General features: G+C 40.4%; 2 protein-coding genes across 4 annotated transcripts; one reads left to right on the top strand and one right to left on the bottom strand.

Annotated features, from left to right (window-relative positions):
* The first annotated feature begins 11,138 nt into the window (after positions 1 to 11,138).
* On the top strand, positions 11,139 to 83,526 carry EEA1 (early endosome antigen 1). Of its 3 annotated transcripts, XM_075748516.1 has the most exons (30): positions 11,148 to 11,313; positions 19,849 to 19,941; positions 22,865 to 22,987; positions 33,040 to 33,167; positions 36,813 to 36,867; positions 36,993 to 37,058; positions 37,890 to 37,929; positions 38,810 to 38,917; positions 39,004 to 39,125; positions 40,990 to 41,145; positions 46,149 to 46,265; positions 51,514 to 51,852; positions 56,481 to 56,630; positions 57,628 to 57,747; positions 57,978 to 58,181; positions 58,777 to 58,977; positions 60,411 to 60,524; positions 61,475 to 61,630; positions 63,444 to 63,583; positions 64,190 to 64,520; positions 66,025 to 66,126; positions 67,535 to 67,729; positions 68,543 to 68,725; positions 74,918 to 75,103; positions 75,562 to 75,693; positions 77,541 to 77,726; positions 78,016 to 78,254; positions 79,735 to 79,855; positions 80,182 to 80,280; positions 81,334 to 83,526. In XM_075748516.1, the coding sequence occupies exons 1-30, from the start codon at positions 11,290 to 11,292 to the stop codon at positions 81,454 to 81,456; spliced, it is 4,353 nt and encodes a 1,450-aa protein (XP_075604631.1). In that variant the 5' UTR covers positions 11,148 to 11,289; the 3' UTR covers positions 81,457 to 83,526. The 3 variants fall into 3 exon arrangements, with proteins under 3 accessions (XP_075604642.1, XP_075604631.1, XP_075604652.1); XM_075748527.1 differs by lacking the exon at positions 22,865 to 22,987 and having other exon boundaries at positions 11,139 to 11,313; XM_075748537.1 differs by lacking the exons at positions 11,148 to 11,313; positions 19,849 to 19,941; positions 22,865 to 22,987; ... (1 more) ...; positions 36,813 to 36,867; positions 36,993 to 37,058 and adding an exon at positions 37,113 to 37,131.
* A 7,841-nt stretch (positions 83,527 to 91,367) lies between these two features.
* Positions 91,368 to 126,076, bottom strand: PLEKHG7 (pleckstrin homology and RhoGEF domain containing G7). The gene is made up of 17 exons (XM_010297913.2): positions 125,930 to 126,076; positions 123,482 to 124,215; positions 122,250 to 122,272; positions 116,847 to 116,974; positions 115,524 to 115,564; positions 113,495 to 113,590; positions 112,245 to 112,394; positions 110,158 to 110,253; positions 107,784 to 107,879; positions 106,376 to 106,489; positions 104,602 to 104,776; positions 102,780 to 102,895; positions 101,894 to 101,987; positions 99,820 to 99,899; positions 98,338 to 98,497; positions 94,669 to 94,766; positions 91,368 to 91,988 (listed from the first exon to the last, which is right to left on the bottom strand). Exons 2-17 carry the CDS (start codon positions 124,175 to 124,177, stop codon positions 91,881 to 91,883), a joined length of 2,271 nt encoding a protein of 756 aa, XP_010296215.2. The 5' UTR covers positions 124,178 to 124,215; positions 125,930 to 126,076; the 3' UTR covers positions 91,368 to 91,880.
* Positions 126,077 to 132,076: the final 6,000 nt, after the last annotated feature.

Below are 132,076 nucleotides of genomic sequence, written 5' to 3'. Positions count from 1 at the left end.
ACAGTTCTGGCAGTGAGTGATCAAAGCGTGTTTGTTGTTATCGTTTTCTGTTATTTCCCCTAAGTAGCCCTTCTCGTTCACTCTGTGCAGGGACCTTCCCCACATGCTCCTCCGGTTCTCACACTACATGACGTATTGCTGGTCAGAAGGTCCTCTGCTGTCCCACCACAGCTTTCCTTAGCTGCTGGAAAATGGAGCTAGCTTCTGCTGCCAGCAGACACTTAGGAGGCAGGGGGAAGAGGGGGAAGAAAGGCACTCGATGAACTAGCAATTGCTTGTGTAAAACGACTGTGTAGCGATGCTAAAAACACATGCGTTACAGGACTTCATCATGTTTGAATGTAGCTGGGAGCAAAGATGATGTAAAACAATGCTGACATGCTGAGTGGTCAGGGTGGAGAGAGGAAAACTGCTTGCCAAGGAGATGCCTTAATGCTGAACATGATGCGTCCTCGCCTACGCTGTCTGCTAAGCTGAGGTTGGTGACATGACATCTCACTGATTTGTTTAGTGCTGTTCAACTATCACAGCTTTTTGTAACAGAAGGCATAATATCCTCAGTCTCCTGCAGTCCGCAGCAAACAGTTCTCTTCAAAGAGACCGAGCTCATCCACAGTGGCTAACGATCTTTTGTTTCCTCAGCAGGCCCTTCTGGCAGCCCAAGCTCCGTTCTCTTGGGGAAAGGACAGAAAACACTCCTTCCAGGACTGGTTAAACATAGGATTAGGATCCACTAGTACGCCGCTCAGATGCATTTAAATATTTTTTATTTGCTGCTGTGAAACATCAGCTATAAAAATACATGTAGTCTACTCATTAAATGCAAATTGCTAAGGACAATGGGGGTAAACAACAACAAAAAATAATCTCCAGATAAATGGTATACTAAAACACGCTTTAAAAAGGCTCTAGTAATCATCACGTGATCTGCCCTTTGGGCTGTGCTGGTAGAAGTGGGGGGGCCCAGGGATCCTCTGCTTTAGCGGGGACTGCTGGGCCACATTTGCTCCGTCAAACAATAATAGTTTTCTTTCAGCAACTTTGCCTGGCATTGGATGAGTGGCTTTTTGTTTCTTGGGCTGCCATTGCTGCAAAAAGTATTGCCGTCAGCTGTAGGTCTTAGAAATATCCTTTGGTATAGGGAAAGGAAATGGGATTTATTTTGTGACAGAGTCTCATTCCCCTTGCGGGTTGCTTGATGGACATGGTCACTTGATGGAGGCATGCTGCCATGGGGGGACAGCCTCTGGGATCTGCCCCTGCGTCAGCTCAGCTCTCAGAGAAAGACGTAAACCGCTGTGGAGGAACCAGATGCTCCCAGTGGTATCTCAAAGAAAGAACAGACACGAACACATTGGGAAGAAGGACATGATAAAGATCCTACAAAACTGCATGTGGTGGGTTCAAGGGAGGATTCAGCAAGAGCAGAGGTGAAGAGGGAGCCTTGCCGGGGGATAGCTCTGGCACACGGCAGAGAAGCCCCAGCGGCCTCCCCAGCCACCACAGGCTGTCGGGGGGATTCAGGTTTTGTGTGATGACCCTAAGGATGCAGAGGAGTGTGACTCGTAGAGCTGCAAATCCCAGCCATCCTCTGCACTAAAGGGTCAGTGAGAAATACTAACTAGTAACTATACGAAGTTCTAGCCTTTACATAGTTTTGTCTCTGTAGGAAATAAACTGGCCCTTGGCAACTGAAAATGGACAGACCTGTAACAATCATCTGTAAATGTTTTCACCATGCAGAGATAGTATCCAGCGCTTGTTCTTTGTAAGTAGGGTAGCAGACATCAGGAAACCAACATTGTTAATAACAAGCTGCAATTTTAATTCCTTACTACAGCTTCAGTTTAAAATCTCTTTAATACACTTAAAATATATTTCAGGTTAGTAACCTCATTCAGCATCAATTTCTGCTCAGATCTGAGAGTACCTTTTAGTATGTGCCATTTGTTACATTCATAAAAATAGTATTTAAAAATCAGTGGGTCCTTTATAAACATGACTCTTGGATCCCTTCAGTAGATTATTTATTACAACTAATTGCCCACCACTTCACAAAACCCTTTTCTGTTTCAGGGCCCTTCCTTGCAAACCCCCAGTGAGATTGAGATAGCTCCATATCTAGTATTCCAATATTTAAAGTATAAGATTGTGACTCTCAGTACATTGTGGTTTTGGTTTTTTCCTCCTAGATCCCATGTATGTCTATAGGCAGGCACAGGTCTCCTTGTGAGATCTCAGCATGGGGCCCTTGCATCGTGCAGCCAAGGGATTCGCTCTGGTTCCCAGGTCCGCTGCTGTGGCCCCACACACCTCTCTGACAGCTACACGTACCCGTTATCCGCCTTTCTATGTCAACTTAGTCCCAGGCTGTTTCCATCTAAGAGGGACACCAGTCCTTAATGGGAATCGAAGGTCAGGATGACCACAAAAGCCCTGCCAAGTCATGAACCGTGTGAAATGGTTCTTCTCTTTCCTTAGCGCAGGCTGGAATATTGATTTCAATAGCTCACAGAGGTCAGCAGTAAAACTCCCACTGTCTGCAAGGGAGCCAAGAATCCAGCCTTCAATATCTGACACCTATTGGGAGATTTCTTTGAATGTCTTGAAATGAAATGCTGAATCCCTGCTCATTTATTTTTCTGCCTTTGGCCAGGCTGTAAAATGAATGTCCTGTACAAATTGGCTGTGGACATCATGTCGCTGGACAGCTGAGAAATGATGTAGCAGCAGATGACCCTCGCCTCCTTCCTAAAGACAAATGACATTTTTAACCTTATATTTTGCAATTACACTGTCAGGGTCTGTGATTACGCTACACAGGCTTAAAAATGAAGGATTTATATATATATATCAGAATTGACTAATTGCCTACCAAAAAAGGCTTTATTGTTCATTATTGGGAATCTCTATGTTTGATCAGAAATGTCTGATATGGATAAAATATGCCAGCTTCAAACAGTACACCTGATTTTCCATTTCTTCCTCATCCAAATCACCTGGCAAACTCATCAAGAGATTTTAGCGCGCTAAACATATTCTAACGAAGTAGTTAAACCACCACTGAGACATTTTGCAGGTTGGACGGTTTTAATTGGTTTTGTAATCTCTAATCTTAAAAAGATCTATTCTTTAGAAGATGCTTTTTCTTGCTTATTTGGTTCAAAAACTTTTTGAGGCATAGATGGCCCATACTATAGACTTCTACAATATATAATGTCCAGCTTTGGAGGAGCCATTTCAGTATCATTATAATGCCAAGCAAGAAATAAGGAGTAAACACTTATTTTCTGAGCATACACATCACTGGCGTTGCTCTTACCGCTACAGCTAACAACTGTCTAAGACAGGTATAGGGGCCAGGCTGTGGTTACATGGCTTGCTAAATCTGGCTTTGGAGTATTTAACAGTGAATCAGAAAGATTACCAGCACAAATGGTAATATTGCAGGTCTGGTACAAACTTATCCTACCTAATAAAATGCATTAGCATTGTTTTAAAGCTGTAATTTTCTTCTGGCCAGCTTTATAATGGACTTGATGGGCTTTTTTTTGCCTGCAATCAACTTACAGTCAACAGAAAATATAAAAATGATGTGGTACTATATCCCACACTCCTGTTAGTTCAGAAGAAACAGAAATACAGTGGTGCATGCACATTTCATCCAGAATAAAATTGTATTGTGAGTTGACCCAGTAATGCACGTAGCTGGCATTAATGAAAAGGAAGCCTCAGCTGTTGAAGGTTTGATTCTTGAGAACCATGTGCCCACGTAGCATTTCACCATCCCACAGGAAATGCATTTATTACTTTTTCCTTCATTGATTCCCAGTGCCTGTTTGCCCTAGGCTTTGGTGTACATGTTTTATTTTACCATTTATAAATTAGCATTATTTTTATGTTTGTTTGCAAAATTTATCTAGTGTTTTATGAAATTACAAATCTTACCTGCTCTATATACGAGGAAAGGAAGATGATGAATGAAAGGTCTCACTCATTATTCTTTTAGTGTGAACTTGTTAACTTTAAAAAAAATGCTTAACTGAGAGAGATTTGTAATCCTCCTTTGCTAATTCCCAAGATTTTTCCTCATGTCTAAATCGTGACTACAATTGCTACATAGACAAGTTTGGCTAGTACTGCAAGAAAATTAAGGGCTGGCCAGCAGGGCATTTAGCAGTGTAATACTGTACAGCTTAAAAATAGCATTTTGGATCCTAGATTTAGTAAATTTCTGACATTAAAATACAAATCTGGAAGACTTTGAGAGATTAGGTTTATAATAACAGATGCCATTAAGCACTGTGTGATTACTTTAAAACTGCAGGAATATTTGTTTACTGATTTAAGAAAGCCCATCAGCCTCCTTTTACAGTTACAATTTGTCCTCTTTATTTAGCAGCCTCTATTCTGACCATTTAAAATATTTAACTGAATTGCTGATGCAATGCATGTACGCAAGGACTCCCAACAAAGCCAACATTTATTGCATCTGCTTACATACCAAGCCATGAACAAATAGCGCATTAATTTTCAGAGAGAGGACAGTGTTTGAATCAGTCCTGTATGGGCCTTCATATATTAACAAAAAAAAAAAAAGAACAAAAAAAAAAGAAAAAAAGCTTGTTACTACATTTGGTTAGATTTGTGTTTGAAAAAAACCCCACAGACCTTCAGTTTTTTTGCAATTATTCAGAAGGGTGATCAAAACAATGCCCATAACTTATCACTAAATCCTCATACACAACATTTAATATCAATCTTATATTTCCACTATGAGAGTCCTAATAAGATTAATTTAAATGATCAGTGCTACTGGCATCCCCTACAAACTCCATAACTAAGGGTTCCCCTGCTTATTTCATTTGGCATTTTAAGTCTTTTGCTGCAAAATTTTTGAAATAGCCTTAAACATGCCTAGATTGATGGAGATGAGTAAGTTTGCATCTAAGACCCAAAGAAAGAGAAGCTACATATGTTTATTTGCACATACCAAAGTGAGCAGATAAGTAACCCCAAAGAATGTGTTCTTTAAAATATTTGAATTTTACTCTGCAGTGGAATTCCACCAATCTCGTCGTCTTCCTATTTACCCATTTCCTGTACCATTTACTGGAAAGTGCCGAGGACACTTGCCAGCAAGAGCTAAAGCCTCTGAAGTAATGGGATCAGAACGGCCACGGTATCACCACAGCTTTTTAGGGTGGAATTTTAAAGTGTTTGTTTTGTGGCAGGATTTCAACTTTATATAGAATAATTTCTTAGCTGAGGCATTTGGCAAAGAGTACTCTGCATGACTCAGTGGCAGATCTTCTCCATCTCAGATTTTTGGTTATATTAATATCAGGTTTATTTTTTTACATGAATTCATACATATTTATGACTTAAGCTCTCTTGCACGCTGCTGGGCTTTCTCTCGTTCCAGTGCCTGTCTCTCCAGCTACTCCAGCAAAGCCACATGGCACACTCCACGCAGTGATTCAGTCTTGGGGTGGGTGGGAAAAAATCAGTCACTGGAGCAATTTTTTGTTGTTAATAGAGCCAATTCTATTATTTCTGTCTTTAATTGAAGTTACCTGGGGGGAGCTGTGCAAGTCCTACAACGTTCAGGTTCTGTAACACTAGATTGAAGCCATGGCTTTGAGCTCTTGGATTTGGTATTAATGCTAAGCCAGGGAACCTTGATTAGTACACGCACTCATTACTCATGCAAGTAATTGCACTGACTCGAAAGAGGCTTTCTGCAGCAGAGGAGCTGGCCTCCAGTCGTCAGCTCTTTGTTACAGACATCATCACAGAGGTGGCCTGGCTCTAAAATACCTGAGAAAACACTCACCCTAACACATGCACGGTGAAGTACTGATGCTCTGGCCAACCTCTTCAGTACTCCAGTGAAGAACTGAAGAACTGTTATTTTTCTCTGAAGTGAGAAGGGAATGGGCCAAGTACAATCGGGGACTGGTTCGAAGATAGACTAAAACCACCCTATGGGTTTTGCCGAGCTCCTTAGGGAAGCAGAGGTGACCTCTTGTGTCTTTCAACGTCCTTCTCCCCACTGCATACCTTTTGAACCCATGGGGCAGTTTAAGTCTAAACAGAGAGAGGTGTAGATGTCTCAAAGGTAGTTACATTTCTTGGGTTTCTGACAAAATTGATGACTGGGGAGAGGTAAAAGATCCACATTTATGCTGCTGGAAAGATCAGTGAGCCAAGCTGATGTACAGGGGCTCCTGTGCAGCTCTGGACTGACCACAGCATGTCCTGTCTCCTGTGTGGTGGAGGCCCTGAGCAGCCTTGGGGAGACAGGAGATGGAGTTTCTGTAAAGGTGAAGCTGTGAGGTATGGTCTTCATGGGGAACTAGACTTCATTTCTTTCACTGCTTATAAATCATTTGGTTATCACCACCTAACTGATTGCCAATAAATGTACATTAGTAGTAATATTTGACTTTTCTATAATGCTTTTCATCACAAGATTCCAATTTCTTTTCACAATAGAGAGGTATCAGTATTTCCTGTTTTTGTAAGTAAGTGAGGAGTGCTACTCAGAGGACTAGTTTTGGGCTGAGTACAAAATCATATGCAGTCTCCCCAGTCTTAGAGTAGCACCCAAGCCACTGGATAATCTTGATTTGCTAATACCAGTTTAAAACCACCTTAAATATTTTTCCAGGCCAAACACATTTGTTTCCCCTAATAAAGCTGAGGGGGAGCCAAATCGTAAATAATGAAATACTGAGAGTTCAGTCCAAACTGTCAAACTGTTTTGAAGGCAAGATAGATGCTGCCATTTTGATACTTAGCCATTGTCCATTTTAAAGTATATTCCTACATAAATAGTAAGATCAGTAACAAATACAGATTTTCATATTCTGAGAAGCCTTTTAGCTGTTCTTAATTGGATGTCTTAGTTCTCCTATGGCTATTGTGGAGCAGCTGTGCCCTGTACGTACAGGTGACTGGCAGCTGCCTGCCTTAGCTCTGTCTGGCAGGGTCCGTGTAACCCCATTATATGGCAGTGGCCCATCTGTGCTGCTAAGGAGCCCTGCCTTCAGTTGAAAATGCACTTGCGCTCAAATCTGTACTTCCTAAGTCTTGTGAATTTTGTCGTATGCTTTTATGACTTTGTGTCTTCATAAGCCTACAAAGACTGAAACGAAATGTGGAATTTCCGTGGTTTCTAATCTTTTCCACCTTTTTGACTTTTCGCCTTTACGTGTCACTTTTAAAATTAATTTTTCTTGATGTACTGTGAGTCTCACTAATGTCTCATCCCAAACATCTAACACTTATTTCTCCGTATCACCAGTTTCACCAAGAACTTCTCTTTTATCATGTCTCTTCTGTCGTTGGCTAATTCAAGCTTATTGGTGCTGCCTGCAAGAATGACAAGTTTCAGTTATAGTTTCTCAGAAACATGATGAAAAGATGAATTTGGACTGCATTCTGCATGTTTTGTTTGCAAATATTTTTGAGGGACAAGAGTATCAATAGCTGAAACATTCTTCTTCACCAATTTACATTTGTCCAGCCATGTTCTTCTTAAATGACAATTCCTAGTAGGCATTTTGATGAAATGCTGCTTTGATTTAGAAACACCCAAACCCTGGTTTTCTATGAAATACATGCTCATAAGCCACTGGGAGGAATTTGAAAATCCCAGGTGTACGTTTTCTCTTGGTTTCACCAATGTTGTAACTTAGGCTGTACTACTTATGAATTACAGTTTTGCACTTACAATAGCTTGCTTCTTTTTCTAGTCACAAATTTGCTAACTTAATCTGTTAATCAAATGTTATGTACTTTACCATCATTTTAGAATCCAAACTTCAGGTGAGAGGTTTTTTAAATCACTGAGGACTGAACAGGAGATGATGGCCATAATCTTAATCTCTACATTGACTCCTTGGCTGCCATTTTATAAATATTCACAGTAGTAGTTGTATGAATATTATAACCAATTTCCAAGAGATAAAAAATTTGCTGTGCTTGTATCATCTTACCTGTTAGTTATTATGGGTTTTAACATGCAAATCCTTTAAAGAAACTGTGTTCAACAGAGTTTCATAGAGTTTAACTTGAAAGGAGAGTGCCTCAGAAAAAGAGGTGGGTGAATTTGAAAGCTACTTGGTAAAAGTATACGAACAGCATATAGTGACAGTCAAAAATGTACAGTTAAAGAGCCAGGGGAAAAAAACTAAAACAACCAGAGGCTGATGCCTTTTATAAATAGGATACTTAAAAGCAACATCTTGAAAAAATGAGATACTTTTCCAGTGCAGCACATCACGAACCCAAGGAGCTTGTGACCAAGAGATTTGGAGGTCAGGAACATAACATGACTGAAAATAATAATTCATATAAACATTGAAAACATGTGAGACAGTAGCCCAGAATCTTTGCAAATTTATAGGCCACAAGTCTATGCAAGCATATGTGCCGTGGACATACCACATGTTATTTTCCCCGCCACTTTGTACCAAGTGATTGTGGTTCCTTGTGGCCCTTAGTCATGGCAGAAGATTCCATGGGTAATGATTCCTGAGAGCCACAGTCCAGGAATCATTGCTTTTATATGGCTATATGCATAGCCATTTAAAAAAAAAAAAAAAAAAAAAAAAAAAAAGCCTGTTATCTGTTGGAAGATCTGAGAGGTGTTAGTTCACGCTGGGCCATCCTGCATACTGCTTGTACAGTCAAAAGATTGATTTCAGTTCCCTACTGAAATAAAGGCATGCTGGCTTCTGCAGGTACGCAAGAGGTTGATGTAGTTCAGACTTTCAGCCTTTGGCTCCTGTTTAGAGGATGAAATACTTGCTTCCAGCTGGATCTGGGCAAGTCTTTGCTGTGACTGTGGTCTGAGACTTTCTGCCACCAATGGACTCCATAGAAAGGCAGCTTTTAACCCTCCTGTCACCAAACCCCTCACAGAGTTTATGAGGTTGGATGAAATGAAAATTTACAACTCCCACGCCTGAGGACATCAACTATATTCTAACAGCCTGAGATTTCAATATTTTTATGTGCATTCTCTGGTATTTAGAAAAGGCAGTCACACTGCAGTCTTTCCAGGCAGCAATCAATAGGGTCTCACTCCTCTCCCTGGCCACCTATTTAAATTTGTAGGAACTTATATCCTGGAGGCTCAACTGGCTCTGTTGTATTTGATTGAAATTGGCCGATGGATTATTAAGTTACTGAGGGAATGATGGCTGGACAGGGAGACAGATGCATATGTTCACACAAACATCCACACAAAAATAAAGGATCATGCATTTCCTTGCAAGACTTGTCTAAGAAAATCCTCCTCTGATGTAAGACTTTTAACTAGTGTCGTCAAATCTCTGTCATCTTCCTCTGAGCACTCAGGAATTGCTAACATGGGAGAGTAAAAAAATGTCTTGCAAAGATGGGCTGCTTAACTTACCTGGGAATGGCAAATTGAGCACTCCAGCACTTCATCATCTAGGCTGTCAATTACTCTTGTTGAAATATCTTGTAAAGGGAGTGAGGTATTAAAATTTGCAGTAATTTTGATTAGATTTACAGTAAATGTCTAAAACCTGCCTAGATATTTAAGGAACTGTACAGCCAAACAAGAACAATCCTTTTCCTATTGTTAATCCCATATACAAAATTCTGGAACAAACCTCATTACTGCCATACAGTACGCCAAATTTCAAAGCCATTTCGTACTATGGACACATAAATGAAAATTTTTTTATGGATGTAACCAAAGACATCACCGCTCATCAGCTGAAGCCATTACCAACTGCGTATGTGCTCTTAACCCACCCCAGCTGTGGCCTAAATGACATTAGCATGGAACACACTGGAGCCTGTATCTGGAGTAAACCGAGTTCAAACACGTAACGCTGCTGTGCCTCAAGCCTTAAGCTGCTGCACCGAATCCTTCTGGTCATGTGCTCATAACTCACACTAAGTCTGAGGATTTTGGAGTGCTTAGAAATGTCAGCCTTTGAGTGGAAAAATGTTTTCAATCTTTGCAGCACAACTGGTGCTCTGCTATGATATTTACTCTGCTTGGCAGAATTAGTCATTGAACAGGTTTATTATTTACTCATGATCCTTTGTCTTGCATCCAGTATGTAAAAGTTGCAGCTTTAGAACAGAACAGGGAACTGTAGCATGTTGAATTATGTATTCCAGAGGCTACTGGCATTCCAACAACTCTCCTGCCATGTCTCATGTGGGTTTTTGCCTCAGCACATACAAGCACAGATTCTTTCTCGGTTGAACTGATGTTTTTGGGCTGTACTTTTTTTGAAGGTAGGTGTGTGCTTATGTGAGCAAAATGTTATTTTCTGATATCTAAAAACCACCCAATGGGTCACGCCCCAAGGTTGCCTTTTCAGTTCAGGGCCTGAAGGAAGCAACTACTCCTTCAGAATCAATTTCCTGTTAATTATCCAAACCAGAATGTCTTAATGTCCAATACTCCTTCAACATGCATTCCTCAGTACTTTCAATACCGCACGACTAACAAAATAAACACAGAGCTGCGTTTGCGCTCTGCCTCATACAGTAAGCCCTCAGCTGCACGTTCGAACTGCGGTTTGTTTCCTTCCTCCGGCCAGTACCCTTCCCGAGAAATGACAGCGACGAGGGGGCTCTGCAGCTGCGGGGCGCCTGGGGCAGCCCCTGAGGGGAGAATGGCCGCGCTGCCGGGGGACTGGAAACCCGCCCGGCCTCCCCCCAGCCAGCGCGCTCCGGGGGCACTGCAGGCCGGGCTGGCAGAGGACGAGGGCCTGGGGGAGATACCGCCGTCCTCCCTTCTCCCCCGCCTCAGCAGCCTGGCTCCCCCGCCAGCGGCAGAGACAGAAGGCAGAGAGCAAGCGGCGCTCCGAGAGCTGCGGTGCTGAGGACGGCGCGGCGGGAAAGAGCCCAGCCCGGGCCCCCGGCCCCCGCGAAGGAGATCGGGTCGCAGAGCCCTCACCGCCACAGCCGCCCCGTCCCGAGGCGCAGACCCCGCCGGCCTGGCTCCTCTGCCCGGGCACACTGCGTCCTCTGTCCCCCATCTCTTCTTCCCCCGGCTGCCCGCGGCCCAGCGGCAGCAGTCCAGTCCCAGCCGGGGCCGTCCCTCCTCGGGGCGGTGCGTGCGGTCCCGCCCCGGCGCGGAGACTGCCCCGCCTCCCCGGCCGCGGCGGCTGTCACGGGGCGAGCGGGCCGCGCCGGGCTCCTGCGGGGCGGGGGCGGTGCTGTGCGGGGCCCCGCGGCTTCCCCCTCGGCCTGGCCGTGGCCGCCCGGCGGCATCCGGGCTCCGCCACCATGTTCAGGCGGATTCTGCAGCGGGTAAGGCAGCGAGACCCGCCCCGGCGGCGGCGAGGGCGGCGTGCCTTGCCTTGCCTTGCCTTGCTGTGGCGTGGCGGGGAGGTGCCGCTTCCTGGTGCCGGCCGGGCTCGGGGCCGGGCTCCCCGTGGCGGGGCCGGAGCCACCGGCCCGTCCTGCGGAGCAGGGGAGGGGGTAGGCCCGCGGAGGCCGTGTGCTTGTCCGCCGCCGCCCCCTCGCCTCGTCGCGGGGGCCCGCCCGAGCCCCGACGGGGCTGGACGGGACGGGACGGGGCCGCGCTCCCACGCCGCGTCCCGGCTGGGAGCGGCATTGTCCCCCGGGCTGGGCGGGGGTGCCGGCGGCGGGCGGGTCCCCGCGGCCGGGAGAGGGGCCTGTTGGTGGGGCGTGGGTCGGCCCTGCCCCGGCGTGGCTCCTTTGCGCAGCACGGCGGCGTCTCCGCCCGCCGCCTTCACTCGTCGCCGCGGCTGCGGGCCGCCCGCGCTTAGGGCAGGTTCAGGGGAAGCCCAGCCGGGGCAGAGCCGCCGCGGGGACCCGGGGTTATTTCCCTGGGGGCAGCTAGCAAACAGGCTCCTAAGGCCGAAAGCCAGCCTAGCAGCCACCGGCCAGCTGTCTCCCGTGTTTTAGGAACCGGCTTTTCCGGCAGCTTTGCCTGGTTTGAAAAGCCAGGTGGTGACAGTCGTTTATGAAACCCTTTTCGCCTTCCAAAATCCTTGCGTGGCTCCATGGCAGTCTTAGCCGCCTTGCAGCTCGCCTGTGGCTCGGGTGGAAGCTGTCAGGAAGGTGCTGGCGAAGGGCAGGTGTCGGCGCGGCTCAGGGCTCCGGCAGTCCTTCGTCACTGGTGCTCGGCTGGAGGATTGAGTTGGGTTGAAAAGGGTTGAGTCACGCCGGCGGTGGAAGGCAGCGCTCCAGATCCCGCACCGCAAGAGAGCGGTGTCGGTGTCATGCAGAAGACGCTCACGGGTAGTGGGGAAACCGTCCGCCCTCGGTATTTTTTCTGGTGTTTCTGTCTGCACCTCTGTGAATGGGTGTTTTATTGGAGATGCTGGCACGCTTTTCTTATCTGCCATGCAAGGAAGCGTTGCTACAAGAATGAGAGTTAACAGAGGGGAAGAAAGTACATCGGTATGCACACCGCCAACTTTTTCAGTGTAAAGCGTGCCTCATATTGTTTTTTGGTCATAGACTCTGCGCAGGTGAAGATCACTCCGGGTCTGTTTGGAGCTTTGTGTTTACGGGGAAGAACTTCCTTCCTGAAGTTTGATGGGAAGCCATGCTAACAAGCAGGGAAACTTAGTACAGATTTAATTAAATATTGGCAGCGTTTAACTGGGTATTTATTGATTCTGAAAAATAACAGGCCATCAAATAAAGCTTCTATGATGTAGGAAAAAGCTAGATACAGTGCCAAAGGAAATTTACCCCCAAATATAACATCAGCTAAGCACTTCCTATAAAAATCTAAAGTCAGTGCAAAAGTTTTTGTGTGTTGGAAATGGCCATCTTTTCTGAAAAGTTTAAACAAATAACCGTTCCCCAGTGAAAATGACAGGATTACAGCAGAGCTAATTGCCAACAAAGGTGAAACAGACTTCTTCCTGCCCAAAAAATAAATAGAGAAATGCCAAGATTTTTAAAGGTGTTACTCTTTTAATTGGTGCAAATAACTATGCTTTAAAAATCCATTTCTTATTGAAAGGGCTTTAGGCCTTTTATAAAAGTAGTGATTGTGTACACAACCTCATACATACCTTTTTGACTTACAATCTGCGGTTGGCAAAGCATGAAAAAGACTTCTAATGTACTTTGGTGTTAATAGTGAGCCTTAGCTTGCTGTCAAATTTGTTCATAAAGAGCCTAAGTATTAAAATCTTTCCTGTCAGTGAGGCAGTAATTTGAAGGCTAAGGAACCTCCTCTTGACCCTTTTCTTCTGCATCATTAATGTAGCTGGCAAACCCCCCCACACACACCTTGTGGTCACTGAAATGTAGTTGCTTGTATATGAATTGGGTTTATTATTTGATTATAGGTGATGCCATCCTTTCTAGCTGGATGGCTAGTCATTACTGGTGATATAACTTGAGTTATGAAAGTATGTTTTAAAAAAAAGGAATTCTTTATTACATTCCTTTTTTTTTTGTGTAACTCAGCTGGCCATCAAGTTGCAAAGGAGGAAGACAAAAGCTGCAAAGATACTGTTTATAGTTTTAGTCACTTATTTGAAATTCTGATTACTGAAATTTTAAAACATCAGATGTTTCTTTTTTATACTTCTTCTGTTCCCTGATTACCTTTTTATTGCTTCTGCAGTTGTAATTTCTGTTTTTAAAATTATCTTCAGTGACTTTGAATGGCATATTTTCAAAATAGAAAGTATTATATACTCGTTACTACTGAACATTGCTCATTTAGTTTTTGAAGTTAGTATCTCCGTGCTGTCTTCAACTAGGTCTTTGTTTTAGGTCCCTTCCCTGCAAGCTGTTTCCAAATTTTACGCATGTTTTCAGTGTGACATCTCGGAGATCCATCTGTTCTGTACGTTTGCACCGTAAAACCCCTTTTCATTCATTCTTGCCACTTTTCATTTTCATGCATTTTTTGTCATGCTGATCTAGAAAAAGGTAGTCTTTTCCAAAAGGCATCCGTGTGGAATGTCTGAGACAGAACTTTCCTGCCCAGGTATTTTGATTTTTGTCAGTGTATTCTTTAGAGACATGTCTTTTCTTTGTTGTGTTCAACTCTGAAGGCCCTTTGTGGCCATTGCGTCCCCTCCCTGGTGCTCATCTGCTGGTGGGACAGTGGCTGTTGCCTCTGGTCTGTTAAAGCAGAGCTCACTTCTTATGTTTGCAAGATACCAAAATTTGGAAGGAAAAAAAAAAACAACCAAAACTTTTTGTAAGGAGAAGGCATTTATTTTCAGCTGGTGGAAAACTGATTACTTTGACCTTCTTCCGAGCCTTCTTCCCTTTGCTCTTGTTTTGTAGTGAAGGACTCATCTGTTGAGCCAGTGTGACTACTGTTTACGTTGGTTTTTTTCTTCATTCTTTGTGTTTAACTGGCTGTCTACAACTGTGAGGGACTGTGCTGTGCTTGGGTGGTAAGATCCTATTGCTCTGTTTCTAACAATGTTGAGTTCTTGATCTTGAGATCTTGGGGTCTAGGTGGAGAACAGGGCTTTGCAGGTGTTTCTGTAGCTCGGGTAGTACAGTCACCTTTTCTCTTGCTCCAAGCTCAGCAGCAGAGATACTTACTTGTTTGGGATGCATTGCATCTCATGCCTTACCTGTAATTTTCTTTACGTTTATAATTGCAGGGCTCGCTAGATAGAGTATTTACGTGGATGGATGCTGAGCTGCAGCTGTGCTTGTGCCTTCCGTATGGGGTCGAAGGAAGCTCGTGTGCCTCTTCCTGGGCACCAGGTCTGCTTGTGTGGAACTGATGGTGCAATGGGAAAGACAGGTTTTATGCCCTATGAAGTCAGGAGTCATTTCATTTTATGGAGGCATAAAATAGCGTCACACTTCTTTAGAAGTAAATAATATTACTGTTCTCTATTGCACTGTACTCAGTTTCTAGCACTGAGAGTTGTTTGATAACAAGGGCTTTGGCCTTCTTATCTTCTCATTCTTGCATCTTGTTTGTTGCTTGAGGACCTTAATATGTTTAGACTATAGTACCCTTTTGTAGTATTTAGATCTGTGCTGGGAAAACTGTATAAATGCATATTTGTTCAGACTTTCTCAAGGCTTAACGTATTTTTTCAAAGGTTTAATTTATTCTGAATTTAAAACTGCTGAAAAGAGTATCATAACTGAATGGAGTGTAGCTATAGACAGATAAATGACTATGCAAAAATGACACACTAGCGATCCATATTTATACTCCGTCGTTTTAATGCATTAGCTTAACTCATTCATTATATAATTTTCTATTCCTTTTCAAAAAACAAGCTGCAATCATTGTCGTCCTTTTTGTTGTTAATGATGTTTCTTTATATTAGCTTGCAGTTTTGAGAAAACACAGAGAACAACATTATGAAGTTTAGCATATTACTTCTACTACTCCAGCGCTAGTAGTAGAAACATATGCTTCTCTGGAAAGTAGACAAATATAACTGAGAACTGGGAAAGAAATACGCTGGGTGAGAGACTAATTTTGCATCAGTCTTTCAACTCCAGTTATGCCTTTAAGGGTCAAATGTTAATTTTGTAAAAATACATATACAGAAGCCTGTGTGAAAAGTTAGTTTTCCTGTGGGATTCATAAGTCATTCTTTTGGTTCCCTGTATAGTCCAACTGAAAACAAAGAGCATCATTCTGAGTCTTTCCATAGTTCACAAAGTCTGAGTTCAATGTGTTGTGATTTATTGATTTATTTATTTGTTTTCTTAATGGAACATGATGTAAAAGTGGTCTGGGAGCCCAGCTTACACATGTGTGTGAACCTATTTGATCATGCAATGATCAATTAAAAAAATACTCCAAATCCCTCATTCTTTATTTGGCTGGTGAAGGATGTTTAAATTATCTTACAGCCTTGAAAGATAAGTCAATTGCATTTATGGTTGTGGTTTCCATAACATCCTTCCTATTAATTTTTTCTTGCTAGTCTGTACTACTTTGAAAATGGATGCTATGGGGTGTTTCTTCCGATCTTGAAAGTTACTTAATGACCTCTTTCCTTCCCACCCTTCTTCCCTGTGCATGCCACTTACCAGAAAAGGCCACCTATTTGTACTAAGCTTTCTAAATCTAACTTGGAATTAGGCTTTCTCTTTTCAAGAGAGCACATTGTTTTTTTTGAAAGGTTAAAAGGATTTTACCAGGTACTGTTTAATAATTTCTGTCTTGTATATTATGCGTAATAAGATATGCCATGCGGTGCCTTTTAGTGTGATTATAGCATGTCTGAAGTGTTTCATAAAGCAAATACTTTAATCAACCACGTAGTAATAACACTGTACTTTTAATATAAGAGCTTTCATCCTGGAGGTTGTAATAATCTCCAATTTGTAGTGCTAGAACTAGCAGAACTTAATATGCAGATCTCATTGCGAAATGCAGTCAACTCTGAGGTGAAATGTGATGGGCGATTAACAATGCACAGTAGCATTGTATAAGAAGTTATGATATAAGGTGAAGAAAATATTGTGTTAATTGTCACAGAAGGTTCTTGGTGTTGGGACAAAATGATTCTTTAAGTATGCTGAAAGCATAGGCTCAGGTATTGCAGAAGTGGGGGTAGAGATGGTTGGACCATCTCTTATTGCCATTGCCCAGGCTATCAGGTTTTGTTCAGGTTCTTCCTCTGCTCTTATGTCCCTGTCCAAGGCTATGTGAGGGCACACTCAGTTATTCCAGCTGATATTGCATATCCATTAACGCTGACGCTTTCTCCATTTCAAAACTTTCTCCATTTCTACTTGTGGATGTATATTCTGGGACAGATGGGAGTCCACGTTCTCAGGCTTTCTAGAACAGAACAGTCGTTATAGCTAACTGCCTTATTATCACATTCAGATTTCTAAAACCTCTTTAAAAATTCCTCTCAATAAGAAATTGATTCTTAGATCATGAAAGTTCAGCTCCTTTAAGGAAGAAAGCTTTGACATCTGTCCTCTTTTTCTTCCCTTATGTAGGCATATGCGTATATACATCTTGGGATTCTTTGTTCTTGCACAAAATGGATTGACAAGCGAGCCTTACCTCTAGGTTGCATGATTGTGGTTTATGGATTGCATGGAAAGGAACTTCTGAACTATATAAACCAAAGAAAACTGTTTATAACGTTAGATGCAATATCATAACTTACCTGTCTTACCGAGAAACTTGGCTACACCTTACCGATTGTTTTAGATGTTATTCCTCCAACTGTCAATGCACACAATCCATGTCTTCATTAAGAGAGTTATTGAGTTTGCATTTCAGAGCTCTCGTGCAGGACATGTGTTTCCATAGGGCAGTGCTTCAGGATTGCAGAACAATTTGAATGGGAAGGGAGCTCAGGAGCTCTCTAGTCTGAGCTCCTGCTGCAAGCAGGAACAACTCAGAGGTCAGGAGCAGGTTGCTCAGGTCTGGCCTCACGCTGGAGAAGCTTTTTCTTACGTTGGGTGGGAACATCTCTTGTTTCAGTTTGTGTGTCTTGTCCTCCTGCTGTGTGCTGCTGGGAGTAGCCTGGCTTCCCCTTTTTGATGACCTCCTCTTAGGTGGTGGTGGGGTTGCTGTTAGCCCTTTCAAAGCTGTCTCTTCTCCAGGCTGAGCCAACCCCATTCCCTCAGCCTCTCACCACAGGGCAGGTGCTCCAGCCCCAGCTGTCATGGTGGCCTTTTGCTGAACTCAATCTAGTTTATTAATGTCCTCCCTGGACAGGGAGAGCCAAAACTGGTTGTAGTATCTCAATGTGGTCCAATGTGTGCTGGCCAGTGGGGGATGACTGCTTTCCCTGGTCGGTTGGCTGGGCTTCTGTTAATACAACCCAGGGTGCCAGTGGCCCCCTCTGTTGCCAGGGCATGCTGCTGGCTCCTGGTCAGCTTGCTATCTGACACAAGCCCAGGATCCTTTTCAGCAGAGGCCAGTGTTGATGCCAGGGGTTTTCCTTCCCAGGCGCAGGATTCTACATTTGTCCCTGTTGAATTGCATGAGGTTCCCGTTGGCCCATTTCTCCAGCCCAGCTAGGTCCATCTGAATGGCAGACCTGCCCTTGAGTGTATCAACTGATCTCTCAGTTTGATGTCATGTGAAAACCTGATGAGCATGCACTTGCAGTCCATGCTAGGTTGTGCCTTGTTTGTATCAGTGACCTGGAGCAGTACTAATGCCTTCACTTTGGTCTTTGCTTACACCCTTTTTTGCCTCTCCTATTATTAACTTGGAGAGCTTGCATCACCTTGCATATTGCTTTTGTATGCTGTACTAGAAGGAAACTATATTGTGTTCTTATTTTCTTTAGAAACATGAAACAGCTGAAATAAAAAAGGTACGGGAGTAGGAAAACCAGCGTATGTTGATCACTTAACTGATGACCCCAGAGAAGGCTGGAATGAGGAGCGATGGTCCTCGCCTTCACTTACTGTCGCCAGCCCTGATAGCTTGCTGCTTCACTCCTCCTCACTTCCCTTTGGCCAGTCTTTGGAGTCTTTCTAAAATTGAACTGTATCACACTGGGAATTAAGTCCTTAATCAGTAAACTTGAACTTTTTATTAGTTTTTTTTTTAATTATTTGATTAGTAATAAAAGGCTGTTATCTTTATGAAAGTTGGACATAGAATATTCTTTACAAAACAAAGCAGGAAAATGTACTTATTTTCAAAGTATGGAAAAGCATGCATGCTACAGGTATCTTGTAAAAGGTTATCTAGCTGATTTGTCTGGAAAAAAAAAGAGGATATATTTGAGGAAGAAAATTCTAAAACAAGTAAGATGTTGAAGACACCAAGATCTAGAAACTAAAACTCTTTATCTACTTCTGTCCCTCTCTCTGTAGATTTCCATCTATATATTTAAAATTCTGTATCTTTAATCCCTCTATATAAATTAGAAAATCCTTTATGACATTACAAGTATTTCCAGATGGGCTAAAATACAGCAGTAACATTACTTCATCTCATTTGCAATTGTCATCATGGAATTGGATAATGAACTTTTTGTTTTTGCTGAAACTAGAATTGCATATCAGTATTAAGATAATTTCTTTACTGATGTTTGAGAATGCTAACTCTTCTGCCATCGGTCAAGCAGTGGCTTTCTGGAGATGAGTAAGAGAAGTTAAATCAAATTTAAATCAAAGTTATAGTTAAATAAGGATTATAAGCTGTGATCCATCTATCTAGATTTTGAATCATGTAGCATTTCAAATTTATTTGCTTATTTTCTCTAAATCCATAGTTTCACATCAATGCTGTTTTTTCAATTTTCAACATATTCACAGGAATTTATTTTTATAGATTGTCTTACTGATTAACATGTTTTAACTTTACCACAGGCTCAATTTTTATTTTTTTTTTTTTCCAAATTAAGGCAGCGTACCTGCTTTTGTGCTTGTTGTATCAGCAGGGTCCTCACTCTCTAGTTTTCTGTCTCAAATATTTCAAGGCTTGTTCAGATTGTAGACAAGTTATCAAGAAAGTATTGTGATACTAGCATACTACTTCTGAAACTGTTTAGACTGTAATTTCTAGCATTTTCCTATTGGATATAGAGACCTAATTTAACATCGTAGTGAGTGATGTAAGGGCAGAGTTTAGCCTAATTCTTTGTTTGGTGTTGAGTGTTCATGAGGGGAAGTTGTTTAAAATCCTGGCCTTTGCTTCTGGTGTCTGCTTGTTCTTTGATGCATGGAGAGTCTTGGATAAAAGCCTTTGCTGAAGTGTTGGACTGAAAATTACGTAATTGCTTGTCAGCTTGTTCAATTACTCTTCTGGAGGGAAAATACTACTGTATTCCACCAAGTAGAAGTGAGGCCCTTTGCATAGGATACATACCATGCTTTATTAAATGCAGTCTGTAGACACTCATTTTTCTCTTTCCCCCTCCATTTCAGACTCCAGGTAGAGGTGGTTCTCAGAGCTCGGATTCGGATTCATCTGCCACACCAGGAAATGCCGTGGATGTGAACAACGAAGGCTCCTCTGAGGTAGTGTACACTGTACATGGGACTGGAGTCTTAAACCTTGGGTGCTCTTTCTCTGATCCATGAAGCTGTTGGGAGTAACTTTTGATGCCCTACCTAAATAACAGCTGTACTAAATAAATACTCAGAAGTGTCATCTTCTAAGAATTTGTTGTTATTTAAATAAAAAAAAGGAAAGCTAGGCCATATTTATATGTTAATTAGCCTTATCTATCTAAATGGTCACAAGCAATCCTTCCTGGAGTACTAGAGATGAATTATTAAAATTAAAAGCAATGAGACGTAAGCTTAAGACTCCTTGTTAATAAATCTTTTATAAGAGTTCTTTTATCACACTTGTACTCCCTTTTCACCTTGCTTCTGCTAAACTATAATGTGTATCAGAATCTTCCTCCTTGTGAAATATCAAGTGTGTTGTTTTTTGTTTAGTGTTGGTGTATAAATCTATCACTTGTAAATCCTATGCATTTTTATGTGCTGTACGCCATACTTAACCAGCAGAATACATTGTTATTCTTGCTTCAATCCCATATTACAATGTCTTTGGATTTACAGTGTTGTCAAATATTAACTCTTAAAAATGCAAACTGACTTCACTGGCTGTTGAAGCTAGTTTGTGCTAATGTAGCCTGATTGCCTAGCTTGAAAATGTTTCAAGCTTTGCATACAAATGCAGTGCAAGGTTAATTACTCCTATTACAGCATTAAAGGGAGCAAAGTGCCCTGTTTTACACTGAATAAAGTGTATTGTGATTCAAATACTCCTATGTCTGCTATGGTAAAAGATAAGAGAAACTTTCACTGTGCTGTTTAAAATCCTAACTGCCTTCCATCTCTAACTGTTTATTTCTTATTTTTGAAGCCTTATTACAGTCAGTATAATCAGACATTCCTTAATATTTTGCTGCGTGTTATACTTGTCACACATTTATGAGTCCAAATCTGTTTTGTATGGATATTTACACCAGCCCTGAAGCAAATAAATATTCTTGAATTGTAGACTAAAACCTCTTTACTTTTGTAGTCAATTAAGGCATAAAAATGTGCAATGGGATAATTTCTTCTTTCCAAAGTTTGGCTAAAATTGTACAGTTCTGTTAGCTGGTGGGTGTCACAAGATACCTCAATACTAATGTAGTAGTATTTTCTTGACATAGGAAGAACTTTCAAAGTTGTGGTGTGCCTGTGCTATTGCATTGCTGGCTTTTCTTGCTACCCAGTTGAAACTGGGTCAGATCAAAGGTTGCCATGTCACTTTTGGTTGATACTGTATAATGTGAAAAAGTATCTTTTAGTTGTCAATAATTCCACCATCTGTTGCATTAGTTGTAAGTGGGGTGTTCTCCTTAGCATATAATTTCAAAATCTGTTTGAAACTGAGCTCTGAAGCTGGTGATGGGTTCTTACTCTCCTGAGATTCACACGTTACAGCTCGCAACTTGGGCCTTTCTGTTGGTCTTCCTTTTCCTGCGCAGCTGGCCTGAGGTATTGTTTCTCTGAGAACTTCTCCCCAGGAGCACTGTAGCCAGACTTTGCATAATGTTTACTCTCCATTTTATCATTATGTTCCCACCTGGTTCTCCAGTATTGCATAAAGTGAGAAATCCAATTGACTTGTTTTCACTCCAGTTTCTTGGCTAGATGTTCTAATTTGCTGCAAGATTCAAATGGAGAATAGTTATTAAATCTGTGCAGTTTCTCATGTTACCTACCTCCTCAAGTCTGGTTGAAATCAATCCTGATTTTTGAGAATGGTAGTGTGACACAAAAGGAGTGAGGAGGTCTGAATTCAAACTGTTCTTTGGTCAAGGAGAGGTGAAAATCTGTTTTGCTCCTGTCTGTGGCCACAGCAGCACTTCATATCACACGTAGACCTGTAATCAAGTCTAGGCACATCTTTTATTCACTGTGCAATCTGCCCAAGGAGGAAATATTTGAGCCTATCCTACCTTTTTAGCTTAGGTCCCGGTACAACTCCATCCACAGTACAGGGTTGCTAAATCCTCTCTGCTTGCAGCGAGTCCACCAGCATGCTTACGCTTTCATTAGTGTAGTGTGTCTGTGTTAGCTAGATGGGTTTGCTGCAGACATGCTTTTTGGAAGGGGCCTTAACCTTTCCATGTGTGCACGGATGGTTGTGTTCAGTCTGTTTGGCCTGCTTCTGCAGTGCTCTGCTGCGGGGGTGCTGGCATCTTTCAGCCAGCAGCACGGACAGAAAAGCCCACAGCACTTTACTATCCACCCTGCTTTTTCCAGGTGTTTAAACATGTAGTGTGTGCCTTGAAGATGTAAAGCTGTTGTTCTTCAGAAACTGATTTAACTTTTTTGGCTTTGGTAAATCTCTTGTGAGCATGCTTAGCTTTTTCTTTTTTTTTTTTTTAATTCTACCGAGGAAGGTGTGTATTTTTCCTGAAGCGAGCATGCCAGCCAGGTGCGCGGCCACACTGGCACCTCGGCCTCTCGTGCCGCCGCAAATGTGCTTAATTTACAGGGACTTCTGTAATCTCACCGCATCACCCTTGTGCCTCCCTGTGAAACATCTGAACACCCCTCATGGGAAACTGCATGATGGATCTGACGTAATGCCTTGTCATGGTCCATTCGCAGTTTGTTATGCAGCTTATTCCTCTGTCAGATGAAGGGGCTGCTGAGAGTGTCTGGAAAACACATAGTAGTGTGCAGCACAGTGCTAACTTTTAAAGTGTGTTTTAGATTTGTTTATTTTCATTGTTCTTGATAACTGTTCCTTCTTGCCTTCTCCGTGGTATTGATATGCAGTTTGCAAAAACTATCTTTCCAAAAGGAAAATGGACTTTGCTTTTGGTCATTGTAGAGAACTTTCAGTGTAAGAATTTGAACAGTGTTTGATTCCAAATCTGCTTTTTTGTCTTTATTAGTGTCTGAAAAATAAATATACATTTCACAGGGCTTCATCTGTCCACTGTGTATGAAAGCGTGTGTAACTCCCACTGATCTGTCTGAACATTACCAGAATGAGCACACTGGGACAGAAAGAAGACAGGAGCTTCGTGACCTCCCAGCTGTTACTGTGGGTCTTGTTTATTTTGTTTCAATAGCTTTGGTAATGGGCTGCCAGCTTTTTAAATTGTTTCTTTTGATTCCTTGCTGAAACATAATTTGATCTCTTACGCATGATTCCAAAGTATACATTCAGCAGAAGAATTAATCTATGTCTACCTTTCTGGTTTGCACTTGTCTCTCACATGAAACATTTCCAGTATTTTTCCTTCCCTACACTCCATGTGTATTTACACTTTATTTTTGAAGGGAAAACTTCAAATTATGAGATGTTATTCCCAAAGATGATGAAAGCCATTGATACATTGATTATCCTAGAGTTACTTGAGATCTTTTTTCAAGGGTGAAGTGTCACCTGTTAAAGTGAGCAGATCTGTGGTAAAACTGGCCGATACTGCTCTCCTGGAGTGCTGGGGGACCTCCTCAGAGCCAGGACAACTGGAGGCTGGCTTTGAATTGACTCCTCAGTGTCTCCTGCAGGGATCATCTGTAGAGCTCTGTAAGTGGTCAAGTCAGCTTTTTATTTCTGTATTATCTGATCACAATGCAAGTGCCTTATTTGAATAAGCTGTGACTTGCCAGTGATAGATTGTGGCGTTCCTGATGCAATGATATCAGTAGATTGTGGGATGGGAGCCATCAGAGGTGGTGTGGTTACCTAAAGAAGTTACTCTTTCATTTAAGCTGGGTTGTGTTTAACATAGTTTCATGGAGTTGACTGCAGGTTCTTGCCCACTGTGAGTTTTTGTGTTTCCACCACTAGTTACTTGTCAGTACTTTTTACTTGTCCATAGCTGATTACAACTTTTTAACTTGATAGAACTTGTGTATTGAGTGTGACACATGAAATGCAAAATCAGTTGTTTCTAGCTGTTGCTGTTTCCTGTTGCTAAAGCTGTGTTTCTTGGAACAGTGATTCAGTAAATATTTGGAAGAGGTGAGAAACAAAGAATGCTAATATATAAAAAATCTTTTCCCAGTTTGATCTTTTATTATATCAGTCTGCACAGAAGCATTGAAAAATTGGGGAAATATGTTAATCATTATCATCAATACTAATATGTAAAGTTTAAAATTCTTGACTACTGAGAAGCTGATGGTTTGCATTTGTTGATGGAAAATGATAGTTTGCATTTGCAGCAAGCACATTGTGATCCTGAAGCAGCAACACAACCAGGCTGTCACCCGTCATTCCATCTTTGCCATTCCTGAGTCAGCATTATAAGAAGAATATAATCTGTTATCAATGCCATCTTATGTGGCAGACATGAAACATTGCTGAGTTTGGTTTTGTGTTGCTTGCGGATACTACTGTGAAAAGTTCAAATACATTTTGTTGGAAACAATGCTGAAGAAGCTGCCGAGTTCAGTTTTTTTGCCAGTGCGTTCTCCTCAAACGTGGAGATAGGACATGTTGCAAGGGCAGTGTCAGGTGATTTGCCCCTCTATTCTGCTTGCCCTTCCCTCCTCTCTGTCCTCCATGCAGTGAGAGTTGGTCTTGTTCTTCAGTCACTGGCGCCCACTCCAGCAGCTCCTGAAGATGTCTGATGTCCTGTTGTGGGAAAGGATCCTTGCCACTTGCCTGCAGCCTTATTTATGGTGTTCCTCTTAAACAGCTCTCTGTGCAACCCTCGTGTTTCAAACTAAGGATTGCACCATATGATAACTGGTGAAAATGACAGTGAAATACTTTCCCCTGCCCCCCAAGCACTGATGAAGCCTTACTTTAAAAGACAGTGGCTTCTTCAGCTGCAGGAACAACCACCAAAATGTTGGCAAGTGTCTCTGTCCACATAGAGCCAACTTAGCCAAATACATGCCGTATGGACGTCATGCACGTCACCACATTCCCAGACAGGACCATTGTTCCCCAACTTCCATGTATGCAGTGGCGTCACTGACAAAAGCTGTGTGCTGCCTTCTGTTTTGTTTTCTTTTTCTTAAAGGAATGATACATTTCTAAACCATGTCCAGCATTTCCTGACTGTCTCTGTTGGACATTCAGGACATCTGAATAGTGAGTCAGAGAGGCTTAGTTTCAGACCTTCCTTCCCGGCTTCTCCTGAGGCATCCAAAAAACCCACTGTATGGTACTCCTGCAATGTTTAGAATATAGTGGCTGTTACTATCTATTGTCTTGTATACAACTATGCTAAATCTAAGGCAATTTTTAAACAATTCTTTTGGGTAGTCTTCATAACTTTCCAGATATTTAGTAAATATATATTTCTTAGCTAATACAAGCAAGATACAGCCCTGTTGTTTTCTGAACAGACTTTTCATAGCAGGATTGCCTGGAGTGTAAATTGGCATACTAGTTGTGCAAAAATTGGTGGTTTTTTGTCTTTCTTTGAAAATACCTCATTCTTTATGGTGGGTTTTTTTCCTTCTTGTCTCTTACTGTAGATGCAATTGATTGCATCTTCTGTTTTTATGGATGCCCTTGGAATGTTGCGGACTGGTTTTGCACAGAACATCATGTCAATGCTTTAGTGCTGATATTTTATTCTCTTTGGCTGCTCTTTCAGTTGCTTCTCAAATTAGGTTGCGGTGGCTGTTTTCACCTCAGCAGTACTTGCCTGTTTTGCACAGGAACAAAAATAATTTGTTGAGCTACATTAGTACATTTATTTGCTGCAACATCTGAACAATACTAAGAGAATGAAGAATTAGAGATACTGGTTTGATTTGACTTGGCCATGTGGTGCGACTTTTCTTTAAGAAATAGTCCACTAGATTAGGATTTCTAATTTGTGACAAAATCGTAGTCTTGTAGGTTGTGACAGAATTGTAGTCTTACTCATCAATAGTAATAAAAACAGAAGAGAACTGAACTAGAAATTATGTTGGTTCTATTCTTCTCAGGAAGAATCCAGCTTCTTTTCTGGGAAGACATTGAGTGCAGTCTGGTATAAAATAAACTGTAGTTAGACACCTTTTTTGGTTTTGTTCAGAAAGTTAAATACTTGCTTGTAAAACTGAAATGGACTGCAGGTTTTAATTACATAAACCATGACCTTTTAACCCGGTTTTCTAATGATTAAATAGAGATCTTATCTGAGGAAGCCACTGTCATCTTACTGTTTATGTAAACACAGAGGAAAGGGCTTTTTCTGGTGGAAGGCATGGAAATAATGTCAACTGTATTTTCCTTTTAACAATATATAAAGGGAGTGACCCAGTTTATTTATTCTTTAACTTACATATCTCATGGGTTTTTTTTTAATCAGTATGTAAGACTTCTGAAATAAATTATGAAATGTGGTCTACGCAGACAATTTAATCTGCCTCTGAGAACTTCCTAAGGATTCAGTTAATTGCTTAAATATATATTTGGGACGTAAAGCCTAGAAACCACTTGATACATCTTTCAGCTCTGAAACATCAGTATGTATCTGTCCTCTGGCCCTAAGTATTTACAGTTCCTAATCTTCTGTCCTGTTAAACGTTTCAGCCTTTAAATCACTGTGTAACTGGAGAATATCTGAATTTTAGCTTAGGCTCACTATTTAAATGCTGGTGAAGATGTGTATCTTGTGTCAGGGAAGGTTGTGGAGGTTCACCTGCAGTGGAAAAATGTGAATAATGAATTTAGAATTTTTCCAAATACTCATGACACACAAAACCTAAAATTGACTCCAGAAAAGTGTTTATGCCTCTGAGCATGTGAACATGCCTTACAGCTCTTGAACTTACTTTCAGTTTTTAAATGCTCTGGACTTTATTCACAGCATACAGCTTATCGTACCAATATAGTTGTGAAAGAGTTGTTAGTGCAGGTCTGGGTTCTGAGACATGGGCAAACATAGGTCATGACTGGACGGTGTTACAGCTTTGGGCTTGAATCACAGTTACTGTTTTTTGTTCATGTGGCTCACTTGAAGCAGGCTGTAGGCTTGAGTGCTGGCCCAGTGTTTCTGGAAGGTCAAAGATGAAGCCCAGAAACTCAAATTTATTTAAAGTTAAAGCCTGATCATGTGAATGCCAAGCATGTTAAAGTGCATACGGGACTGGGCTAAGCTGTCCTGTAGCATGTGTGTGATAGAATAGTCACTCATCTTTTCCATATGGTAAAAGTATCAATTATACTGCAATTCTGTGTGGTTTGGTTGCTTTTTGTTGGTTTTTTTTTGTTCACCACAGTATTTAAATATTTTCCAGGAAGAGTGTTTGTGGAATAAAATTGACTTCTCAGTGGAAAACAGCAAAGTTGCTTGGTTCTTTAAGCTTGACTCATGACACAATTGCTGGGATAAAAATTCAAGACGTTGCAGAAGCTCTGTTTGTATTAGCAAATAGAGCTCTGTGGGTGCTCTTCGTGCTATATGGCTCTCTACCACACACAGCTGTGGATCAGCAGCAATTATAGCAGCTTAAATGTGACCATGTGTTCAGTTCTATGCAATATTAAAGTGGGATTGGAGAATAGACTAGACAGTCATCAGATATTTCAAGAACATGCTAAGGGTGCTGCATAGTTATGGCTGTGACTTTCAAACTTAAATAGGGTACCTTTTTTCTTGGATTTCAACTAGATGAGCAAATCTGAATTCCATCCTGTAAAATCTGTTTTGTCCATGGGACTGTCCTTCCAGAAGTGTCATCTTTTTTCTGTCAGATAACTCCAGTTTTAATTTGTGAGAAAGGAGCTTTGAATAAAGTAAGCTGCGCTTTCACTCATTAATTACTTGAGATTTCATATTAGCTCTACAAAGATCATTTCATTAAAGCTCTGGGGGAAAAAAGAACAGTTGGCAGGTGAAGACAGATTTAATGCATCTATATGTAGGTGTGTCAAGCTCCAGTTATCGATGATGGAGCCCAGGGAGCTGTTATGCTGACTCTACGTGTGTGTGGTATACACGTTTGTTAAATCAGCTGAAAAGTTTCTTCTGTTAATTGTGTTGAATAGCTCTCCATTGGTAGTGACTGGGCAGTAGACACCTACATGTAAATGTTTGGTTATTTCTTTAAACCTCATGCCGGAGCCTTCAGTGTGTTGAGGGAATATCTTTGAAAATCTTTGATTTTCTTTGCTAGGGATTAAGGAAAATGCTGCTTTTCAAAATGTCTTGTCACACTACCCAACTTCATTAGGTCAGGTTTGTGCAGCATGATGAGGAAAAAACCATTACAAGTAAGAAAATATTCTGAGAAGGCTGAATTCAGAAATGTATTTTTATACTACTACCCTATTCCCCCCCAGTCCTACAGAGTAATACAAGGAGAAGCCAGAGAAGCAGAATCCATTTGGTCCTATACATTAATTTTTTTTGTTACATAAACTATTTCTGAATCAATTTTAAAATAGTCTGAGGATTAGGAGGGCTCTATGATAGCCTGCAGCCAGCCTGGTTGTGTGCCTGTGGGTCCATGCCGCTGTTCTTGCTGGGCAGTGTGTTTTGATGTGGGGAGGCCAAAGTTCTTCCAACAGTTAATAGCCCTGTAAATTATATTGGCACAATAAAAATAAATATGGTAGTTCTTGTGGCGAGAGTTTCCTTCCAGTGTTGCTTTTAGCATCCTGGCGTACTTCCCAAAGAATGCTGTATTAGTGATTCGTACGAATATTAATATTACCCGAAAGGGATGATTTACCCTGTATGCCTTTTAGGAGAGAGAGCACTGAGGAGCTTAACTTTATCAGGTCTGAAAGTAAATCTTAACGATTAGAGAGGAAAAATAGCTACAAATTCTACAATTCTTCTACTGTCTCATTCTTAAGTCTTCCTTGAGAAAGGCAAGTAAACAAGCCTCTGGTGCTTCCACGGAGTCCGAGATCTTTGGGGAAATTTGGCATTACAACTCAAGCTGAGGCAAGACACTTTCCTACAAAACTTCTACATAGGAATTTCTGTTGTGCTCTGAGTGCAATTGGTATGTTTTGGAGTCTTTGCACCAAGGAAGGGCTGTCCCACTGCGAACAGTGTGGTACTGTAGAGGTGCTGGGTGCTAGGCATGGCTCGCCGGTGTCCACCCGAAAGAGAAACATTTCCCTTGGGATAGGAAAATTGGGATTTGCAGTTTAGCACCTCTCTCTCACTGAAATGCCTTGACCGCTGGGCATGTTTGTGCATGTATGTGGGGTTTTGGTTTGAATTCCTTTTCTTTTTTACTGTTCTTGCTTCAGCAATTCTGTGGTGATCTTAAAAACTCTTTCCTGATAAAAACTTGTACATGTGGTGGTTGTGGTTTTATTTTTATTTCTCATTAACTGACAGGCATCTGCAAAAAGCTTTGGATTCAATAAATTGTCATTTCCTGGTGGAAAGATTCTGTATTTATAAAAACAAAACCCAACTAATCATCCTTTAACTTCTTTTGGGCTCTTTTCTTCCTGTGTAAAGTGAAAGATAAAACCCAATCAGAAACATCAATTAGGGAGTTAGGCCTTAGGTGCAGTGCTGCAGGGACTGTGAGTGATGTCTTTGCCTTTATTAAACGAAGAATATGAATTGCCTTTCACTTCTCTGTGACTGCTTTGTGCAGAGTAACTCCTAAATGTGTTTTAAAATGAAACCTACCAAGTGTCTCCTGGCAAATGCAGCTTTTGAGAAGTATAACTGTGCATGTTTTATATACTCGCTTCCTTCTTCAAATACAAGAACATTGCTCTCATACTTGCTGGTTCTGAAAAGGAGTCTCTTAGTTAAGGGAGCCAAGACTTACTGCAAAACACACCTCAGCTCCCGCAAGTTGTGCTGACCAGTGTTACATGTCATGGTTGTAACTACTCAGTTTTCTTAAAAAGAGATGAAGTGAGAGACCCACCAGCCCAAGTCCCCAAACAAGATTGTCACCTGGGGCTAATCATTGCAGGCCCAGGAAACCTTTACAGTTCTGTCTGTTACTGTCTGGTGCTCAGGAAGATCCTGTTGCATCCTGCAACATTGCATCCTGCCAAAATTTTGATTTTCTTACTCTAAAGAGAACTGAATTAACGTTGCTGACATCCGAGTCAACATCTGAATATTACCAACCTGTGAGACACAGCCGGGTCATGGGTTTGTGGAGTTTAAGGCTCTGATGTGCAAGTGGTGGTGCCAGCAGCTGTAGGAGCCAGCGTAGGATGCTCCATTATAGAAGGGTGACATCTTACTCTGTTGGAGAGTAGACATCTTACTCTCTTGTGCATCAGGCCTCTAGGAAATGTTACATTAAAGTAAGGGTGCGTGTGAGAGCCATAACCCAGCGCTGATTCCAACAGTGCTAGATGCCCTAAAAGCGAGCGCTGGCCATGGTCACAGCAGTGGAGAGCCTGGGGCTGGTGGGTGATCACTTTTTACCCCTGCGAGAAGAATCATAGAATCATAGAACGGTTTGGGTTGGAAGGGACCTCAAAGATCATCTAGTTCCAACGCCCTTGCCACGGGCAGGGACACCCTCCACTAGACCAGGTTGCCCAAAGCCCCATCCAACCTGGCCTTGAACACTTCCAGGGATGGGGCCTCCACAACTTCTCCGGGCAACCTGTTCCAGTGCCTCACCATGCTCACAGTGAAAAATTTTTTCCTAAATTTTTTCCTAAATCTGAATCTACCCTCTTTTAGTTTAAAGCCATTGAAGGTGGTTTCTGCTATAAAGAGAAGATTTTTGTCCATGCTTTTCCCCCTCTGCTGGTGACAGTGTGCCTGCCTTCCCAGAGCTCCTGTCTACCTCACCGGCTCTTGGCTGCAGCACATTCGCTTGGCTCAGTGGCTCTCCTCTGCCTCGGGCCCCTTGTCCTTGCAGCCACTGCCTTCAGATCTGCCTGCCTGCCTGGGAAATCTTGGGCTGGCTTTGCCTGATAACCAAGACAAATGATTGATTGCTGTCCCCTTCGGCTAATTGCACGTATAATCTATTTTTTCCTCTTCTCCAGCACTCCTATTTCCATAGACTTAAACCCAACCACAAAAAAACCCACAAAAAACAAGCAAAGAAACAGACTTTGCTGTTTAAATGGAAAGAATTAAAGGACAAAAAGAAGGAGAGTCAAGAGCAATTTTTTACACTCGTTCTTTCCAGATGCACTTATGGGTGCTAGGAGGAACATTTGCTTTTCCCTGTGAACAGCAGACCTCCCCGTCCCTGGGAAACTAAACTAAACATTGAGAACTGCTCGGTAGCATTTCATCCTGAAAGGATGCTGTTGCAGAATCACTGTATGAGACTGATTGCTTTCACCTACTAGGAGAAAGGAATCCCTTGCTTTTTGACCCCTCTTATAGTTCATTGCCATTGCTATTTGCCAGGAATCTCTCTCTGGTTCTTTTACTCAGAGTGACTCTCACTGTCATCACATAATTATATCGTAACTGTATCAGATAAACATAACTGGAAAATCTTGGGCAGTAGTTTAACCCATTTTCTGTACCCATTTTGGCATGTGTACATATATATGAGTTAACTTGGTTTAATCTGGAGTGAAACTGTGATGATCAATTCTGGAAATAAATAAATGGTTATTAAGGGTAAATGCCTGTTGTCTGCTTAGGAAAGAGTATATTGTTTTGTTTGATCTAGTTGCGCCAAAACTAGTCTTCAATTTGATATGTGGTGAGTTTGATAAGAAACAGTAGTTATTTATTTCTGAAACATTGAACCATTAATAGCAGTTACAAAGTCCCTGTTCAGTGCTCTGGAGCTCCGGCCGTGTTTGAGTAGCTGAACGTGATGGTTCTCCTGGGTTAAATCCATGTAAGTGTTTGGTTGTTGAATTCTTAGTGACTAGTGAAACAAAATACTATGAATGTCAAGTTAGAAAATGAGCGCTATTGTGGGTATCAACATACACATTCAGTATGTTTATTTTAGACTAATATTTAAAGGTTTTTTGCTTGTCTCATAACATCCAAACACTAAGTTAAGAGAGAAGAAAAGGAGTGTCAAAACTCTTCATATGTCCTTCAGAAATCGTATGGGAGCATATGTTATATGGTGTGATAATCCCACAGGAGTGGTCTCATGTTGGATACTGGAGAGCCTTGGTTTAGCGTTGGAGTGCACTACAATTTGTACGGGCATAAGGGACTTAAGGGTAACATATAAATATGCAAAAGTGTATTTGAAATGATTTTAAGAAACTGGGGGCCTTAATCTCATTTACATGAGGTTCTCTCTGCACGGTTTGGAATTACAGGGAGCCTTTAATGTGAGACTAAATTGTTTCCTCTCACTTTGAAATGTCTCTGTTTTGCCACTGTGGTGCATACGAGCTGTGGTGTAAATGGGAATTGAACTCAGAGTGGGCGTGATAACGAAATGAGTGAAGAATCACTATAAAGTCCAGCACTTAAAACCAGGTGTAATAGGTTGCTAGGTAGAATGAGATGGATTGCAGTTTGGACACTCCACATATGTTTCAAGGTACATAATCTTTGCTGTTTTCATGTGTCTGTGGGCTAATGGGTAGCATGAGGACATCGCTCTGCTAAATTTTCACTCTGGTAAGCTTGCAGTAAATATGCTGGAATGAAAATGGATGATTTCTGATTCTTCAGGCTGCAGAGATCTGATTTTCTTCAGGTAGTATTTCTCTGAGTTGCATTTACTAATTATATACAGGGTAGAAAGTGGTTCTTAATCTTCTAGCCCATGTTAACATCAGTAGCCTGAATACGGTGGTAATAGGTGTATGAATAGCTGTGCTTTAGAGTGGGTTTTTTAATCTCCTTTTTTTAAGGCCAAAATCCAAACCCTACCTCCTCTTTGGAAGAAGAATCTGATTTTATGAAAAGCTGTATGGAAAATTCTTTTCTTGATGGTGGAGAAATTGCAGAGCAGTCCTTCTGAAATGACTTCTTATTTTACTAAATAAAGGTTTCGTTGCTAGTATGTAATGCTGTTGGGAAAAAAACCACCCCACTGAGTAATGGAATATGACTTTTGTAGGCATTTGCTGACTTTTTAATTGCCAAAACTTATCAGCTCATGAAATAATTAGCATGAATCTTAGCAATTGTATTTGCTACCTTTTAGATGTGCAAATGAAATTTAGAATTTTGTTTAAAAAAAAAAGATGAAAAACCCCCAAATTTTACTTCTCACTTTTTTTTTCTTTTCTTTTCTTTTTTATAATAGGGTTTTATTTGTCCTCTCTGTATGAAGTCTCATGGATCAGCTGAGGAGCTGTTCAAGCACTATGAAGCAGTTCATAATTCTGGCATGGACTCAACTCATGGAGGGGAAGGTCATCTGTCACCAGAAAGGTGCAACAGTACTCATTTGTGCATGTGCTTTTGTGTCATTGTTGAGCTGCTTCTAATTACACTGAAGGCTGTATTAATTTGAACACTTAATTATGTAGTCAGGTATTTAAATGTTCATGCCCCATTTCCAACTACAGTTGAAAAGCAGCTTGGAACTTATGTTGGCTGATATTGATCTGACAATAAATGAAAATCAGATACACATGTTTATATTGTTAATTAAATTACCTGTTTCTCATGCAGCTGACAATGCAATACTACAGATTTTTAGGAGTGTGGCAGAAAAAAATAGAAGTTCCTCCTAATTTTTGGCATAGAGCTTGAAATTTCATCTTTTGAGGGTGAGGGAGGACAACCCTGAAGATGGAGAAGAAACCTGATTTTTTTGTCTCTGGGTAGTTAGGGTACTTACTGGGTAATTACAGCATCAGTATTTGCCTAAATACGTTCTCATATTACCTAGTTATTTGCAAATCTGAGAAGTTTCCGTGTCACTATTTCTCCTTCTGTGTTCCAGAAATTCCATGCTGATCTTCAGAAATCTTCTCTAATTTATTTTATTTAACTGTTTGGTCAAAACTGTATTGTTAAATGTATTCCTAGGAAAAATACCAGGTTGCTTTATTTTTGAGACCAGCGGTATGTAGCAGCTGCCTGTGGCCTCATTCAGCCAACAGAGGTACATGCAGCGTGACCTGGTGACGCAGCTGGCTTCTGCCAATGCTGGAAGGAAGTGGTTCAAATATTTTGTCACTAGTAGAACTGTGACCCAAAATGATAAATAATTACATTGAAAGAAATACATGTTTTTATGTAACTAACTCAACAGAGGGTGGTTCTTTGGTGAGAAGAGAGTATGGAAGGTAACATAGGTCAGTTGTTTTCCGAATGAAGATCCGTATCTCCCCAGTATTGTGCAGAGCTGGCAAGCCAGTAAGAGCCAGCATTAGCAGAGGTCGTGTCTTCATGCACAGATGCCTTCTCTCCCAGCTGCTGCAACAAAAGAAATCAAAATTAGGGCTTTATATAGGAGAAAGTGGTAGGGTACTAGTGGAGTTACACTGGGTTTCCTGTGTGTACATTTATTCAAGAATGAGTATTTCTCCTCTGTCTGATTTAAGCCTTTTTGGAGTGATATAACTTAGACCTGAAATTATACTCTCAGTAGAATAATAGCATTCACATGGGAGGAATGATTGGTCGTAACTGCATTGTTTATATAGTTTATGAAAGATTTATTTTTATGCCTGCAAGTTTCCAATGTCAACCAGATGTTGGCTGGTGAAATTTATTTATTTTTTTCCTGGTTTTTGACAGTTTAAGGACAAGTGGTTTTGTTTTCCCTCATATAATTGAAAAAGTGGACGAGGTCAGGGAGTTTGGATGGAGTGAAGGGAGTCTGGTGAGAGCTGTTGTGTAACACATGAGCTATTTCTTCCTTGTTAGTGTGGCATTCTTTAATGTTTCTCAGTTGCATGCTTGCTTGAGAAAACTCTCATTCAACATAAACATGTTTTCCCAAGACTGGGAATACCATTAAAGAAATATTGCAGCCTGCAGCCGGGAGCCACTCTGTTAGCAGTCTAGGGGTGAAGCTTACATGTAATTCATAGGGCAGGATTGGGAGGTAAAGTTCCTCCTATAGTCAATAGAGAAAGCTAGGTACTATGAATTACATTGTGTCCTCTTCCCCTCCCTCCTCCCCAATAAACTACCCTAATTAAGTGCCAAGGATAAATCGTGTAACTGTTCCCAGTGTGATTTATCAAGGCAATTGGTACCTGATGCTACGATGGAGGCACTGGAATTACAGGTGGGGAATGGAGTGGAGCATAAGCAGAAGGATAGTAAGGATATGCCAGATGGTGAGGCTGAGATGTGCTGAGAGGAGGAAGGGATTGTAACAGCCCTAGCAGAAAGGGAGATTTGGTGAGGATTTGGATGGCAGTAAGAAAAACAAAGTTACGGTTATCTAGCGTGATCCCTTATACTTTTCTCTTCCCCACCCCCCCATTCATTTTCCACAAGTCAGTTAAGCTGAATTTAGGTTTCATCTTAAAACTGTCAAGCAAAATTGCATTGGGAATATCGAGGCAACTACTGTAGAAGGGTCCTTACATCACAAACTCTCTCTCTTCCCCTTCTCCTCTCCTTTTCCTTCCCCTCTACTACTTTTTGTACAAACTATTTTTGTACAGCTCAAAACCTTTTATCTACAAAGACCAGAAGATCTTAAATGCTTTAGTGCTGCAGATCTGGTATATGCTCAGGCCCAACTTCAATACAGTTAACTGGTTCACCTGCCTGAGATTTTACTTATAATTTTAGGTGTGAATTTTAGCTGATTTACTTATACTGGTAAGAAAGCTGCTCCCTCTTTTCCACGCCCAACCAATGTGTAGGTTTTGGATTACAGCTACACCTGTCTCAGTAAAGGTGTATTTGCAAACCTCCAGTGAATGTCTCGGGCAGAATAATGTGTAAATAGCAGAAAATCTTCCTCTGAAAAAAAGTCAGCCTCCCACTATCCCATGTTTGTTTTGCCATTAAAATTGGCCCACCTTGGAGTTCTTGCTTCGCTGGTTCACATGCATGTGTTTCACTTGCTTCTTGATGACCCTGACCTGATGCTAATATGTTAATGCAGGTTGAATCTATTCCTTCCCAGTTTAGCTAAATAATAGCTTGCTTTGGTGGTTTTTTTTCTCCTAAGTATGAGATAATTTAAAAGAACATCTGTGGAGGAGGGGATAATGCAGCACAGCAGCAATAAAATTGTGTGGTGTAAAACTGAGAGAATTTGTTGGCATTGGCACCCGCACACCTATATTCTGTGTATTCCTCAGTGTTGCCACTGTGCAAACAATAAGAAAGGGTATGTTTGCATTGTTTTAATGACCTGTGTATTCTACATTTGGAGTGGCTGTATCTCAGTAATGCAACATTATCCTTCTATGTATGGTTTTGCGATTCTGTAAGGAGAGCCGCGATTTAGAACTGCTGTCTAAATCAATTAGTGACAATTTTAGCCTTGGATCTTGCGTTCTTGCGTGGATGGAGGCTTGAGCACGAGATTTGAGAATTTAAAATCCCAAGGCTTTAAACATTCAGACCATTAAGTGAGTGTTTCTGTGAGGCATAGCAAATTGCTGTATGGATGAAAAATTATGTAACTGCGTGTTTCAAAAGGAGTAAGATAGCGTGCTGTCTCTTAGCAGTGTTCCTTTACATGATACGGAAAGTGAAGGAGAATAGACCTGTCCTTTTCATAAGAAGGCATGCAAAACAGTTAAATGTCCCAGTGCAGTTTTGCCATTCTGAACTCATGTGGTTGAGCTGATGCACTGGGTTAGATTTACATTGTTTTCATGAGACTTTTTGCATATTTATTTCTTTACTTACCCAATTAATATGTTTAGCGTTTGCACATGATGTGCAAAACAAACTAATAAGTATCTATTAATCTGGTTTGTTCCAAGTTTCCAAAAATCTAAAAATAATTATTTATGATTGTGAAAGTTGTATTTATATAATGTTGTTATTTTATAACATGTATTAAATAACTGGAGTGATAACTTATATGTAATTGACAAAATATAACCACTGCGTATTCATTTTCTCCACTCTGTGGATATATTTATTCAGAGATGAAGTATCACTGCTCCGACAAGAAGTCCAAGACTTGCAAGCCTCACTGAAGGTTGGAAATGTATTTTTACTTGCACTTGGTTCTTTGTTTCAAATTGCAAAGTGTTCCACTGTCTTAAGCAACCAAATTTACAGTTCTCTCTCCCCCATCTCCTTTTTTTTTTTTCCCCACCTTAGGAGGAGAGGTGGTATTCAGAAGAGCTGAAGAAAGAACTAGAGAAATTGCAGGGGCAGCAGCAGCAAGTAATTGCTTTAAAATACTTGAAGCAGGTTTATCGTCAGCATTGAAATTGAAGATTAATACCTTTTTTGTAAGGCACGTGGCCTGCTTTAGTTAGTTCCGTAATTTGAATATTGACATGTTCTTGAAAACAAAGCTAGTTATCTCTCCACAATGTAACTGTATATATAAATCTGAAGAACAAAGTCAGAAGAGATGATTCTTCCATACTGCTCACTACAAGTTCAGTTCACACTTTTCCTTCTGTTGGGCTTATTCAGAACTCCATTTATTAAATATAAATTAAAATAAATCAAATGTGGTGTTTTCATCTGAGAAAGGGTGATGGGATCTTTCTTGTAAGAACTTTTGGAGAACAGTAGTGTGATTTCACAGATGTCCAGATGAACTGAACAATGAAGGCAAGGCAAATGGTGGTGTGTTGTGCCCTAAGGAAGCTCTCGCTTATTTTATTACTATGAGTTCCTTAGATACTGAATTATTACAAACCTCAGAAATTGCTTTCTGACAGAATGCCGTCTCAGAATGTGTGTAATGATGTCTGTAACCTCTGTTTCTAGGACAGACTTCAATATTGAGGCAAGGGGGGAGGGATTGTTACTGGAGTCTTGGAGGTCTGAATGCCTGATAATGTAGTGGTACATGAAATGGAAACTCATCTTGGCCTTTTCCAGTCTTCCAGATATAACTGTTTGAAATCAGGTATTTTTATACTGCTGTGCAGTATTTGAGCACAGGAGTCTTTATTTCCCTGTCTTTTCCAAAAATGAGATGAACTTTGGAAGTAATTTTTATTCCTACTATCTAATGATGCATTTATTCTTTTTCTTAAGGATTCTAAGTCTGATGGATTGACAACGTCTACATCTACAGGTGGCTAACATTTTATTATATTAATTTCTGAACTGTTCTGGAATTTCTGGAGTCTTTTTCAGTGTAGCTTTTAGGTTTATGAAAAAGCACTTTTGGTAAATTAAAGAGCTAGAAAGCTGGAATCGTGCAATTACTGGAAGAGAAGGTAATTGTAAGCGCTTAAGATAGATAGCTCTTGATAGCTATAGTCTGGGGAAATGTTCCAGAGGCTCGGGTTTTGTAATTTCTAGAAGTGAGACAGGAGTTCTCCTGACTCTGAAAGCAGTTCTCATGAGTAGTTTTGAACATGTTTTTAATCATTTCATGTATTCAAGCATTCAGTACAAGTCTTTTGCTGAGAAAGACAGTGATTGTTGATATTTAAACTATAGCATTTGCCACTGCTGGTTTTATTTAGTGTATTTAGTGTTTTTCTGGAGTCATTGCTAGCAAAGAAAACAATGGGGTTTTTTGTTTGTGGGGTTTTTTTTGTTTGTTTGTTTTGCAGACCAATAATTTTTGCTTTGTTTTTCTCCATGAGGTACTCATGGATTAAAATTTTCCTTATGTGTGCATAAAGTATCTGACTGATCACAATTAAAGACCTTTTAGTTGCAGTTCGAGACTCGGAATTCAGTAGCACGTTGCAGTGATCTGACAGGCTATTTGTGACCAGTGAAAACTAATATGTACTTAATCCTGCAGAGTACTCAGCTAGTGACAGGTTCCAGCATCATGCTTGTAGATATTTAACTTCAGTAAAGTTGTTCACTTAACTAAGCTAGTTGGATGTTAAGTGAACTTAGATTACTTATTTACCTGCTGTGGTTCATTATAGACCTGAGTAACTGTATTGTCCTAGCTGTTCCAGAAAATAATACTGTTCTTTTTATGGAAATAGAATCATTAGAACGGCAACTGGAAGAGATCCAAGTAGAAAATTTTAACATTAAGCAAATGAAAGACTTATTTGAGCAAAAAGCAGCACAACTGGCCACTGAAATAGTGGGTAAGTAAATTCACATGAGGTCTGATTCTGTTCTTGACTTGTGCAACTTGTGCAAGTGATCTTTTATTCAACTTCCTTCTTATTAGATCTTAAATCAAAGTATGATGAAGAAATCAGCCTTCGGGAGGGTGCTGAACAGAAAGTGACAAACCTGACACGAGAACTGCAGGAGGAGAGACGTACAGTGGAAGACTTAAAGACAGAGCTGGTATTCACATCACACTAGTGTTTCTGTTCTTTTCAAGTCAAAGGAAGGATATACTTAAATGCTTGCAAATGTAGTTTCAAAGCAGTCAAAAACTCTGTTGAACTTGGAGACATCTGCTTGTGGGCTAAAAAGCAGTTCAGAATACCATTGGTTTTGATCTATTTCACTGACCAAAATTTTCAGTGTTTTTCCAGTGAGGAAATATATGTAATTTATGACTTATGTATGAAAATTTACCCTATGTTATATTATAGTCTGCTTGTTTGATGCTCTATTCTTCAACAATTTTGCAACATGTATAGCTGTGCTGTGCAGGCCTGTACTTGGAGCGTGCCCTTGCTGACTTCCACAGCTGTCTTTAGATCACCTTTTTTCCATGAGGTGTTATGCCCTGACTGTCCCTGGACAGCTGCATTCATAAGAAGTCCTCAGAGAGGTGTTTTGTGACATGGTGGCTGAAAGGCTGGCAGCTGTCATCACCATGCCAACGTTAATGTCGTCCCTCTTGCACTTGGCTGATAATACCAACGTGTGTGTATTCCAGGATTCTGGCTCCTGGTGATTTTTGTATACAGCCATGGCTCCAGGGAGCAATCCCAGTGACTCAGCAGTCATGCTGCTTCTAAAGCAGTAGTGAAGTGGGTTTCTTAGTTTCGCCCACTCAACCACTGCTTAGACTCTGGAGGAAAGTAGAACTCATCCCGCTTCTACCCTGTAGCTGGCTGCCCTAAAGGGCTCATGAGTCCTTCTTGGGCCTGCTCAGCCACTGCACCTATCCATTCCTCTCTGTTTAGTTGTTTCTTGTCTTCCTTTCTCTTTCTGCATTCTTACCCTTTTCATAGAATCATAGAATGGTTTGGATCGGAAGGGACCTTAAAGATCATCTAGTTCCAACCCCCCTGCCATGGGCAGGGATGCCCTCCACTAGACCAGGTTGCCCAAAGCCCCATCCAACCTGGCCTTGAACACTTCCAGGGAGGGGGCATCCACAGCTGCTCTGGGCAACCTGTTCCAGTGCCTCACCACCCTCATCATAGTAAAAATTTCTTCATAATATCTCTCTTCTGCATGCCAGCACTTCCCTTTCTCTGCTTTCTTCAGTGTCCATTATTGCCTTCCATCTCCTTTCTTTCCATAGCTTTTCATTTTGAGGGACATTATGGTGCTTTAGATGTAATTACGAACAAATTTTACGTGTAGGTCTGCTGTGAGGCATGTCTGACAGTACCTTCAAGACATTTCCTTCAGCTGCCCTTTTTTTTGTCTGTTCCTATGGTTTTCTGCAATAGTTCTTGAAGACAGAGGCAGTATCATTATCAAAGTCTGTGTAGCACTGGATTGCTATGTGTCTCAGTCCTCAGATGGGCTTTGGGAGTATTACAGCAGCAAAGTACGTATGCTAAATCTGTTCTGTAGAGTAGTGGAGTGAATACAACCTACTTGTCAGGGAACTGTGACTTCAGATAAATTCCTTGCGTGGATTACCTGTCACTTCAGTGTTTTCTCCCAGGGAAGGTCTCCCTCCTGTACCTAGCCGTCTACCTACATAAAAATGACAGAAATTTAATCTTTGAGACCTTTTCCCATTTGTCAGATATGGTTGAAGTCAATCAGCAAGTTGGCAAGAACTGACAACCAGCCATTAAATCCTGTTTCCTATGGGAATGATGAGTACTGTCTGTGGTCTTGTTTTTTTTTTTTGGGGGAGGGCGGTTCTTTTGCTGTCTCTTTTTGCACAGCTGTGATAATGTATATGTCACCTTGTCTATAAATTGGTGATTTGAAAGATTTTTAGAGATGACATTGACACTGGAAGCGTGTCTGGCAACAGTGTGTTGCTCACTGCTACTTTTCTGCTTTTCAGCTACAAAGGCCTGGTGTGGAAGATGTGGCCGTCCTGAAAAAGGAGCTGGTCCAAGTTCAGACGCTGATGGACAAAATGACTCTGGAACGTGAGAGAGAATCTGAAAAGCTGAAAGACGAGTGCAAGCACTTGCAGGCAGAGCAGGCTAACTCGGAGGTAATAATCATACCTAAAGATGTGTGTATTAGCTTTGCCATGATTTTCATATGAAAGTGGTGAATATTAATTCATCATAATGAAAAAGCCTCTTTCTTAACTGAATCTTCGAACTTATTTAATAGACATGTTTCTTCATTACAGTAAATTGCATAATTCTGTCAATATTTACCATCAAAAAAACCCCATACTTTTCATTGCAAAATCTTTTTTTGGCGTAAAAAGTTATTACAAGAGCCCAATAGCAGAGGAAAAAACTTCTGGCAGAGCTGCTCTTTCTACTGGGAGAAAGAAGTAGAGCAATACCCTGTGTGATTCAAAGAATTGTTTCTCTTATTGAGCTAAATGCATATAAAAAAGTTGTTACTGAAAATGATAGTTTTGGTTAATGTTTGAGTTGATGTGCCTGAAAATGGATGCTAGGGTGTTGAAATACATAAAAAGAAATGATTAATACAAGGTAGCTAATACTTTCAATATTCTTATAGGACATATATAATTCTTGAACTTAACACAAGATTTTAAAATCTCAGTGGTTATTGTAAAGTGGTTTCAGTTTTTGTTTTTTCTAGCTTTTACTGTCAAATGGGAAGCCTTTTTACACCTATTATTTATTGTTGGAACATTGTGTGTGCAAGGTACAAATCCATTCTGCACACATACTCCCCACAATCCACTGTATAATGGCCTCCAAGTGTTGGCTGTTATCCACTAGAGCAGAAAGTGAGTGACTGCCAGTCCTCAACATGTCTTAAGGTCAAGATGTCAGGATGTCACCTGTAATCTGTTTCCAGGCAACACCACCTTAGTTTTCCTCTCTTTGTTGCTGCAGTCTAAAGTATGAAATAAAATCTGTTGTTCTCATGTTAGGGTTTTTTTTTTTAAATTATTATTTCACTTTTTTTTTCTCTCTGTATTTTCCTGGATTTGAACATTTTAAATTCATCTGATTTAAAAGGGCCCTCACTGTCTACTTGAGTTGCAGAATATGCTAGTTTCTTCAGAAGTACTTTGTGAAGGCTTGCCCTGGTTTGGCTGAGGTAGTGGAAGAATTAAATTGCTAATGGGAGATTTGAAAACCTTTGTCCATTTTTGTTGTTCTTGCTTATAGAATTGATGATAAGTCTGTATTTAAGGAAGAAAAGCTAACTGCCTCTTCCATACCACATGTTCAGTTTTCTTGGGTTTGGTTCCTCTGCTTTTCCACCAGTGAACGCTTCTGCTTCCATGCAAGATGGAGAAACAGGGATGCAACAGCTATGACTTGGAGCTTTGAGAGGGAACCTTACTCCACAAACTCTCAGATCACTCCTGGCTAAAGCTTCTTTGATATTGTTTACCATGATAGTGGGGGAAATCTCTGACAGAGATAATGGCAAGAAATCCTGATTAGAAATACAGTATTACCAAAAAAGGCTTTTGTCTAACATATAGTTTATTCTACTGAGGAGCTGGTGAATCTATACTTGCAGAAAAATTCCCTTACTGAGTGTTGTTGCACCTCACTGGTGCGTTGGTTGGTATAGTTTTACTAATGGATGATTTGACAGTGTAACAGTCTTCACTGAAGACTGTCAGCTGTGTTTGAGACCTTTTAATTTTGCCCTCCCCCTTTTCTTTTGTCCCCCTCCAATGCAGCAATGCCAGCAAAACTTGTCAACGCAGAGCTGTGGTCCCTAGTGAAGTGGGGTCCTTGCAGAATTCCCCAGCTTATGTGAGGGAATGTCTGGGGTTTCTGTAGAACTCCTAATATCCTCTGTCCTGTTGAGATTTGTGGATATGAAGGATTTCTGACATCTTTTTATTCTGGGGTTTCATGTCCTCTAGATTTCAGAACTGCAGTTTTAACTTTCTTTTTCTTAATTTGCACTGCAGAGCTTTAGAGAAGCACTGCCTGGCATTATTCTAAACTCCTTAGGGCTTCCCTCCCGCCTCTTCTCCCAGCAGATATGTTGAGCTGCAGGAATTGTGCAAGTGTACTGTATTGTACTAAACGTGAATCTACTATTGTTTTCAAGTTAAAATTGTGTATGCCAAGAGCTTCATCAGATGTGAAGAAAGGAATATCACAGTTGGAGTTATTAATATAATGTGGTTATGTGGCCGTGTAAGTTGCTGCATAATGGTAATTTGGTTTTAACTGTGAGATCCCACAACTATGCTGCAGAATTTGAATTTCGTTTCAAAATACTGTCTCTGTAGTCTTTTGTGGTTTTGGATATTTAGTTTTCATGTGAAGATAAAATGACGTAGTGACATGGGTGTAACAAAATCATTTTAAAACATTCTCACAGAAGTGTGAATTGCTCCTGTTCCTCCAAATTAGGTATGTTTAAGTTTTGACATAACTAGCCATTTTAAAATGTAGCTTTAAAGTGCAGCCTTTAACAGAAAAAAGACAAGTGAAGAAGTTGTTTTCAGTCCTCCTGGAAGTAATGGCAGACTGGGGAGAAGGCTGCATGATGCCCCTAGCTGTTACAACCTAAGAACTCTTAGGTGTATAGAAGGATTATAAACTACATTGCAGCAATTATAATAATATCAGATGTCTGTGTAGTATCATCAGTATGTAGGCTGAACCAGAGAAGACCGAGTTGCTGCATGGCAGAACATGGTAAACAGTGGCAGTCTGGTTCTTCTCAAAAGTGTTACTGCCTTCTCTGCTGAATTCCAACATATGGCAACAGTAGCCCAAAACATGTTCAAAATAAAAGCTTTTCTGTTGATGTAAAGTGACAGATCAGACTTTTTGAAAAAATAAAAATTACTCAAAGTCATAGTGGTGAAAACTTTTCTACTTTTCTTAAAAAACCATAATTTTGAAAAGTGTTAGCCATAAGAAAACACGAGAAGGAAGTCCTTCGTTGGCAGAATGGGTACAGTTCTGGCCATAAAATTTTGGCCATGTTTCATCTCAGCTTAGCTCCTTAAGACCACCTCAAGGGCTGAAAGCATAAAGTGATTCTTAACACCATCCTTGGCTATTTTGCCAAACTGGCTGAGGATACTTATATTAATATTGGTTTCCAAAGTGAGATGTCTTTAAAGTAAGTTAAATTTATGGCATGGATGAAGAGAATAACAAGGATCATCTTAATCTTATATGAGCATCTTCAAATGCTGCAAGAGAGGGATGTGAAGGATAGTATAGCTCTACAATTGTCACCTAAATGTATTTTTTTGTTGTTGTTTTGTTTTTACTGGGTGTTTATGCCTTATTTCAGAGTTGCTCCTGAAACTCTGATGTCTAGATCTCTCAGATGCATGTTCATTCTCAGCTACTCTTTCCATGTTTAGTTTTTCACCATAGCCACTGCTGCATAGTAAACACATTATGAAAACAGCTGCACTGCTGTGGATCTAAGCATTTCTATGAATCTCTTCAGATCGGGATTTGTTTCAGTATCTATCTGATAAATCTTCATAAAATACAGTGCCTAGGCTTGATTGTTAACTTGAGTGCATACAGAATTAAACAAGATTAGTAGATTAAATTATGGGTAAATTTAATAAAGCCAGGACTGTTTTGTTTGTTTTGTTTTTTCTCTACTGAGCAAAGGCATTAAAAACAATGGAATATCTGGAAACAAATTTGAGGAAGTGTGTCTTCTAACAGCTTTTGTGACTGCTTATTTCCATCTTTCATCTATCCATTTTATTTTTTCTGCTTTCTAACTGAGACATTTAAATCTGAGGTGAATTTTTTTGAAAGCTTTTTATTCTTATAGTAGATTTCTGTTGTATCAAGATATTTTCAAGAGGTTGTTAAACAGATACATTCCTGTTTGCTTATTGGTTCATTAATCATACAGACACATCAGGCAGACATTATCAGGAATGAATACTCATCCATGATATATTTCCATGTTAAGAATGAAATGTGGGATGCTCTTATTGAATTGTGAATGGGAGAAATGGATCTTTATGCATATAAATTATGATTCTAGTTTGAAAGGCTGCAGTGGTCTCCTTAGCAAGCTTCTGCATGATTTCTGCATTGTATTCTCTCAGCAGTGAAATACCCATAGTCTGTTTTCTGAGAACATCCTGGAATGTTTGTTTGCCAAAGACATATCCCAGGATGTGTTTTAGCTAACAGCTCTGTATCGATCAACCTTGTGAAGCACAGTATTACAGAAAGTCAGAATTAATAACTATATGTAGTCATATAATGTGTTCTTATGTTCTCTTTGGCCTTCCTTTTTCTGTAGGAAGGTTGTAAATAGCGTGTTTAGTGTCTGCTACTTCTGTTCTGCTTTAGTTCGTTCCTGAATTCTGTATTTGTACCTTTGTGCTGAAATCTGTGGTTGTGAGAACAATAGGAAACAAAACTTCTTAAAAAAAGGTCACTTATATAATGTATTCAAAGTGAGTGCATTCATACACAGCATGCTTTAGGGCAGCCATTGTTACCCATCTTAAGTGCTTTTCTTGTTTGATTCCATTACTGTATTCAAATATACTGTGCAGTCAGTGATCTATTCTGTTTTGTACCAGTCCTGTTTAATGGGGTAGTATTGTTCCCCCCAATTATGCTGACCTGCAGGGTTGATGTGTCCAAAAATGACACACCAAGTTTGCATCAGATGCCAGACTTGCTTCTAGTGCCTTTTCCAGTACATTTTCCTTACCAGGGAGGCAAAGATTTTGGCCATGTAACTGCAGTGACTTGGGAGGGTTTCACCTTGAGCTAGAACTGTGATAATAATTAATGGATAATCTGTTGTGATTTTCATTGGCTGTGGGCTCAACCTGGCGTTTTCTATTGGACTGGGACCAATTTTTGTCTTCTGAAACAGGACATGAATCTCAGCTGGGAAATTATGCTCAGTGGTACTTCTGTAGCTGATGGTACTCTGAGACTAGTTTGCAGGTGATTTTTTTCTTAATCTGTTTATTTGTATACAAGATGCTTTTTATTTTGCTACCAGACATCTTGCTTTTGGTCAGTTGTACATGCAAAGCTTTGTTTTAACTGTGGATTTTTCTGTTTGTGTGTTCAGGCTACCATTAACCAGTTAAGAGCTGAACTTGCCAAAGGACCTCAGGAGGTAGCTGTGTATGTTCAGGAGCTGCAAAAACTTCAAAGTTCAGTCAAAGAGCTAGAACAGAAAAACCAGGTGAGAATACTGTTATTTCAGATGCTTGTCAGTTCCCATTAAAATGGAAACTCATCGTACATTGCCTTGGGAAGCACTGAAGACTGTAACAAAACACTTCGTGGTGTTGCAGAAGTTGAGAATTCTTTTGCCATTTTCCTTAACATGAGGGATATAGTAATGTACAAGCAAATGCTATATTTTAGTCATCATCAGTATATCACAACTGAAATCCTCACGGCTGTTATGATTGCAGATTTCTAATTGCTGCAGTTTATGCTTACCTATGATTAAGCAGCATTGCTGTCACACAATAAAAGAATTAAAAAAAAGCAATACCCTTTGAAATATTACAATGTTTGCCAAAAATCATAATTCAGAAGATATTTTGAGCTCTCTTCTTTGGTCTTCCAACTTCTTAGCTTTTAGATTGTACTCGTCATATTTTTTTGCCTTTTGTCAGAGTAATGAATGGTAGAAAATTGACTTAAACTCCAGAAGCTTCTCAGCTTATGAGTATTCCTTGAGAGCTTTTATCAAAGCCCTTTGAGCTTGCTGCATTTTGTGTTTGCATTAAGAAAGTATGTGTGGTGGGGTAATAAATGGAGGTAAGGGAGGAAAGGAGATGAGAAAGATGCATGCTGCTTTTGTTGTGTGTGTGTGTAACACTGTATATGAACTGTACACATTACATATGTGTATTTAGCAGCAACCTTTTCAGTCTTGGAAAACAGGAAAGGACAGGGACCAAACAGTGTGTATTTAATTTAATTAATATTAATGCTTTAATATTAAAGCAGCATTTGCAAAGAATACAAGAAGATGCAATTAAAATTTGGTAAATTGAACGTGCCTTTAGTAGGATGACCCTTGGGTTTTGCTCATTAAATCAGGTGCAGAACTGAGGTGGTGAGAATTGTCATGCTGTGCTTTTCCACAGACCAGCAACACGGAATCTAGCTTCTGCAAAATTATTGCTATACAGTATAGAGCCTTTGCCTGAATGTATTGCTGTTCCATTAACAATGTGGAGTGAAACAGGTTGATACATAAGATAACCACACTTTGAGATTCCTCTGCTATGTCAGGTTAATGCCAAACACCACTTGAGGAATAGGAAGAAGAGAAGTGGCAGTGAGCTACTTTTCCTCCTTCCATTTCAGTGACTTAAAACAGTTTACAGCCACCTCTTTATGCAGCTTTTTGAAAGGTGATATCCGTAAGAATGGTATGCTAGCCAAGGAATCTTGGCCCTGGAGAACTTGGACATAGAATTGGAAAAGGTAAGACTAGCTTCCTATATAACATAAATTCATAGAATCATAGAATGGTTTGGGCTGGAAAGGACCTTAAAGATCATCTAGTTCCCTGCCATGGGCAGGGACACCCTCCACTAGACCACGTTGCCCAAAGGCTCATCCAACCTGGCCTTAAACACTTCCAGGGAGGGGGCATCCACAGCTGCTCTGGGCAACCTGTTCCAGTACCTCACCACTCTAACAGCAAAGAATTTCTTTCTAACATCTCATTTAAATCGACCCTCCTTCAGCTTAAACCCATTACCCCTTGTCCTGTCACTACACTCCCTGATAAACAGGCCCTCCCCATTTTTCCTGTAGGCCCCTTCAGGTACTGGTAAGCCGCAATTAGATCTCCCCAGACCCTTCTTTTCTCCAGGCAGAACAATCCCAACTCTCTCAGCCTGTCCTTGTTGTTCCCCCTTCGAACAGTTTGCACTCCTTGAAGAAGCTGTCAAAGAGAGGGGAGGAGCCATTAATGCAGGATAGAATACAGTGCATTTTGATACGTACATCCAGTTATAATTCCATTGCAATGCGGGAAGATATTTCTGTGCCTTGACGCAGAGTTTTTCAAGCTCATGTACAACCTCAAGCAAGCAAGCTGTTTCTTATATTTTCAGGAGCTATACTGAGAAGAGAGCAGATGACAAGTAGATATGATCAGCTCTCTGAGACCAGCAGGAACTGCCTTTCCTTCATTTATAAAGCTCTGTAATTATGGGGCCTGGCTTGCCTTGCAGAAGCCAATAATGGCCGGTAGCCCAGAAGAGACCTAATGCATGACAAAGCAGCATGTACTTCAAGGAATAAGACTTGTAATTCCAAACCCATTGTATGTGGGGTTTTTTGTTTGTTTTCTTTTAGGAAAATTGTGATGCATTATCTACAGGGAAGAACGCTTACTTTCCAACCTTATATTAATGTAACTATTTTGAAATTTGGTCAGTGACCATAGAGTTCATTCTTTACTGTCTGGCCACTGTCACTGCTAACATGTATTACATATATTTTTCCATGGAGCAGTTGTAAAAGAAGAGATGAGTGTGGTGTTCCCCTTTGTGTCTTGTGAACTTTGAAGGCTCAGGGCTTTTCATTGAGTGCTGGAACATACTGCCATTCCCTCTTTCTTTTCTGTGGAAATCAAGGTTTGGGGAAGAGAGGTGGCTGATGTGTGCCCCTGTATCCCTTTATATATGCCTGGGATGCAGCTGGCACATGCATCCAGATAGGAAACACTGCTGGGTCCACTGATGTGTCCTGAATGACCATAACTTGGCAGCTCTGTGGCCTTGAGTCTGCTCATGGGCTTCAGTCATGCACAGAGGTAGCAGGCAGTCGGGCAAACCCAGCTGTTCTCTCGTGAAAGGAGCAGCAGCTCTTTGTGGCTCTGTCTGGCCATTCATGACTGCAGAAGGTGTTCAGCTGTCAGGGGCAGTGGCTTTAAACACTGATATTTGTTGTTGTATTGCTCCTCAGACCAGGGAGCAAGAGAGAAGAGTAGCACAGAATGTGGAGCAGCATCTCCAACCATGTGTAGCTGCTGCTCTTGGCTGTCCTTTGGAGTGCTTGTGAGGTGATGGTGAAAAGGCTTTGCTTCTTTTTTGTTTTACGTAGCATTCCTGAAAGCTTCCCAGAGTCTCAGTCTGCTTCAAGACATTAACTGTTTCTCTTTTTTTCTTTTTTTTTCCTTCCCTGTCCTTCCCCTTGACCGTACTTGAAAATTTAAGTCAGTGCCCTGCACTGATTCTTCACAAAATAGGTCACAGCAGTTCTACGTGTGATGTGTGGATCTAGTTATGAAGTAGTAGTAATATTAATACCTTAGCCCTAACTTGCCCAGCTATGATGAAGGAGGTGCTGTAGGGTGTTGGTATTTCAGGAACATGATTCAGTATGAATGCTAATGGTCCTGCCTGGCCATTTCTCTTTAATGAAAAGGGAATTGCAACTTTATTTTACATTTTGAGAGTGAAACCTTTTCTAAAAGCAGTGGGAGCCTTGCCACTGGCTTCAGGAGGATAAAGATGACACCTGACCTCAGTATGTTCTTTATGTACTCTGTTTCTGCATTTTATATGTGCATATATAAAAACTTCTGCATACCTGTAGTAGCAGCAAGTTGTTTTATTTTTCAAGAAACATTTCAAAATATGGCACCTCAGGGCTAGAATTCAATAGCCAAACTTGAGTCTTGAGCCAGAATTTTTGGTTGTATGCTTTAGAAAGTATATTTTTTTTAAAATGGACACGTAGGGTCTTAATTATATTCTCACGTGGATTGCTGGACTGCTAGAGTTATCATTTGCAAGACTTCTTGTTTTCTAACTGTTTTTTTAATAGATTCTTCCATTTATTTTATCATGATTGTATAATAGAAGTGTCTGTATATGGTACATAACGACCGATATAGTCATCATCTGTTAAAATCTGTAAAGAGCAAACCAGTTCAACTTATCTGAAAAATTTTTACGGCTTTTTCTTCTGGCAAAACAGGTTTCTTCCCTGGATATTGTGCAGAAGTGTGCTTTTAAGACGCCCAGCATAGCTAGATTTGCAGCACTATCTTTCTTATTTTTGGAACAGTGTTATTCCAAAGTTGCAGAACTGTCTGAAGTTTTGATACATAAAACTGACCTCAGTGTTGGCATTTTTCAGGCTGACATGCTGGAAATATTCTTTATTTTTCTGTATTTTAATTGAAAGGGTCACTAGAGAATACAGTAGTCACTGAAACTGCAGGAAGAACTCAAGCATTTAAAAGGTGTGCATAGTAATGTTCCACTCAGTAAGATGCTGCAATAAATGGAACCTGATAGTACATTTCAAGATGAAATGAATTACCTGGGTCAGACCATGACCAGGGTCTCCTGCAATTGTATTTCTGTGCTTCAGAAAGTGCCACTGGAAAATTGAAATTGTTCTTATGCTTTTTTTGTCCTGCCTGGAGATCTCTGAAATTCTAGTTAGTGCCTCAGCTAAGTTTGAGGGAAAACTTAAAATTTCTGGAATTATGTCTTGTCCATTATGATATTTAATTTCTATCTGAATATAGTTTTGATTAGTTAATGAAATTTGATAAACAGTATGTAATTGGTGAAAATTATCTGTAAATAATTTTTTTTTCCAGTATTTGTCTCGGCGTGTAAATTTGCTAGTGTGATCTTAGACCCTGCAGTATTTACTGTTGTTAATATGGTAAGAAAAATCTGACGCTCAGCGATGTTCATGTCTTTACCTTATCGAATCCCAATTTTTACTGTTTTCAAACTGAAAACAACCATCCTCTTTGAGCTGATTTGTATGCAAGGAAATTAGATGGCATTAATTAAAATGTAAAAACATGATCTTCTAAAATGAAGGTTAAATCATTAGTGTTTCGTTCTGCGATTTTTTAACATGACAAATTTTATTAGTTTCCACAGGTTATCTTCCATAATTTGGGTAGAAGATCATGCTGTAAGTATAGTGACAGGGCAAAATTAGGATACTTTTAAAAATTACCAGCATGATGACTTCACAGGATTAAACAGGAATTAAACCGCAAATGTTGTTTCTTAGGGAACTGTGTGAAGCACAGTGATACTTGAAAACTGTTTCTGTATACTAATAACTCAAATTACTATTTCAGCTTTTCCCCAAGCAACTGCAATTGTAATAACCTAGAATTTGAACGTTCAGGGAAAGCAATTAGTCTTCAGGATACGGAAATAAGAGTTTGTGTGGTGTTCTCAGTAAGAGGAAGTGTATTTATGTGAGAATATGAAACAGTATTTCCAGTTGAAACTGTGTGCTGTATGGGCTCCAGAATTAACTTGTTTATTAAGAAATAGAGGTCAATGTTTCCTTTAATAATGTTTTTGAGCGAGTTCTTTGCTGTTCAGCATCAATACTTGAGAAGAAACTCGAATAATGCATTGAACAGCTGTAAGAAGAATTGCAATTGAATTGCTGTGTAACTCTCTTCATAGAGTCTGACTGAGAAGCTGCTGAAGAAAGAACAGGACTACACCCAGCTAGAAGAAAAACACAATGAAGTATCTGTGAGTAAGAAGAACGTGCAGGCAAGCTTTCACCAGAAGGACCTGGACTGCCAACAGCTTCAGGCAAAGCTGTCTGCATCTGAAGCCTCGATACAGAGATTACAGACGGAGCTAGGTGAGAAGGGGGAAGCAAGCCAGAAACTTAAAGAAGAGTTGTCCGAAGTTGAGACAAAGTACCAGCATCTCAAGGCAGAATGTAAACAGCTCCAGCAGCAGAGGGAGGAAAAAGAGCAGCATGGCCTGCAACTGCAAAGCGAGCTCAGTCAGGTAAGGTTCCTTAGGCCTCCTAGACAATCCTATTGGGATGGTTCCTTAAATCATGCCATTAGGCTTTTTTAAACTGTGCTTGCATATTTTTCATGCACATACATTTGCATTTCCTTATTAAAGGGGAGTAACTAACCACTGCTTGTATTTGAATGAATATAAAGCTAGCTGGTATTTGAATAATTATAAAGCATTCTTTCTAACACTGCGGAGAATGAGACAGAATCACCTCTTCCCCTTAGAGAAGTAAAGAAAAGAACAAGCAAAAAGAAGAGGCTGTGATAAGACTGCAGAAATTCTTTGGTATTTGTTGTTATGTCTGAATCTTTTTAGTAGGTCCCAACTCATGTCAGGAGCAAAGACAGACAGTGGTAGCCCCTGTGTCACAAGCAAACTCCGCAAGATCTATAGTTATAACCACCTTCCCACATTTATATTTCTGGGAGGGCTAATGTAGTATCTGTTTATCTGCGTTATAATTCCCCTTTTTCTGAAAGGGAAACATCTTACTAATTCTGTTCTGTCTGGAACTCTTCTTAAACCTATAATTTCAGTTTTGAAGATTAAGGTTGAATGAGCGTAAACTTTGTTGCTTATTTCTCGTGTTCTGATTTAACTTTTTTTTGTACGTGAATAAAAAGACTTTAGCTGATCTGAGACAGGTTTTTTGTCCGCTCTTTTTCTCTTACAGTGTTAAATGAACTCTTCTTTCATCCTACATTTTTCCCCTCCCTTTTTCTTGTTGATGCATTCCCTGAAATAAGGCAAGCATTGTCAAATGAGAGGGCAACCCAGAATATTGAGTTTCCATGACAAATATGGTAATAGACAAATCTTAAGAAGTCAGCAAGGTTATTTATTCTGGTTCAGTAAGGTAGCTGAAGCTATAATGAATTCACGTTATGAGAAAAACAAATTCAGGTAGAGTATCAGAAGTAGTTTCACTTCTAGTAGTAATTTTACTACTCTATAGGAAGTTTGAAAAAAGTGAGTCTTTGTTTTACATTAGAACTGAACAATGCTTTATTTGCTTTAAAGTTGAATAGTGAATACAGTAGGGAAATACTTAGTGTGAAAAGCAGGGATGATGTGAAGTTTTAATATTGCTTCCTTTGTGTCTCTCCACAAGCACCTTCTCTTATGTTGCTGATAGCTATGAGAACACCCGTACGTCCCCTCACCATTTACATATTGTTCTGCTGAGTCCAAAGAGTTACGGAAGCAAGACTTATTCATATAACATCGAACACAGTGAAATTTGAGGGTGGTAGAACTCTGTTTTTATCTAGTGTCTTGGGGATTAATGTGCTAGAATGGAGAAATATTTGTGCATCAGGAATCGTGTCCAGCCCTAAGATGAAAAAAATAATCTGTTTTTTTGTTAGTATGACATGCTTCATTTTAATCTCTCACTAAAACATTATCATTTTAAATTGAGTGTTTCTCAATTTTCAACCCTTTGTCAAGTCTGAAATAGATTAAGTTGCAAGCTGTGCATGTATAGTTTATCTTGGAAGGACAAGATGCCACTTTTGCCAAGTGGCTTGGCAAAACTTCATTTATGTATGTATTACATCCCCAGAATGACTTTCCTTCTCCCATCAGTCTTCTGTCAGGGGAAAGGGAGATAATTATATTAGTTATCTGCTTAGGAATCCTCACTTGGTAAAACTACCTCAGTCTGCCTAGGCAACATGTATGCAAGCTTCAGAAGCACAGCCAAGAGGTTGAGCTGAAATCTGGCTTCAGCCTGAGAGGGCATTTTCAGGAAGGATTTTTGAGGTGGGAAAATGAAGTGGGAGGAAGGTGAACAAAGCATTGCTGAATGAATTCCTGGGAAAGGAAATGGAGGCATCGCACATTCTCTGGTGATAGCATTGGGGTCTCAGGATGTGTTTTAGAATTGTATTGTAAAATAATAGGGGAGGAAAAAAAGCCCTTCATACATGGTATAAAATAAAATTGAAGCTAAGCAAGAACTTCTCGTCCTCTCTCTCCTTCCAAACAAGACTTCAGTTACTATTGTCATGAAAAGACTCAATTTGTCATATTTGTTCACTTAATGCTTTAATGGAATTATCTTTTTATGCATGTAGACCAATAGCTTATGTTGACACAATGAATGCTGCTTATGAAGGTTTATGTATAATTGTTTAGTCAAACCACATTTTCAGAGAATCCTTGCCATCTTCTCAAAATTCATTTGAACAGATGCATGTCTGGCTGAGTTTGTATATTTTAGAATTTGGGTGATGTGAAGGAGTTGATCTTCATAATGGGAGGAAATTTCAATGATAATGTTTCCAGCACAGCAATAGGAGGAGGGTAACACAAGAAAATATGGACTTCTTCAGTCTTGAAGAAATGTTAATTACTAATAAATACTGTTGTTGTTGTTGAGAAATTTGAATCTACTCGATTGTATCTTTGAAAGTCTAAATATTTTTGTATTCTGTAACATAGGTTAATCCTGGATTTTATGGTTCTGTTTACTTAAAGTCAATCTTAAAGTCCTTCAAAAATACTTAACTGTGCCTGTAATGAAAGTAACTTTTCTAAAATGTTGTTTGCAGATTTCCCCCTTTCCAAATATTTTCTCCCAATATCAACATAGCCATGAATGGTTATAATAGCTATCTTGTTGCACCCTTTTTTCATTAGATTTTTTCCTCCAGCTCTTGTTCATATTTTTAATGAGGAGGAAATATTAATAATTTAGTGATTCCTGTGGAAAAAGGCAAATGTTCTTAATTACTGGAGGAGAAATTATGGTCTCTCCTCACCCTGTCCTCCCTCGTCTCCTACCTCTCTCTTAACTGTGCAGTCACAGTTAGCAGTCAGCATGTCAGCCACATGCCAAACAGCTTTTCAGTCACAGTTTTTTGTGGTTGCAGACATATAAAAAAATAATTTAACTTGCTTTCCTAAGAAAATAGGGCATAGGCACATTTGTTTCCCTGTCTCCATTCCCTGTAACTTTTGCATTGATAACTTCAGCCAGATTTTGACAGATGCCCTAAAGGTCTTCAGCGTTAGTTTCTTCACTGTTAAATTCTTGTGGAAACAGGCAGCTGGGTAAAGGAGAGAGCGAGTTATGTTGATACCTCACCCCCTCAGTGCCTGGGGGGAAGGTTTAATGTTATCAAAACCACTGTTCCTTTTTCTGTCCCGTCAGGCAGCCAGCTGGTCAACAAGTGGTAGCTTGCAGTGAGCAACAAGATTGTGCTGCGTTTTGCCTAGATATTAGTAGGGATTTGAGGAAAATGTTGAGAAGGGTTTAGGGATATTGAAGAGAGGACCTGGAAGTTAAAAGGTGAATGGCTTAATGGTCTTGGACATAAATTCATAGGAAGGAAGCTTCATTCATTCTGATACCTGTAGAAAGTTCTTGCTGTGTTGCAAAGTCTGATCCTTTCTCTGTTTTTTGCATGGAGTTGAAAGTTCATTTGTGTATCTGTGAATGTGTTCATGTCGAAGTAGGCAGGAGGTAACCCAGGGCCTGTAGTGACAGTTTCAAATAGAAGAAAAGCTGATTTTACAGACAACTTTTTGTAACAGTGAATTATAAAAGGCCATCCTTCCACTTTGAAGCTAGTGCAGTACTGCTTTTGATGACTGAAGAAATCATGAGGCAGGCTTATGACAACTGGAAGAGCTCATCCCCCTACTTACTCTCTGTTGCTGGAAGGTACTGGACTATAAGACACCAAAGTTATTCTGTACCCTACATTGAAGGTTGATCTGTCTCTTCTCTGCAGAGACTGAATGCCTTTGATGTAGTCAGGTCAAGCTAAAAATTACACTCTTACTATTCTAGCAATGCAGAACAGTATATGATCAGAGGGCAGAGGCACCTCTTCTATGAAGACAGGCTGAGAGAGTTGGGGTTGTTTAGCCTGGAGAAGAGAAGGTTCTGGGGAGACTTTATAGCAGCCTTCCAGTACCCAAAGGAGGCCTACAAGAAATCTGGAGACGGACTATTTACAAGGGCATGGAGTGATAGGGGGGTAGTGGGTTTAAACTAAAAGAGGGTAGATTTAGATTAGATATTAGGAAGAAATTCTTTACTGTGAGGGTGGTGAGGCACTGGAACAGGTTGCCCAGAGAAGCTGTGGATGCCCCCTCCCTGGAAGTGTTCGAGGCCAGGTTGGATGGGGCTTTGGGCAACCTAGTCTCTGGAAGGTGTGGAGCAGGTAAAGGCTTGGTGCTTCAGCCACTGGATCTACAGGAGTGAGGGTGTGCGCTGTATAAACTGAGATTGCTCTAAGCTTCGCTATTGGACATAATAGTCCTTCTGGCTTTGAATAATTGCCCTCTTTGTGTTTCTGTTAAATCTCTGTAACTCATATTGAAGGGCTTCTGTAGGTAAATGACGATGTTTCTGGGTCCCTCCAACCTACTTTTTTGAATATTTGTTCATGCTTGTGCAGTTAATGCTGTTCTCTAAGGTGATTTGTGTTTCTGAGGTGTATGATGTACATCCATGAATTCAGGAGCTCATGTAGTTGTTTTACTCTTGAGTTATGAAAACTTAGGGTAAACACTGCACAAAGTGAGTCTAAAATACAGCATTGTTGGCTACAGAATGACTAAAAAAATGGAAGACTTTTTGTTTGTTTGTTTTGCAGTTGCACAGTAAACTTCTAGAAACAGAGCGCCAGCTAGGGGAAGCGCATGGGCGGCTCAAGGAACAGAGGCAGTTGTCCAGTGAGAAACTCATGGACAAAGAACAGCAGGTGGCTGATCTGCAACTTAAACTTTCTCGTGCTGAAGAGCAGGTAGGGGCTTTTATGCATACTAGTTTGCTCTGGTCCTGATAGTAGCCTGTATATATATGCTTGTGATGTTGCATTTTTTAAAGTTTGTCCTTATGGGAATTTCATTTGACTAACACTGTTGAAGTCCTTCAGTAAAATTGTCAAAATCTGCCAAAATGCCACTTGCATTACAGGTTTTGTAAGGCTAAATGCTTATCAGATGTATGGATGTTCACGGTGCTTTACAGATGAACAAAAGATGTGCTTTTCACGCTTAGGAGCTTTGTCTAAGGATCTGATGAAAAAAAAACTTAGGTGGATCTAAGCTCATGTGGGTAAACTTTTGTGTGTAGATATTTTTGTGAGATAAAGCCCTACATGAAGAAAAAGTGAATGTGGCACAGCAGAGCATTGATAATTAATAACCTGTGTGGGGTGGATGGGCAGAAATCACTTGTTTTATTAATTTTCCTTTGTTTTAATGAGCATCTTGCATATGTTGCTGATTTTCTGCTGCCTGTATGGGGATTGGCCAAATATCTGAGTGGTACGTTGTCAAAGCTTTAAAGCTTTTCTGTAGCTAATTTGCAAAGCCTTGACCAGTATAGAAATGGAGAGATGGCTAAACTGAAGTCGCTACTAAAACTGCTAATATAATAGTAATGATAATGTTGTTTTACAGGTATCTATATTATCAGTCATGTTACATCTTAACAGCTGTTGGAAAAAACATACTAAAAATATCTTATGTTTTAGATTTTTCAGAGCTAAAATACATGTATGTCTGATAATTGTTTTATAGTTCTCACTTGTGATATAGAATCTCACCTATTAATAGTAATGAATGCTTTGGTTAGATTTTGATTCTTTAACTAGCATCACACACTTTTATACCAGTTTTCAAATATTCGTGTTTAGAGTAAATTTTTTTAGCATTAGAATGAACATTGAGAACTATTAGCATACCAAATGGTGCTTGTTCACTTATTAGTCTGTTCCATTGGTTTGTTTTTTTCAGCTAAAGGAAAAAGCAGCAAGTTCCACAGAATTGCAACATCAGTTAGATAAGGCAAAACAGCAGCACCAGGAACAGCAGACACTTCAGCAAAATACTACAGCAAAACTACGAGAAGCCCAGGTAACATAGTTACGTATTCTCATGTGAAAGTGTACTTCAGGTTTTCATTAGTTTAGATATGTTTTCTCTGTAAAAATGACTTGCATGACTTATACTAGTTTCAATCAATCAACTTCTAAATCTAGAACAGAATATACAGAGAGCGTTTAATAAATTTATCCAAAATTTTATGCATTAGGAATAACTTCTAAGGTCCCTGTAATTAAGGAAGCTATTATGTGATTTTCTAGAATGATTTGGAGCAAGTACTACGACAAATTGGAGATAAGGACCAAAAAATTCAAAATCTTGAGGCTTTGCTTCAAAAAAGCAAAGAAAACATCTCTCTGCTAGAAAAGGAAAGAGAGGACTTATATGCAAAAATTCAAGCTGGTGAAGGAGAAACTGCAGTTCTTAACCAGCTACAAGAGAAAAACCATGCATTGCAAATACAGGTAAGAACTCAGACTTGTGTCTTTTCTCTCATTCTCATTATTGAATCGTGTTTCCTTTTTTCTGTCTCGTCAGATATGACATTAATCCTTTCTGTACTTTGCTGTTTCTTTGATACTTACGTTAAAGATCTTACTGTAAGTTTCACAAGACTTGTGTTTTGGTGACTTCCTTGCTATCAACATAGGGGAAGGAATTCCTAGCTGTTTCCTGTGTACATATACTAGTAATGTGTGCTTACAAATAATTTTTGGATACATACAGGCTTGTTTCTCTTATTTCAAAAGGAGGTTTAATTCCTGCTTTCAACACCAAAATTCAGTTTAGCCTGCATCTGTTATCTCCTTAGTATTTTGGTTTTGTTACAGTAGGGCCAAATTGACAAATCGCTTTTGCTTCCATTTTTAACTGGTAGCCTGTTTAAACTCCGGTAATGTGTACAATAGAGCTTTACTGTAATAGCTCAGAAAAAGAAATGTGATAGTGTTGAGTCTCCAAAGCCACGACAAGACACACTAAAATTCAAAAGATTTATGACTTCCTTGGACATACTGTTCCAGCCTTCTCTTCTAATTGCCTCCTTTTTTTTCACTGCAGGTAACTCAGCTGACAGAGAAGCTGAAGAATCAATCAGAAAGTCATAAACAAGCCCAAGAGAATTTGCACGAGCAAGTGCAGGAGCAAAAGGCACATCTAAGAGCTGCTCAAGACCGTGTGCTCTCCCTGGAAGCAAACATCACTGAACTAACCAGCCAGCTAAATGAAAGTAAAGAGAAAGTTTCACAACTTGATGTACAGGTAATGGAACTCTGTACTGTCTGGTGATGATAAATCCTGCTTGTGATTTCTGTATTCTCTCCAGAGAATGTACAGAGCAATTTGGGAAGAATTGCATGTTTCTACTAACAGACAAATGAAGTAGAATAAGGCAGATAAAATTGAGGAAAATGTAAGTGGATTTAGAATAGCAATAGATGGCAAGTGTTGATTTTTTGGGTGTTGTTTTTGTCTATATTGTTTTTGTTGTTTGGGTTGTTTTTTTTTTTTAATTAAAAAAACCCCAGAGTTCACAACTGAGTTGGGAAAATTTGTCCTCAAGCAGCTCTTGTTGTATTTGTAATGATTTGTCATCCAAAACCCTGCTCTTATCAGTCCCGGATTCTCTGCACCAGAGTGAAAGTCTGTCAAGTCACTAAGATCTTCTTGTCTAGAAATTCCCTATGCTAGTGACTTTTGTAAAAAGTAAAACAAAAAAGCTGTGGGCCACCTTGTTATCAATTTCATTTACTAAACAAGAAAATTCCCCAGTCTGGACTCAGCATGGACTTTCCTGCTATTAAGTACTGCTTAAGCCAATGATGCTTATTACTGCTAATTATGTTCAGCTATCCCAAAGAATAAATAATGTTTGATCAGAACTTCTTGCATTGGTATACTTGAAGCAGCTACTACTGTTGTTGTTGGATTAATACACTGTGGTGTCTTTTGAATTAGTGTTACTCGGTTTCCAAACGGGTCTAGGAACTTATTCCGATGTAGCTTTGTGATGTTTTTACTGGGCTTCACTACTATCTGAGCTGTTTTTTCACCAAGATGTCAGAGCTAGAGCTGAATTAATCTATGGACTGTTGCAACTGCTTTTTAAGGCAATGTGAGATTCCTTACAGTCTTCAGAGAAGTAGCATTTCTATTAGGGACTCAAACAGTAAACCACAATAGCATGTAACCCTGAATATCGCCTCTCTGCACCAACACCATTCATACTCACCTTCTAAATTTTGTTTGCTGTGTGTTTTGGAAGGAAGGGAGGTTGCTGTGTGGAAGCATATTTTTGTTGTTTCTTACTTGTTTTGCTTTTAAACATTTTGGAGGTCCTTAAATGTACATGTAGTCTGAGGTTATCAAGGTATGCATGGGTGTGAATGCAGAAAGTCTGTCCCATTGTTCCTTGTTAGTAAGTGAAAATATTTTCCTAGAATAGATGATGAGTGGGACTGGTGGATTTTTTTTGTTTGTCTATTTTTTTAGCTCAACTGTGGCTTAAAATCCTGATGTTTTTCTAAACCTTGAAAATCTTTCTTCCTTTTTTTCTTTTTTTCTTTTTTCCCCTTTTTTACACTGGCACATGAAAACTACTGATTTTACTATTAAACTTTATGATGAGTATAAAAAAGAGTTAAAATGAGCTACAGTAAAATAAATGTTTTAGTGAAATACAACTTGTCTTTCAGGTAAAAGCAAAGACAGAATTGCTACTTTCAGCAGAAGCATCAAAAGCTGCCCAAAGAGCAGATCTTCAGAATCATCTGGACACTGCCCAGCATGCCCTGCAAGATAAGCAACAGGTTATAAGCCACATATAAACATAAAGTTTCTGTTACCTAAAAAACTACTTAAAAACCTAAGACTAGTTCATTTACAAACTAAACAAACATGTGAATATGCATTCTGAAATAATCATTTAGGATATTTTAACCATGTGATATGTATTCAGTTATTTTTGCTGGACCACATACATTTTGCAGTGTAAAGAATTTACTTAGGAGTCCGCTCCTTGCTGTAGTATTATGGTTCAGAATCTGAGGTGTCCTATTGGAGTATAATTCCATTCTCACCTGTATGTTATGAAGAAAAGATTCTAGAATGCACTGGGTACAAGTGAAAACTCTTAACTCTTACTGCAGATTTAAATAAATTCCGAATCAGATGGCTCTATTCAGAAATAATTATCTGTTGCCAGAGAGCAACAAGCTTAATGTAGCTGTCATCATAGTGGTTATTAGGTGAATGTGTTCATGTCTTTTGCGGAAATTAAGTTATTTTCTGTTGAACCAAATGGTTTGAAATCATCTCTGGTGTGTGGAGAACTAACTGTTTCCATGGTATTGGCTTTCCTCTTCAGTGGTGCTTGATTTCATGAAGACAGCAAAAATTTTCTCTAAGGTTTTGTAGTGTCACTTTCTAGTTACTGTTGTAACTGCAGGATCTAGTGCATTTATTACCTACAATTCCTCTTCCATTTATAACTGAAAACACCTTTGTTAAGATTTAGCCCACAGCCTGTAAAGTTTGAGAGGAATATTGAGGCTTTAAGAGAAATTTCATCAGTTCAACTGAGAGAATTTGTCCATGTGTTTGTATTTCCCCTCTCAATTTCCTGCCTCTCAGAATAAAAAAGAAACATCATTTTCCTTTTTAATTTGAACTCGTTAGATGATTTCAAGCATATGTGAAATTAGTAATTTTTGGAAGTTATTTAAAAACTAACAACCCTCGTATTTTTATTTTACCTCAGGAGTTAAATAAGGTCAGTGTTCAGTTGGATCAGGTTACAGCTAAGCTGAATGACAAGCAGGAATACTGTGCTCAGCTGGAAGCCAATCTTAAAGAGAACAAAGAGAAACGTCTTTATTTAGAACAGAAAACTGAAGAGCTAGAGGGACAGCTTAAGGTTTGTATTGAACACAGTATCTGAGCTTACAGAATCTGATGTTCTCTGCTGTTTTGTAGTGCGTGGTAAAAGCTGTGCTCGAATTATGGGGAAAGGATTATATCAGTAGCATTTTTGTAGGTTTTCTTTTTCGCTAGTGTTTCCTGATCCACCATTTAAACCTATTCTCTTCTGTGCTATCACATCACACTAAGAAGATGGCTTAGGACATTGCCACTCTACTGTCATTTTCCTGTATGTGTGCTTCTACCAATCTCTGTACTACCTGTAAAGTGTTGTGAGAGGGAACAGGATTTCCCAAAATTAGAGTCTTTGAGTTCAACCTTATTCCATGCTACCACTTGTAAAGTGTATATGTGTTACATTGGTTAGTCCAAGTTAACACTACCTGTCTGGTAATGCATTCCATTTCTGGAATCGGTTTTTCTCTTAAAGTACACATAATTTTGGCAGAAGGTTTGCAGAATCTTTTGGTGTTTTGAGATACTGATATTTTCAGTTAAGGGTATGAATTAGTCCTAATGCTTGAGAGCTTTTAAATTTGGGCTTTAACCTTTGTTTAATATTTGTTAGGCATTCTTGGTGGTCAAAATTCATGCTGCATAAAACCATATGATACAGGGATCTTAGGAGCAATGTAGAATTGGTTTTGCAGTGTTGTCTGCCTGTTTTGAGGGAGACTAGCAGCCTTTATGCTCAAGACTGAGTGATGTGTTTTCCTAGCTGATGTGCTCTGTAGAAGAAAAGGAAGGTTGTTTTCCCGCTATGAAATTTTAAATCCAATGCTATTAAAAAAATAAAGCAGTCATGCATTTACATTATGAGTGTAATTTGTGCTTCTATCTCTCTCTTCTTTTGCACACTGTTTCTTTTCTGCCTGCTTTCATTTGTGTTTTTATTTTTCATTCTTTTGCTAAAGTTTCACAAGTAACCAACAGACACAAATGCTTGGGAGGAACACACTGCTTGCTTGCACAAGATTTTATGAAGTTCCTGGTAGCTGAAGTGTGAAACTGAGCAGGGTTGTTGATGCTGTCAACAGGAATGCAGTGCTGTGTAAAATCTTGGTGTCATCACCATTCTTTGGGATTATTCCAGTTGAATGCATGTTATTTTAAAAAAATTTAAAAAAATTAGAAAACAAAAAGCCCTCAGGAATTTTCTTAGAGAAACTTGGCCATTTTGTTTTATGGCCACTGCATGAAAGCAGAAGTGCATGTCAAACAGCCAGTGTGTTGGAGAGTCTTAGCAGTGCCCATTTGCTGAAGACTCCTGTGTTCTTTGTACTCCATGTAAGTGAATAAGTACCTTCTAAAAATAAAACAAGAAAAACCTCTTCCAGGTAAGCGTAGGATTTATTTACAGCTGTAGTTTGTGTCTTTGTTTTTGTTAGAAAGAATGACAGCATTCTTGGGATATGTAAACCAACAGTCGGCCCCAATGCTGAGCGCTGTGTATGGCATTTTTTTATATGGGCGTTTTGGATAGACTCTTTAAAGATTTATGCAATCTATGTATTACTTTGCCGTAAAATGTCTACTTGGCATTTCATTTAAAGATGAGTCCAGAATGTTTTACCAAAACAGTTCACTTCCAGCTGAGCAAGAGATTTGCAGGAATTAAATAATGAAATATAAATAATAAACTAATGAAATAGGTAGATAGTGTATGAGAATTGTGACTGCTTTCTACAGTAAAGACTTCCTACAGTAAATGCTACTCATAGGCTAGATGACTTTTGCTTTTTATTGCTATTTTTATTTTGTTGGTTGTGTTCTGATGGCTCTAACTTTTTATTTTTCTATCATCTCAGAAACTTGAAGCTGACATTCTTGATGTTAAAGCAAGCAAAGAACAAACCCTTCAGGAGTTACAGCAGCAGCGACATCAATCTACAGAATTAGATCTCCGAACAGCAGAACTGAGTAAACAACTTGAAGCAGCAAGAGAGGCGTATGCATTTCCTGTGTTACAGTACTTTTCAGAGCCAGACATAAACGTAGAGTGGTTTGGACTAGAGTTGAAATTTTGTTCTTCTCTCCTGTGATTTCTTAAAATCATAGATACAAGTGATGTGTTCCCTCTGCTACGAGAACTGAGTTATATCCCACCTGTTTTCTTTCACTCTATTTGCCATGGAGACTCCATCTGCCATGTTGTCTCATGTGAATCACTGACTGCTGTGATTCAGTACACTGCTTCAGTTTATTCACTGTGCTGCTTGACAGCACAAACTGAACAGTTTGATGTACTGAGGTCTATCTTTAAATATCCACAGCTCTGTAACTTTCAGAGACTAATTTGCAATTTATGCATAAGCAGCAAAGGGATAGTTTCTGTTCATAATATTTGAGAAAGAAAAATCCATCTCAAAGTATTTAGAATTGCTGGTGTGTCTTCATTGGAGGGACAAAATGCCCATGTTCTGGATGAAAAAAGGTATGCTTTGAAATAGTCCTACAGTTAAGATATTAAATAATGGAGACATTTAATGATACAAAAGAACTTGTGAAGAATTTAAAAAAAATAATCACTTTATTTTTCTTTTTGTATTTGCAGGATGTGTAGTGCTAAATTGGACTTACAGAAGAAATCTGAGGCCCTTGAACAAGCAAAACAGCAAATTTCAAAGCAGGAGGAGGAAAAGGCCAGCCTCAAACAAAGCCTTGAGAAATCAAATCAAGATACATGTAAACAACTCAAGGAATTAGATTGTAAAATGCAAGCAGCAACATCAGAGCTGCAACAAGTGAAATTAGAGAAGGATAATCTATTAAAGGACCTTACAGCTACCAAAGACAAGCTCTCAAAAAGTTCTGAATCCTTCAAAAAAAGAAAGGAGGAATTAGAAAAAGAAATACAAAAAGGAAAAGCAGCTGTGGCAGAAATGGTTAGTAATTTCTTTCATTAGACATTAAGTTTGGTGTATTTACAATCTGATAAAATAACTTTGCTTTCTGTCTGAAAACAGTTTACATACAATGACAGTGCATGGAAATGATTGCCTTAAGGAAAAACAAGTTGTGACCTTTTTTTTTTTTTTTTTTTACTTGTTCATACATGTGTCCTACTTTAAAAATTTTTTGTCTGTATGTTTGCACTGCTAAATGTCAGTCATATCACACAACAAGATCCCTTTTTCCTTGCTGCATGCCTTTAATATGGTGAAGAAAGCCAAGTGGAGACAAATGAAACAATTTAATGAGGAATTTTCCCCGTTTTTAAAAAATACATCAGCCTTATTATAACAAAACGCAGTTTTAAACCCTTTGCTAAAGTGCCACATATTGAAGTTGTTTTTCTGAGGCCATTTTAGTTTCCTTTCTAGTGTCTTTTATATAGAACCTTCCTGTGCAGTTGTCTGGACACACTGGAAGGCTGTGAACTGCAGGCAAAGTAACAGCATCTGTCATTTGGGAAGTTGTCTACGTTAAGGTATTATCAGACTACTAGAACTATTTGAATTTCAGAGAGGTTTCCCAAGTGGTGGTATAGCAACAAGAGCTTGACTGCCAGAGCAACCTATTATGATAATGAGAGTGAACTCTCACTAGCCTTGAAATAGATTTTTTTTTTTCTTCCCTCTTTTGCTTTGTTGGTAATATGAATGAGCATCAATAAAAAAAAATACATCAATACATGTTTTATAAATTTTCTTACACAGTTCTAACCTCAGACACGGTAGGGATATTTTTGTCATTCCCGTCTCATCTTACATGTCACCATTTCCCAGAACCCGTTCATAGCTGATTTTATTCTGATCTAAAAAAATTCTGCTCCTAGTTAAAAATAACATTTTTTTCCTTTACTCTTTCACCTTTTTAAGATAAGCATTTTTGTTTGCTTTACTTAGCTACTGCTGTTTAAATATTGTTTGTCCTAAAAACTTGAAGGATTTTCTCCCCAATTTAAACTTAAAGATAGGAGTCCAGATTCTGCGTCTAATTTTGTAGACATTGGGAGGCTTACTGCTGACTTTAGGTGCATAGTATTTGGGCTTGAAAATGTAGTTGTATTTGCATACAAATCTTGCAAATGTACTTGCTTGTGAGTTTTAGAACATCAAGAAATTTTGAATCCCAAGGACAGTGAGGAGCCTACAGCTTCCCACGAGAAGGAGGAGGGCTGCCAACAGCAGCTTCAAACAAGGAAACTATCCCTAATCAGAAAAACTCTTCAGCACATGGCTGCGTTTGTTAAGTACAGGGTGTCAGTTGTGTTCAGCTTAGATTTACCACTATTAAAGTTTTGAGAAGTTTTTAGCTGAACATATATCTGCAGCTGAGAAAGAAAACTTTTTCACTGAAAAGGAAAGCATTATTTTTCAAGGCAAAAATACCTGGTGCCTGGCCTTAGAAGCTCACAGAAATACTTGCTTTTCTTCTGTTTTTTAGGAAAAGTCTTGCCAAGAGGTAAAACACCAGCTCCAGGTACAAACAGAGTCTGTAGCTAAGGAGAGGAATGAATTGAAAAACTCACTTGAAAAAAAGGATGGGGTAAGCTGTCCACTTAGTTTCAAAAATCTAGAAAACAAACATAATAAATGTTTAAAATATTCATTTTCAGTCTCATATGCTGGTACTGATGAGAGATGAAGAGGTTTCAGTTCTCAAATTGTAACCTAACCGAGGCACTGAAATAAGATGGTACTAAAAATTTGCAAGATGTTAGCATGAAGTTTTAAAATACAGGTTTTACTCCTACCTTTCTGTGCCCCACATCCCTTAGTGAAACAGTTATTTTGTATTACCATGTCCTCATTTTTTTCCATACTGATGGTCTGTGAACAATAAAAATTGTTATCTCGTATTCTTAGATCTGTTTTAGTTTCAGGCCTAAACAGTCTGTTCTCTGTGTGGTTGACAGGACATTTTCAGATATCCTTGAAGGATTTAGTTGCTTTTGCAAACTTATATAATTGCCTGTGACTGCATAAAGACCAAATGTACTTCTTTTTTAAAGATGAGCATTCAGACTGCACAATCATGTAGTCCAGCTGGCAGCCTGAAGGCCAAATCTGCTTTCATGGATTTCTTTACCCAAGCTGCCACCTGTTCCCTTAAGGAATCAAAAAAGATATGATCAGTGGACACAGTTTGATGGACTCTTACTGCCTGAAAGAGGGTTTGTAGATGTACAGGTGTGATGGTAATTGCTCTGTGACTGCTGCTGCTACTCCCCTGGCTCTCTCTTGTTTGGCAGAAGCACTATGGTGCTCTGTGGCAAGTGCAGGAGGATGAGTTGGGTATCTGCTGCAGTTGGCAGTAGGAGAGCCCAGATCACTGCTGGCTGGAGAAAAGCTGCCTGGTCTTAATTTTGAATGGTGAAAAAAGACTGCAGTTGCTCTTAAGGGTAGGAACTTGGGAATAACAGATGATGTTTTAATGTATTATGGCAGCTCTTAAAATCTAAATCTACTTGCCAGTGTTGGACCATCTAGCTCAGAAGCAAAGGGTAGCAGCAGTGGTGCTGTGGGATGGTCTGGTTCTGTGTGCAAGAAATAACAGTAGAATACTTGGAGACTGAAAATAATTTGCAGCTCTTTATAAAAACATAAGAGTAGGCATACTGGACCACAAGAAAGGTATAGCTTGGTATCTGGCCTCTGACAGAGGAAAATAGCACGTGCCTAGAGAAAAGTAGAACAGGGCAAGCCTTTCAGATGCCTATAATCAAAGGATTCTCCCCAGCTTCCAGCTGTCTTTTGGGAGCTGATTTACTGAGTCTGTATCTTCAACTTTAACAGCCTTGACCATTTTTTCATCAGTGAAATTGTCTGTTTGCTTTTTGAACTATGTAATTTGTCATCCACATGGTTCAACAGGCAATTTCACATACTACAGCATGTACAAATAGTGATTTAAATTAAAATTATATACAGTTATTTAATATTTTTGAATATAGATTTCTAAGCAGTTGTCGACAGAACTTGATTCAGCACGAGTGCAAGTACTGGAAATTCAGGGTCTTCTGAAAGAGAAAGAAAAAAGCGAGCAACATCTCCAGGGAAAGCTGAGAGAGTTAAAGGAATCTTTTGAGCAGAAGAAAAAACACAGTGAGACATTGCAAGCTGAATTAAAAACTGCTCTTTTAGAAAAGGTAAGAGTGGCCTCTCCTTTAAGAAAATTAATGTAAAGTTCTTTTATGTCAATATCTTTGTGATAAACAGCTGTTTGCTGTAGTCTTGTTGGCAATAAGGTCAGGATGTGCAAACAAGGTCTTCAGATGCTGTTGGAGGTTGAAACAATAGCAACAACAACAATAAAGTAAATAGAACTACTGCTGAGATACGGATTCTGTAGGAGTTGAGCTTCAGTAAAGTGATAATAATGGCTAGATTGAATGTGACTATTTTGCTTCAGGAGCTTGCTATGAGGCGAGAGCTGCCATTTTCTTGTAAAGCAATAGAATTTTCTGAGAATAGTTTAGACAAACTCTGCAGTGTTTTGGAATGTCCATGGCAGTTTTAAATCAAGTCTTCTCTTATTATACCAAAAGAATTTATCTGAGTGACAGTATGAAACTCATAAACCATAATGGAAAGAGTTTAAATGTCAAAACATCAGGGAATGTTGTGTTGTGTGCCATGGACTATTAAATGGTGCTCCAGCTTTGGCTGCCCTATGCTACGTGATCATATTTGTGCTTTAGTCAGTCTACGGAAGCCTTAGGACTTGGAAACATTATTTAGATTTTTAATGTTTGGTCTTAATGTGTTTCACTTAGTCTTTTGACATGAATTAAATTTTGTTGTTAAATTAGTTACAAAGTATTACTGTAAAATCATAAACATCAGATTACTGAACTGCTGTTTCATAAGTGTCTTTGCAGTAGGAAAGCAGTTTATTGAAATGATTAAGCTTACTTTACTCTCTGTAACTTTAATTGAAACTTCCTATGCTTATGTTTCAGGCAGAACTGGAGAATAAACTCCAACAGCAGTCTATTTTGTCAGCACAGGAGCTTAAAGCAGAGAAAGTCAAGCTAGCAGACTTACAGAAGACTCATGAAAAACATAAGGAAAACACGGAGAAGCTGCAGCTGGACCTTTATGGGAAAGAGTCTGAGCTGCTGGCAACCAGGCAAGACCTTAAGGTACTTAGTCATTTTAATATCATATGTGACTTAGTAGATTTGTTTATACCCATTTGGAAGACCAAGAAACAGTGCAAGAACTGTACGGGGGGGGGGAACTTTTCTGCTATATATAGAATTTAGTGTTGTTCAATCCCTTCCCCTGGGACAAAGGACATCCTGAAACTAATTTAAAGCCAAGAGTATTTGCCAGCTTACTTGAACTATCCTTCCATTTGTGTAGCAGCAATCTGAGCTGTGGGAGCAAAGTGAAAGATAATTTATTTCCGTATTCTTTTAAGAGTTAATTTTTCATGTTGCTTTTTCTTGTTATATATTGTAGCTTTCAACTAATTTAAATAGCATCACTAATTAGGGCAAAGTCTCTGCCAGCATGCGAGTAACTGCTATCTTCTAGATGATTTAACTAGAATTTTAGTTGTCAATCTTCTCACACGTCCTTGCACCTTCCACTTCTTCCTGGCTGATGGTAGACTTTCAGAGATGTCAAACTAATAGAAACAGTAGGTTTGGGGACCTGCCTGGAATACAGGTGTCTGAACTTAGTCCTTGAAGTTTTTGCTATTCCTAAGATAAATTCATCTGATTTGGTATTGGGGTGTAGTGCCTTCAAAGAGGTATTGCTGAGAGTTGAGTCAGTCAGAAAAGGTGGGGGTTTTGTCCTTTTTTTCTGCCTCCCTCTTTCATGCCACTGCTAAGCCAATGCTCCAGTTAGTCCCAGGACATACTGTGCTGCAGAGACTGATTGTCTACTGGCAAGACATGGAGCTTTGGCTCTTTTCGCTTCAGATGAATCCCACTCCAGCTTTGTCTGTGTCTGACACCATTGTTTAAGGCTCTTTTGAATTTTCTGGAGAGAAATTGGCACTTTGGGAGGACAGATCATCTGATCTGTTTTAGATGTCAGGTTCCTTTGCTTTGTTACGTATAAAGAGAGGCATTGGTGACTGCTTAGATTTCAGAGCTCCCTTTCACCTATCCCACCGCTGTTAACGTTGTTAAAGGTCTTGTGGCCATTTCAGATGGGCATGTGTGAGCTGTGGAGCCCTAGCCAAACTCCAGGTTCGGGATTATATTAAGAAAAAGAGAAATAGCTCCTTTGCATATAGGCCATTGGAATTTTATTAATCGTACTCCTCCTCTGTAGCATTAGATTACCTGCCACATTTCCCTGCGGGTTACAGCAGCTTTACTTTCAGTGCAGCTTGGTTGAATCTCTGTGTTAAACTGTGAAGAGCTTTGGCATGATTAACAAGCAATGATGGTTTAAACATACTCTTTCTTACGGTTAGTTACTATAGCACAAGTACCTCTGTGAGTTAATTTCTTGCAATGCATTTAGATCAATGTTTGGTAAGGCAATGACCTGTAAAAGCACTGGATGTGCTCAGTAACTGGTTTTTTTTTTGGTATTGTTTTCATTTAAGTATCGCTTGTTGCAAAAATAGCTCTGAATAAGTATTATTAAACCAGCTTGATGACCTCTAGTTCCGGCAAGTATAAAGTAGGACAGTAGGTGTCCTACATGTTTTTAAACCTGAATGGAGATGGTAGCAAGGGAGAGGGGGAACATCCATGCAAAAAGGTAAAATAAGGTGATGGCAATGGGAAAATGAGATTTTCAAGATGAGCAGCCAGGTAACGATTTATTATGTAAGTCTCTGTGGAGCCCAGAGAGCCTGAGGAAGATTGGGATCCTCAGTACTGAATTGATGTACCAACTTGGAGGCTGTCTGCTCGATTTCAAAAAAAATTAAACCCCCCATATATCAATTAGGATTAGTGTGGTCTGCTTGCCACCACATTTTTCTGTAAAATGTTGAAGAGGAGCAGATCTTTAATCGTGGATGTGCTGCCTCATTGCAATGTTAACCTAAAGAAGCAGTGATAACTTGTCTTAGAAGACTGCAAAGGAAAAATCACGTTCAGAAAGCCTCAGCATGATAACGTTAGTCTTGAGACCTGAATATCAAAATACCACTCAAGTCAGAAGAACTTTATGATTGAGTTTCACAGTCCATTTCCAACTCAGTTATCTGGATTATGTTTTGCTTTAGGGGAGTTTATTAAATAAAAGTAGATAATTTTGAGGCAGAACTATGGATTTTGCTTAAAGTTTGGAACTGAAGCTGGTGGGTGGGCTGAGGTTCAGATGGGTCTTAATCTTATTAGTAGGCAGTAGTAGAAGTTTTTAAAACTTGTATGTAAGGTGAGGCTTGGTGTCTTTCAGTGCAGGATTTTTCGTAGCGATGTGAACTCCTTGCACAGCTGTATTGAGTCTGCACAGTTTGAAGCCCAGCGTTGTGCAGGACAGGCATCACCTGGGCGTATCATGAGATCCTACCAATGCTAGGTTTTCTTTAGTTAAAAATATTACAGTAGAAAGCTTAACTATTCCCACAAGGTGTAGCACCACATTATTGGTTAGGCCAAGGTTTCAGGCACGGGGGATATGATAATATGACCATATGGCATGTGGGTGATGTGAGTTGGGTGGTCGGTCTGGTCCTGGGGTGGCAGGAGTTGGGCTGTACACAGAGCTCCATCTTCTGGCATCTGCTCGGAATGTCACTGCTGGGATCGCTGCCTGGGAGGCTGGGGTGCGAGTGGAAAGGGAGCAAACGCTTCAGTGAAGTTTTGCAGTTGAAGATACAGCATTGCATGAGAGAGACACGTAGAGCGGGCGGTTGCTCTCTCGAGCACTGTCAGCAGGGCTGAAGAACGAAAGGCCCCCTTATAATCCTGGTTTTTGGTTCAGGGATGGAAAATCCTACCTATGTAGCTGTAGCCAGATGCAAATTTGGTTAAATGTTTGCAGAGGAAAAGTGAGAAGTGTTATGATAAATTTGGAAGTGGGAACGTAGTTATAATTTTGTGGATACTATTTGCTGCAAATTTACTGTTTTTTAAAAAAATGCACCATCTATAACAGTAACTAAACTCATACCTTTTTGTCTCTGTGACAGGAAAAAGAAATCGGGCAGAATTTGAGTGCTTGTAAAGGCTACAGTTTTTGATTAAAAAAGAATATATATAACAAAAAAAGAATACCATTAAATAGATACAAATATATGTGTGTGTTTATATGTAATATATAAATATTTTTATATATACACATTTGCAAAAATATATAATATGGGAGTTTTTTTTGTGGAAAAGGCAATTTTTATATAGAAGAGTTAATAAAAATGCAGAACTGTTATTTTTGCCTGGATTTTGAGTTAGTGCAAACATACTTTTTGTGAATCCTGCTCTCCTGAGCTCTGCCAAGTATCCTTCAGTCTTGGCATTTGTGCTTTTTGTAGCCAGTCTTGGTTTCCTCTGTGTTCTCAAAAGAATGTTTCTTTGCCTCCAATATTGGCATCACTGTCAGTGTGTCTTCAGTGGATGTTCTGGGATAATATTCATGCTGCGAAACCTCAGGTCTGTAAGTTGAGAGCCTAAATTGCCTACAGTCAGCTTAACCCTTCTTCTTATGAAGCAAAGAGAGATCAGGTTAGCGTCTGTGAATAATTTCACGTCTCTCCTTGTGGGCTGGAGTCGGGGAGGGGAGAAGATGGGACACACAGACTAAAAGGCTCATTTGTGCACCTCAGGCAGAATGAATCCAGGTCCTAACACCCAGCTAGTTCTGCTGCTGGCACTATTATTTGCACTGCAGCAGCCCACGTTGTACTGAATGAGACTGTGATAGCTTCTTATCTTTTTATTTATCGACTTACTTAAACTCTATACTAGTCATCCTAAGATTTGTTTTTATTTACAAAAATAACTATAGATTGCTCTTTAGGATAGCAAACAAAACTGAATGCATGGAAAAGGTACATATAGAACAAAAGAAAGCAATCTGATGATTGGGGGTATCTCGTTGGGAGAACACCTATCATGTTCTGGGAGCAAGTGCAAAACTGGACGATAATTAAATAAGGTAAATGGCAGACGATGTTTTGAGAGGTGATTTTATGTTAACGATGTGAGCTCCACAGCAGTCCAAAAGAATCAGGCTGAATTACAATCTCAGTGGAGACTAAGCCAGGAGCAAGGATAATAACAGGAACACTTAACCGTGTGCCAGAAGATTTCTGCTCATTTTGGAAGGGTGCTGCGAGGGACTTTTGAGCAAAGCAGAAAAAAAGGCATAAATAGATAGAAGGTACATTAACTGTTAAAATTATATTGAATGGTTTCCCAATTAAGGTAGGTAACATTGTTATTAATCACAGCACAATTGAGAGGCACTTGTAAGCTATAGTTGGCTAAATTGTATGCAAAATTCCAAGTCTCTTATGTTAGAAACTAGTGAATTATGGAAACATTTGTGCATAATACAGTGCAGAGTACACTGAATACTGGCTCTCTTTAAAAGAACATTTACATTGTCTTAGCCTAGTTTTAGACACAATGAAATAACCTGTCCAGTGTAGATGCGTGGGCGTGTAGTGGGGGAGGCATTGAGAGAGGAATATCCCCTAGGTGAGGCTTTTAATTTGGATGTCACTATCTACTTCATAGCCAGATTTCAACATCCTGTGCTAACAAATTGAGTGTACCCACATTTCTTCTACTGGAAATTTATTTGAGTAAAAGCTGTGTCTTCATTAAGCTTCTTTCTAAAACTGCAGACACTACTGGGTTTTCCTTTGAAGATGTTCTGTGAGGATGCTACACTTCCCATCCTTTCTCATTGTTAGGGAAAAATGATACGACACTGCCCACAGTGGAGCTTTGCTTTCTGAAAGACCCACCTTGCTGCAAGCTTGAAATTGCAAATGCACCTCCTGTTTTGCTTAAAACATTTTCTGTGTTAACACCTTGCGACATGTTAAGTAGTAAACTGTAATAGCTCAGAAAGCAAATCAAATAATTTGGCTGCAAATTAATTTTAAAAGCCAGTGTGAACTTTTTGAGAGCCACTGGGGTGGCTGAAAATGCTATTGAATCAGCAATGTTCTGTCATTGGTGTTTCAAACTGAGTCTGACTCTACAGACAAAACACTTTAAGCATTATGAGGAAGGGTAAGGAGGCATCAGAAATCAATTTGTTTTTAAACCAACAGGAGAGCTGCTAAAGCATATGCCTAATTAAATGAAGTCAAAGTTGTGCTTTTATTGATCAATAGCCTTCAACAAGAGGTTTGATAAGGATTTAAGCAAGAGTCTGAAAAAGAATTTAGTTTAGCTTGAAAGGATTTAAATCCTTACTGGTGCACTGAGGGTAATAAATTTATCAGTAATAATAAATCTCCTCACCTCACATTCTGTATCTTAGCATCAAAATTTTCCATAAAATACCAATATTCTGGCATAGTGGAGGATGAGTTTGGTATTTTTCTTTCTCATTGGTTCTTTGTGAAAGAACATGCTTCTACATGGAGCTAGTCCTTGCCCAAGCTGAAGGCTTTAGAAAAAATAACCCCCGGAATACTAACTTAAGAAGAAACCCAAAGTTTGACTTTGCTGTGAGCAAATAGAATGAGCCTTGGGTGCAATTTTTAGGTTGTTTCTTGGAGTTTTGAGACCTGTTCTAGAGACATAAATCCAAATTCTTTTTCTAGGTAATGGGGGGAGTTGGAGGCAAGTTAAAATAAAATCTGTAGTAGATTTTGAATGGAAGTTTAAATTTTGTGTTTAAAATGCTGATGCAGCTGAGACAGTGAAATGTTTTGTCCTGGTATTAGTAATTCTGGGTTGTGCATTTCATTTTAGGATTTTCATGACTGTCCTAGCACTAGCTTCATTGAGTCATTGGTAAAAACCAGCATTGAATGACATTTGAAATCTTCACAGTATAACTTCACTGCCTGTTAAGTAACAGCTCTCTGGAGTTACAGAGCAGTTGATTTGCCCAGAGAATAAAATAAATTTGTGTGAGCAAATTCAAGTTCATTCTCTTTTCATCAGTCACCTTTCATTCTCTGTCCTTTTGTATGTTTTCACCTTATCTCTGTGGAAGGATGCAAGCTGGAATATGTACAGTAAGGTATTGCTGCTGGAAATAGTACTGGAGTAGTTTCTTTTTACTTAGCGTAACCTTATAACCTGGAAGTTTCTGTAACTATGCTTTGTCAACATTTGAAGCTAAATGTTGCATGCTAGATAACAATTTTTCCATGTGGAAAATGTTTAAGTGATTGTTGAGTATCTGAAGCTTTTACACTGACAGATGATTTGCAGAGCTCTCTTTGTAATTAGTCCACAGAAGAAAAACTTGCTCTAGCTCAAGAAGAATTAGTTTCCAGCAGAAATCGAATTGCTAGCAATAATCAGCAGATTCAGGAACTGAAGAAAGCAAAGGCTACACTGGAGCAGGATGCATCAAAGAAGGAGCAGCAACTGGGTGAGAAGACTAAAATGTTACAGGATCTTCAGAATGACAGGGTAAGTGCCTCTGTCTTTTGAAATCTTCACACAGGTGCGTCCACCCTACACAGGCACCTGTTATTAATTTCTCTTACATCTCTAACCAAGGAGTATTTTAGGGGCATAGCACTGTTTTAGTGCATAGCAATGGCAGTTTTACTGAACCTTTGGTGCGAAGACTTTTAACAGACAGTGGAAGTGAATTTGGTTTGAAATAGGCTGTTAATTTGTTCTAAGTGGCTAAAGGTAGAAAAACATTATTAGTTTAAAATCCAAAACTGCAAACATGCTGCTTAGTTTTTGCACTGTGAATTGTAGATAGAGATATGTGACAGTTGTTTCTGCTTAAATACAAAGCCTTCAAGTAGGTTTTGGGCTCTGGATGGTTTTTTGTTTGGCTGGTTGTTTGGGGTTTTTTTTTTATATTGTGAACTTGGAAGAAGTAACTTTTCTAGCACTTTTTATTTCTCTTCAAGATTTTGAAAGACAAAGACTTGGCTAATGAAAAATGTAAAACAACAGAGCTCCAAGAAATAAGAAATAGACTTGAAAAAGAAAGTGCTAAGCTGGCTGAAGAGCTTAGAGCCTGCAAGCAAGAATTCGAGAAGGTATATTGAGACAAACTAGTCTTCTTTTGGTTGGTTGTCTGATAAGAAACACTTGACTACTCAGTAGATGTTATCTGGAATGGCTTTGCAAAGATGGTTGCTGTAAATATTGGTATTACAGGTAAGGGAAGCAAAACACAGATTTCGTTGAGGTTCCTGAGCAATGCTGACTTGAACAGTGATAATCCTGAAGGACTGGTGCCCAGTATTCTTGGCCAGGTGGACCACATAACTTTTCTTAGCTTCAAGATGTGTTTTATACCCTAGCTTTTTTTTCTGTTTCACTGTGCATACCCTTGTTTGACTATTCTGAAGTGCAGAAAGATGTCCAAAAGTGTCATGAATGTGAAGTTTCCCAGATATTCTAGGCACATCTGGTACTTCTCAAGGATGTGTGGTAGAGCTGAAAGTCCCTTGATGTGCTGTGGTTTCTAAAATGTCTTAAAAAGTCACACTCAGGGAAGAAACAATGTCAGGACTCTCGTAAAAGACTCTTCCAAAATCATAACAATCAAATGAGGTCTCTAAAGGGTAAAAGTTTGGAGGCTTCAATTAAATAATTTTTAGTCTTCAGTAAAACAAACTATTTCTCGCCACATTCTACGTATTTAAATTTTTTAGTCTCTAACTAAATTTTAGTTTGCTTTAGTAGAAGCAAACACTTCTAAAAGGCTGTAGTTCATGTTTTCCATGTTATACTATAAGGAGTTATATTTGCATCTGCTAAGCACACAGATTTTAAGTTGCTACACAAGTATAAATGAAGGTACAGTCCCTATACACTAATAAAAAGAAAGTAACGTATCTTATTTCAGATGTTCTTTTGTTTTCCACTCTTTAGAAAATGGCCTCTTATTTTTAGATAGAAGCCTATGCTTTGTTTCTGCCAAGCAATCTATGGCCAATACTTTCTTGGATTTTGGGGAAAGGTTGTTATCATTCTCATCATTCCTGAAATCTCTATTCTACAGAAGAAAATTTATAAAGAAGTGTAGAAAATATGTGCACACCAATGGCAGCTTAATAGTCACTTCTCGATCTCCATACAAGCAATCAGACTAAACCAGAAATTGTCTCCTAACGAGAGACTCTGTTTCCCATCTCCTACCAGGGAATAGATAGATATGCATCTATAAGGCATCCCCCTGTCCTCAGGATATGTTCTCTCGCTGCCTTTGGTTTGGTTTTAATTTGTGATGGAAATTTTGATTTATGGAAAACTGGCAACCCCTATTATTCTGTTAGTAACTGCATGCTTAGTTGTGTAATTTTAAGGAAAATGATTTCTGTAAATTTAACTAACTGTTCTACTTCAAGATTTTTTTATGTTTTATTACAGAAGACCAAGTAAAACTAATATTTAAAACTAAATGTATCATCCTACTTGCTTAAAACACAGGGTAATTATTTATACATTTAAGACTAATAGAAACTAGCTTTCTTCCATCAGTGTTTGTTTTTTACATTGTCATTACAAAGCTTTGAACCTAATTATTGCAACCAGATTACAATGTGAACTAAATTTTAGAACAGACTGTAAAAAATGACAATGGATGTAATTTTTCAAAGAACTGTAGAAAATCATCCAACAGAGCTTTCACTACTTTAATAGAAACATACATTAAATTTATTTTTAAAATTGAATGTTGTTCATAGTATAGGTATAAGTTTAAAATCTTTGATCATGAAAATCACTGATACTTTCAGCTATAAAATCATCCTTTCTTCCAGTGATAAAACTCAAATTATTGCTGTCCTCCCCTGGGAAAGAATTATAGTAGTTTTGAAATTAAATCATTTACACTTTTGATGTTGCTACTTTAACTTTGAGCTCTGTCTCCTAACAGGAGGTGGGAAATCTCAAGGATGCAAAACAGCTACTGATTCAACAGAAATTAGAGCTACAGGGCAAAATAGAGAATATGAATTCAGCTCTGGAACAGGAAAAAAAAACCCATCAAGCTGTCAAAGATCAGCTGAAAAAGAGAGAAGAAGAGCTGAAGAAAGAATGTGCTGAAATTGAAGCTAAACTGGTTAGTATGTTAGAGGGCGTAAGACTTGTTTTGTGAACATGCCTTTGCATTCTTTCAGGGACAGAGAGGAAGCAGAGTTGACGTTAGTTTTACATTACATTAATTTTTAAATGACAAGGTCAGAAATCTTTGAGGCATTTAATGGTATAGGAAAGTTCAGTGGGATGACAGCCTTGTCAAATAGGGTTTGTTGATTCTAGGACTGTAAGAATCTTTCCCTCAATTAAATCTAGGGAATAGGGAAAGAATACTTGGAAGCTTGTTTTTCATTGTTCCATTGTTTTCTTAGCACACAGAGAAAAAAGAGAAAGAAGAAGAAAACCGGAAACATGAGGAAAAGGAGACCAAGCTCACCATGCAGGTCACAGCTCTGAATGAAAACCTGGCTACCATGAAGAAAGAGTGGCAAAGCAGTCAGAGGCGAGTGAGCGAGCTGGAGAAACAGACGGACGATTTACGTGGGGACATTGCTGTCTTGGAAGCAACAGTGCAGAATAATCAGGATGAGAGAAGGGCATTGCTGGAGAGGTAAGCTGTGGTCCTGACGATGTGGAAGCGTAGTTTGGGAAATGGATAGCCTCACACTGAAAACTTGTTTCAGTTGTTTCATGATTCTCTACACATGCTTTATTTAAATCCGTGTTTGTTTCTAGTGCTTGGGCTGTGGGTGTGGTTTCCAGAGTGCAACCTTCTGTCATCCCTGCCAAAGCACCACCAGCGGTGTTGGGAACAAACTGTGCTCTCTGTGGGCTTTGACAGGATGACCATTTGTAGAAAATCAGGCAGGCTTATCGGGACCTTACTTATCCCCAAAGCCACAGCTCTATGCTTGTACTTGAAGATTTATGCCTGTCTGTTAAGAGCCTTTTAAATCCATTTTGGGCTCCTCTGAACTTTGAGGTGTGTAAGTTGTGGCTTCTCATCTCATCTGTTGTATGAATGTTGCAAGGCCTGGCAGCAGGAGCTTCTCTTACGTGAGTAAACTACCCTTCTCCATCACTCTGAGGCTCCCTTGCCTTGACTCAATCCGAGTAGATGCATTGGTCATCCAGAAGCCTGGAAGAGACTCCTTAGTGCCTCCAGTAACATAGAACTTGCTTAGGGACTTGTAGGTATGCCCTCTGCTTGATGTTAGGAGATTGAACGTGTAATTGGATTAGATAGGCTAAGGTTCACACAAGAGGCATTTTCTTCCTCCAGAAAACCTACTGTCATCTTTCCTCAGTTCTACTATTGTCTCTACAATATATTTAAGACTTAGGTAAGCAGAGCACCTTTCCTTCAGGCAGCAGGAGACATGCAAGGCAGTGAGAATTACCTGAAAGCAGCCATTACAAGGGTAGAAGAAACACCTGCGAGACAAGAAACTTTCTTCATCCTTATTTCCTGACATGTTTGGAGAAGGCAGAATGGAAAACTTTTTCTGATACTATCAAGCTTGCTGATTTGCGTTTTGATCAGTAGGCCTTGGGAAAGGATGGGATCAATTCAAATGGGATCCACTTTCTTTGGCAATCCCTTGCCATACTGTGCTGAGCTCATCTCATCCAGTAGCCATTTCCAGCTTGCCAGAAAAACACACTTTGAAGTTTGGCTTCCAACAGTTAACTGAATTTCAGCTGATGTGAGCTAGCCTTGCTAAAAGGAGAAGGTTCTTTTCTGCTCTGTTGTCTGGCCTGATCTGCTGCAGCTGGTTTGTGAGAGTGTCCCGTTCCGCCTGGGTAGTTATTGGAGTTTGCTGTTGATGGACTGCATTCAGTACTGTCCCTGGGTTTGGGAGTAACTCCAGGTATTAATAAGCCACAGATATTTGGGAGTGATGGCAGATAAACTGATTGTTACAACAGAACAGTTTTCCAGTCAGGGCATCCAAGAACTTTTCACAGTTCACAGCAAGGGTATTTTTGGCTGAATTTTATGGGAGTAACTTCTCAGTCATGACAATCTGCCCAAAGGAGGCAGTGTACATTGCCGCATGTGCTTTGAGCTGACTGTTATTTTTCCTCAGGTGTATAAAAAGTGAGGGAGAAATTGAAAAGCTTCAAGCCAAACTTGTAGAAATGAAGAAAAAGCTGGACAACACTACTGCTGCAATGCAGGAACTTGGCCGAGAAAACCAGTCATTACAGGTATAAATTGATTTGAAGCAATTAAACCTGTTGATTCTCTGTATGGGAACTTAGGAGAATTTCAAGTTTGTGTCAGATTGGTGGTGGGTTACCTTTCCAGAGCGGTTAAGATGTTATGAGGGCCATATTGCTGTCTGTGAGTTCTTAAATCTACTCATAGTTTTGAAACTTGGAAAATTTTCTCTCAAACATAAGCTCTCAGTATCATGGCAGAACTGGTGCTTTTGTACTGCATTGGATAGTGTGTGCAGTGAAAATAGAGGGAATTAGTCGGAATTAGACATGAATTTTTGAAAAAATGCTTTCTTCAAATATCTTCTGTGTAGATCAAACACACCCAAGCTCTCAACAGGAAGTGGGCAGAAGACAATGAGGTACAGAATTGCATGGCCTGTGGAAAAGGCTTTTCAGTGACAGTGAGAAGGGTAGGTGTGTTTTACTGTGTGTCTATGGGGATTTTCTTTTTCTATTGTTTTGCAAACTCTTAGATGGGATACAAACTTCAGAAAATGGCCTTAACAGTGCTGTGGTACTCAGGATATCTCAGCATACAGTTATTGCATGCAGTGCCTTAAATATAAAAAATAAAGTTTGTGGAGGCTTATTTTATTCATGATTCTTTTGCCATTTTAACAGCATCAGTTTATAAACAGTGTTAAAATAGTTCAATCCCCTAAGTGAGCAGGCAGAATTACACTGTTGGAAGGGTATTTACAGTAAACTTATAAGCAATCTGAACTGGATTCACAGGTATAAAAGGAATGTAAATTTGTTGAAATTAGACATATGTGGAAATATGAGGCATCAACATGATCTGGTGCTTTGTGACTTAATTTCTAAACACTGGCTGGACATGGAACAGAGGAAACAAATGGATGTGTTTTAGGTCTGTAGTCAGACCTTCTTTGTAAAAACAGCTGTGGTCAGCTAAGATGTTAGCATCCCTCAATTGGCAGTGTCTGCCCTTCATCCAGAGATTACCATCCCTCCAACAAGTGACTTGGCAATGAAGTAGATGAGGGATATTCATGAGGTTAATTTTGCAGTGCTTCGTGACTTGGTTTTAGGTGTCTCTCCCTGTCCTGCATTATTCATAGTGATGTGCTTTGGTTAGTCTTTGAACAAAGGCTGCTTGATCCTTTGATTCAAGGGTACTTCTCATGTGAAAGCAGGTAGTTCCATGTAAGAACAATGTGCTTTATGTGACCAAACCGAGTTCAAGAGGAAGATGAACTTCAACCAGTTCACTTCCAAAACTGGTATGGTCTCCTGACTCAGTGAAGCACTTTTGAATATTTTATTCCTATACCTTTTAGAAAGGATTTAGTCCTATGCGCTTCTGTGTGCTGTGTAACTACTGTTTAAAGATTCAAACTAACTTCTGAACCATGAGAGTTGACTTGACAAGATAATGATCTCTACTAGTGATTGATTCCCTGTCACTGATGTTCAGCACGTATATTTCTTCTCTTTCACAGCACCACTGCAGACAGTGTGGAAATATCTTCTGTGCCGAGTGCTCAGCAAAGAATGCCTTAACTCCTTCCTCTAAGAAGCCTGTCCGAGTCTGTGATACTTGCTTTAATGACTTGCAAGGATGACTGGCTATCGTGAGTGACAAAGAAATGTTTAACTAAAATCTATAATTTCTGTCGATGCACTTCATTCAGCACTCAGACTACTATTCAGTTTGGACAATGATTGTAACACTTGGCAAAATTTAGTATATTTTAAAATGTTTATTGATACCAAGTAAAACTATTGTATTTTTTGTGAGACATGGGCTCAAATCATCCATATAGCTTATTGCCATTTATCCTGGAAAGAGCTTCTATGTCTAGATTAGAAATATCCAGTTATTTGTAAATAAAGTTTAAACAGAGGAGTAACAATGTATTTTTTTATCTTTTATTTTTTTGTTCAAGAGAAACAGCGTTTATGTGATATTGCAGTTTATTCTTGTTTCCTTCAAAGAAAAAGGAAGATGCAAAAACTTGTGAGGATTTTATGTATCAAATATTGCTGTAAAAGCATAAATGATTGTTGCGTTTGATTGCATATCTGATGTTCTTTATAACCCCTTGTGATTTTGTTTTCTTTCTATCTCTGGTTCTTGGACTTTTCTCTCTAAAGTTCGAACTCCACAGTGAGGGTAACGGCTGCACCTGACTCAACTCAGTTTTATTTGCCCACTTAGAACTTGTAGTATCAGCACCCGAGCCCTTATCCCACTACAGCGCTTGGACGCTGGAACATCTTTATGCATACTGTATTGCGTAGATTGTGTGTGTGTCTGTCTGAGTATGTGTGAACAAGTGATGAGACAAAGTTTAGCTGACATTGTAGGAATATTACATGATACATTACAATATTCCATCCCATACTGATTGATTCCACTTTTATATATTTGGTGGATGGATTTTAATATTCCGGAAGTCCTTATATGTGGGTTTTAAAAGCCAAACAAACAATACTGGTAGTAGCCTGTAGCGCATCTCTCCCCCTGCCCATACCCTGGAAGCCCTGAGAGGCCCTTGTGGTTCTAAGAGACATCCAGACCTTCCACACCAAGTATCCTATGAGAAAAAGTCTTTTTTTGAGACTGCTGCAGTTTATCGGACCTTTTCTTCTCTCCCTTCCCTCAGCTTTTGGTGGAAGAAGCTGAGCTCCTGATACACCTAACCTCAGTTTTCCTTTGCTCTTTCTGACCACCATTACAGGGGGGTCTTAAATGTTATGTTAATCATGATTTAGTCTGCTCAAAACAGTGGTGCGAATCTCCTGCTACTGGCTTAGTTATAAGACAAACAGCTCTAAATAAGAGGCCAGTGTCTTTAGATACTTATTCATACTTTCTTTTCTGTCCTTGCAACAGAGGTTTCTTGTAGAGTTTATGTAGGCTCCAGACTTCTTTTTTGTTGTTTTATTTACACCTGTTTGTTCTTGCCTGCCTGTCTCTAATTGTTCTTCCCTTTGTATCTGGTATTTCAAAATCATTAAGGTTATTTCTTCTGAGTCTGGGTTATGCCTTCCAATATTTAGGGACCCTTTGTGTTAAATACCCTAATAAATTCCCCACCTTGAGCCCTTACAAAATTGTACCAGCTGTTCAGGGAAAAGGACTGTGTCCCGAATTCCTCTACTTTTTGCTCGAGGTAAGCAATCAAATTCTGTCACAATGATGGAAGCTTAGCCATCGTTAGGCAGGTTCGTTTGCTTTTATCTATTGACAGCTCTATATGTGAATGAAGAAGTCTCTTTTATGAAAAATGTCTAGTCCTGATTAACTCTGAAGTGAAAAAACTTCTTAATACCTCTTCTCCAGAAGTAGTGATCTATGTGTTTCATATCCCTTCTTAGCTTACCTGTCTAGTTCTACATTTGCAGCCTCAAGGAGTCTTCCTCAAGGAGTTTTCTTAAAATTAAATTCTTATTTCCCAAAAGCCAGCTGAATTATGTAACTGGTTCTTCTTGCTGTAAAAGGGTTTGGGGTACAACCGTGGTTTATGTGAAATACTGACCTGCTTTTCTGGTTCAAACTTGAGAGTTGCTTGCTTAAAAGAAACAATTGCTGCAATGATTCTGTATGAGCAGAGCCTCTGGACTCGCTGTTTCGCCTTGTCAGTGTAACTGTTTGGCATAAGAATCTTTTGAATAGAAGATATGAACAGGATCTCTGCCTCTGCAAATCTTTTTTCTACTTATTTATTGAGAAAATCTGAAGAGTTTGCTTTTGAGCCTTTCTTTGTCTGACACGTGACTTCAGAAATGTGGGAAAGGTAGAGATGTGACAGTTGTGCTCCAGCCTAGATACGCTCTGCCCTGTTGTGTGATGCATGGAGCCTCCTGCTGCTCTCAGGGTGAAGGACGACCATGTGGAGCAGAAGGGATTTTGAGAGAGAAGAGAGAAGCTTCCCGCGACTGCATGAAACAAAACACATGAGGCAGAGAAAGATGGAAATCTCTCGGGGAACCAGGGAAATGGTTAAAAAACTCACTTGTGTTCAGGCTTTTTGCTTTTGAATGGGAACGTGTGAAGGCTGGGGAGAGCGCTCTGCAGTAAAGAGGAAGTGGTAGAAGCTCTAGTAGGGTTATTCTTCATTCAGCCTTTTGGAACGCCTTTGTGTAAAGACAAGCAGTCACCTCACTCCACTGGCTGCTGAAGCAGTGCGGTTGGTTGCCTGCAGATTAAGCCTTGGTCTGGAGTTCCTTCAGGGGCAAAACCAGCTTGATTTCTGAAGGTTGCTTTTTGCTGACCAATTTATGTGACCAGCTTCTTGAGGGGATGGAAATGCTTTATAAATACATATTTTTAGAAAGAGGGGTTGTTAAAATCTGGAGGAACGGTGCTGGGTTACAAGCTTTTATGCTTGAGCTTTAAGTCTGCAGCAATAGATCAGGATTTCTACAGCATTTCACTGGAGTAAATTTATGACTCCATTGCTAAATCTTTTGCTCCTTCTTCTGTGCTGATCTGTATTTGTTGGCAAGTGTTGAGTGGCGTTCCTCAGCGGTCGGTACTGGGACCGGCACTGTTTAACATCTTTGTTGGCGACATGGACAGCAGGATCAAGTGCACCCTCAACAAGTTTGCCGACGACACCAAGCTGTGTGGTGTGATCAACACACTGGAGGGAAGGGATGCCATCCGGAGGGACCTTGACAGGCTGGAGAGGTGGGCCTGTGCAAACCACATGAATTTCAACAAGGCCAAGTGCAAGGTCCTGCACATGGGTCGGCGCAATCCCAAGCACAACTACAGACTGGGCAGAGAATAGATTGAGAGCAGCCCTGAGGAGAAGGACTTGGGGGTATTGATTGATGAGAAGCTCAACATGAGCCGGCAGTGTGCGATTGCAGCCCAGAAAGCCAACCATGACTTGGGCTGCATCAAAAGAGGCGTGACCAGCAGGTCGAGGGAGGGGATCCTGCCCCTCTACTCAGCTCTTGTGAGACCCCACCTGGAGTACTGCATCCAGCTCTGGGGGCCCCAGTACAAGAAGGACATGGAGCTGTTGGAGCGAGTCCAGAGGAGGGCCATGAAGTTGTTCAGAGGGCTGGAGCACCTCTCCTATGAGGACACGCTGAGAGAGTTGAGGTTGTTCAGCCTGTAGAAAAGAAGGCTCTGGGGAGATCTAATTGCAGCCTTCCAGTACCTGAAGGGGCCTACAGGAAAGCTGGTGAGGGACTATTTATCAGGGAGTGTAGTGACAGGACAAGGGGTAATGGGTTTAAGCTGAAGGAGGGTCAATTTAGATGAGATGTTAGAAAGAAATTCTTCACTGTGAGGGTGGTGAGGCACTGGAACAGGCTGCCCAGAGAGGTTGTGGATGCCCCCTCCCTGGAAGTGTTTAAGGTCAGGTTGGATGAGGCTTTGGGCAACGTGGTCTAGTGGAGGGTGTCCCTGCCCATGGCAGGGGGGTTGGAACTAGATGATCTTTGAGGTCCCTTCCAACCCAAACCATTCTATGATTCTGTGATAAGTTGATGGTATAATAGACCCTATAATGCTCTTGGCCTCACTGCCAGGTTGGAAGTTGTGCTTAAGCTTAGTAAAATGACCTATGAGATACACAATAAGGGAAACTGGAAAGTGAAAAGCTTTGTATTTACAAATCTGCTTGCAGAGTCTGATTGTTTTGATGGGCATGTTGTCAGTAGGAATGTGCGGGTTTTGTTGCACTGCTTTAAAATACAAATAATAGGAAAACCTAGTAAAAAAACTGGTAACTTTTACCACACTGAGTTAAAGGATTCCAGACCAAATAGTGTAATGCACAGATTTTTCAGACTGCGAACACAGGAACAGAAGGAAACACTAATAAAATGGCAGACTCGAGCCTTGGAACCAGAGGATGCACAAGTGATTTGTTTTAACAGCCTCTAGCAAGAACCAGATTGCTTTGATTCACTGAGGAGAGGCCATTATGGAGCAAGAGGTGGAAACAACGGTAAAACCTGTGCTTGAAGCGGTAGATGTGTGGGATCCTCAAGCTGCCTTTGATTTCCAGCCATTACCATGGCATCAGGAATGGGACACTGAAGTGTGGGGTTTGTTCCTGAAACTGTCCCCTCTGCAGGACACTCCATTCACATTTGGAATCGCTAGGGGAGCGGAATATGAAAGACCAGCTGCTACGTGGGCTGAGACAAGCTACAGAAAAGTGTAAAGTATAGTCTTTTTAAGGGTGGGGAGAGGTTCTTTAATTTCTTGGAGACATCACCTCTCTTCCCAGTCAAAGAGCCACAGTCCCTTGGGTTGTAGCCTCCAAAATGCCAAATCCTACTGTTCTACTCTGGCCTCATGCCAGTGATACAAACTTCATACTTCTGTCGTGCAACGCCTCTGGAGGCAGGTAGCGTTGCAGAGGTCAGTGGCAGGCTTTTGATCTTAGCTGGCTCTGCTTCACTGTTACTTATTTCTTCTCTCCGTGTATTTCTTCCCTCCACTAATCTTCCCATTTCTGCAAAGGTTGAACAAAGAGCGTAAAATTAATGAGTCACAGTAGGAAACGTTGCTGTCTGCAAATGGAGAGGCAAAAGGAATTTTCTACTGCAGCTTCCAACAGAGGCAAGAGGTTTAGAGGGATCTCGTTTTTCAGCTGGCTTCGCTCTCTGGCACAAGAGTCTGAGGCTCTAGGGTACAGTGCGGGTTTTTTCATCTGTTTTTGGAAGGTTTCAAGTAACCAAGTTGCAATGGAGTGCTGAGCGCTAGGTACACAAGAACAATGAATAACTATTTTTGTTGGTTTTGGGACAATTATTAGGATTATTTGTGAATCCTCACTGGAAAAGCTTTCTTAGTGAAGCAAGAAGGGATTTGGGAGGAGAAGCATGAAGTAACCTTGCTGTGTTTGTATTCCATTACCAAGAACAATTGAGTGTCTCGAGCTAGATTCAAGAGAAGTGACATCCCCAAAGGAGGGACCTGGAAAACTCAAGTGCTTTTCTGGATTGTAAAATGTCAGTTAAATGCAAAGTGGGAACAAATGCTTGTTGCAAAACTTAAAAAAAAAATCATGACCAGTGCTCAGCAGCAGAGAGAAAACTGCTGGAGCTTAAGTTCAAACAGAATATAAACTATGCCAAGAAGAATGATACCATGGTTTGAGTATGTTGAAACTGATAAATTACTCCTCCAACTATCACCCCTCCCACTCTCTCATTCTTGGAGGACTAGGAAACAACACTGTCATTTGCACTATGCACTTTTTGCTGTCTAACTGAATATAATCTACAGTAGGTGGAATGGCATCGTTGGCATTGCATGTGTAAGCTGTAATCAATAGACAGAAGGTTTATTTTCAGCTGGACTTTTCACTGTATTACATTTGGTCCCTTGCTAAGTAAGGAGAATTGCACTCATAGTTCCTTCGTACCAAAAATGCGATCATTGTCTGAGAACACATGTAACAACAAAAACCGTGTAGTCATGCACACATTGTCTTTGCAGAGCTTCATTTTAAGATTACAAAATGAGAAAACATGAATTTTATGTATTTTCAGGAGTCTTGCCAGTTATCCAGTTCTTAATTTTTGACGTCTTGACCTCAGCACCCCTTCTAGTATAAGTTTAAAATTACTGTCCAACCACAGCCTCTCCGAAAGCACTAAGTGGTGTACTTTTCAAAACCAGCAATAATTGGATAGTAAAGTCCCTCCACAGAAACTCAGTTGGGTGGGTTTGTTTTTTTGTTTGTCTGTTTTAAGGGGCACTGAATAAAGAGGTTTGCATCTTCAGAGAGAACATTAGATGCCACTTAAGATCACAATAATGAAGAGGATAGGTACCAGTTACTGTAACAAACTCAACCTTTTGTCTGTAGCTCACCACATACTATGCACTCGCTGTGCGGCAGATACAGGAGTATCTGCTCATTTGAAGATTACTGAAGCCCTGCTAACCCTTTTGGATCAACGTTACTATGAAAGCAGAAGCCTGGTAGGCATGTTTTCCAGTTTTTCCTTCCCCTGTGACCTAAACTGAAAACAAATTCATCTGTATTTCCTGCCTTTTTTGGGTAAAGAGGGCTGGGAAAGAGTGTTCATTGTTACATGTCAACAGGCCAGTGCTGGCAGGTCCAGGCTCCTGCTGTTGGCTTTATGGCAAAGTACTCTGTCGTATCATGCGAAAGCTTGATTCCTGGCACAAAAGGGATGTTTAAAAGAATGTCTCGCTGGGTTAGCAAATACCAGAACTTTTTATAGTAATGTGTCCAAAATGCTGCTTGTATAGGATTTGTCACTTTTGTAAGAAAAGGAAAAAAAAAAAAATCACCAAAAAAATAATCATAACCCCCCACCATTTGATGCCATTACATAAGAGTTCATTTAAACTACCTCTCAGCGTGAAATTCAATTTAAGGTTTGCTCACTGTCATGTTATGTAAAAGTTATCATGAATGCCAAAATTGCAAAAATTTATCACCAAAAAGGAAAAAAAGTCTTTTTTTAAATGTGTTTGAAAGTATCCAATAGTTTCAAGTTATCGTAAACTCTGTTGTATTCTTTTAACTTCTGTAGTTTCAATCTTGCAAACTCTAGCTGCTGGACAGGAAATAAATCATAACCAGAAGCTTTCATAATCACGGTCTGCTGGGTAAAAACAATTTTGTATGCAGCTTTGTCATTTGGCTATAGATAGGCTCATTCACCAAATGTACCATTAATTTAGTCTATTTTTTCTTCAGTACTCGAGATGTGAACTTGATGAATGGTATTCTGTAATGGGTACGTGCCACAAATCACATTGTCTTGTTTGCCTCTTTTTGGGATTTTAATGCTCAGTTTATTATTGCAGATGTGAATATTGCTCATGCAACCTAATTTCTGTATAATTGTATAAAATATAAATGGAAAAAGTTTTAAGTTCTTACCCAGTATCTAGAGGTAATGTATTATACTAGCCTTTTGTTGCAGTTTTACCTACAGAGTACTGCAGTTCTTTTAAACTGGATTATACCATCTTGGTAGGTGTAGATAGATGATTTTTTTCTTTTTTGCATGAGTGTGTTTTGGTTTTGTTTCTTTTTAATTGAAGTTTGATTCTCTTAAGTTCTGTTTTCAGTGTTTGTGTTTACTATTTGTGATCACGTAGTTGTGCCTTACATTGTGAAAGAATTTAGTCCAGCGTGCACTGTAATTCCTAAACTCTGCGACTTGGAAGGTGGCTGTGGATTTGGATGAGAAAATGACACCATGCATACACCATTCTGTATAAACAATGATGAAATGTTATTGAAATGTCATTTTTGTTTTCTAACCTGTTAAAGGAATGATTAACGACAATAAAAAAATAAATTAGACCTTTCTAATAGACCAGTTCTGTCATTCAAAACTACCTTGCCCCACTTCAGATGGCAAAGCTACTTTGAAATGGGGGATATATAATTTTACAAATGAACTGTTGGAAGCCATGCATCTAAGAACAAGCTAAATGCTCCAGTTTCTTAGACTTGTGGGGAGCTGCAACAAAAGCTTCCACATGCATGAGGAGGCAATGATAATGACCGTTTTTCAACTGTTTTTTCACAAGTTAAATTCAAAATAATTTTTCCATTCCCAGTAACTGTGGAAGGCTGCTGGGTATCTCATGTTCAATTAAAGCCCTTCTTTTCACTGGCGGTGTTCAGGCATTGCATTCAGTGCAGTCGAACAAATGGCATAACTGGAAGACTCGGAAGTAGCACTTGTTTAATTTTTTAGACTAATGAAGGTCTCAGTTGTGAGATGGAAACCTCTTTCAGGGTAGAACTGTGTTGCAGAGAGAAGCCAGATTATTAATGTGTGTGAGAGCAGCCCCATGACAAAGGCACTATTGAACCGTGGGAACATTCACAGTGTTTAGCTGTTGAAGCAGATCTTCCATGGGACACTGTAGACAGTGAAGGAGGACGGAGAGAAGAGATCTCCTGAAAGGCAGTTGAAGTTGGGAAGTTAGTTTCTGCCTCGACTGCTTTTCTCCAGACCACAGAAGAGCCTGTTGAGCTTACATCTCCCTGAAGACAGCGTGTGTGTGAATACTTCCTAGTCTTGGGGTGTCCTCCTTGGAGATGTGCTGGCCTCCTGGAAGTACTGAATCTCTGGGACTGCTTAGTTGTTTGGTAAACTGAGCAGACCTGCTTGAAGGTCATTTTGGCAAAAAAGAGGAGTGAAACACCCCCTCCCTTCTGCCAGTGCCCAAAACCTAGAGCTTAGTCTGTCAAGTGTGACTTCTCCGGGCTTGAAATATCTGTCTTATCAGCTTTGGTTTCAAGGCACTGTGAGGCTCTGGTGAGGCACCAGGGGTGGAAGGGGGAGACTGTGACACTGCAGCTGAGCTCAGGATGGGGGAGATGGAGCACAGCTGTCTCAGCCAAGTTGTGGCTAAGTTTTTGCAGCTTGCGTGGTGTCCTGGAGCAGATCTGCTGTCTCCGCTGTGTTCTGCTCTCCTGCCTTACATGTTCACCGTTTGGCATGGAGCCTGGGTGGCTTTTCCTTTCCCAGGAAGCTGTGACAAAAACTTGCCCATCACAGGCGCAAGGGGAAGAGCAGGAACATGTACTGCGGCGGCCTGGGCTGCATCTGGAGGATGCTGAACCAGGTGAGCGCATACATACATACATACATACAGCCTCGAGATCGTAGCTTGTATGTATGGGTGAACTGGCTCGAGTGGATAAAATGTACCACAGTATCCTGACATGCGGAGCTGGATGAGTTTGTGGAGTAGAGGTGAATGCAAAGTGAATGCTGACTTCCCTGTGAATAATGCGAACAGCTGGAATGGCACTCCTACGTTCTTCAGCATAGTCCTCATCTGTGTTCAGTTCCTCCCGAAGTGATTCCTGACACTATGGGGATATTCCAAGGGCTAGCTGTTCTACTGAGGGAGACTAGCTAGTTGGGCACAGAAAGTGGGAGAAGGGACAGAAATGCTTAAGAATGGCTTTAAGGAAGTCTCCCTTTCTCACTTGACTGTGGCTAATCTCAAGGGATTAGCCAAGGTAGCCTGGTGAGAGCACCCTCCCTCCGTGGTGGTAACCTGCATGAATGTTGGGGCAGTTTAAGGCTGTTCTGCCTCTCTCTGTGAGGGTGGTGAGGCACTGGAACAGGTTGCAGGGGCGTTGGAACTAGATGATCTTTGAGGTCCGTTCCAACCCAAACCATTCTATGATTCTTTTCCAGTACCTCAAAAAGAGGGAGGGGAAAAAGTGACTGCCAGGGGCACACATGCTATGTGAACCACAGATCTGGGATAGCGGTGAAGTATGGAGTGGTTTAGTGCAAAAGTAACACTCAAGTTTGTGAAGCAAGCTTGAAATATAAAGGCTGCAATGAGTGTAAACAATGTATAATGACAGATCTGCTGAAAGTGGTGAAAAACTTCAGGTAAAAAAAAATCCCAAGAAAGTGGGGCATCGCACTATTGTTCTGTGTGTTTATGTGTTCTGTAGCATCTCTAGTTTAACCGAATGTTATATGTAATTATGACCTTTTTCAAAGAAAAATAATCTCATTTTAAAAATTAATGGGGAGTCAACACAATATATGCTTTTACTGATCTGCCTCCACAAGCTCAATGTTAATGCAAAAACCATCTTGTGATGTTATAGTTTAGTAGGTAGAAAGGCATAACTATAGGGAGCTATGGCTATACAATTTTAATTTTGTGAAATTTATTAATACAGTTTACATGGTCTTGGAATAACCTTTCTAGACGTTTTTGGTGCATAAGTTCTCCTCAGTAATGTGGGTTTTTTAACCTGTCCTGCTTTCTAGGAAACAACAAGCTGTATTAAAACTTCCTCAGATGCCAAAACCTTCCCCTAGCCAAAGCAAAGGAGCATCGAAGAGCAATACATTTGTTGCACAGCTCATTTTCCCCCTCCAGTTTATTCCTACATCCCATGGTCAAAACTCATCACTTCTGTCTAGTCAAGTCAGAAATATGTTAGCTTCAGAAACTTAAGGCGTGCTGGAAGAAATAACTGTGTTATGACCGCAGTAGTCTTCCACTGGCTCTGTCAGTGCTGTTCTGACATTATTAAATTTCAGAGGATTCAGCTGGGGAGCAGAAAGCAGTGCTTTTCTTGGTTTCATGTTGCATGGTGTAATCAGAGATTGCCATTTCTATCCGTGACATCCATGTTTTCTGTAATAAGAAAAAATAATTTGTAAACCAAGACAATGTAAAAAAAAAAAAAAAGTTCCAGTAATTCGGGTAAATAAACACCCAAAGCCTTTAGTTTCATTTAGCCTTTCTTCAGGCCCATACTTATAACTCCTGAAGTGAACATGAATTATCCAAGTTGAGACTCTCCCAGTTGCTCATGCCACTACCGCTGCTGGAGTCTGTGTCTGTGTCACAGATTTCCAGTGAAGGTTTCCCTTTTGATTGGAAGGTAGGATTTTAATGGTCTTGTTTGCTTGTAATGGTGAACTTTGCTGCAGGCTATTTCACCTGGTTTTTTTTTGTAGTATTTATTAGTTCAATGCTGTCCCTGCAGTTTGGGCTCCCTGTTCCTCTGATTAAGACAGCCTCAGTGCTATTCTGTCCCCTTTCAAAATTTGTTGTGTGCTGCCACATGCATTTCAGTTTCTAGCATCACGCTGACAGCATTCAGCTCTGTATCTGCTGTCATCCAGGTATTAGGGCAGGGGCTGATGGCTGGAGAAATGGATTTAAAATATGTAACTTCCTTCTCTGTGCTAGTCAAGATAGTCTGGGTTGCAGAAGCTGAGTTGTCTCTGAGTTACAATGATTAGACATTACTAATTAGTTGGTAGCAATACAAGCTTAAGGTCTAGCTGTGCTTCTCCCACCCCAGGGTCTTTATTTTGCTTAGTCAGGAGCTGCTCTCCCTGCTGTAGTGCATGTAGAGACACTGGGCTTTGACGGAAAGAGCAGCAACGCATGAGAAGGGGCAGCCCGTTCCACTTCATGCTGCGTTGGGATTCATAAATTTTGTTATTGACCCATTTGGTTATTTCTTGTGTGTGCTTGTAACCTGAACAGGTTAAAACGTTGCTTTGAAAAACAGAAAGGTGGAGAGATAAATTGGATGACCTACAGGGCTAAGGAGTCCCAGCAGAAGCCATGCGAAGCGTCTGCGTGGACAAGCTGTTTGTGCCTGGCAGAGCACAGAGCTTTGGCACGGGGCAGTTGCTCTGGCCCTCCCAGAGCTGCCGATGGAGGAGGGTCCGTTGTGCAGTGTGGTGGTGGTGGTTACTCAGGGGTTTGCCAGGCTGTAGTGGACAGGTAGGTAAGATTTAAACTGTTGAGCTTTTCCAGGCTCAGGGAGGAGAGTGGGGGACAGGGGGAAGAGAACAGAGGGCAGGACAGTGGTATGGGTGGGATGAGCAACAGCAACGTATTTCAGGTCTGTGTTTTCATGGGTCTGCTGAGTATTGGGTCTCTGAGAGAGGTGGGAGTCGGGCAAGGGATTCCCTGCACCTACGTTCAACGCATTGCGTGCGCTTCCTGTGCGGTTGGTAGAGCGCAGTATGGCGGCAAGAGGCAGGCAGCCAGGGCGAGCCTGGGCCTCGCAAGGGATCCGGGAGCCGAGGCAGGCACCTCACAAACATCAGGGGATCTAAGAGGCAGCTCACAACGTAACAGCCCCTCTGCTTGGCACGAGTCAACAGGAATGTGGCACTTAGGGCTTCATTCAGTTTGCTGTCTCCCTTTCGATACAGCTTTGCTAGCTCAAGGTCCTGGTCTGACGGTGCTCACCAGTATCAGTCTTACCCAGATCACCTTCCTCTCTGCCTCTAGAATCACGTCAGCTAAACCCATGAGCTCATCATGGCTAGCAAAGTTTCTTTAAAAAAGATACTGATCATGCTGAGATTGGGCTTCTTGGGAGCTGAAGTAAGGTAGTTCATTCAACTAGTGCTGGAAAGTCTACCTTGCCTAGGGCTAAAAGCACCCAAAGTCAACAAAACGTGGTAATGCCACCACACCCAAGTGAAAAGAACCTTTCACTGCAGGGTTTTCTGCTTTGATACACTGGATTTGGGAGACATTGAGAAGATGGTAGACACCTAGTGTGATGGCAGTTTTGGAAGGGAAAGGTAATATTTCAGTAACAGGAGAAGGTAATGACTTCTTGAGTAGATACCTATTCCAAATACTAACCAGTGATTTGGAAAGAAGTCACTCATTGCTCTTCCCTGAAAAAGTCCTTCTACTGCAATTTATTTTTAAGAATTAGTATTAGTGGTAGTCAAATTTCTCTGCATTAGGTATGAGGGAATGAAATTGAACTTAGGAGAAAAAAATACTTATGTGAAGTGCGTACCACACTTTCAGATGTTATATACAGCACTATTACTAGAAATGTGATGTGTGAAAATGAGGGGTAAATTTATATAACAGTGGAATTAATCATACCATCTGTTCAATCTGAAATTGCAAGATGTGTGCTGTGCATAGATGAGCATGATACAGTTTTCTGATCTGAGTACTATTGCATATGAGTTGAGTGTGGGGAGTTGTTTTGGTGTTGACTTCTCTGGAGGGGCTGACCATCTTCATTTCTGTTATGCAAGAAATGGTACATTTTTTTAGCAATCATCAGAAATGACATTTTTCAACAAGAATATGACCTGCTTTCAACCCTGATATAAAATTGGGTAAATAAACCAGCAAAAATTCTGTAATAAATGTGTGAGCCAGAGCATTGGGGTGTTATTTTGTTTTGATTTGGTTTTGGTCAAATGTCACGACTGTAATAGATTCTTAGCACAGCACAGCCACTTTTAGGCTGAGATCCTCCTTTAGGGAGAGCGTAGTTGTATAATTGGAGAAGAAAAAAAGGTGTGCTGCTTACCTTGGCAGTCTCTGTCTGAGCTTGTAGCAAGAAGACTGCTATGCACTGACGATACCTATTTTCATGCTGTATTAGGAAAGCATTTCGCAGGCTGAAGACTGTGGAAAAATATGGAGAAATTATACAAATTCCCTCATGCAGCTGTCAGTCCAATTTTATATCATATTGTCTCATTATGATTGAAGAAATGATGCATGTAATCATCTTTTGTGATTCTTAATAGGGCAATGCACCCTGATAGGGTTAGTTTTTTGTTGTGCAGGAAGCTTTGTTATTTCAAAAAGTTAATTCTGCTTGCATTTTTTTTATTTTTAATTCCTTTATCATTGTACAGCTAAGGTGCTTTTGAGTCTAGCTGAGGATCAGTAAGAGAAGTTTCCATTCAAAGTGGACTAAATCATAACTGAATTTGGAGAAAAACAAATATCAAACATTAAAGAGAAAGGCCACGTTTCTATTTTATTTCAAACGGGTCTGTACGACAGCTGCTACATAGGGAAGTGGCTGCACTCAGGCCGATGTTGGGTTTGGGCTCTCCCTGGGGCACGTGCATGAGCCGTTGCTGCTGCCCGCGGTGCTCCTGGTCGGCTGCCAGCAGCAACGTCTCGCAGGGCCCTTTGGTTCCTCTCAAACTTCTGCAGAAGTCAGTTGGTGACTCTGGCTGTGACAGCAGCATCTCCTGGGTCCTGCAGATGACTTTGGGCATTATGGGGCAGGTTTTCCTGCAAGGGGACAAGAACCAACGTCGCATGTCCAGAGTGAAAGGGTGGGTTAAGTCTGCTACCAAGCAAGCTTGGGGCAAGAGGAGGGGAAAGCATCTTCAGGCAGCCAAAATCCTGCGGCAGACGGCAGGCGTGCTTGGGTGGGCTGGTTGTGGCAAGGAAAAGGGCACAGTAACCTGTTATAATGCACTAGATTCACGTGGCTTCGCTTGTTTTAGCTGGAGTCTTTGTTGCTGTAAGCGAAGCAACCGTGAGCGGGGTGCGGGATTGCCTCCCTGCGAGCAGGGGCCTAGACAGAGGCCTGCTCCTGAACCCTCGCAGCCCGAGGGGAGCGCAGATCTCGAGCTGCCAAGACAAGGCAGCGTTTTTCTGAGTCTACTACAGTTGACATATCTTTTTGATAAACTTTTCTAGCTCACATAGTTTGCTCTGAACCTTTGTACTGTGTAGAATATCTTGCTGGTGTGTCATGCTTTTTGTCCAAGCATTTCCAAGTGCTCTACAGTCAGACCTCAAAATGTTTCTGGAAGATAAAGTGTCCTATAAATCCTAGTTTTATAGAAAAGGAAAGTGGAGCACCGACTGGTTAAATTACTGCAGCAAATCAGTTAGCAGTGGAAAGTTTTAGCAGCAGAGGAGGTATGTTTCAGAACTCATGCCTTCTGTCTGTCTGTGGTCAATGGGAAATACAACTTTACAGTTCTAAATATGAATTTTCTGGGCAATGCTCTGCATCAGGCTCTCAGTAATGTTTTCTAAAAGAAATTCTGTAGCTGTAAAGATTGCCAGTCTTTGATACAGCAACATACCGGTGGGTCTGGCTCCTTCAAACTTCTGTAAAGCATTATTAGTGGAACAATAATAAGTAATTGCAAAGATTAAATCCAGAGTAGGATGTTAAAAAGAAAGAAATTTCTAATCAAAAAGTATGTTGCTGCTTGCTATCTTCAGAGATGGATTCCTACTATTACACTTGTAAATTTACATCTCTTGTACAAGGTCCTGGCATTCGTGGATAGTTCTGCCTTTAGGGTAGCTTCCCGGTGGTGTGAGCACACCATTATGTCTCTTATCCGTTTGCTGATATGTTATAGGCTTTGGGCTGGAATTATCCTGCATAATTATCAGTCTCCTGCCTGCTGCCAAAAGGGTATTTCTATGATATGGCAATATATATATATTTCTAGTCCTTGTATTGAGGGTATGTTTCTTTCCAAAATGAGATAAATAGTCGGCAAACTAATGGATGCAAAAATACTTGACAGATTAAAAATCAGGGTTTCATTTTTGATTAACGTGATGGATCACTACAAGTCACAGGCTGCCTTTCCTGACAACATGTGAACAAATCTTCTACTGCCACCAGTAGTAAAAGTCTCCTTGAGACTGCAAATAAATTGGCAGCATTCCTCAAGGTCACACATTCCTGACAATATTTTTTTTTTTCTGCAAAGGGACATTTTCCATTGACACTGGAAATTTTGCTTGTTGTTTTACACAAAATGTTGGAAATCTGAACTGCAAGATCAGTAATTTTTCTCACTATTTTTATTGTGCCCCACTCCAAGGGAGCCTGTACTGGGATGTGGTCTTGTAACACCTTGAAGCCCCAGATAAGGAATGGAGACTGCCATAGCTACAGCTGTAATGAAGCTGGTAGGAATATATGGGAGAGAAGCTGGGCAATGAGGTCCAGAGGAAGGGCCATAACCAGTGGCCAGAGTGTGGGCTGGGATGCAGCAGGTAACTTTGTTCTGCTGGTTGTGGCTGGGTCACAGGGATAAGAAGGACCCTGGCTAGAAATCTCTGAATGTAGCAAATGCTGGATTGGAAAAAAATTTAAAAAATCTTATTCCCATCTCCATTATAACATTTATGCCTAATGTTGTACGTGCAAATGGGAGGGTGGCTCTGTCTAGCACCACCCTGTCTAGCACCCAGAAGTTGTTGATGTTGCATCTGGTCTGGGCTTAGGCAGCAACGTGGGGCTGCCCTTCCCTCCAACCTGCATGCAAGAGGTGGCCACTGTGTTTGCTTCATTTCTTCTGGTTTGGTAGGGAGACTCGTTAGGCAGAGAGGCAGTGCCTGGATTATGTTTAAAAGCAGGTTATTCTTCTCTGTGTCCATCCCCTTATCTCATCTTTAGTCATTTGCCTTTTGTTGCTTACCTTTATTTTCTGTCAGCATTGATGCTGAATGCTGATTACTCTGGGTGAATATATTTCAAGGTTATCATAAATTTTATCAGCTCTAGGCTTATTTTCCTCATCTACTGATTTCCTATGAGCACTCTGGCTCCCTGAGCTTTTCCTCTCAGTCTTTAGAATTAGGATGGCTGACAGGCTCTGGAGCCTGGAGGTTTGTATTTCTCGTATTTCTCTTTGATATAGGAGGCTCCTGGGATCTGGGCAGTGTTAGACTGAGGTGTGTGAGCACCTGCATGAGTGGCTCAGACCAAGAGGAGGCCTGATTTTTAACACCTGCTCCCCCACCCAAGGTCTGATTTGGGGACTCCAGGGCTGTTGTTTTGGCAGGGTAAGGCTGGTCGCTCTCTGTGGGGGTCAGTTCTCCTCCCCTCCTTACCCAAGGGCACAGCAGCAGGTGTTAATTGGGGCAGTTTCCCCGATGATGCATTTGTGTGTCTGTAAGCAAAGCAGCATTGAAGTATGGCGGGTGATTTCCAATAGTCAGTGGGGAGGTGAGTAGGAGCAGCAGTGGGAGGTAAATCTCCTCTCCAGCCTCCTCAAGAATTGCTACTGTGCATGTGTGAGGACGCCCAGGAGAGCAGCGTGCTGGGGTGTTGGGTAGTGAGACTACTGAAAAAATGCTGTACAACTAGTATGGAATTGAAAACGTCCTTGGGAAGGAGCCCCAGGGTTTGACAGAGCGTGTCCCAATGCGTTGAGGTGGTATTTATGAAGATGTTCAAATGCACGCAGGCACATACCTGTAACGTGGATGGGGTCAACGTTTTTCAGTGTCAGTCTGTCTAGAGGGATGGGCTGGTCTAGGACTGTGCAAAACCCACCCTCTTTTATGAAGGACTGCAGCTCAGGAGTGAGGGAAGGACAGACAGGGATTAAGCCGGTGTCTGAGCCCCCGTATTTCTGGGAATAGAAAATGAAGTTGGTTAGCTGGTTGTCTGCCATCTGCTCATGAAGTATAGGCACTAACCAGCCCTAAATTATGTGCTTGCTTTGATCAAAGGTACTCAGCTTATTTGCCTGAGGAACCTCAGAAAAACTCATTGGTACCTGGAGCTCTCCTGCAAGGTCAGACCTTGTACTAAAAATGCCACACTAGAAACACAAGTCCACAGGCAGAAAACACCCTAAGGTGTTCAAAGGTCTTTTTTTGTCCCTTCTCCCCATTATTTTAATAGCAGGACTTTTTCTCTATGCCTTGGAAGTGTGTTTCCCCATCTCCCCTCACATACATGCAGAACAGGGAATTACTGGGGCTACAGATGGGTTGCAGACCTTCACAGAAGGTTCACCAACACAGGTACTTGGGGCAACCCTCAAAGAGACTTGCCTGCGGGCACCAGGTCCCTTGAATTTCTGCTCCCTTCATCCCTCCCCAGTGCTAAGGGATGGTGCTGCTGCTCTAGAATCTCTCACTGTATGCCTTATCTATATCCTACAAAAGCAGAACACCCACTTCTTTTAAAAAATCCAAGAAGTCTTTAAATCAGACACAAGCTTCTTGAGATTTAGCACACGTCCACTTAGCCTTAATTTACATCAGCTTCATAAACTTAATTAGCTAGATGCACTCCTACACTGAAGCTTTAGGAGTTTCCGGTCACGCAGTGCCTTTTTTGGGGGCCTAGACACATAAGTTTATCATCTATAGAACTCTCTCTCTAGCATCTTTGATCAATAGTAACTTTCTTAAAAAGAGTCATTATCTCCATTTTAAAGTAGGGGAAATCAAGGCAAAGAGAGGTGACATACAACAGACTGTGCTGGAAATGAGAATAAAACCAGCTTTCCATCTGTTTTTTCCTTTTTTTTTTTTTTTTTTCTTTTTTCTTTCCACTTCTTTCCAACAGTTCTGATATCTCTGGGATAAAAATTTCTCAGGTTGCTAGACTGAGTCATGAGGGTGGCATTAGAAAACTTCCTACATTATTGAAACTTTTCTGAGCTTTAGGAATCCAGCACACAGAACAACACTGGGAAAATATTAAGGTTTGTAATGCAAATTCTGCCTGTTGTAGTGTTCCTGTAACGTGCTGAGCCTAGAAGCAGGGTTTTGAATCAGTGTTATGGTTTGGTATTTGCATAAGGAAGTATCAGCCGGCCTTCATGCCCATTAGTCATCTTGTATTTTTCTTGTTAGATCAATCTTCCAAAGCACATTCAAAATATTTACCAATCTAAACAGCATAACAACTGCAACCATGTATATCTCTTTCCATTATTACCTTTTTGTTACGTTTAATTTTGGTAATTAATAGGAAATCATTGAATAGGAAGAGGTAGACGTCAAGGAGTCTTGTGCTTTCTGAGGAGAAAAACGAAAAAAATCAATTTAACGGTGTGATTATTTTAGGGAGCACTTCTAAGATGAGGCATATCTATGAATCACTGCATCTTACAAAATGCTTTTAACAAAGAAACATGGTTTCTAACAACTACTTATGTCCAAGAAAGGAGACTCTGCAACCTCTCTGGTCCCCTGTACCAATATTTGACCACCCTAATTGTTAACAAGTTTTTCTAAATATCTAATGGGGGAGTATCCCATGCTGCAACTTGCATTCTTATGTCTCATCCTTTCTCTGTGCAACTTCAAGATGCCTTTAGCTCCATCTGCCTAAAACCAGCCATTAGGCGGTTGAAGACAACAGTAATGTCTTCCCTGAGCCTTCTCTTCCTACATCTGAACAAACCCACTTCTGTCAGCTGCTCCTATTCTCAATTACAGGATTACAAAAAACCCCCAACCAAACATCCAAAAACCCCAAACAAACCACCATGCAACTGTGGGCTCAGTGATCTCAGTTGCATTCAAACAAGCACAGCTCACCTTAACACCAAATTTGTGCAGGTCTGTTTAGACTGGTTACTTTAAGACATGCTTCTTTCTGTTGTGCGGTATTATATTTGACTTGTGATTTCATTTTTGTCTTGAAAGATATTTTATCCAGACAAGTGGCCAAATGCCAGGCACTTTTATACTGCAGATTGCAGGCAGCTGGCTGTCTTGGTGGGTAAGAGTTATGCTCATACCTCCTGCTCCATTTTCTAATTATGTGTTGCAGAAAGAAATATGGCCACCTGATGGCCACCCTTACCTCCTGATAAGGGGTAATGATAGGGGCTGATGTCTCATCAAGAGAGCAATGAGTGCAGAGGGAAGCATTGGCGGGAGAGGACTCAGTGGCTTTCTTTCTCCTCTTTGCCTGCCACCCCCTAAACATCACCTTTTCTTCTGCTCTCTGTGTCCCTCACGTTGTGCCTTCTCATCTGCTACTATAGTTCTCCTCATGTGAAAAGGAAAACAAAGACACTGAAAAATGGACTGTGTCCTTTTTGCTGCTCCCTTTATAAAAGTAATAATGGTGGTGGGAGACAGAAAGCGTTGCTTGCTTATTCTCTTCACCTCTGCTCCTGAGAAGGTGGTGAAGGAAACGGGCTGTGCTCATTTCTGCCAAATCATTGCTACAGCCCTGGCGCACATCCTTTCAGATAATGGTCTTCTCCAAACTGCCCAGGCTCTGCTTTCCTGCTCTTGCAAGGAGGAAATCCTTCTCTCCTGTGCAGGTAGAGATTCTGCAGCAGCTCCCCAGCAAGCAACCTGTGCCCTGCTACAAAATGATGCCTGTGTCTCTGGAGACGTGAGTCTCTGCTCTGCCAGGGTGATGGACAGCTGCAAGCAGTGTTGTAGAAATCAACATGCTTGCGTGGGACCGCTGTGCTACCTGTGGAGTTAATGGCATGTTGTATGAGCGCTCTGTTCATAAATGGGAAGCCACCTGGCAGGATAACACCTTCATGTTCCAAGGTATCCATCAAAACAGCATTCTTAGCAGAGATGAAGTATGAAATAAAAATACCAAAACCTCTGGACTTTTCAGTAATTTTCAATGAAACACATAGCAGATATGATGCCAGAGAGGTGAGGTATGTTGACATCAGTCCCTGGGCACATGGGGCACCTTGTATAGGACAGTTTAAGCTTCCTGTTTTCCTATTGCCACATTCTTGAATTCTACAGTAAAACACTCCCTTTGAGTGGCAGGCATTGGCCAGTCAAGCTGATTTCTTCAGCACCCGGCAGACTGAATATCCAGATGTGACAATAAACAATCATGCAGATTACTCATCCTTTTGGCGGTTTAGCTGTTTCTCAGTCTCTCTCTGACAAGCTGTACATTTGCTTTTTCTTTCCCACACCTGCCCAAATACTGTTGCAGAGGTTCGTTCTGGACCTGCCATAACAAAATATGATTCTGTTAAGCGAACTCCTGATACCAGGACATTTAGGGACATTACCTGCTAGTGTTAGCCTCCCTTCATGAAGGAGAAGTCTGTTCGCTGAGGACAAAATGTTTTCACTGCTGTTTTCTCTTAAGCTTTGCTTCAAACACTTAACCCAAAAAACAGACAAAAAGAGAGAGAGAATGGAGAATCTTGTGTATCTGATGATGAACTGGGAAGCAACCAGCAGTTAAACAGCACACATGTGCTCTTATCTCAGGCTAAATACATCACACAGCTAATAACTGAGCATGGCTGTGTTTCTTCAGCATGGCTATTGCTTGAATGTGTTTACACTTTTGAAATGTTAAGCTGCGTTTTTCTTTTCTGGAGTGACTTTAATGGTTTTTGCAGCCCTGCATGTGAACAGACATAATCCTTGAGACGTGATCCACTTGATGATGTTACCATAACACTGCTTAAAGTCTGTCTGTGTGGATAAGGGAGTAACTATAGCAGAAAGGTGCACGTGTTCCTAGGTATGCTGTGTAATTTTTTGTAATGCTATTTAAATGTAAAGAGAAATTTCTTTGGCTCAGCTTGAGGAGTGAAAGAGGCAAATAATTTCTACTTTGTATCCTTATAGTAGTAATACTTACATTATCCTGTTTCATTCTGCCCCCTAAAAGCAAGCACTGGAGAGTCCTCCTGGATCATACGATGGTACTCTCTTGGATGCTAGCTGAGAGCAACCCGTGCTGCCATCCGAGGCACCGTGCACAGCCTGCATGGTCAGCTACAGTGTTTGCAGTGCTCAGGCTGCAGCTGCTCCTGTTAGAGCAGAGCCATCCCCAGTAACTAGAATATAGACAACCAGCCAACTTTAGACCATGCTATAAAGATAGATAGGAAACTAAACCTTCCTCAAGGAAAAATGCCCTTTAAAAAAAAAGATACTTACCTCTGGGACAAAGAATCTCTTGTCACGATCCCAGACCTGAGGCCAAATTATAACCTCTTGCAGCTGCCTGAACTTCTGAAAGTTGTCCAACCACTTGACTTTACCTTCCAGATCCCCTGAAATATGTGAAACATCAGTTACTGCCAAGGCTGGCAAAACCAGTCCTGTTTCTAGAAGATGCTGAATACTGATTTTCTCCAGTGGAAGCCCCAGATGAAATCTTGGCCTCATTGTAAAAAATGCCTAAACTCTTTTTAGGTCAGCAGAGCCAGAATTTCAAACCATGGATTCAAACATGCTTAAATTCACTGTTAAATGAAAAGGTTGTGTTTACTAATCTGACTGGGGAACAGGGGAAATCATGTAAAACTGAATTAAACTGTCATCTTAAAAAGTTCTTTAAAGAATATCCTGCCTTTCTAAACTGTCTGGGGTAGTCAGAGAAAAAATAATTTTCATTATATACAGCCTGATCAAAAGACTGTTGAAATTAATGAGAATTAATTTCTGGGGAACTGGTGCCAGAAGTGACTGAAGCATTTAACTGGGATGGGGGCATGTCAGAAGGTGAAAAATGGAGACAGTCTTTGCTGATTCAGGGCCATTATGGGGAAAAGTTTAATGGACCTGCAACTTAAATTCCAAGTTTTTGAGATACTGCAAATAATAATTTCAGGTTTAGACCACACCTAAACCTGCTGTCCTCCCAGTAGAAGTCCCCAGACTAGTGACAAAACCATCTTATTTTCCTACGGGACCCATTCTGTGCCAAAAAGTGTGTTCCTTGTGTGGCCATTAGGCTACGCTCCTCATCAGACTTGGCAAGAAGAGAAAGAACTCAAGTCTCTCTTTTAGGTGGTAATTCTGTCATTGGGGTATTTACCCAAGAAGATGGAGCCCCAGATTTATCTATCTCTAGAAGACATTAGGTCTCTCTCTACCTTATCTCCCAAGGAGATGTTCAAGCCTTCATCCTCCAGGACAGGGAGAAGGATGGCAGCAGAGAGCGAGCTACCGTGCTGGTTGGCTCAAGGCCGTGGTGTGCTGCTGGTGAGGATGAAGAGCTGCCTGGCACCTGTCCCTGCCAAGATTTGCAGGATAAGTGTTTTGCTGATGTACTATCTTGTTTTTGATTTCAGTGGAGGCTGCATGAGCCTTTTGGGGGAAAAAAACCTATCTGCTGATGTACTGTATGACCATAGGACACTTAGAGATGCATTTATAGCTTCCTGAACAAGAATGAATTAATAAAATATTTACTTAAAACAAAATGCAGGGAAAAAATACATTCCTGGAACAACCCCTTCTTTTTCCACAATAGCTAGAGAAAATCTGTAGCTGAGATGATAGCTGTTCAGCTACTTTACATGGTAGGAGCCTGTCATTTACTGAAAGGTCAATGACATAATATTCCCCTTGTGAGTGCAATTTTATCCTATTAAGGATTAGCCCCAACAAATCCTCCCTAGACATAAATCCAACTCAAAGACTTCTTTGTTTGAGATCTTTCTTTATTTGTTCCAATTTGTGATCTGCTTTTAATTGTTTGCATGTCACTGCAGATGATTCTGAGCAAATACAAGTGACTCACTGATTTGGGAGTCCTGTGACCTTGCTCAGAGAGGGTTTGACAGCACAAGGGTGGCACCAATCATTTGCTACAGAATGAGGAAGGACTCAAGGATTGTAGAAAGGCATGCACATCCTCATTGCATCTCTGCAGGGAGACTGGACCCATTCACACTCAAAGGACACACACAAAAAGGCCACATAACCTGCTAATTGTTAATTGTGCACTTGTCTTTTAACCTTAGCTACTTACGTATGGACTTTTCCACCTTCTCTTTCAGTGACCAGATAAAGCCTTTCTCTGTTTCATCAGTGCTCCTCTTCCAGATGTTGTTAAGGAGGAGGGGATAGCGCGTCAGTCGATGCAAAGGAGTGACCAGCAGCTCGGGCAGATGCAGCCTCTTGCACTGTTCGTTTTGTTCGCACCACTGCTGAAGACAAGGAAAAACTGCCTTAGGCCTCGGCTTGCTCCCTGGCAGGGAGGTAGCAAACAGTAATGAGACAGGGACTAATTAAAGATGAACTTCTCATGCAGTGAGAGCAAGGGCAGTGTAAAGGCTCTCTACAGAGGGGGGAATCACATCATTCCTCCAGATTCACTTTCTGCATTGCTGCTTCCCATTTCAGATGCTGTGCCTGTGCCAGCAGATCAAGCAGTGCTCTTATTTATTTGCCATTTTAATTTCATGAGTAAAACCTTAGTTACATTTGGGGGCCACCTTATGTTTTAGGGTCACCTGCTACTTCCCTCTGGGGACATTTTTCCTAGGCGTGAGTGTGTTAGTGATGTGAAACTCCCAGGCTCTAAAAGCTGCAGAGTTTGGCTGCTGCAGAGAGGTGTCCTCCCAGTTTTTGCCTGCCTGTGAGAAAGGCCCACTTCTTTCTAAGCTTGTAAATGTTGAAGATCAATCTTAAGTATTTACAGGACACACTGGTCTGCTAACGCTAAGTCAGAAAGAGCAGACCCCTCTCCCCAGAGGGGAGCCCCACCGCTGCACTGGCTGGAGTTGTCACTTCTGCAAAGACAGAACCTGATCTAGTGATGTAACTTTACAAAGACATCACTGACAGCTCTTTCCAGCCTTAGAGGGAGCTAAATGCTGACTTACTGGTAGTGTTTTGATACCAAGTTCTACCTTTGCTTTATCTATGGTTAAGAAAGACCTGTTAGAGGAGTTAAACACTGCCACTGCGGAGGGGTTGCTTGCTGGTCTATCCAGGATGTTGCTTCTTCGCTGCAGGCACGTGGAGGAGGAAAGCAGCCTGGCTTTCTGGCCAAGGCTCAACCAAAACCCACCCTGCTCTCTCACTGCAGGCTCCCAAGACACATGAAAGCACTGACTTGCTCCTGGATATTTCTATTCCTCTTGTTTTGGCTTGTATCATATATCCTTTTCCTCAAGCAGAAGGAAACCATCATACGCTTCTCCAGTTTTGAAGCTTCTGTATGTCATTGCTGACGTGGCGTGGCGTAGCGTAGAGGCTGGGGGCTGGTTTGTACGCGGGGAATGCGAGCCCTGTTCTGCTGAAGCACATAATATCCTGCGTACTGTGTTCCCACCCAACAGCTAAACCAAGCTGATATGCAGGATACATATCAAAGTAATACATTTGAGAGATATTTTACAATGCTGCTTGGTTTTTGTTTCTATTTTTCTGTAACTGTTTTACTTTGTTAAGGTGGAGGTCACAAAGTCAAGGGATTATGTGTGAAATCTGAACGATAGAGGCTGGAGGTACATATTTTCTGCCTGCAAAAATGCAGACAGTTGTTCCCTTTTGGCTTCCCCCTCTTGCCTGTGTTAAACTACAAGTATGGATATTTCCCATATGGAGGGGAAGATACACTCAGGAGGGTGACTTCATATCTATGATACCCTCTGCAGTTCAAAAAATCTGTGTGAAATGCTATCATCTACACAGTTTTGCTTCCAATGAACTTTCCTAGTCTCCTGTTAAAATCCTGTCATAAGGCACGAAGGTTGAAGACCACAACACAACCAACACCATCACCACCATCACTTTACTTTCAGGTAGATGCCAAAATCTTCTCTCTGTCTCAGGTTTTCCAAGTAGAAGACAGCGGAGGTATAGTTAAGGCAATAAATCTGGTGTGTCTGGCAAAGGTCACCCTGGAAAAACTGCAGAAAATAGTTGGAAACTTAGAAAGAAACAAAAATATCATGACAAAGAGAGGAACAACAGTTTTGGTTTTGTAATGTGTGTTTTACCTGAGATTTCCTTGTACCTAGGAAAACAGAGGAAGAGGGAAAGGGGGAGTTAAAAAAGTAAAAAAAGAGAAAGTCAAAAAGTGGTAAAAGAGGTAAAGTAGTAAAGAACCCACAACAGTGCTCAAGCAACGCATGGGAGCACAGTTCTAACAGCTCTGCGGAGGTGTGAAACATTCTTAGACTTTGTTCTCATTAGAAATAAATGATGTGAAATTCATGTAGAAGCTGAAGATAAAACCCACTATCTATGCAAAGGCGTTACATGGCCTCATATAGCATGTCACTTTATATCCGAGGGTGTTAGATAGCTCTGAGAAATGTTGAATGTCATTTGTGATAAAAATCAATTTTGTCTGGGATTTTCTGTCTCACACAAACATTATCGATAGGAACGCCTGAAGTCAGAGGTAATGGGGGTGAGAAACCAAGCTCTAGCCTCCCTTTCCCTTTTTAAAATCCCAACCCTGAGGTAGGATCTGGTTTAGTATTTTCCCAGAAGTTTTCTAATGGCCTCTACTGCTAGGGAAAGTTCAGGTCCATGAATTGATTTTCTGTCTGTACTAATATTTCCAACTTTTCAGTCACTGGGAAGTTGTGCAGGAAATAGAGCCCCTGGAGATTGCTGTTTGGACAACTGCCTTGTTTGCGGTGCAGACTGCCCAAAAGGGTTGCAGGGCAGTGCTTGGCAGCGGCAGGACAGCTGCGTCTGTGCTTCTCTCTTGTTTAGTGGACACAGGCCAAAGTGCAAGAGGTCTTTCAGTCCTATTGAGCTCTTAATTAAGCACTTAAATACACTTGTGGGTCTGGTCCGTAGAGTAAAGGAAGGATCTATGTGATGAAGTGGAAGGAGGCAGGGAACATTCAGCAACGGGGCTGCGGTCTGGTCTCTGGGAAACATCTTCCATAGAGGGAGAATCTCGTCTCTGTCCGTGGCAAAGTCTCCTCAAGGTTCCCCAGGAAGGGAAAATCTTTCCACACTTTGTTCCTCGTACAGGGCACGTTTCCATGACCACCTCAAACATGCCAACAAATAAAAATGAAAACATCATACTGACAGGAGGTGCTTGAGGCTGAGACCAAACTGCCTGTGACAGATGGCATGCCCTTGACTGACTTGATTGCTCTAAAGCACCTGCATGCTATGATAAATGGTCTGCTGCAAGGACCTGCTGATATTAAGCAGGAATACTTCTAATTATGTTACCTTTCTGAGTATGGAGCTGAAATCCATAGGAGAGTCTGCCTTGCTGACATGCTCCTTCACAGTTTCAAAGAAAGTTTTCAGAAAAGTGAGACTTATCTAAATAAGGGGCAGGGAGAAAAGAAAAGAGAAATTAGCATCAGTGATCTTCTGAAGTGAAGTTTAAAACAACTTTATTTCCCATCCCTGGTGTCTTCAGGCTCCAGGCCTAATGGGGTGCCTATACTTTTCTCCCTGACATTGCCAGAATTAGCTTCAGAATTATGCCCGGAATGCTTTGATTAGTCAGAAACTAAAACAAATCTACAGAAATACCCACTTACCTCATGATATTGCCATATGACAAAAGCTTTGAAACAAGATTACAGTTATTCCATTTAGACTTATTTTAGGGTAGCAGCTGAATTCAATATGAATTGACATGGAAAATTACAATACGTGAATGGTATCTACTGGAAAACATTGATTGTGTATGACAGGGCTGTGACAATTAAGGAAGTCTCATTCATTTGAAGAAGATGCCATCTTTCACAGTTTGAGTTTGTTTCATACTGTTGGAGGTGAAGGAAATTTCTATAAAATGCTATAAAAAGTCACGTATTCCCTATAAATTAACTTTATAAGTTTGCATTAGATTCCAAAGGTGCCCACACTGTCAGTCAGATATGGATGAAAGCCTGCTCCTAAGCCCAGTTCAGGTTGCCTCCTGAACACCTTGTTTGCACACAAATTCATGACCAGACTCAGCTTTAGGTCAAATTTTAGGCCAGAAGGGAACATCACCCTCTGTGATACAGCTATGAACTGCTGTTGTAGCTGCACACGCTGCTTTGTTTGGTGCATTTATCGGGGCAGGATTGCTTATACGGTGATGCTTATTCTTTCATTTTGACAAGAGTGCATTTTCCATCTTTTACAGCACACGTATTTTCATGGATTCAGCCTGCTGTCAAGAAGAAATGTGTGCTGTGAAATGCATGCAAAAAGGCATAAAAAGCTTTGAGAGCAGCTACTTTCTCCTGTACTTGATCATTATTTTATATACAAGTATGCATAATAGATGATCATTTATCATCCTCATTAATAAGGATGAAACAAAATGGAAAATATATTAAAGATAATTCTCTCAAGACATGACCAAGCTCCAGTCAAGCTCAAAGCTTTTGTGATAGCTAAATGGCACACAGCAATATACCCCACTCCTTTGAACAAGAACAAAGGAATCAGCGGCCACACATCAACTGAACTCTAATAGCTGGCTGCACTTATGGTCTTAGCCCACAACAAGTGCGAGGTGAAACATTAGCCAAAAATCTCTTTCCTTGTATGTCCAAACCTGCTCAGGTGGTCACTCGCAGCAGCTCACCTTGTGTGTGGTCAGTCACTGAGCAGAGGTGACTTACTCATGTGTTTGAGCTCTGGCTAATTGTCCCTACTCTGAAGAGCATTTCTGCTTTTCTTGTTTTGGCTAAAAAGGGAGATGTTAACTGTTAAGGCAAGGGAATTACAATAAAGGAAAGAACTTCAAGTAAGCAACTGGTTTAGGGCATGTGATATGATTGTGAACAGTTGTTCAACTTATGCAGCTGAAGAGCCCCTTCCAAAATCAACTTTGTTACTAAGGGTGAGGTGTCCTGTAAAAGAGGTCACAAGCTAAGAAAAATTTATGTTTTGTTTCTGAAGTTACGTAAAAGCTGTTTTGGACTTGGGTTCCTTTAACTTTCAGGAACTGAAAATGATCTCCCAGCAACTGACCACAAGCAGCAAAGAGCTGGAGCACATCACAGCCAAGCCTCATGGCCTCCCTCCTCCTGGAAGCTGGAGGGTAAGTAGCACAGGAACACAGAGCATCCACTTAGTGTGGGAGATATCCTTCCACCCACACCGAGGGAAACCCCAGCTGGAGAGGGCTGGTCATCATTTTGTTTTAACTTGCTCTACCGGAGTGGCATACTAGATAGCAAAGTCTTTGTGCCCATCTGTTTGCGAAAGGAAACGTTGAAGTTATTTTGCCGTTCTTACTGTTTTGCTGTAAGGATTGTGCAGTTGGAGTGTATCTTTGCAAATCCTTTTAAGAGGATGTTGCTTATGAGAGTTAGTCTCAAACTCGTGATTACTTCAGAAACTGCCAAATGAGCTCGCCTCTGTGTTCAAATGCCTGTTTATCTTTTGCTGGAGGCATATGAGAATAATTTGCACTGGTAAAACTTGACTCCCACTGATATATGAAATAGAAATGAAGGAAAGACTAATTATTTGAACTAAGTTCCAAATGTGGGCATTGAATCTGCATAGAAGCTTTATGGGTGGTTTCTCATCTCCTTTTATTGGGCTGGTTGATTTCTGATCTCAGTAAGACTTTTATTTTTTTACTCACCTTGTTTAACTCCTCTAGGTTTGCAAAAAGTCTCCACAAATCCACATCCAAGAGAAATTCATTACTCTGGAGGTATTTCAGAGTGTTCATAAATATCTTTAAAACCAAAACAAACCCATGTTATTTACCAATTCAGTATATCTATTTTTATTTTTTTTTCTTTTCCCTGAAAAGAACATGTTTGCGCTGTAATTCTCATGAAATGATCATTTGATTTGGGGAGGGTAGAAGATGCCACTCCAAGAAACTTTTCCTGACCTGCCTGAAGGCTAAATATTGGGCTTCATGTGAGGAGGAGGGTATGAGTGATGTCTCTGCGGCTGCCACAGAGGCAGCTATGTCCCTGCTGTGCTCTCTGGCAGAAGAGGGGCAACTGCTGATTTGCTGCTGATCCGCGCAAAGGAATTAATAACATCAGAGTCATAGTTACAGATTTCTGTGACCTTTCTAAATGCTTTCCTTTCTACCCCCTGCATCTGCTGCTAGATAAGTTGTTTAGAGTTACTATGGGAAAATAAATATTGTTGGAATAGCATAAGTAGAGGGCTCATGAAGGTTTTTCATCTCTTTGGATCATTTTATTAACCTGGATTGAGTGAAAACTGCGTGTGTATTTATTGGCTGTCTAAGCTTTTATATTATTTAAGCTCTGATGGTGATCTTGGAGCTGACCTAAATCCGAAAAAGGCTTAAAAAATGTAGGTTACAGAGTAGAATTTTTTGTATATGTGTGAAAAGCATTAATGAAAAAACCCATCACCCAGGTGTCAAGACTGAAGAGCTAGTGAGAGTGTTTGCTTAGCCTTGTGTAATTCTTCAGTTGCCACAAAAAGTTGACATGAGACTTTAAAGGGGATCTACGGTGGTCTTAGAGTTCCTTGTGGAGATTCATTAAAATCAGTGGAATATTTCTATATTTAGAAGTACTTAGGGTAGCAGGTATCTGTAAAACTGGCTACTCAAATTCAATGAGTTCTTTCTTTGTCAGGAGAGTTTGGGAAGCTGGCATGGGCTGAATAGTTTATCATTCTTGGGTCACACAGGACTGGCTAAGGCTTGTCTGTGGGTTCCCACATCGGACTCACCAAGGGGCCTGCATGTCTCCTGTTATCCTCATCTTTCCTGTTATCTTCATCCTTCCCAGGATTCACCTGTTCTTGATCTACTCAGATCTCTGAATGAAGTGTACAGAAGGAAGGATGCTTCCAACCTGACTTGGACCAATAGCTGGTCCTGTCATCCTCTTTCCTCTCCCTTCCTGTTCTGCCCCACCAAGGAAGAATTCAGCCCACTCCTCTATTCCCTTTACTTTGCAGTACTTCTTGTACTGCCTAGGCTAACTTTTCAGCAACATGGAAAATATTTCACTAATCTTTTCCCTTTCACTAATAAAAGAACAGAAATTGTCTGTGCAGAATAAGAGAAAAATGATAGGAAGATAATTAGGGAAGCTTCCAGCCTTTTAAATGGATACACTAACTTTTGATCTGTGATGAATGTAAATAGTGCAGCTATTCTTGTAACAGTCTGTAATATTCTTCTCCGTATTTCAAAGCTCTTAAAATTCACCATGATGGAGGCAGTTTGGAGTTTTTGGGAGAGGAGTTGTTTATTAGTTTGCTTGTTTTCCTGTAGTATTAGAACTACAGGTCTGCTGAATTCTGAGCTTTTCATGTTCTAGTCAGGATAATCTAACCACAGCTTTATATGAAGTTAAATGAAGAGTATAAAGTTACAGACTAGCAGTAGAGAAATATTCAGTATAGTCAACTGGAGAGTTGATGCAGCCCAGCTCTAGTGAGAGGAATAGTGGAATATCAGCTGAAATTACTGGAAAGATCTGCAACCAGATGGTGTTTGCAAAGCACTAGAAAGTCATGTCCAGAAGAAGAGATGCCATCAAGGAGATAAAAACCAAAGGGAATTGTGGAAACAGGATGAGCAGGCAATATGGGACAAAAACCCAAGCTCTTAAGTCACTCCCCCGTAGACACCCAGTGAGAGGTTACAGGTGGCTTTATGTCTGGCATGCTGACAGCAGGGCAAATAATGTTTCATTATTTTTGAGAAATGAAATCTGAAGTTACCGTCTTGAGAACCAGCAAATGATCCAGAAAGTAAGTGCATTCACTTGTGAAAAGTTCCCACACTGCTGCTTCTTTTTTCACTTCTAACCGGCTGTCGACATCTTTCTGCTCAGTCTGTTGCTCCTTTATAAATTCATGCCAAGATTTACTCTATTGATTGAAGAAGAAAGAAAACCACTGACTGTTGCATCAACTGCTTCAGACCTCATGAAAAGAATCTATGATCTATTTGCTCATGTAAAGAGCCTGACTGCCAGTATTAGTGATTCTTCTTCTGAAAGTTTGAAGATTCCTTTAAAAAGATTAAAACCCCTGACATTGTCCTCCAAAATACTTACAAGTATTCCACATTGAATATGGAATAATACATTATGACGGTCTATGTTTTTAGGATGCTGTATCAAAAAATAGTGGGCAGCTTGCAAATGCTAAGGAATTTAACCTGTTGTGCTGCTGCTGAAAAGCAGGGATGGGTGATAGCTTCCTGTTTTCCAGATGGTAAAATCAAGGACTAGGTCTTCATAGGTACTTTGATATTGTTTTGTTTAGTCCTAAGGTGGCCACTATCACCTTACTGACCTGCTCCAAAGTCAGACGTTCACATGTAAGTTAGGCACTGACAGGAGTCAACAGCCAAGTCTTTGGGGAACAGCATATAACAGCCTGCTGTGAGAAGCAAAGGTTTGCTTTGGAGGGGGGATGGTGTTCGGTGTGGGTTATCTGAATAGACCTGGTAGCCCAAGTTTGGTGTTTCTATGGCTAGGGGGACCTGGAGGCCAAGAGCCTTGTTTATCTGGTATACAGGCTTTGGTGGGATTTCTGCAGCTGAACTTTGGTGGTGGCACTGACCTCTGCGTGGCCACCTCTGAACGCACCCCTAAGGCAGCAGTGGGGGTGACTGTACCCCGTTTGGCATCTCTGTGATGCTGCAATTTCTTTCCCTATAGCTGCAGGTGCTGCTGAGAGGGTTGATGCTTCTTTCTGAAGGTGGTACCTCCCTGATCTAGGGCAGTCTGGAAGCCTGGCAAAATCCAGGTGGTTGTGAGGAGCTGTGCTAACCTTCTGCAATGCTCACAGTTTCCCCCTCGCCCCTCTATTTCAAACAACAAAAATATACCTTATGCTTATGCATTAATTTTACAGAAGGATCTCATATCCAAATTAATGTAGTGAAAAATGGTAACTTGAACACGAAATTTGTATCCCTATCTTTAAGTATCCTTGGTACAGTATACTGAGTATTTTGATACCTTAAAGCAGAAAAATTCATATGTGCTGCAGTCTATGATCTTAGCAGTAGAAAGACAGTTTTCCAGATCAGATGCTTGCTTCTGTTTGTCTTTACCCTGTTGAATGACAAAAACCCATCCCTGATTTATGTGTTTTAAAGACCATTAAGAAGTCTACACAGCTCAGTAACCTTGCTCTGATCTATGAGGAGCTTGCCCTTAAATGAGTGATTTCTTTATATTTCCAGGCTCTCCTACACAGACATGAGGCAGTGATGGCGGGTTTAGTTGTAGCTATGGGTGGGGTGTGTAGGTGGCTTAGGTGTGGGCATGTAAGATGTTATTTGTGTAACACAGAAGTCTTTGGCAGCGCAAACCATTGATATGGTGACAGACAATGGGCTACCCTTGGAAGACAAAACAAATAAAATATTTTGCGTCCTTCAGCACTGTCAGAAATAGGGGACAACAAAGTCAATTGAAATCATTCTCCTGCCATAGGTATATAAAGCTTGCGTGTTTGTTTATTTTTAATTTGTATTTGATCTAGGTATTAAAAAAACTCCTTTGGTCAGTTGTAGAGTAGTGTCTATAAAATGAGCTTTTAGAAAGCTTAAAGAGCAGGAGGAGTTTGTCTCCTGTGTGTGAGGGATCATGAAATAAAAACAATTGCGTTTGGTTTGGCTTTGTTTTGCAGGCTGACAGTGCCATGTAAAAAGTTTAACCAATATTTATGAACTCTAATTTAGTGCTGTGAGCATAGACTTATAAGGTGTTTGCCTAAGTTTTATCTGCTGTCTGGAACAGTATACACATACTTCATGGATTTCTATTGTCTGAACTTTAGGCACTGAACTCCAGCCAATTTTGAAATATGTGTTTGATTATAATATTTGAAATTCAGAGTTTAAGCTCAACTCTTAATTTTGAAAGATAACTTGAAATGGAGCAGAAATAATAATGCAATCGTATATACACACAATTAACCAATGCACCAGAAAATGAATCTTCATAAATTAAATTTTATGGCATTTAATAGTTTCAGAAGCCACTTTTGGCTAAATATAAAATGCATTTTATGGCAAACTTCAAATATTTTGCTCAATTTAAAAATTCTCAGTTTTAGGCCATGCTCCTTCAAATACTATAGAAATGCTATCAAATGTAATGGGAACTCTTGTACATGCTAACCTGAGTACTCACATTGGTTTCAGTTGCACAAACTCTTTTTTGATAGTTGAGATTTAGAAGATAAAATGAAAAAACTGTTAGGAAGGGACTGTTCACAATTTTGGGTGCAAAGTTATCAAGACACTTGTAAATGATTTTTTGAATGATGAACAACAGTCCAAAAGGAAATTCGGATACCATAGTAAGTGAAAGTTTTCATAACTGGAAGACAAGGAGATATCTTGGACAAGGAAATTAACTGAAACGTGTTGGTGGGCATGCTTTTACTGGTGAGCGTGAGGGTGCCCATGAGGACAGGAAAGGCCTAAGAAAGCGTCTAAAAAGCTACTTTGATAGGTAAAGCTTAGATTCCTTCCATGTGAGTGGGAGTTAGGCAGATACTCCCAAGCCATAAAGCACTAAGGTCTAGCTTGGCATACAGAAAATACAGGATATGCTGTGGTCAAAGCAACAACGCAACTGACTTACTTACCCACCTTGTGCCCTCTTACCCCAGGGGGCTGCGCTGGACCTGCTGCCACCCTGGAACACCTTGAATGAGAGCTCCTGCATTGCCCGCCCCGCTCTGTCCTCCTGGTGCCAAGGGCACCTTTCCTCCCACCACCCGTTGGGGATGGGGAGCAGCAGCACTGCGTTTGCGTGTGCACCATATCCAGCGGCACTGGTGGCGGCACTGGAGCCACCCTACCTTCATTGCAGGTTAATGGCCAAGCAGTCCCAGGGTGGGCTGAGACCTCTGAGTTCAGCTCACCTCCTGGCTGCCTTTCTCCAAGGGCAGTAAAGGAAAGGAACTCTTTTTACCCAGGTTAGTTGTGGGAGAAGGCAAGGTCAGTGGAAAAAAACATGGTGAAATACTCACAAGTCCTCTTTTGGCAAATGGCCACCTTGACTTTTTGGACTCTAATGGGTAAAACAAATGTGTTATCAGTAAAGAAACAAATAGCTAAAAATAAAACTTTTACTTTATTTATTTATTTTAGATGAAGCCTGATATACTATACTCTACTTGGCTCAGATTTAATACTTGTGTTTAGGCAGTTTGTGCACCAGATTTAAAACCCATTAAGCCTGTAGGGTTCCTCCCAGCAAGAATTATTTCTATCTGTAATGGGATCTTGGACGATGCTAAACACTCCCACTTGCTGCAGATGATCGGTGTGTGATTGCCAATACTTTACATGAGAAAACACATCATACCTCAAGCCAATTCTTGAAGATATTAATTGTTTTGAAGCAAGAATTACGCTATGTCTGCTCATTAGTGATATCTTGGAGCTATGCAGGTATTTAAAACTCCTGTGAACAAATAATCCTACAGACCCTAAGCCTCAGCTCTGTCGTGGGGCTGGCACAGAGGTGCAGGCTGTAATTCATGGTCCTCAGTGAGGTGCAGGGAAAGCTGGGGATCTAGATGTAAGAATGCACTGGTGAGAGGTGAGGAATGCCTATGTTTGTTCAGCAAGAGATTTGAGAGTTTTCTATATGTGGCACCTACCTTCAGGCCTGTGTGTGACTTGGAATTGCAGTCAAAAACTCTCCTATTGGATTTTGAAGGCCTTGTTTGTTCTTTCTAGGGATGGCTGGATTGTTTGCTTTCATGAAACTGCTGGTTGTGACCTTGACTTACTTATTTTTTTGCAAAAATTTTGATCTCTGGTCACCAGCATCTTCTGGTCTCTGGCAATCACACTGCACACACTATACTATATTCCTGTGGAAATTGCTTGCAAATTGACGGAGCAACTTCTAGCAGTGAGTTGTGTCTGCTACCCTCGTGATTAGAGCACTACTGGAAAGGGTGGCATGGGCCACTCTCTTCCCTCTGCTTGAAGCTGTGCAGGTAGGAATTTGTAACAAACACAACTGCTTGCAGATGGAGATACTGTCCTGGGTTCTGGTTGCTCCTAGTTTGTGGAGGAGGGAGGTGACCTGTGTCCTTTCCCTCCCCCATCTACCTATTACATTTTGCATTCAACAATAAAATGAAGGCAAAAAACCCCAACATTGAGGGGAATTTTAAAATTAGCGATGCAGTCACTTTGGTGTGGAGCAACGGTATCCCCCATAGAGGCTGTGCTGCCTCATGTATCATCATTGCACTGATCCTCCCTCCCCATCCCACACGTGTTTTAGTTGTGGCTTTTGATGGGCTCAGATGAGCAAACCCCACCCTGTATCTGACCTGCGCTTAGCAGGAGGGCCGCGTGGGGCAGGTAGTCCGTGGCACTGTCTGACACCAGGAGGTCTCCAGGGAACACCGCAAGTCCCGGCAGACTCACTACCACGGAGCTGCGCCTGCGCTCGGCTGATCTGTGAGACGCAACAACACCACACGTCATCTCTCTCCGCTTGTGGCTGCAGAGGAAACTTCTGAAATGCTCCTTCCTGATACAGGAGGAAATGAACTAAAAAACCAAATCACAGTGGCTATGACATAATGTGGAACACTGAGTAGAAAATTTCAGTGACCGACAGCAAATATCCAATTATCTTTCCAATTCCACATTGTTGCTAAGATCAAGGTGCTTATGGCCATGGCTTGCCTCAGATAATATGTGCTTAGAGAATTTAAATATTGGAGATTCCTGGGTTCTTCTGAGATTAGGCAAAAGGTGAGTGGAGATTCTGGAATGATTGTTTTAGCACTGGAGTCCAAAAGAGCAGTTAAATACCGTGTCCCTAGCTGGTATGTGGCTTGTCATTACTTTTAACCTTCATATAACTGGTGATTTCAAGAAAAGACAGCAAGCTAGTGAAACAGTTAAATTTTTTTTTTTGTGATTATGGTAGGTTTTTTTCTTTTAATATTTAACATTTTGTCTAGTTTCTGCTGTTTTCTTTCTGAATCTTTTTTGGCATTTTTGCTGCTAATTCAAATATTTTGTATTTTGAATATAATATGACTTAGCAGCCCTGCTGATTGAAAACAAATGGCTGTTTCCAACTATTGTTGTTACTAACGGAAGGCATTGTCCAGGATGTAGATCCAGCAAGTGACACGGGCATTCTGTATCCAACAGCATGTTTATGCCAGAGGCTGCTTGCATTCAAATAGAGAAACTATTGGTGCGCATCAAAAACCTTTTTGGATTTTGCTAATAACTCACACCAATATCTAATTAATTGTGTAGTACACTGTTCCAAAGTGACTGGTGTCTACAGCTGCTGTTGTGCTCTCTTCAATTGACTGATGCATGAAGACCGTGTTAGAGTTCAAAGGGTCAGTAATTAAGTAGCTGAGGGAAGAGGCATGAAATGTGTGTACGTATGTAAAAATTCTCTTTTTCAGTCACCATTTGTTGTGTATGGTATTTTTTGTCAGTTAAGTATAATTCTTACTGGGTTTTTTTTGCTAGGCAGATACCTTACTGTATCTAGCCATTTGCCAACACCTGATGGGAAACTTGGCACGTGTATTTTTGCCTATAAGTGCATGAACAGTCACTTGACAACTGATCAGCCAGCAGATGAGCTCTGAGGTAGAAAACTGGGATTTGATGTGTATAGCAGGACATGGAGATTATACTTTTTGTTATGATCTGACAGTGACATTGCTTGCAATTGCCTTAGCTAAACCAATTGAATTGCACAGATGAAAGGGAAGACTGCCCCTAACAACAGAGAGGGCTGTACACTACCAGAAGGGCCAGGTCTGGGACTTTAACACTTGAAACATGGACATATTAGGGCTTGAAAACTACGTGTTGGGGAGTTTACAATATGGAATGTACAAGTTCTCTGAAAGCTTTTCCTTTTCTGGTAGTCTTACCGAATGGGGAACATAGGATCTGTGTATTTAACTTTAGGGATTTACAATGAAACTCTGAGGTTTCTCATTAAATTGAACCTAACATGTGGTTTGAGGGCTTTTATGGATGGGATCTGTTTCTTGGTTGTCTGCCATCCTGTACCAATGCAAGGGAGACCGCTTCCTGATGAGGGGTGCTGAGTGTGACCCAGTGCAAATTTTAAGTGTTGCTAACAGTTGTATTAAGAGGCGTCTGAAACCTTTAGAGATTCCACGATGCAATCTCTTGGGCAGCTGGGTTATTATACAAGCCAGATGCTGCAATATAATACAAGGATAATTCTTAAAGTTGTCACTTCTGTACTAGGAAATTCAGGAGATTTATTTCAGGTTGATTTACTGTAAAATTTTGCCAATGTATTATTGATTTTTAAAGTATCTAGCCTACTTCAATTTCAGAATATGTTTTGAAGCTGGAGGCTAGCAGCTTATGAAGATTAGTAATGGTAAGCATAGTTTCATTGTGACAGAGTTAAATGGTGTTATTCCCCTAGATCAAAAAGACCTTGAACTTCAGACACACGTATCAAACTCTTCACATAAGGTATGCAAGCCTGAGCTGTGTGGGAGCATGCCAGGGTCACTTAGATGTGTATCTACAATATATCTTTGCAATCATCGGACATGTCTGAGCTGATTAATGACTTACATGCCTAAATTATGTACTCCGGCTTCATAGATGAAGGTACAGGTATCTGTGATCACCTGGCCTGATGCCTATAGGTGTATTAGATACATTAGATGCTTTTTATTTTACTGGAGAAATTAAACTACTGAAGTGCTGTGTAATGCAAGTCTCTGTGCAATATTTTAGCATCTCTTCATGCCTGCAGACCCTGTATCTTTGCCTTTTTCTTTAGCTGTTGTTTTTCTTACTGGGGGCAGAGGACTGAAGTGTTTGAGTGAAAGAAATGCTTGTACTTGAGGGATGAACTCAAGCACCTGAGGAGATATCATCTGCAATAATTCCTATTTTAACACTACTTGTTTTGTGAAAAAAGATAACGACACAGGTTTGCATTACAAAGTTATGGAAAATTATTAGAGACACTGAAGCAGATCATGCTCTGGAAAAGTAAATATCCTGTGTATATAGTTGTTTCTAGGGCATGGAGAGTTATCAGCTGATTGCTTTTTAGAGGTATATACCTTTATATGTCCATAATCTTAGCCTAATTAGCTGTCCCAGGGAACAGACATCTGTATAAACCACCTTACTTAAATAACAGGTATGTTATTTAAAGAAATACCTACTAGATGAGAATAAAAGCAACTGAAGAGGTTACGAAGGCCCATATTATAGGGTGGTCACAGTGCTGAGTAGCTGCCAGGTGATGAGACTGGTACCCAAGGCACTCAGGGAGGGTATTTGGACTCCCTGATTCAAAGAGTTGCCTGACTTTTTATGGGCATATGAGACATTAAAAGAGGATGAGGAGCACTTCAAGATAGATGAATCCAGCTCCCTCAATTCATTGAAAATGAGATGCCTTGGAAGTTACTGAAGCTCTTCATTAGCTGGTTGTCTTTAGGAAATAGTGCAGTCTATTTTTCCACCTAGTCTCTGATTTGCTGAACTGGGCGAAGAGAAAATGAGCTCAGCGTAAACTAAAGATTTTGTTTCATCAACATTTCCTTCCATGGCAGTGTTGGCTTTAGCATCTCACCCTGTCTCCACCATACACACCTCTCTCTGTGCTGCCCTTCTGGTGCTTTTTTTTTAAATTTATTTTGGCTGATTATTTTTAATCAGCATCAGTTCAGCATGTTGCCATGCTGACAGATATGTACTGGCATTCCTGACTGAGGGCTGTGTGGGGGAAGGCTGTTTAAAATGAGCATTGCTGCTTTAAGAAAGGCTTTTGAAAGTACAGAGGTGTTCATTAAAACTAAAGGATGAGGGTATGTTTTTACCCTGCATGATATATAAGCCAGTCTTGGAGGAGGATTGCCAACTGTACCAATGTGCTTCTAGATGGAGAGAATAACCTGACATTTCAGCAGTTTTCTCTGGCTGTGATAAGAAGGGATTAGTTGTTATGGGGTTAGACTAATGACTTGGATAAAGAGGAGCTGAACACAGGCCTTGCCCAGACCTTGGACCAAATTCAACCCGACAAAAAAGTTTAAAGCAGAAACTGGTGATTTTTTTTTACTTTTTTTTTTTTTTTCCACATTCTAATATTGGTCAGTACAAGAAATAAAATCATAATATATCATCCAAACATGCTTTTCTCGATCTTTCCTGCTGGTGGCTGTAGAACAAAGCTTGCGCTGTTCCCTGTGTGATTTCTTGATTTTAAAATATGTCTGAACAGAGGTCCAGAGCCAATATCCTAGTTGGCGTATAGTGGCTTCCCTCTGAAGCTACCAGGCAAGTGGCACCAAGAGAAGATGTGTACATTAAATGGTCAATGTTCTCCTGTTTAGCCATTTGCATTCAGTATTCAATTTCTCCCTTGAAGTTTGCTACAGATCACACAAATCTCCACCCTGCCACTGACATATGCTTACATATTACAGTTTTGAGTTGGATCAGAGCAGACTCTTCCCATAATAGGTACAGATCCCCTGTTTTCACACCAAGACACGAAGATCTGTCCCTCCATCTCCATTGTAAATTCAAAATGCTAAAAAGTGGGTTGGAAACTGCAACAATTCAGAAAATCTAGGAGACCTCATCTGCAGTGAACATGTGATTTCAGGTGCACACACACATCTGTTAAGTGGGAACTGCACTGGGGGAACTGCATTGCGTAATGACTCATAGACTGTATCAGCCTGCTCCAACCCACCCAGTCCTAAACATAAACATACTTGAAACACAGACCTGTTCGTAAACTGCAGGTTATAACAGAGCTTTTACCTGAAAAATGAGTAAACGTTAGGAAGAAGAGGAGAGGCATCTCAACTAATGATGTCTACTGCCTTAACACGTGAAACACATTATGGTAGAGTCACAGCAGCAGTGTACTGCCGTTTGTTGTGAGGCTACTTATGTATTCGCCAAGATGGTAGAGTGAGCACTGCACCATCAGTGGGAGAGGTATGGTTGTCAAGGGAGGTACTAGCTCCTACTTCCTTATTGTGTGGGGAGAAAATAAACTTTGTTTCCCTTCTGTAAAGGTTTGAACATCTTCAGGAAACAAACGTGGCTGAATCAAACTAATTTCTAATCAAGCTTTTACTTTCTTATAATTGCTTGATAGTGCTTGATGTAATTCACTGCACAGATCTATGGAATGCAGCACCTTGTCTTGCCTGCACTAACTTAAAAAATTCAAGTATTCTTAGTTTGTAGGTTTAACAATCCCCCCATCCAGTAGCAGTCCCAGATCTGCTTTGCTCATGTAGGAGAACAATATCAAGCTGTTCTGCTAGCTTCTTTGCTTCCTTTCCCCCCCCACAAAGTTTTGAAGAATGTTGCTCAAGATTATGAGATGTTTCACATTCTTCAAGCTGAAATTTGACACTGCTAATCCAAACAGCCAGGCCTTTTGGCAGTTAGTTCCTAGTGCAGAGCTCTCCAATGGTCCAGCTGAAATAATGCATGAACTATAGCTAAACGTGTTGGGGAGAGGGCCACCTTTGAAAGAAAATCTTGTTAAAAAGTTTAGTTTAACAAGCCGGTGACAGGCATTTCACGAAGCAAATCTACAAATTGAATTTGAGTTACACATACATGCTTCACTATTCAGTTTTGTCTTAGAGTGAAGCGGGTTCATTAAAAAGGTAGAGAAACGAAGCTTAGAATAAGATAAAAAAATATAGGCATACCTTTGTATAGGCAATCCACTCTTCTGAAAGAAAGAGATATTCTTGTTACTTGGTCAGAAAGCAAGCAAGCAATCTGATTTTGTGAAAAAAGTACTCATTTGTTAACAGAAATGTACTACATAGACTTAGGCATTGGCTAATTATTTTCACTGTTGTGGAGAAAGGAGAACTCATTTGATATCCAGAATGTTTTCTATATTCAAAGGGAGAGGGGGAATAGCTTTTGGTCTGTGGCACAAAACTAACTGGTTAATAAAGATCTATACATCTATTTGACACAATCCACATTCAGTGAAAAGTGCGTAGGTGTTTTGCATAAGGATGGAGTCAAGCATGTGTTCAAATTTAACTGCTTGTGCAAGGAATGCAAGGTCTTTGAGAATAGATCTAGTAGCAAACTTGGCTTGTGCAGTGCCTCTCCTTTTCTCCTTGGGGTGAAGTTATGGGGGACAGCTGAATGGTGGTTTGCTGCCAGGGAAAGACAGAGGGCTAGCTCCTCCCTTGCTTATTTCTCTTTACTGGTGCTGGCACTCACTGGACCAGTGCTTTGGTTTTTGGTTGTTTGGGGTTTTTTTGGGTTTGTTTTTTTTTTTTTTTTTTCCCAGGAAAGATTGCACAATTGCCTACTCATTTATGGAGCTGAACATAAAAATCAAGGGGGCTAGTGAGTGGCAGAGCTAGGTAAGTGGACGTGAAGAAAGGGAGTGGGACCTCTTCCTTTGGTAGTAGCAAACCTTAAATTTGGCTCAATCATCTTGAATTACTTCATTTTTGGTTTTGTTGGGGTTAGTAATGTTATTCAGTAAAACAGAATGGAGAACTGCCCTGGCTTAGGAAGAACCCGGCTGAAGGACCCTGATAATAAAATAATTTTTTACAATCGAAACCAGAACTGGACAAATTACTTAGTCTTGTTCTTTCATAGCCCCACAAACAGTTATACTGGCGCACCAGGGTGAATGGACAGAGGTGGGAAAGAGTGGTCGTGTGCAGGAGTGGACTAGGCCAACCTGATCACTAAGAGACAAGGCTGGAACCATTGCCTCTTGCTGCTTTGGAAGAAAAATCTCCCTTCCTGTTGGGCGTAGAAGTTGGTCTGTTGTATCAAAGGAACTAGGGCCAGGTTGTAGTCTAGGTTAAGAACTGTGGTTTTGTATATGCACTGGACCGTGATGGACCAACACTGAATATGCGAGACTGAAAAGGAGGTTGCATCATCCTATTCCTCTTACCTGGACACTCTCCTCTGGGCTGGGGCAGAGGAGTCTTCTAGGCAGCGTAGCAGAGTTGGGTCTCCAAGCGTTTTGGAGTGTCTCACTGGGACTGTCATTGCTGAGAGGATCTTTTTGGCTTGGTAATTTTGATCTGGGTCTGGCAGACTCTGGATCTGTTATAGTTGTCTCAGACTTGGCTTTGGAAGACAGTAATTTTGCATGAACACAAGAAGGCAACAACAAAGAGGTAGCTGTAGTGCACCGAGGTGGACTCTTACAGATGTGGTGGAGCGAGCCAGTGTATTCCTTTTGATTCCCCAGCTGAGCTGTGTCAGAGCAGTCCTGAAATGACAGCGTTTGTGAGGCAGAGGCCATCCTTAGACGCCTTAAAGTTGGAGAAGTGGAAATTCTGGCCAAAGCATGCCGGTCAAACTGGAAAGGTGCATGACGACTCCCAGTGCACTCTGTGGGAAGCTTCAAAAGTGAAGATTCTGTATAACCTCGTCTTCGAATGTAGTCACCTGGAGGCATGGTGGTGTCCGTACAAACTGAAACTGCCTGCATTTCACAGTGACTGAAGACATCTTCTGGACTGCTGCTTCCAGACAAAGCATCATCTTCTTTACGAGGCTCAGCTTCCCTGTTTAGAAGTTCCATGCTGATGCAGCTTTCTTTGACCAGGTCTGGAGAATAACCAGAGCTTGGTTGTTGCATTCTTCATTTGCAGCGTGAAGATTTATAGCTTTGGGTACCTAGGACACATGATCAGAAAGGGTTCTTAGAAACTTGCTGTATGCATTTTTATACGGAGAATATGAAAATGGTAAAAAATCGAAACAAAATAATTAGATATGTGCACTAGTACAGAAACAATTGCCTGCACTTTGAATCCTGCTTAAATGCAGGTTTCAAAAGCTTCAGGACCCTATTTCAGCAAGCTGTTTGAATAGTCACTAACTTGCACTGTGTGCAAGCAGTGTCAGCATCAGTCAGCAGAACTAATTAGATGGTAAAGACTAACTGTGTAATTAGGAACGTTGCCCATCTGGTACTGCAACCGCCTAATTTCCTGTTGCCACTCCCCCATCGATAAGTGAGATTGTGATACTGCTGTACATGGGATAAAAATGAAGTCACTAGCTCTCAGGACTACTACTTGCTGCAAAATTGTTTATGTACAAATACTAATTACTTGCTGAATACTTAAGCAAATACAATTTAACATTTATGGAAGGTGAGTCTAATCACTCTTGCTTTTCATCAGGAAAAGTATTTTGTAGTAAACATTATGTATACATTGTAATCAAATAATGAAGACAACAATGTATCAAAGTAACTTATCTATTGATTGATCAGTAAATAATCTTCTGTGAATCATGAAGCTCTATTTTAAGGTATTTTGATGACTAGTCTCTCTAAAATTAGACTGGCATTTCAAGTTGTAACTGAAGGTTATTAATTCAGCCTCTTCAACTTCTTTAATTCAGCTTCTTTGTTTGCTAAGAGCAATCTTAAAACTGTTCATGATTGCTGGCTTCTTTGGGCACTTTTATTTCTTAGAATGAGTTTATTCAAATATATGTTGACTTTTTTTCTTGAGCTATTGAATATCACACATTGAATATGATTTTTGTTTATTTATATAGTCCCATCAGATTGATTTATAAAGTGATTAGAAACAAATTATTTCATCAAGTTTGCTAGTTCAAAGTATTGCTTTTTACAAACTCTTCAGTCATCAGAAGACAATCATTCAGATCTCTACAGGAAGAAAAAGCACATCTTTATGATGGAAATGATTTCTTTCATAACTGTAGTGAATAGCCACAAATATATAAGCATCTATTCACTTCTGTTTAATAGATAAAGGCTAATTAACACATATGCTTATTAAAATGGACAAGCACTAAAAATCATATTCAAGATGTATAATGAATGACAATAATGAGAAATTAGACTATTTTCCACTTCTGAGCAAAGATATAATTGCATACCATTGCTCTGAGACTTGCTGTTATTGCTTTTTAATCTTTCAAGACTTTAATTTTGTGAAAAGCAATCACATCTGAGCTACATAAATGAAATAAAAAATGATCATTTTTTGGCCATGCTTTTTTTTTTTTTAAATAATCACCTCTTCCCCCCCTTGCAGAATTTTGCAACTCGGCATGAAACTTCCAGATATTCAGACAAATACAGTTCTGTTGCAGAAATAGATAAGGTTAAAACCATATTTTTATGGAAGTCTTATGTTAAAAATATATTTTTGTTTCTTTTCAGTTTACCAAGCTTTTTAAAATTTTAAATAAGTTGAAACTTAGGAGTTTATTTACGAGTACTTACAAGTTACTTTTATGGGTAGAATCTGTCAGCAGCAAAATATTTGTAAAGAAAATACATTGGTAAAAAGGTGTAGAAGTATGCCACACTCATACAGGAAAAATTAGTGTATATGATTAAACTTACCAAGGTAGCGAGGTGAAGATTTACCAACTTCCAGTATGTCACATCCTTTTCATATGCAATTTAGTCAAATTTTCAACAAGTGCTTGATTAACTGATAAGAGGCTTAGCAGTCGTGTTTTCTCTTTTAAAGCCTTCTTTCTGAATGCTGCTATAGGGAACTAGTTTTTCTTCTTGTAGATTTGTTTCTAGGGGATTTGTTGATCAGGTCAGACGGAAGTGGCTTCAGGATCAATGCCCATTTACAAAAGGTAACATGATCCATATGTTTTATTAAACTTCATTCCCATTATAATTCTTTTTTTTTGCACTTTTCACATTGATAAAGTTTGGCAAGTGAGATCTGTCAAGTATATAATAAGCTGCAAGAGCACACGAAATGTCTCCACTCCTCTGATAGTCCTTTTTTTTTTTTTTTGCTTCTCTTGATTAATTTGGCTGGATCTAGCTATGCATTGTTCATCCTTCGTGGAAGAATAGTAGTGATATATCCCCTGATTACATTATTTAAAATCTGATTTTAATTTTAACAAGTGTGCTAACTATCTGTATAATTCTGAACACAGACAAATTTTAGTATTGGAGTATTTGATAATTCATTCAAACATCGATAACTTCTGTTGCAGAACTGATTGGAAACAATCAGAATTGGTTTAGGCATTCTTTAGTTGGGTGAACTGAAAGTGAAACTTGGAAAAAGATGGTTTTTTTGGTAGATAAGTTGTGAGGAAGCACTAACCGCCACAGATGTTCAAATCTATTGTGTCATTAACACACATTTTCAGAGGGCTGAGTGAACACTTTGAAATGCAGACAACCTTTACACCATGACATTTTCCTTTTCTGTAAAGTTTTTTTTCAAAACGCATCCACAAACCAAAACATGATACCCCAAAACTGGTATGAGTAAGTAAGTGCCTTTGATTTTTCTAAGCATTGGATGTGACTGTGGATTGAGGGAGGATTCTTTCAAGAGAATGACAGACGAAAACAAACTTGAAGGCTTTATTTGCAAGATTGTGACAATATTTATCTCATTATTCATTGACTTTGGCTTCTAATAAAAAGAGAGAAGTTAAAAAAAAAAAAAGTAGTCACCCTGCCTGAGAGTTGATAGTACAAGTGTATTTGCTTTATGTAGGGGTTTTAGGAATGTAAGAATTTTGTGGTTTGTGGATTTTTTTTTTTTTTTTGACTCCTTATGCTGCTCTCAAGGTGATATTAGGATCAGATGAAATGAAACAGACCTTGTTGCCTGGTGAAATATGCAAATGTCTGGAGGTTTTAGTGTTCGAAGCTGTGCTTTCCAACCCCACAGGAGAGACCTAGGTGCACTGCGGTTGGGCAGGTCGGGGTGGTGAGGCTCTCCAGGAAGAAGTGCAAGGCTTCTGTGGGAAGGGGACAGACAGCAAGTGAAGCCATACTCTTCCTGGGGCGAAACAACCACTGTGGTGAGGAGACCAGGGAGCTATGCCCTCTGCTCCTGGCACTCTTTACATTTTTGTGTGGTGCATAAACAGGCTCTTCTGCTGCCTAACCGAAATCTGAATGTGCTTTAAAGCTGCTACTATGATTTTGCCTCCACAACCTCTTATCTGAAAGTATCTAGGTGGCCCTTTGCAAGCACCAGCCCCTAAATTAGTACAGGGTCTACCAGACCAGACCTTACTCTTGCTCTTCAGCTCATGGAAGCCTCATCCTAAATCTAAATCTAAATGTAACCCCAACTTCTGAATGTCTAAACATGCCAATGCTGCTATTCTGTTTGCCTACATGCAATTTGGAGGATGACAGATGGCTGGGCTAGAAAGAAGGCTGTTGTATGTTTCTCAGATAACAGTACCCATACCTGGGCCTTGATAGCTGCTATGTGGGATCATTTTTGAAAGAGACAGTTGGGTAAGTATTAGTAAAAGAAAGAAGTTAGAGTGCTAACCTGAGATCAGGACTGGTGTGAACTACTCTCTGACATGTAGTGCTGGGACTTCTTTAGGTGGCTTTGGCCATAGCTAGGCAGAAACTTTCTTTTGAGGCTTTTTTTGGTCAATTAATTCTGACTGAGACCTGGAGGTTTTTGTTGGGTTTGGGGTGGGGGTGTTTGTCTGTTTTGTTTTTTGTTTTTTTTTTTAATTCTGGTTGAGACATTTTTAATGTGATCAGTATACTTATATTAAACTAGTACCAATTATATAAAAATAAATTATTATAATTCCTTCAAATTTGCTGGTGCTATAAATTGAAAACTATCTCTAACTTCCTTTACCTGGAATTAAAAATATTCTTAAAGGTTTAAGCACTTCTCTGGCTTAACTTTGGGGGCTACTTGTGGATGCAGGTGAAATCGTAATTGCCCTCATTTTGCCCAGAATTCACTTGAACTGTCTAACTGGCCTCTTAGCCCTAATTGTAATAAAGCAGGACTATGTATGTGCACTAAACTTGGCTCCTATCACCACTTCTGCTCAAGGTACATAAGGTACTACCTTTCTAAACAAGTATTATCCTAGGTCCAACTATAAACTCAATCCTAGATAAACCATTGCCATAGCATTAATTCTGCGAACTATAATTTTCATCCTCAGAAGCAAATGTAGCCAAGTCATTTAACTGCCTAAGCTCCAGTTACCTGGAGCATGTGCTTTCTAAAATAAATAATTAGATTAGACGAATGGCCTCTTCTGGTCTAAATCCTAACATTCATGTTCAAATCTCAACTTTCTGTCAAATAACTTTACTCTAAAATACACCTCCAATCTGAAGCTCAAGTTAATTGGTTTTCTATTGTGCATCTTTTCCTGGTAGTCTCCTTCGAGCACAGCCACTGCCCCGATTTGTTTGTCTTTGCTGACCTGGACCATAATGCTGCTGTCAGCATTAGCCATGGTCTTTTAAACTGTTGCAAGGTTTGCCAGGTGACTCATCCCAGGCTTAATCTCCAAGTTAGACCTATGCCCCCTTATGGATCAAGATGATACTTCAGGTCAAAGAGCTCTGCTAACTTTGAACATAACCATGTCTATCCTAAGCATTTTCTCGAGCCCTACTTCCCTGATTGTTCCAGAAATACACATAGCCAGATGTCCTCACTGGCCTCTGCAGTCACCTTCTGAACTTGCCTATTACTCATGCTACTAAGCCTCTGTATGCTGAAGCTTTATGCGTTGTGTTACCTCATTAATGTAGACCTACAGCTGCTCCAACCAGCCCTTCTCCCCTTTTCACCTGGCAAGTCACTTCTTAACATAGGAGATCTCCAGATTCTATCTGTACAAGTCCTTATCCTCTCATTTGGTTTAGCCTTAGCATTAGGCTAGCCTCGTTTGTTTGCCAGAGGACTAACTATAGCCAGGTGGACCAAAGCTGTTCTCAGCTTTGCTGCCTTGCCTCTAAAGAGCTAAGCAATTAGTTTTCTAACTTATCTAACCCCAAACTCCAGCTGAGCTGTAGCCTTCAGACTCATCTTTCTAAATAGGTCTCTAGAGCACAGGTGAAGCTTAGTCTCAGGGCAGAGAAATAAATGAGTGCAGCATTGTGTAGAAGTGCCATACAGCTCTATCATGGACCTCTCTCTAGCTGTAACACACCTATCTGGCCTTTTGGCTACTGCCAACCTCTTTAGGGTGGAAGGTTCAGAAATAAAATAATGTGGTCCAGGTAACGTACCTCCAGCAATGTCCCTACAGGCCCTTCAGAGATATGTAGGTTATCAGAGCTGGCTGGAACAGTCCTCAATGTTCTTCCTGGGTTTTCAAGCATTATTCATTGCATTTGTTTTTTCCTGTGTTTCTGTGAGGTCTCTCTCTTGTTCTGTATCAGATCATGTGTCAGATACAACTTGTCTCCTACTGTTGACAAGTGTAGAAGGTCTCTCACACACTGGCAAGGACAAACATCTCAGCTATACCTGGCTGGCAAGGGGCCTGGGTTGCATCCAGGTCATAGGATAGGCTCATAGATGGATCTGTGCTGTATTTTCCACCTGTCCGAAAATATCAGGTTGCTGATTATCTGTTACCTCTTGAAAGGTGTCTGCCAAAGGGGCCTTCTATTACAATGCACCGAACATTTTGGCTGTTTGTCCTCAAAATCTTGCATATTCTTTGCATTGAGGTAAGAAGCTTTCTCTGCTCCACTGTTCTTCCTCCAATCCTCCACTGATGAAGCTGTTTGAAAATGGGCTTTACTGTGTCCCATTTCAAATAACCTCCAGAATTTGGTACATCCTGAACATACTCATCTAGCTATTACACTCTCTGAGCACTGCTCCCAGGTTAGTCCCTCAAATGGATGCTTGGTTCTGAGTTCATATGATGTGTTTATGGCTGCTCGACAGCTCTTCCAAAACAAAAGAAGCAAATGGCGTATCTTTGCAGTTCTGATAATAGCCCTGTGGGGTCTGTGGCAGCTTTGCAGTATGACCTGGCCTTAAAAATCAGGCTATTTATCCCACCTCATCTGCTGTGCTCTTGTAGGAACAGGCCAAGTTCAGTGGGTTACCAGAACTGGGGCACGGTGTGAGGTTATGGGTTTCCAGCTAGAATGCAAGTCAGTGCTGAGACCTGCAGGGCAAGCCAGGTAAGAGTTGGTCCTAAGGACAGATAGTCTACACCGTGTGTGTGTGTGTGGGCACCCTAATGAGGACTTAAAACTTCAGAACACACTTGTAGTCTTATCTCTTGGTCTGTCAGTGGGATTCCTCTAGGAGCATTTCTGTGGTGAGAAAGTTGGCAGATGTGGTCTCAGCATGGATGCATTCACAAGTCAGAGTAGAGGTAGCCATACAAAAGTAACTTGGCAAAAATAACTCATTCTTGCTGCCCAAATCAAAACATCTGAGATCCTGCTTTCCATATACTTAGCTCTGAATAACTCTTCACAGGCTCAGAGCACAGATGCTATTGACATCAGCTGCAGCTGTAAGTGTTCAGCTCCCTTGGTAATCAGACCTCGAGTCTCAAGTCAAGCACCCAGAGAAGAAAGCACATGCACTTAGTGACCCCTGTGAAAAGTTCAGTTTAAATGGCTTGGGCAGCACCACAAAGAAACTATGCAGTAGATGGAGAGATAAAAATCTATTTTTCTGGGGAAACATTCACATGAGAACTCCTGTTTCTCTCCCTATGAATGCCAGCCTCAGTCACCTCATGCTTCTCAGTTTTTCAACGAATAAAGAGCAGTGGTCCAAAGACAGCAGTCTCCAACACGCCTTCGTGCTGACTCATTCCCAGAACTAGGACATCCTGTACCCTGAGGAAGGGTCTCATTCAACACACAGTGTGAACGTGTGATTAAGACCTATCATAATGCCAGAACTGGACAAAATGGGGCAGGGGATTGAGCAGGTTGCCCATCATCTGAACTGCTCCTTCCCCAAAGAGATCAAAAAAGGTACCCAAGGGGATTTATGCTCTGATACCTTTTCATTTCTAGGTGTGTAGCTTTGTAACCAAAATATTGGTCTTCTAAAAGCCTACAGCCTCCTTCTCCCATCCCTAATTACAGAAAAATGAAAGGAAGCTTCCTGTTTTCAGCTAGAGAGGAAAGTCTTGGCTTGTACCAGAGCTGCTGCCACAGAACATTCAAGTTCAGCTCATCCGTTCAGTAAGTGTGGACAGAAACCTTTTGAAATTTAGTCAGGGAGACACTGTTTGCCATTTTTCCAAGGCTTTACCTTAGGCAAATTTTGGCAGATTTCATGGGACCAACATAAATTACACAAAAAACATTCTTCTATTTGCCAGCAAAATTTCAAGTGACTAATCCAAAACTAGACTTACAAAAGAAGACATTCCCATTTTGTTATTATGGCACAAACAGTAGATTTTTATCTTCAAGGTTTGCCCTCAAAATACAGAATGTTTTGTCTGAGAAGTTTCAAAAACTTCAGTTAATGGCAGACACCTATTTTATGAAATCTCTGCCAAATGATTAAAATCTGGCAAAGCAAATGGGAATTTAATAATAATGAGAGCCAGCATTAGATGATTTTAACATGCACTGCCAGATTTGCCTTTAATAATGGGAGTGGTTTGGGGGTTTTTTTTGTTTTTTTTTTTTTTTAATCAGTAGACAGTAATACTTTTACAGAGGTTAGCAAGTGATACACAATGATTTGAGTATAAAGCATTTATTTTTGAGCTTCCTCTGGAG

Source organism: Balearica regulorum, chromosome 1 (assembly GCF_011004875.1).
Source record: "Balearica regulorum gibbericeps isolate bBalReg1 chromosome 1, bBalReg1.pri, whole genome shotgun sequence".
NCBI classification, from domain to species: Eukaryota; Metazoa; Chordata; class Aves; order Gruiformes; family Gruidae; genus Balearica; species Balearica regulorum.
The sequence above is the reverse complement of the archived record's forward strand: the minus strand, read 5'-3'. Positions and strand labels throughout refer to the sequence as shown.

What these genes read in the sequence shown, in the direction of transcription:
- EEA1 (XM_075748516.1), top strand. Translation starts at nt 11,290, where the DNA reads ATGTTCAGGCGGATTCTGCAGCGG. An exon ending in ACTTGCAAGCCTCACTGAAG is followed by an intron (nt 36,868 to 36,992) that starts GTTGGAAATGTA and finishes TCCCCACCTTAG; the next exon opens with GAGGAGAGGTGGTATTCAGA. An exon ending in AGGATCTTCAGAATGACAGG is followed by an intron (nt 75,104 to 75,561) that starts GTAAGTGCCTCT and finishes TTTCTCTTCAAG; the next exon opens with ATTTTGAAAGACAAAGACTT.
- PLEKHG7 (XM_010297913.2), bottom strand. Translation starts at nt 124,177, where the DNA reads ATGCAACAACCAAGCTCTGGTTATTCTCCAGACCTGGTCAAAGAAAGC. An exon ending in ACCTAGAGGAGTTAAACAAG is followed by an intron (nt 107,880 to 110,157) that starts GTGAGTAAAAAA and finishes CCCCTTATTTAG; the next exon opens with ATAAGTCTCACTTTTCTGAA. An exon ending in TCAGCTCCATACTCAGAAAG is followed by an intron (nt 106,490 to 107,783) that starts GTAACATAATTA and finishes TATTTTCTGCAG; the next exon opens with TTTTTCCAGGGTGACCTTTG.